Source organism: Rissa tridactyla, chromosome 4, assembly GCF_028500815.1.
Source record: "Rissa tridactyla isolate bRisTri1 chromosome 4, bRisTri1.patW.cur.20221130, whole genome shotgun sequence".
Taxonomy (NCBI): domain Eukaryota; kingdom Metazoa; phylum Chordata; class Aves; order Charadriiformes; family Laridae; genus Rissa; species Rissa tridactyla.
In genome coordinates this window covers 791,196-930,092 of record NC_071469.1, presented here as the reverse complement: position 1 = coordinate 930,092, position 138,897 = coordinate 791,196, and the positions used below count along the sequence as shown (strand labels likewise).

General features: G+C 49.7%; 6 protein-coding genes across 14 annotated transcripts in view; 4 read left to right on the top strand and 2 right to left on the bottom strand.

Moving 5' to 3' along the window:
- Positions 1–23,472, top strand: part of KNL1 (kinetochore scaffold 1) — a 29,187-nt gene extending 5,715 nt beyond the window's left edge. For all 3 annotated transcript variants that reach the window (XM_054200631.1, XM_054200630.1, XM_054200633.1), the window contains exons 5-26: positions 346–407; positions 890–939; positions 1,421–1,460; positions 2,679–2,716; positions 3,057–3,109; positions 4,529–9,781; positions 10,571–10,715; positions 11,689–11,756; positions 11,883–11,981; positions 12,806–12,921; positions 15,076–15,166; positions 16,645–16,761; positions 17,339–17,426; positions 18,176–18,244; positions 18,636–18,675; positions 18,792–18,893; positions 19,352–19,452; positions 19,712–19,780; positions 19,927–20,036; positions 20,590–20,708; positions 22,050–22,172; positions 22,284–23,472. In XM_054200631.1, the coding sequence (XP_054056606.1) occupies positions 346–407; positions 890–939; positions 1,421–1,460; positions 2,679–2,716; positions 3,057–3,109; positions 4,529–9,781; positions 10,571–10,715; positions 11,689–11,756; positions 11,883–11,981; positions 12,806–12,921; positions 15,076–15,166; positions 16,645–16,761; positions 17,339–17,426; positions 18,176–18,244; positions 18,636–18,675; positions 18,792–18,893; positions 19,352–19,452; positions 19,712–19,780; positions 19,927–20,036; positions 20,590–20,708; positions 22,050–22,172; positions 22,284–22,389 (7,059 nt within the window). In that variant the 3' untranslated portion in view covers positions 22,390–23,472. The remainder of the gene's footprint in view (positions 1–345; positions 408–889; positions 940–1,420; positions 1,461–2,678; positions 2,717–3,056; positions 3,110–4,528; positions 9,782–10,570; positions 10,716–11,688; positions 11,757–11,882; positions 11,982–12,805; positions 12,922–15,075; positions 15,167–16,644; positions 16,762–17,338; positions 17,427–18,175; positions 18,245–18,635; positions 18,676–18,791; positions 18,894–19,351; positions 19,453–19,711; positions 19,781–19,926; positions 20,037–20,589; positions 20,709–22,049; positions 22,173–22,283) is intronic.
- A 708-nt stretch (positions 23,473–24,180) lies between these two features.
- RAD51 (RAD51 recombinase) lies at positions 24,181–41,073 on the top strand. Of its 3 annotated transcripts, XR_008466385.1 has the most exons (13): positions 24,181–24,337; positions 24,870–25,133; positions 27,025–27,137; positions 27,606–27,743; positions 28,828–28,945; positions 29,479–29,570; positions 30,455–30,549; positions 34,525–34,638; positions 35,442–35,571; positions 35,832–35,953; positions 36,426–36,876; positions 38,557–38,751; positions 39,117–41,073. XR_008466385.1 is itself a non-coding variant. In XM_054201157.1 (11 exons), exons 3-11 carry the CDS (start codon positions 27,051–27,053, stop codon positions 36,547–36,549), a joined length of 1,020 nt encoding a protein of 339 aa, XP_054057132.1. In that variant the 5' UTR covers positions 24,181–24,337; positions 24,870–25,133; positions 27,025–27,050; the 3' UTR covers positions 36,550–37,634. The 3 variants fall into 3 exon arrangements, 2 of the variants coding, with proteins under 2 accessions (XP_054057132.1, XP_054057133.1); XM_054201157.1 differs by lacking the exons at positions 38,557–38,751; positions 39,117–41,073 and having other exon boundaries at positions 36,426–37,634; XM_054201158.1 differs by lacking the exons at positions 24,181–24,337; positions 24,870–25,133; positions 38,557–38,751; positions 39,117–41,073 and adding an exon at positions 25,525–25,616 and having other exon boundaries at positions 36,426–37,634.
- A 14,160-nt stretch (positions 41,074–55,233) lies between these two features.
- On the top strand, positions 55,234–56,769 carry LOC128908911 (cytochrome P450 1B1-like). Its single transcript, XM_054199906.1, has one exon. It carries the CDS (start codon positions 55,234–55,236, stop codon positions 56,767–56,769), a length of 1,536 nt encoding a protein of 511 aa, XP_054055881.1.
- A 7,718-nt stretch (positions 56,770–64,487) lies between these two features.
- RMDN3 (regulator of microtubule dynamics 3) lies at positions 64,488–100,145 on the bottom strand. 2 transcript variants are annotated; one of them, XM_054198485.1, is made up of 13 exons: positions 100,001–100,145; positions 99,033–99,095; positions 97,509–97,704; positions 96,704–96,850; positions 92,383–92,650; positions 90,729–90,831; positions 90,217–90,277; positions 75,317–75,392; positions 74,421–74,498; positions 72,121–72,219; positions 70,153–70,206; positions 67,711–67,791; positions 64,488–65,941 (listed from the first exon to the last, which is right to left on the bottom strand). In XM_054198485.1, the coding sequence occupies exons 1-13, from the start codon at positions 100,119–100,121 to the stop codon at positions 65,888–65,890; spliced, it is 1,401 nt and encodes a 466-aa protein (XP_054054460.1). In that variant the 5' UTR covers positions 100,122–100,145; the 3' UTR covers positions 64,488–65,887. The 2 variants fall into 2 exon arrangements, with proteins under 2 accessions (XP_054054460.1, XP_054054461.1); XM_054198486.1 differs by lacking the exon at positions 74,421–74,498.
- A 5,597-nt stretch (positions 100,146–105,742) lies between these two features.
- On the top strand, positions 105,743–114,082 carry GCHFR (GTP cyclohydrolase I feedback regulator). The gene is made up of 3 exons (XM_054198257.1): positions 105,743–105,849; positions 108,788–108,882; positions 113,199–114,082. The coding sequence occupies exons 1-3, from the start codon at positions 105,814–105,816 to the stop codon at positions 113,320–113,322; spliced, it is 255 nt and encodes an 84-aa protein (XP_054054232.1). The 5' UTR covers positions 105,743–105,813; the 3' UTR covers positions 113,323–114,082.
- A 107-nt stretch (positions 114,083–114,189) lies between these two features.
- On the bottom strand, positions 114,190–131,706 carry DNAJC17 (DnaJ heat shock protein family (Hsp40) member C17). 4 transcript variants are annotated; one of them, XM_054198249.1, is made up of 12 exons: positions 131,551–131,702; positions 129,595–129,664; positions 128,345–128,403; positions 126,704–126,791; positions 126,233–126,315; positions 125,645–125,741; positions 123,994–124,043; positions 123,419–123,496; positions 122,611–122,691; positions 121,708–121,836; positions 114,431–114,562; positions 114,190–114,341 (listed from the first exon to the last, which is right to left on the bottom strand). In XM_054198249.1, exons 1-11 carry the CDS (start codon positions 131,626–131,628, stop codon positions 114,440–114,442), a joined length of 936 nt encoding a protein of 311 aa, XP_054054224.1. In that variant the 5' UTR covers positions 131,629–131,702; the 3' UTR covers positions 114,190–114,341; positions 114,431–114,439. The 4 variants fall into 4 exon arrangements, 3 of the variants coding, with proteins under 3 accessions (XP_054054224.1, XP_054054223.1, XP_054054225.1); XR_008465901.1 differs by lacking the exon at positions 114,190–114,341 and adding an exon at positions 119,192–119,409 and having other exon boundaries at positions 114,455–114,562; positions 131,551–131,706; XM_054198248.1 differs by lacking the exon at positions 114,190–114,341 and having other exon boundaries at positions 114,346–114,562; positions 131,551–131,701.
- Positions 131,707–138,897: the final 7,191 nt, after the last annotated feature.

The window sequence follows — 138,897 nt, the reverse complement described above, 5'->3', positions numbered from 1 at the left end:
GCAACTACATAAGCTTTCCCTAGTATGCCAGACAATATGCCAGACAAAAATCCTTATAACTGGTATTCTGTGCCTTGTGTTTGAAACTAGGCAGGTCTCACAAAGTGATCTTTAGATCCTAATTCTTGTGAGATGGGTGTCTTTATGTCAGGAGAAGTTGGAGAGCTATAAAGTTGTTTAAGAATGTTGGTAAATATCTGTTGTACTTGTTGGGATCATAGATTATTATTTTGAGAGGTGTGTGGGGTTTTGTTTGTTTTTGTTTCATTAAAAGCTATGCTTATTGTGGCTTATGGGATAAGAACAGTTCTCTGTATATAAAAGTGTTGTGTTCTTTATTGTCAGGACATCAATGTAGAAAAACGTAGGAAAAACTCTCGCCGTGTCAGCTTTGCGAACACCATAAAGTAAGTTTGATCTGAAGGACGCAGATCTACATCCTTTATTTAAGCATAAAATGCCAGCTATAGGTAATAATGTGGTACCCCCTAAAACTGCTGTTTGCGTATGTTTGTGAGTACTCAGCGAAGGCATACTGGTGATTGTTGTTATTTTGTGTTGTTTTTGAGACCCAGGAGAGCCATTATTCATTTTCTCTTCCTAGCTAGAAAAAAAAAATGGTTCAGTGAATTTAATTTAATTAGAAATTTTTGTTTCCCTTTAAAGTTTTTTTGTGATTTCCATCTTAAATATGATAATGGCATCTTCCCGCTGGAAAATATGGTTGGGTTCAGTAAGCTTCTGGCTTTTGATATCTCATTTCGGAACATACTACGGTGAAAAGATTGAAATTAGGGCTGATTTTTTTTTTTACTTTGTTTTTTTTCTTTGCTTCAAAACAGATAGTCTTGTGTTTTTCAAAAACTGTTTGGTTTTGTTTTTTTCTTAGCTGCAGAGTCTTCGAGTCAGATGTTAAGAATAACACAGCAGAAAGTACAGGTAAAACTCCATTCTCTTCTCCTGATAGGATTCACAGACTGTTAGCAACAAGATTTTTAGCCTGAATTCAAGAAGTCAGGCCTGTCAGTCACAGGTAAGGAACAATATGGTCAGCTGGCTATCATGGACTGACTGAAAAACCATTAGTTACTGGCACTGTGGACCTTGTAGCTCAGAAAAGGAATTATTTTCTTAGACAAAATGCACCTAGAACAAAATCTGCCTTGGGGATTTAGATCAAAAGAAGGCTGAGGCTGAGCAGAATGTCATATTCACTCTGTCAAAGATTACCTAGGAAGAATCTGAAAAGCTAATGCACTTTCAAGTATTTTGCTTCTCTGGGGTTTTGCCACGATAAGAATGCACATCAAGAGTGAGAACTTGAGAACATTCTTTTCTGTGAAATTTACTCGTCTCTGACGTTTTCATCATGCTTCTCACATTGTAATGTCTGATTATTTTTTTTTTTTACTATTTTTAGAGTGTGCAGCAGATACAAGGAATGATGTGCTGCTTAATCAGTAAGTTTGAAAAAAATTCCCATGACTATAGAGTTCTGTCCTGCAAATACATATCTTCACGTGACACGCAACCGTCAAAATACTACTCTTCAAAGAAATGCAGCATACATATTTATTTAGATATAAAATTGCTCAATTGCTTTTGATTGGTGAAAGAAGGGATACAGCAAAAAAAGGATATAGCTGTGTTGGTGGTCACTCACCAAAAGATAGCGGTTTCTGAAAAATTATGGCTTGAAACTGCGTCCTTCCAAAGCTGATTGCTTGGGAATGCTTTCCAGGAAAGACCCACCAGATTCTGTATGTGATAGACGTAGTCTTTGATATTTATTGCTATAACTTTTTCCTTCAGAGGTAGATAAAGTGTTAGTCTGGCCTTAAAGTTCTTGTCTAGATAAAACATGATGGGATTTTTAAAATTAAAATGACCTGGTAGGTGAAATAACAAATTCAGACAGTTTCTATGTGTGAAGGGGAATTTCTTACATTTAAAATGTATAGCAACGAATCACCTTATGTACAACTGTTATTAACTCATGCTTTTAAAGTTATCAACCCAATATAGTACCATGTATGTGTATGCGTGTGCGCATAAATATAAAAATCAGTCTCTAGCAAAGGCTTCTTGGTCTTGAAAACGCCTGCCTTCATACTCCTATGTACTATTTCTTAAGCAATTTATCTTTCTTAGACTTTAGCTGTTCTTAATCGTAGAATCACAGAATGGTTCAGGTTGGAAGGCACCTTAAAGCCCACCCAGTGCCACCCCCGGCCCTGGGCAGGGACATCTCCCACCAGCCCAGGTTGCTCCAAGCCCCGTCCAACCTGGCCCTAAACCCCTCCAGGGATGGGGCAGCCACAGCTTCTCTGGGTAACCTGGGCCAGGGGCTCACCACCCTCACAGCAAAGAATTTCTCCCTCTGATCTCATCTCAATCTCCCCTCTTGCAATGTAAAACCCTTCCCCCTCGTCCCACGGCTCCCCTCCCTGATCCAGAGTCCCTCCCCAGCTTTCCTGGAGCCCCTTTAGGGACTGGAAGTGGAAAATAAGATTGCAACTCAAATTAGAATATATTGCAGACACGTAAGTAGTGTTTGGTATCTGGTGCCCAGTCCCAGGTGAGCTATGCAACAGAATTCTCTGCCTTTTCAGTATATTGCTGAAGCCTTCTGTTTTGAAATCTTTTAACAAACTCTTTACCTAACCTGCCTTTTGTAGAAATGAAGAACCTGAGGCTGTTCCATGTGAGATCACTGGTGAGTTTGGAAATAGTTTTAATAGCAAAATGAATATTCAAAACTATTGATTCTGTTTGAATAATTTTAACATGCTTAGAACAGCCTTCCTGAGCGAGAGGACTGTTGCGTGAATGGGCTCTGTCCCGTAAAGCTGTTTACAGGCATTGTGTTGTAGAAGTACAGGTGGCTCTTGCACGTGCTGAACAGAGTACTGAAAATACTTTCAGGTTATATTTGTTTTTAATAGTATTTACGTACTTAGCAGAATTTGTAAAATGAGTGCATAGGTCTTCAGCTCAGTGGATAAAATAATAAGAAAATAGTTCAACAACTGGAGTATTTCCTCTTCTTTTGACAGGGATGAACACGTTGCTTCATGCTCCTATCCAGGCATCGGTGCAGCAGACTGAGGTATGGGAAGGCTTTTATTTTTTTTGATGCTATAAATATCAGTGTCCAAAATATAATCAAATAATTTGTGTAGTAAAGATGAAAAATGTAACTCAGCTGCCTAAAAAATAAATCCTTGTATTCACATAAAATTCTTCTGAAAGCTAATCTTCTATATTTTGAAGTATTTTCCTAATCTGATAGGCGTTATACTGCAATATTGATAAGTCTTGCTTCTAAAATTGCTTGCTAACTTTTCATTACCCGAGCTAATTCCTCCATTCTTTTCAATTCTTATCTAAGAATATGCAAAGGAGCTTATGTTTCAGATAGGCCTGCTTGTGTATTTTTCTTCCCTGGGTAGAATGGATATGCACATATGTACTCTCTGTTCCTGCTGTTAAAAAGCTTTAGACAAATTGCAATGATTAGCATGAACTGGTAACTGAATTTCTTTAGTTGAATCAAGCGACAAAGCACAGAATTCTTAGCTGAGACCTTCACAGGCACAATTGCGCAGAAATCCTGACCCGTGTTACACTTCAGTGATGATGTTACGGCGCTGTGTTGTCAAACAAAGCCAATTGTCAAAACAGTCTCCCTTATTGCAATGGCTTCTGACTTTTTTATGTTGAGTTTAAAGATAGGGCTTAAAAACATATGTTTGCTGTTGTTAACGAATGTTAGAAACCAAACAAACCAGTTCAAATCTAGTGTGGATGAGAAGATATATACCAGGAGGCTATAACGATCTGTTTGAAACTCTGTCTCTCCTTGTTTTGGGTAATGTATATGGTTGTGCTTCTTCTAGTATATTTCGTTTCTTGCATTTATAAAATAGCGTATGTAATTTGAAGTAAACATGAAGCTGTTCTTAATCAAGATATTCATTATATTTGATTAAATATAGTATTATAACTTGTTACTGCCAATTTATTTTTTTTAAAAAAATAAGTCTTTTAAACCACACGCATACACCAAGCATACCACCTTGGTGCTGCTGCTTTGGGGCACATGCATGATAAGCTGGGCAAGGTTTTTGCCTGCAGCTGGGGGAAGGGAAGGGTGGAAACTGCGCTGTAGAGATTTAGAAAATACTGATCCGTAAGACTCAGTAATTGTTCCATGCTTACCAAGATATGTCTAGATATGAAGTCTTTGCCCAGCAGTAAAACTGAGACACAGTCTTTCCAAAAAAGTGATTTAAATATGATATGCTGTAATATGATCAGTTGTCCTTTTCTTGAATGTCCTATTGCTTATTGAGGAGGACTGAAATCGATATTTTTTTTTTCCAAAAAAAGATGTAAAGATAGAGCTATAACCTTAGGACTGCATTAGTTGACTTCTGTTTTAAATAGAATAAACTATTGGATCATTTGTTTTAAGTGTCAGTAACTGTAACTTCTTCCTCTTTTTTTTTTTTTGTTTTTTTTCTAGTGGCATGATGCAGACAACGCCATTCAAAGAACCAATAGGCTTGACACCACCCTCATCTTTTCTGATGAAAATGAAATGGATATGACAGCTAGTCACACTGCAGTGATTACACGTAACCTGAAAAACAATCAAGCTGACACAACTGAGAAGATAGATATCACATCGTTTCTAGCTGGGTTAAACTCTAATAATGGAAAGGCAGAAACCAGCGAAGAATCTGTTTTTTTCTCTGACCCTACAAACCATTTGTGTCCATCTTTTGAACAGAAGGAAGATGCTACTACTGTAAAAAAAATAAATTTCAATGAATTTTTGATGAGCTTGAAGTCAAATGAAAAGGCACTTAATCCTATTGGGGGACCTGAAAAAGAGAATGTTTTTTTTGTCCCACCACAAGTCTCAGAAGACATGGCACGATCATCAGTGGAATTTATACATTACAATGAACCATCGGACACCTGCAATGTAACAAAAGTCTTTAGAGGGCAAGATGATGGAATGGAAATGACAAAATGCCAGGCATCTGATGTCAAAGCTATGTTTTCTGGTGGTTGTGAAGCTCCACCAGAGCAATTACTGTGTGGGGATGTTACTGAGGCATTCGTAGATGATGGAATGGATATGACAACTAGTCACACTGCAAAAATGTCTTTTCCCTTCTCCAGCGTTGGGAATCAAAGTCTAAACTTCAAAAAGGATTTCCCGTCCACAGAGTTAGATAATCCTGTATTAAAGAGAGCAACTAATCAGCACTTAACTGTTCAGCAGGACCCTCAACTTTGTACAGACAAAAAAGTAACTGTTGCAGACAGACGAGATCCTACAGTGCCACGAACTGTTAAACAAGAGGCCAGAAGAACATCTTCCATCCCAGGATCCATTTCATCTGAGACTGTATTCCGAGGTGATAAAACTCTTGTTTTTTCTAAATGTGATGACATGGAAATTACTGGGAATTATACAGATGTAATCTATAGTGACAGTACCAAAGAAATGAACAGTTCACATCACAGAACTTTTGAAAAGCCAGTTAATACCAACCCTTTGCTAGTGGAAAACAGACGTCCAGCACATGGTGACGGGGACATCACAAAGAGTCTAACATCTTTAGATAATCGAGCTTCTGTGTCATATAAAAATAGCGCACTTGAACTATCTGCAGGCTCAGGTGAACAAATCGAAAAAGTGACCCAAGATCACAGGACTGCTTCAGTGAATGTTAGTTTGGATTCATGTACAAATTCAGTGCCTGCCGGTGTTTCTAAGAGCAGACTTCAGCACAGACTAGCAAACTCTCAACCTGTTTCCCTGCCAGGTGAGAAGACAGTAATATTCTCAGGAGAAGATATGGACTTGACTAAAACCTGTATGGTCAAGGAGGATGGAAAGAACGTTGAAAATGAATCTGCTGCTGCAGTGTTCTCCTCTGTCACCCACAAACCTCATTTTCTTGATAACAGATCTACATCTCTCAATTTAAATGAACAGGAAGAAATGGAAATAACTAAATGCCACGCTGTTGTCATCGATGATCAAAGCAATGGGATAACTGCAGAAGCAAAACAAATGCATTGTAAAATAATTCCAAGAAAGAACCAGAACAAAAATGTCAGTGAAGCTGCAAATTCTTTAGATATGGACAAAGAAAATCTTGAGGTGACCAGTATCACTAGGAATATTAAAAGAAGCCAGGCTATAGAAATGAATACTGAAGATCTTGAGGTGATAGTGGTTGATAAGAAGCTTGGAAAAACATACTTTCAGGCAAGTGGTCCAAGTTCCTGTGCAAAGAGCGTGCGTCCATTACAAGAGCAAAAGAGAGAAGTCCCTGAGAGTATTGTCACCGACACCTCTGCATTCATGTCTTTGCAAAGTCAAAAAGTTGTTACATCACAAGCTTTGGGAAAAAACCTTCTAAATGCTTCAGTTTTCTGCACAAGTGACAAAATGGGCGTGTTTTCAGATGATCAAACCATGGACATAACCAAAACTCATCCTGCTGCCTTTGATGTTGCCCCTATTAATACAGTACAAGAATACGAGAATAATCATAACCAAAATAATGAAATATCCAAGCAGCTGCAAAACCAGACCTTCCGGTTTTCTGGTGGAGATATCACAAGTCAGACTCCAGGAAGAGAACGTGGGGATTTGAAAATGAACACAAATAAGCAAACTGTTACTCCTTTGGCTCCAAGTGGTTTGTTTATTTCCAGTAATGAGCCCGCTCCCACTGGAATGAAAGGAAATGAACAACTTGGAACAATATTAGGAATAAATGCAAATTGCCAAAACTCAGCCAGGCAAGAGAAACCCCATACTATGAGGGTAGTAAACAAAGTATTGCCAACTCGAGTAGATTCTGAGAGAGATTTTTCAATTGGTAAAACAATTTCTTCTGAAGAGGGTTTTAAAAATCCTCACTCGGTTGATGGCCTGCCCTTGAGGGGTGCTGAAGAGCCGTTACGAGCCAATGCGTGTGAACCACGTAAGGGAAGTTCCCACTTGCCTTCGTTTTCAGAAAAGTCAGTTGTGTTTCCTTCTGGTGAAACCATGGACTTGACTGGAAACAGTGCAACAGTGGCTCCTGATTACATCATCAATGCTGTTTTATCAGAAAGAAAAGCAGTACCGGGATACCTTGTTCAAGATGAAAATAAAATAATGTCCTTAAAAAAAGGGGCCATGATGACAGATAATCAGGAGCAGGCCACGTGCGATGTGTACTACTTGGTATCTGGCAAGAAAATGTTAACCATGGCTGGTTTAAAACATTTGCCTTTTGCAGGTGAGAAAACGACCATATTTTCAGAGGATGCTGACATGGACATCACCAGAAGCCATACAGTTTCAGCAGACAACAAAATAATTTTGCAGCGTAAAAGTTCAAATGATGACATATCCTTAATTTCTGGAGATAAAACTTGTTTTTTTACCTACAGTGATGACATGGAAATAAGTAGACTCGATACTGTTGCAATTGATGAATCTATGCAAAAGGCCGCATCTCAGGGGATGCTTGCCATGGCTAAAAGGGCTGGACGGAAAAGCTTGAAGGGAACAACAGGGGAAAGGACTGTTCTGTTTTCACTGAATGATGAGAATAATGACATGGAGATCACAGAGAGCCATACGGCTGCAATAGGCCATGAAATTGTCTCGCAAAATGAGGGAGAGCTTCATTCTGTCTCTTCAGCTCATCCTGTTAAAACTGTTTTTTTCACGAGTAGCCAGGCTGACATGGACATTACCGAGTCTTGCTCTGCTGATAAAAATACCGTCAAAGTTGTACATGATGCTAAACCAACCTTGGATAAGGAGGCTGGACGGCAAGCACTTTCAAATAGCGAAGCTACTACGTTTGCTATGGATGACATGGAAATCACTAAAACCCATAATGCAGCTCTGGAAGAAAATTATCTGCAAGGTAGGCAACCCAAACAGTCTGTTCCTTTAAGTTCCACAATTATGTTTACGAGTTACCAGGCTGACATGGAAATGACTGAGTCTCACTCTGTTGATGAAAGTATTGAAAGAGTCTTTTGTGAGGATAGACTAAACCTGGCTAAGCAGGTTGAAACAGCCTCCTGTCCAGAGAGCAAAACTGTCATTTTTACTTTGGCTGAGGATATGGAGATCACTAAAACTCATACAGCTGTATTAAGTGGTGAAATTGATGTACAGAACAGAGTGTCCATTCCAGCCACTTCTGCAGTTCCTCCTGATAAAACCATTTTGTTTACCCACAACCAAGATGATATGGAAATAACTGCATCCCATACTATTGCTGTTAATAACAACATTAATGGATTTGAGAACCAAGAAGTGTCACATAAAAGCACTCAGAAACCAGACTTGCATAGTGCGTTGCTGTCTGGCAGAGATGAAATAGATTCTCCGCATACAAATGACCTGAAGGGTGAATATCACACAAAGTCTAAGGATAAGAGCAGCATTGCCCCTTCTGCTTCATCAGCCCCAGCATTCCCTAGCGAGAAAGGAGCTCTCAAAGTCCCCAGTGGCGCAACTTTGAGACCAGATTCCACTTATTCTGTCTCACGGCCAGAAGAGACTATGGGTGTGAAGACACCACAGGATCTCGACCTTCCCACAGATAATTCTGTCCCCATGAACAGTCAGCAGGATCTCATACTGCCAGAAAACCTGAAATCAGAGAGAGTATCTTTAAAGCTTCCAAGTAACGGGACCATGGATTGCAGTGAAGAAAGTGGCGATTTGGTATCCGGTGTTTCGCTTCCCACCCAGCAATCAGATTCTTTGAAGGCTTCTTCAGATGCACGTAGTGCTCAGAGTAACCAAGTATTGCAAGATGATTTATCTAGACGTGAAGATTTAGGTACAGATTCAGGCTTGGCTGGAGGAAGCCTTGCTGCAGTTTGTAACAAGGAATCAAAGGAAAATGAGGGACTGCCAGCTGAAGGGGAGACACCTCCAAAAGACTTTCAAATAAACTCTGAACAAACTGAGCAACGTTTGGTCAGTGACAGTCCAAGAGATCAAACAGATCCTACTCTTGCACCTGAATTATCAGGTATTTTAAATGTTTGTTCAAAACTGAAAAATATTAGAAGGAAATCTGCAGTTCTCTCTGTTTCTGAAACTGCTTTTTCTGACCAATTGCCCAAATCAATTCAGCCACAGGATACCTTGAGGTTAGGAAAAAATACTGTAAATGAACCAAATAATTTATTTGATAATAAAGAGCAGGAAAACACAGGTCTTGAATCTGGAGCTGCTCCCATAGATGCAAATTTAGGCATGGCACTTAAAGATAAATACCAAGGAATAAATATCCCTCTAGGCATCTTCCAGCCTAAATTACCGAACAGAAGAAATCCTTCTGTTTCTAGTGTACAAGACATAAATGCAAAATCTTCAGACAAAAGAGAAGCACCAGATTCAGAAGTAGGTGAAAACCCTGGTGAAGCCCCAGGTACCAGCACATCTAGTAGGCAGAACTTCAGCCCTTCTCAGTTTATAGCAGAAGAATTTCTTCCCGTCTGCCTAGAAGAAATGGATTCAAATGAATCTGTGAGCTCTGAACTCGTGGAAAATGCTTGCAATGAGATAAGCCAAAAAGAAATCTCCCCCAATGAAGAGAATCAATTTGAAGAGACAAAAACTTGGAACAACACAAAAAGAGCTTTGGAAGAAGATAAGGAGGATCTTCAAAGTCCAAAGAAGGTGAAGAGGGATGAAAACTTGGATGGTGAGGCCTCCCAAGACTTGCAGGTGAGCCTAATCGATCGTTATAAAGATACAGTCAGCACTAACAGGCGGGACTTTTGTTTAAATTTTGGGGTGTAAGCAGATCTATTGGTAAGTTTTCTTGTTTCTCTTAACTACCAGTTTGCGGTCATTTTGCTATGTCATTCCCCGTATTTTTCATTGTTTTGCCAAAATAGAACAATCAGGTTGATCTGTGCAACTTTCCTGAGCCACACACAACAGACAGGATAAGGGATAAGTCAATTGTAAATCACTCTCTCCATAGTGTCCTTTTAATCCTTTCGCAACGAAATACTCTTAGTCCTCTGAACTCAACTATTTGCTAGATGTTGCTGAAGGACAATGAGTAAGGCCTAAAGTAATTATTTAAAGTCCAAACATGGATGTTAAGTTTAAATTAGCTTTTTTATAGACAGCACAAATTGCAGCTCAGCTGAATCAAGAAAATCTGTGCAAATAGGGAACATTAATCTCACCTTAAAAATAGGTTTGTACATCATCAGTAGAAACTTTCTAGTTCCAAAAGGTGGAAGAGGGTGCTGTGGTGGTGACTGCTTTGAGGAATGAATGAAGGATTTTGCAGCTTTACTTCCTGTGTGGCATCATAGGAAATGGCTTAACTAGCTATACACTGGTTTGTCATGCTGATTAGATATAAAATGTGCCGATACTAAAAATGAAACAATTCTGAATGTCAAGAAACAGCTACAATAAACTGCTGATCGACTTACTCCTGCATTGTTTCATAGAGCACTCTTAATATTTCCTTGTTTTCAAACTTGCTAATATTAGGTTACTTTTGGCGCTGTGTCTCAGAGCCAAGTAGAAGTTCGTGAAGGTGAAGACCCTCCAAATCTGGCGGCTAAAAGCCCTGACTGTACTCATGCCAGCACCAGCAGCTCTCTGGATTCTGTTAAAGCTGACACGGAATTAACAAGTAAGACTTCCTTTGTGATAACAGTCTGAAACTCGTGTTCTTTACACTTAATCAAGGCAGAGCCCTGGCCGTAGTATTTATTTCATTTGGGAAAGGCCTTGAATGCCTGTGTCACAGCTTCCCACCCGGCCCGTCAGTGGTTTACATTCTGGCTAGGAGTCCAAGCTGTTCAAGGAAAACCGGGATGGGAAGAAAAAGGAGCAGAGTTTAAGTCCAGGTTTAGTTTCAAGGGCAAGTTGGGCTGATGAGGCAGTTTGAAGCCCCATCTCAAACTCTGCTGGCCCAAAGATGATTTTAAGCTGGTTCTGTGCAAAATGAGTCTGCGTGTCTCAGCGCTGCGCTCTTGGAAAAAGACTCCTCAGAGCGCGTTGCAGGGACAGGCTCTAAGCAGATACAGCCCCCAGGCTTAATTAGCTCTTGCTAATTAGCTGATACCTAGCAATGAGGCAGAAATCTGCCAATCATCTGATAAGTGATATCTTGCTTCTATTCACAAAACCAATTCCAATTTGGCCCTCTGCAACCATGAAAGCATGTGCCTTATCCAGTAGAAGCTGGGCTCCTTCCTTTGAGTGAGAAACTAGCCCTTGTTGGCTCAGAACTCGAATGCCGTGTTTTCACCTTGAAAGCTCAGTCTATGCAGGATGCCCTCTGCAAACTGGTTGGAGCCCTTCTTCACTTTCATTACTTTTTAGTGTGTTACATGTGGCTTTCCTCCCATAGAAAAGTGAACTCTGTCATTTCGTTACTGCTCTGACACAGACTTTATTCTACATTAGATTCTTAATCTAGTCCGGCTTATTTGTCACAAGTAGTTGTTTCCTCAATGACTTCATTCAGCACTGGAAATGCACAGAAAGGTCAAACTCTACATTAAAATAGCTTTTTTTCCAAAGCTAATGAACTTAGGTACGTATTTCTGTAAGAATATTATTAACCCCAGCAATATCCCCCTTTTGTTTTTCCTGGCTAGTTCAGCGGAGCAGTCAGATGGAGTCTCTGCTTCTCACAGACAGCATTTGTGAAGATAACTTACGGGAGGTACGTAAACAGCTGAAAGATGCTAACTTCTTGTCCTAACAGGAAAAATACTTGTGCGCGTATATGCAAGTAAGCGTTCTTGCTTGAAAAATGTACTTACCCGGACGTTTTCCCTAATCTTTACAGAAATTTCAGAATGGTGTTATCACAGTTGGGGAGTTTTTTACACTTCTTCAAGTCCATGTTACGATTCAGAAGCCCCGGCATAGCCATGTTCCAGTCAATGTGAGTATCTGTCCTTTGAGATAATGATATAATTGACCTTAAATTATATTTGTCTTTTTTAAAAAAAATTTCTATCAACTAACTAGTTTGTATTAAAGGCCTTTAAATGAGTTAAGCCAGAAGTCAGTTCCGCCTTGACAAGTGTGTTAGACCCTGCGTGCTTCCTCCTCTCTCTTTGCTTGTTCACTTCCGAAAAGTCTGATGCTTTTTTTGCTCGGTACTGAGAAACAGAATAGATTTCAATCTGTTAACGAAATACCATATATTCAGGATTATCTGTTCTTGGATAAATATGGCAATTCTTGCCTTTTTAACTTGTTTTAAGGGTGATAATTTTGAAAGTTAGAATTAGAAGCTCAGTCTAACCTTTTCACTTTATCTTCTTACCATGTCCATCAGCCACTGAAATCAGAACCCTGAAATGCTGCTCTGCCTCCTCCTACCTCTTCTACTTTCTCCCTCTTAAGTGCTTCACCATGACATTACTACTCTTTATTTCTTCCCCTTAAGCCTGTTCTGCCTGAACCCAGGTTCAGTATCTTTATCCCAAAAGGTCTCCGCTGAATTCGTGTAGACATGGGAACTATTTTTTTGTGTGCAGACAAGTACCACTCGCTCAGCACCAAGTTACTACCAGTAAGGCAATAATCTTACTTTGCAATCGTCCTGAACACAGGGCTGTGTAATGTTTCTGTTCTGCAAAAATAAAGCTTCCGAGTCTTTTACTGGCTCCTGTACATGACTTAATTGGAAGTTACAGTTTCTGAAAAATATGCATCTTTTTTTTCTTTTTCTTCACAATCTTCCCCTCTGTTTTTCCCCAGTGTGCAGTCAGTGCACCACCTACTCCAGAAGACCTCATTTACAGCCAATACATTTATCGCCCCAAGCTGCGTATTTATGAGGAAGATTGCCAGGCCCTTTCTCAGAAGATAGACGAGTAAGTGTTTTTTCAGTCAGAGTATATCAGTAATTTTATTTTTTCAGCTCTGGTTGCATGCAAAGTGGCCTGAAGACAGTTCATACACTACATACAGGAAAAATAAAAAAATTATAGTTAACCTACTTCATGCTGGCAGCCAGTTTATTACAGATTCAGATGGTATAGGGCTAACTCTTGGGGAGGAGTTGTGGTTATGGAGATAATTAAAGTTTGATTTTCCTCAAGTAATTTATCTTTTACTAAGTCCAGTCTTCAAAAAGGGCAAGAAGGAGGAGCTGGGGAACTACAGGCCGGTCAGCCTCACCTCCATCCCTGGAAAGATGATGGAACCGCTCGTTCTGGGCGTCATCTCAAGGCATGTGGAGGAAAAGAAAGCTATCAGAAATACTCAACATGGATTCACCGAGGGGAAATCATGTCTGACTAATCTGATAGCCTTCTATGATGGCGTGACTGGATGGATAGATGAGGGGAGGGCGGCAGATGTGGTCTACCTTGACTTAAGCAAGGCGTTTGACACAGTCTTCCACAGCATTCTCATAGGGAAGCTTAGGAAGAGTGGACTTGATGAATGAACAGTAGGGTGGATAGAGAACTGGTTGAAAGACAGAGCTCAGAGGGTGGTGATTAGGGACACAGAGTCTAGTTGGAGGTCAGTGACGAGTGGTGTTCCCCAGGGGTCAGTACTGGGCCCAGTCCTCTTCAATATATTCATCAATGACCTGGACGAGGGGACAGAGCGCACCCTCAGCAAGTTTGCCGATGACACAAAGGTGGGGGGGGTGGCTGACACCCCAGAAGGCTGTGCCACCATCCAGAGAGATCTGGACAGGTCGGAGATCTGGGCAAAGAGGAACCTTATGAAATTCAACCAGGGCAAGTGCAGGGTGCTGCACCTGGGGAGGAATAACCCCCCGCACCAGGACAGGTTGGGGGTGACCTGCTGGAGAGCAGCTCGGTGGGAAGAGACCTGGGAGTCCTGGGGGACAACAGGGTGACCATGAGCCAGCAATGGGCCCTTGTGGCCAAAAAGGCCAGTGGCATCCTGGGGGGCATCAAGAAGAGTGTGGCCAGCAGGTGGAGGGAGGTCATCCTCCCCCTCTGCTCTGCCCTGGGGAGGGCACAGCTGGAGCGCTGTGTCCAGTTCTGGGCTCCCCGGTTCAAGGAGGACAGGGAACTGCTGGAGAGGGGACAGCAAAGGGCTACCAAGATGCTGAGGGGACTGGAACACCTCTCTGATGAAGAAAGGCTGAGGGATTTGGGTCTCTTCAGTCTGGAAAAAAGACGGCTGAGGGGGGAGATCTTATCAAGGCTTGTAAATACTGAAAGGGTGGGTGTCAGGAGGATGGGGCCAGGCTCTTCTCAGTGGTGCCCAGGGACAGGACAAGGGGTAACAGGCACAAACTTGACCATGGGAAGTTCCATCTGGACACGAGGAGGAACTTCTTTGCTGTGAGGGTGGCAGAGCCCTGGCACAGGCTGCCCAGAGAGGTGGGGGAGTCTCCGTCTCTGGAGACATTCAAACCCGCCTGGACGCGTTCCTGTGCCACCTGCTGTGGGTGACCCTGCTCTGGCAGGGGGCTGGAGGGGATGATCTCCAGAGGGCCCTTCCAACCCTATGATTCTATGATTCTATAATGGTGTTTCGGTTGCACATCAGAAGAGTTGGAGTAAAATTTTTCAAATTATATCAAAAATGCTCAAACATAGAAAGCAGGATTGTAACAGGTTACGATCTGTTGTTCCAATCTTCCAGTGTTTATTAGATTGAAATACAGTTACATGACTTATTTTCTTACCTGAAGGTCACTTCTGGCCTGATTCATTATGCCTTTTACAACTTATTTTGCAGAAACAAGTTTTATGATAAAATTCAGAATCAGCGGTAAGATTTTTCCCAGCCTCGTTAGCACCACTTCCTATTTCTTTGGCTCTCTAGCTCTCTACCTCCTCTTCGGACCTGCCCTCCACACAAAGACTATACGAAATGAACTTTATACTATGTGCTAGAGTTTAACAAACACGGGCCCCATTTATTCAAGGCTTTAGAAGGTCTCTCCAAGATGTAAGACCCAACTACCAGCGTGCTGCTTTATGTGCTCGGTGCAGTTGCAACAGGACTTCCTTTCAACTTTTTTTTCCACATTTCAGGTTAAAAGTGTATGCAAATATCCAAGATGAACTCCTGGTGAATGTGAACAAGAGTTTGTGGGAAGTAATGAGAACCTGCTCTGATGAAGAGGTAATACTGCATGAAGAGATAATGTTGTTTCTTACATAATGAAGAATTAAGGTTAATTTATGTATTTAAATAAAATAAGAACCAGAATGATCACAGAATCACAGTAGGGAGGCAGGTGATACAAAGCAAAATATTTTCTGAATGGACAACTGCTATGAGATCTTCTAATACGTCAGGAGAATGCAAGGATATGTGCCCTTTAAATATATTAGAGGGAATATGTTGTTATAAACCAGAAAAACTTGATAATTCAAGCTGATAATTCAGATTAGTTGAGGGCAGAAAAGAGAAGAGAAACTAGAGGGGCCTAAGCAAACAGTGCAACTTTGGGAGGAAAAAATGAACTGCTCTTACAGAAGAGGCTCTGGTGCTTCATTGGTGCAGAATTGGCCATTAACTTAAGTGCTTATTTAGTTCAGAAAGACGTGTGACGTTGCAAGACATAAAATGAACAGAAAATAAAACTGCATAGGGGATTTGGAGTGTAACAATGTTGTCGTGTGCCTAAACAAAAGAGGAAGCCAGAGGGTATTTAAAGGAGAATGTTAATGATTATGCGCACAGAAAAGTACAGCAAAGACATTTGCATTTAAAACCCAGAAGTATTATGAAAGTATCCCAGCCAGAACTGAGAAGTTAGATGAAGAGATTCTGTTTTCTGTGGGTTTAATGCCAAGAATAAAAATCTATTCAATGAAAATAAGGTCTCAAAATTGATAAAAGACAGTATTTTTCATAGTTCATAATTAGATTGATATAGGATATCACAGAGGCTAGGTTCTTAACTAGATTTGGGAAGAATTGTGCTTATGAACAATGAAAGCCCCTAGAACCCTTAGCTAAGAATAACAAATTTGAAAGCTTATTAAGCAAATCTCTACACACTACAATTAGAATGATACCACCTAGTGGAAACAGGCAGATGGCAAACATTGTAGACAAAAGCTTTCTGTACGTTCCTCTGCAGCTTCTGGAGTGACAGCTGTCAGAGAAAACATGGAACTGCATGATCTGTAGCTATGTTCTGTTAAAAGAGATTTTAAGCTTTACTACTCGTGGTTTGGGTTCTGCCTGGGCTTCCGTGGGTATTCCAGTTAGCCTCCTTGACTGAAATGGGGCAAGCGTTCTAAATACATGTCTCGAACAACTGGGAGGAGAGACATCCGATGTATTGACTGAAATTGCTCTGGTTTTTGGTAGAAGCATATCTTTAGTTATTTGTGCAGCTCCCTATTTGAGTAAAAATCTTGTTGGGTCTTTGCGAATAAAATCAGTTACTTTAGTAGGCGACTGTGCTTGAATTTACAGGGATTGTCCAGTCTTAAATTTGATTTAATTTGCAAGTGTCATGTAATACTGCTACTAGAGAAATGGGATATTTGGAGGAGCAGAGAAGGGAGAAAGAGTCTAAAGGGTCAGTTGAACAATCTTGTGTTGCACATTCCCATTCACTTTTCTGTATTTTCCACTCATTGCAGCTGAAGAGCTTTGGAGCAGAATTGAACAAAATGAAATCCTATTTCACCAAGGAGAGTAAAATCTTGGCTCACAATGAGAAAGCGACATTGTACAGCAAACTGCTGCAGAGCGCGCAGGTAAAGTGCCGCAAGGCTGCAGGGCTTTAGCTTCAAAAAAAAACAAAAAAAAGAACTACGATATTTCATCCTTTTTTTGACTGTCGAGCCTAATTATTGTATGTAAGCGTGCATTCTCTTGAAAGTTTCCTTCTTATTAAACATACTTCCCTTTCATTTATATGCCCACCGGGACAGTGACTTTCTTGCACTTACACCACGGGAACCTTCTGCCTAAGGTTTTGGCAATTAAAGAAACAGTGAAAAATGGGAATATTAAAGGAAATGCCATCAGAAATCAGCTCTTCATACTGCAGTAACATCAATATTAGTAACTAACAAGGAAATGCAGATGAATTTATTTATTTCCATGTCTCGTCTTACCCCTTCATAAGGAAAGTCATTAGGAAAGGCACATTGTTCCATATCAAGTACTTTCTTACTCACAGCTACTGCCTTAGTGTTTGTCAGTCTGCCTCTTTGTTCTAATCACAGATTCTTTAATTGGTTTCTTAGCAAGCAAAGATCCACATGGTGGTCCCAGAAGACAATTCAGCTTTTTAAAAAATGTCATTGACTTACAATTTTCCCATCTTAGGAACAACATGAAAAGCTACGGTCAAGAATGGAGAAGGTGGATGAATTGATCAAGGAAGCGGAGAGCTGTCTTGTTGCTCTGGAAGCAGGTGTGTGTTTCCAAACTGGTGACTGGTATGCTGATTTCTATATTTTTCTGCAGAGCTGCTCAGTTCAAGATTCTGTGTTTGGTGGTTGCTTGGAATTTTACAGTTCCTTTGTTGCAAGTATTTCTTAGGCCGGAATGCCGTCATTTGTGTCTGCAAGCTTGTCTCATGGGAATCACTCACGCATCACATGAAGAGTAGGAGTGTATCTGTGCTGAAATACAGAATTATAATTGTAGTCTATGAACCTGTTAGCAAGCTGGCTAGATCTGCTAGCCATAACGGCACATAACTGCTGGCAGCACACGGTTCAGAAGGGCTGCACAACCTGCCAGCGATCCTGCTGGTGGGCAAGACTAAGCTTTGCACTCCAGGAGTGTCCCGTTTTCAGCATCGTAGCTGGATGCTCTAAAACTTGCTCAGCCGTGTTCGCACAAGCTGCGCTCAGTACTTGGCGTTGCTGCATAATGATATTCTCTGTATTTTTGCTTCTTTTCTTCCAACTGAATTTTCTTCCAATGCCTTAAGCAGAAATCAATTGCACAGTAGCAACTTTGAAACAATGCAATAAAAGGAGTTTTCCTTGTTATCTGTTACTTTTTGAGGTTTTTGGTAGATACCCTTCCAGCTTTTTGTACATTTTTCTTAGTTAGCTTTGAAATACTAAGATTTATAGAACCCACAGACAAATAAAATGGAATCTAAGTTTGAATCTGGGAGTTCTGCAGAGACCTGATACTTCTTTCCCATAGATTCTGACTGGGAAGAATGGGAAGCAGACTGCGGTGATGAAACAGCAGAAGGGAAAAACCTAGGGAAAGGTAATGCTACCAGCTGAATGGCACTTTTTGGTTTGTTTTTTAAATTCCAATATATTAATTCTGACATGGATGCAAACACCACTGCTTTCTTTTCCACATTGGATATAGCTAATTACACAGATGTTAATGTATGAAAAGGACTGTTTTTCCTCTGGAAAAATGGAACTTTTGAACTTGGTACAGTGTGACTTGAAGAATGTGCATTGGCTGTCATGTTCGGCTCTTTATTGTTCAATAATTACTAATCTTTGTTGACCGCATATCTATATCCAGGTAGGAGTAACAGCCCTCAAGTTGAGATATTTCCTGTTGTTAAGCACAGTGACTGCAGAGCAAGTCAGGGCTTTCTCTGCTGCTCTCTTCTCTCATAGCTTTTTTCCCTTTCTCTTAGAATTGAAAAGCCTGCAAGCCCAAGAAGAGGAACTTCAAAGGTGAGATATCAAAGAGGGTCTAAAGAGCTTAAAAATAACATGTGCACATTCAGGTTTTAGAGGGTTGGTGTGCTTTTAACCAGTGTGCTACATCTCTTGTTGGCTTCTCTTTGCAGAGAACTGTCGGATCTGGAGGCTGAGAATGAGCAAATGCTTGTTCAGATGAACCAGCTAAAGGAAAAAGAAAAAAGCTGCCAGGAACTCCTGGAGAGATACGAGTAAGGAAAAGACCTCCAGGTTTTATTTTTGTCAGCTAGTTCTGGGGCCTCGCGTTTGTATGTAAATGTTTCTGGTTTGGGTTTTTCTTGTTATTTGATTTGGGAAATCTTTGGATGACCATCTCCTCGCAGCCTGGGATAAGCCATAAAGCCTCGGGGAACTTCCCCGTGTGATGCGCTGTTTTTCTGTTAACTACTTTGCAGTGATACTCTATGTTTAGTCTTTCTATAGCCAACTCGCCTCCAGTTCCAAAATGAACATTTATGTAAAATGAATAGTATTATGCTTGTGTTCCCAACAGATTCTTACATTCTGTTGGAAAGTGAAAATGTCATTGGTATATTATGTGATAATAGCTGCAAGTGCACTTAATAATCTGATCTTTGTCCTTCAGATAATTGTGTTGGTTGGTTGGTTGAAAGTTAGGGTGATGGTGTTTTCCCCCCCCTCTTTTTAGCTTCTCTGAGTGGGAGATTACTGAATGGAGTGAACAGCAGGCGGTCTTTAACTTTCTGTATGATGCCATTGAACTCACAGTTGTGTTCGGACCCCCAATAGGTAAGTTGCAAAATTGGTAGGTTTTATGAATTTGAAAGCTTAAATAGTTACATAATAGAAACTTAAAGTTTCTATTAACTTTAGGGAAATAGAAAACGTACAACAGCAGGAGAAGTCGCTTTCGATATGTTTATCAGTGCTTTCTGTGAAAATTCAGGAAAGTATGTAATGAATGGCTGTTTCTGAGGAGGATGAGCTGTAACTCCAGAACTAAGTATGGAAATAATTACTGTTTGCATTTTTTTCCTTTCCTTCTCAGATGGTGATGTTTTTGGTGAAGATCCTTCCCGAAAGATAGTTAGCCTGAACTTTGAATCTCTCTTGGATGGTAAGATTTTTCGAGTAGCTTGAAAGTAGCTGCCCTGATAATCTCTTCTTGGGGAAGACATCTGTAAATGTGTGGGTTATCTGCTAATGTATTACTGTATGGCTTTTAAAAGATCTCTGGCAACGTGTTTTTCTTTTGCATTACAGAGGAAAAAGCTCCACCCTCCTCATGTTTAGTCCAAAGACTCATCTTCCAGTTTATTGCAAGTCAAGGATGCTGGCAGGAAAAGTGTTCCACGCTGTACTACTTGCCCCAGGTAATATCCCAGGAAAAAGGGCTCTGGAGAAACATCTTCTCTTAAATCTTTTCTGTCACAGAGAATAGAGCTGATACTGAGAGCAAAAGCATCTTAATGAATGCTTCATCAGTGCAGATCAAAATCTGCCTCCTGAGTATTCTGAGGTGCCTGGGCAAGAATCCTAAAAGCTGTGGTTTCTTCTTTGTTTGCTGCATCAATGTCTGCCTGTCTTACTGATATTTTTTTTAAAATCCATTCTTTTTCCGATAGTAGCAATTAAAGAATTGAGCTGAATGCCATTCTGCTTCCTAAATGGTTTAAATCGCCAAGCCAAACTCGGTGTTCCTGCATGTCAGTGTATTCCTGTTTACAAAGCTGGAGGGAGAAACTTAGGGCAAAGAATGTATATTTGTTGTTATGTTTGTACAATTGCATTTTCACATCCAAACTGAGATACCAGTTAAACTACATTTTTTTGTGTGTGTACTTTCTAGGATAAACTGCATTTTCAAGTGTCACACAGTTTACCAGCCTAGCGCCAATGCGATTGCTTTTCTGATTGCCCACTTAGGTTCTTCATGATGCCTCTCTGGTGGTGAGTCGTTGCAAGGTCTTAGGAGAGGAGATTGAATTTCTGGAGAGATGGGGTGGAAAATTTAATCTTCTGAAGACAGAGGTCAATGACACAAAGTGAGTAACTTCAGATGGAGTTTACACCAGTCCTTCAGAGAGTGTCTCTAGAAAATCAGGAACCAAACACTGAAATATTTTCAATTTGGTTTTCTTGAAAGTGAGATTTTATGCCACTGTTTTTAACAACAATCTAATTTATTTTAATATGATTGCACTATAATACTCAAATGCATGAAAATTAAGCTGTTCTTGGATTTAGCCAATTTCCGTACTATCACGTAACCGCTCCTTCCTTGCCGCTTTCCTGTTTCACTTGACTCTCTCACTTAAAACTTTACACCAGAGTGTAGCAATGCAAAGGAAACAGAGACGGGAATTTACCTGTAGCTCAATGCTTTGTTTCTTTTAATCTTCCATTTGTTTCAGGCAAGCAGAATCAGTTGTTGAAGGACAAATGCACTTACAACTAACGTTTATTTTCTTTAGTTTTCATTTTCTCATACTACTACCCGATTTTGCGGCATGTCCCAGTGCAACAAGATAAATACTACTTCACCTTATCCTTCTGTTATCGATGTATATCCTTAACGAAGAAGTGCCCCGTGAGCCTTGCTCTGCCTGTCTTGATGCTGTTCCCATTGGTTGTTCTAATTTTGTTGCACCCTTTGCAAGAGTGGTGTTGTACCAGATGCCAAAAATCCCATAAAAGCTGTATTTAGTTAAGTCAACAAAACAAATGCAAGGGCAGCTTGCACTCAGGATGTTGCAAATTGTGGGAGATTTACCTAGAAAAGACCTGGTTTGTGCTTGTTCTAGTTTACTATCCCAAAGCATCTGCTTCCTGGGCGTTGCGTCCTCGGTGATGGTCTTACCCATATTTCCAAGAAAATTCAGCTCTGGCCTTCCTGCACATTGTCATAGGCAAGAGTACTGCGCTAGAGAGAAAGCTGCCCTGATTTAAATAGGGTTGGATTCATGAAATAAGCTTAGAAATTTGGAATTGGAGGTAAATCAGTCCCACTTAAAACTTCAGAAAACTTTAGCTACCTAGGAGTATTTTACGTTACCTAGAAAACGTGTTTTTGATTATTACTCTACACTCTCCCATAATTTTTGAAAGGCTCTGTGAATTATGTGTGTATTAACTTTTTCTGCGAGGAAAGTTGGGGTTTTGTATTCTAACTCAGTGTCAGAATGCTGACAATATGAGAGTGGGAAGGTTTTATCAACCTTATTTATGAAGTTCTGTTAGTCTGTGCTGGAACTCTTCAGAAGTTACTGAGCTTGTTGCATCAATTACAACATTTGTTTTCACTTCTGGAACCTAATTCAAAGGCGGTAGCAGTCCACTTGAATATTTTGTATTGATCTTTTTGTTTGTGTTTATTTCGCATACAGAGTGAAGCTTTTGTTCTCCGCTTCCACAGCTTTTGCCAAGTTTGAATTGACCCTGTTTCTATCTGCCAGCTACCCGTCCGCTTCACTGCCTTTTACTGTCCAAAACCACATTGGGAATATCGGGTGAGTTGCACAGAAAGAACCACTCCATAGGACTTCCATTTCAAAGCGAGGGATGGGGAATTAAATGCTCCGTATCCTCTCAAACACGTGTGATAATTTTGTCGTTCCCAGGGAGGAAGAAATTTCTGCTGTTCTCTCCAAAGTACCAATCGGTTACCACTACCTGCGGAGAATCGTCAGCTCGATTCATCAGCATTTGCTGCGGGATCCCCGATGACTCGCTAGATCCGCAGGCGGCACTGAAGAAGTCGGACTGTGGATATCTTTGATTTTAGCCTTGTGAGAATTGAAGCTGTCTCTCACCAGAAGGGGAGTGCTGTTCACTCCTCGGCTCTTTAGTGATCTTCTCTAATAATCAATTTCCAGGATGCTTGGTGGAGGCCACAAGTTTTCATAAAAGCAGAGGTCTCTAAAAAGGAGAAGGAGGAATTTCTTATGTTCTGGATTTGTCCAATCTGCCTTTTACCTTCTTTCAGTCACGGCTGGTCTTGGCCTCCTTGTACATATAGTCTGTCCTAGTATGGATATTCTCCTGACGTAACATGTTCATTTTGTTGAGAGTTGATTTACAGAGCTCTTGTATAAAACAATGACGACTATCTTCTAAATTAACATGACTGAAATTTACTTTCAGTATCATTACTTCACTACTTCGTAGCATATTGCATCGCGTCTGATTTTTATCAGTTTCCTGGAACCCCTCCCAAAACACCAAAACCACAGCCCTGCTTCTGATTAACCAGCCAACCTGTAGTAATCGGCGAGGTGGCCAAAGTCGGGGTGCTTGTCTCATGGAGAGTGAAGATCCCTGTGCTCGACCACAGCCTTTGCGGTGCAAGAGGCTCCACGCCAGGGGGTTCCATCGGTGGGATCCTCTCCCACGGGAAGTTTGTCCTGACACTTGGTGTCTCTGTCCATCCAGGACAGTCCGTCTCTCGGCGCTGGGCCCTCGAGTTTGCGAAGCATTAGGATGTCCGTGAGGAGACGGAGCTATTTAAATTCAGGCGGTCTCTGTAACGCCGTCGGCGCAGCCCAGCCTGCTTTTGTATATATTTTGTATATGATGTGGCTGAGCTGCGGGAACTGGGCTGACCCCGATCGTGTAGACGTGCCTCAGTGACCATTTCTCAGCTCTCCCTTCGGTAGGCAGATGCAGATTTTTGTATCTCTGTAAAATATGTTGAATTTAAAGGTGTTTTCGTATGTTTGTGTTTATAAAAGTTTGTCTTTTTACAAATTTTCCTTCAATTTGAAGGTGGAAGTTCATTAAACATTTGAATTATTTCTCTTCTTTCTTCAAGTTGTGATTCTTGGCTGCTCCATTTCGACCTGTGACGGAACATTTGCCTACTTTATTGAAATATTTTGTTAGCTCTTTGGGAGGACGTTTCGGAATATGAACTTGTTTGGGTGGGGTTTGGGTTTTTTTCCTTGCATTTCCTAGTGTTAGCTTTCTATGGCCTGGATTTTGCAGGTTTTTATTTTTTTTTTAAGTAGAAAAATAGTGCCTAAGCTGCAAATGACTTGGGAATTGTACCTGGAATTACTCTGAAGTGTGCTGGGGGGGCTGTATCAGCACGGCCAAGCAGCAGAGGGTGCTGCAGCAGAACCTGAGGAGCGCGATCCAGCGTGGGCTTTGTTGTCCCTCTGGGTTAGTTCTCTTTCGACGTATTTACAAGCCTAAGAATCTGATAGTTATCAGGTTCTTAAATTCACTAAAGACTGAAGTGAGGTTTTGGTAGAGTTTATTACTGGGTATTGAATCAAAGTAGCAGGTGAAACAAAGCAAAAGAAGGCCATGCATTTGCAGCAGAAAAAGGGGATTTGGCAGAAATTGAGCCGCTCCAGTTTTATTTTTGATTTATATTTGTACTCGATGCTCATATTTAACCTCCTTTCAGGGCATCAGGACTTAGAGATCATACCATCTGTCACCTATAGGGCCTGACGTCTTACTGTTAAAATCTTCACAGCAATAACATATTTACAGAAGCTATATTCTTTTGCACGCCAAATTTGGATGAGAATGCCATTGCTAAAGCTTGTCACACGGGGTGCTGCTGTCACCATTGCTCAGTCACAGAGCCGCGTCGCCAACATTAGAGAACCCGCTGCCATCAACAGTCCCCCGAGCCTCACAGAGTAGAGCTGGGATGGGGGAAAAGGTAAGGGAGAAGAAATTAATTACATTTCAAGAATTAATTTACTTATCGGGGGGGGGAAGTCTATAGATGAATTCTTATTTCATATTTGTTAATGTAATACTAGCTGTGAAGGGCGGAGCACTATTGTATTTTTATACTAATAGGGTTGGGACATTGTTTTGACTGTGGCTTTAGTGATTAATTCACAGCTGTCAGTAATAGAGCACATCAGTTTATTGCATTTAATTTAAAGCACGTGTTCTTGTCAATTTGGAGATCGTCCACGAGCACTTGTGCCCCGGCGTAAGTGTCAGTTCCAGGAGAGCGTCAGCCACATCCAAGTTCTAGTACGTTATGGGAAAAGAACCTTCAATATTGCTAAGCTCAGGCTGAAATCTTTCTGTATATATAAATGCAAAAGCCTCCTGCGATCGCTGGTTTGTCGTCTTAAATACATATTACATTCTTTAGCTCGTTGGCAAAAGGTTAAGTTACAAGGATGCAAATTCTTGGGCATTATTAGTAATGCTCTGCTTTCCTGTTCCAACCGTAGTTTCCATGGGAAACGTACCAAGATCTGGAGAGAGGATGGAAACGCTGGTGGAGAACGTACCCATTTCAACGGGGCAGCGCTTTGAGTCAAACGTGAAGTACCGAAAGTAAAATAAGCGATTGATCTGTTTTGCAGCCGAGAGTTAGAAGAAAAGACAGTGTTTCCAAGAACTGCGAGGGGAGGGGGAAAAAAAAGAGTTCTGAGTGGAAAATAATTTCTAAATCGGATATTTATACAGGATACGCCGCTCTGAAGATATAGCAGGTAAATTCAACTGTTAGGTGTGGAAGGTTTGGCTAATTTAACGGCTCAGATTTGTACACAAGCCCATCAGCTTTAATTCTTTTATTTATGAAGTTTTATAACCCTTGGGCGTGAGATTCTGGCGTGCTCCGCGTGGTTGGGTTTATCCTAAATACGCTTAAAAGAGTTCTGTAGGGACCCATAAAATTCCCCTTTTGATATTCTTTTTACTGAGGGGTGGGCTCAGTTAAGTCACTGGAATTTTTCTGCGGGTTGATAAGGGATTTTTAGGATTTTAAAAAACAAAAAAGACATTTTTTTATGGCCGTCCCTTTAAGGCGCGCCGAGCCCCGCCCCTTCCCCCGAGCGCGCGCGGACGCGCGCGCTCGGGGGAAGGGGCGGGGCTTGGCGCGCGCCTCCCTCGTCACGTGAGGCCGGTGGCGGGCTCTTCCGAACCGCCGGCGGCTCAACAACGGTAACGGGCGGCTCCGTCGCCGCCGCGGGGTGAGTGAGCCCCGCCCCGGCCGCCCCCTCCGCCCCGGCCCTTCTGGGACTTACCCCCCCCCCACCCCCGGGCTCCTTCTCCGTCCCGGGAAGCGGACGGGTCTCAAGGGCGGGAGGCTCGGCCGAGGGAGGCCCGCGGAGGCCTGAGGGGGGTCGGTTGGGGCGGGTTTATGAGGGGAAAATTTTTAAAGAACTAGGTTTAGACGGGGGGAGGGCAGGCCGGGTAGGGAAAATAGGGGAATTGTGAGACGTGGTGCGTGGAGGAGACGGTGCGGCGGCTGCGGCCTGCTCGGGGGGGATACTGGGCTGACAGAGGTGTCTGATGTCGCGACTGTCGCCGCTGTCGCAGCTCGTGGCTCTCCTCTGCTCCCTATGGACAGTGGCTGTCGGTGATTTCACCGCCAGGCTCGTCCAGGCCCCTTGGTGAAGTCACCTGAGGAGCATTATTGACAGGCTGAGAGAGCTGGGGGGGTTCAGCCTGGAGAAGAGAAGGCTCCGGGGAGACCTTCCAGGCCCTAAAGGCGCTCCAGGAAAGCTGGGGAGGGACTCTGGAGCAGGGAGGGGAGCCGTGGGACGAGGGGAAAGGGTTTTACACGGGAAGAGGGGAGACACAGATGAGATAAGAGGCAGAAATTCTTTGGTGTGAGGGTGGTGAAGCACTGGAACAGGTTGCCCAGGGAGGTTGTGGCTGCCCCATCCTTGGAAGTGTTCAAGGCCAGGCTGGACAGGGCTTGGAACAGCCTGAATCTACTGAGAGGTGTCCCTGCCCAGGGCAGGGGGGTAGGAACTAGGTGATCTTTAAGGTCCCTTCCAACCTGAACCATTCTATGATTATATCTATATATACGTGTACATTTCCTACACTTCCTTCTCCCTGTCAGCTCCTGTGTGCTCAGAAGGGTGGCACATGCCTGGCGGTGTTAGCAGGGTCCCGAGGGAGAACCCAAAGCTCCTTCCTGACTCTACAAGGTGCTGGCATTGTGGCTGTCACCAGGGCAGTCTTGTAGGCACAACCAGTCCAGAGCATCAAGTGCCAGTTTCACGTAATACATTTTCTAACGTGACCACCTAACCTTGCTAAAATGAGATACTGCTAATGGCAAGTTAATTTTGTTATATTATACTCCTAAATGCTGTGGAACTCTCTATTAAGCCTCTCTTATTATTCCTTACCAGGTAACATGAGAGTTGTTTGTGGATTTTTTTGTTTTTAACGTTTAATACTACACAGGAAAGCACACGAGATGTTTCTTATAGCACTCGCATACCATGAGCTAAGAGATATGGGAAGGGAGAAAGCCGTCACATACTACTTTGGGTGATCTGTTGAAGTATTTTGAAACACTTTGCACGTATATCTTCTTTGAATGGTGTATGTTGTATCACAGTTATTTGTTTTTTCTTCCAGTGGGGCTGTACTTATTGCCTGCTGCGATGGCGATGCAAGTGCAGTTCGAAGGAAACGCAGATACGTCGGCAGAGGAGGAGAGCTTTGGGCCACAGCTCATATCTAGGTTAGAGGTGGGTATGGAGTTAGCTCGAGGGTAAGTTTTCAAGACATCTGCTGGTCTTTTTCCTTAAACACAAGTTGTATCTGAAAATTGTGTTGATAAATTCTTACTCATCTTCTGTCAAAAAATCGAAAACAAAAAAAGCAATGTGTTAACAGTTATGTTTTATATTACATTGCCTTTCCTAACGTGTATTGGTCACCTCCAGCATCTATTAAACCAAACAGGGAACGATGTCTTCTGCCTGTTCTATGCCATCTCTATACGTTAATAGCTTATGCAAACATTACACTGGTAAAAGGATATTATTTTTTATGGTTCTTTGTCTATAAGTGAATAGGGATGTAACACTCAATATGCTGACTTGTAATAACAGAGTTTGATCCACGTATGATGGAGGCAATTGAAGGTATTTAGTGGAAGTTAGATTAAGGTATTTGTGTCTTAGTGTGTCCTTTTTTTCTCCCCTCCCATTCAGCAATGTGGTATAAATGCAAATGATGTGAAGAAATTGGAAGAAGCTGGATTTCACACTGTCGAGGCTGTTGCTTACGCACCAAAGAAGGAGCTACTAAATATTAAAGGCATCAGTGAAGCCAAAGCTGACAAAATCTTGGTAAGGGTGTTACGGAAAAGCTTTAACCCAAGAGATTCAAGAAATTTTCTTTCTGCTGGCTTAAAGTGTTCTGGTGATTTTGGAAGGCTCCATTAAAGATATACTGAGAAGGGCATTAAAGACGATTAGAGGTATGACATGACTTCTGGTGAGAAGAGACAAAACCTACTAGGACCAGCTTCAAGAAGTGAAGAGGGAGGTCTGTAAAAATTATGGAAGGAATGGAGAGTATACCCGAGACTGACTATTATTTCTAGCTCAGTATTTCTCATGATAAGAAGGCTTATGATAAGCCAAAAGCAAAGAAGGTACTTTTTTGTTCAAGTTGTAATTAAGTTATGGAACTTCTTGTCGCAAGGCACAGTGGCCATCTGTAGCATAAATTGGCTTAAAAAGGGGCTACGTGCAATGTTGGTGGGGTGGTGTTCAGATCAGGAGCCTTGCTCACTCAGCCCAGAGGGTCACTCCCTCGTTCCCTGACGTGTTACACTCTTTCCCTATGCCTCCGCTGCTGGCGGTTGTCGAGGCAGAGGATACTGTGTTATGAATGGCTGGACCAACCCAATATAGCTGCTGTTCTGTTACGGTTTTTTTAAGCACGTTAATTGCATACCTCAGGCAAGTATTTACCTGGGGTTTACTTCTGGGGACTGAGAGTGAAGCCTGAGTTGTAACCTCACAGCATCTTCTTAGTTCAGGATGTGGAGTTCCTGCCAAACTGGTTCTCATTTATCAAAATCTGTCCTAGCACAATGTTTAACTCCAATACTTTTCTTTGCACGTTGATTTACTGTTAGGAAGACAGCTTTCCTAATAGGCTGTGTGCCCATTCTAGCTATTTCAGGTTTCACGTGGGGAAGATTTCCATAAAATACACAAAATGGTTGAAGATTTTTCTTTGAGCAGAATTTCAGTTCTGTTCAGAGGTACCAACTAATATATGGTCTATAAAATAAAACGTACGCCTCGAATTATATAGGTGCTTCTACCATTTCACAAAACGTAAAATTACAATATTAATTAGTAGAGAGGGTAAATGCGTGGGATGAACGCTTCTTGCACTGTTTAATTTGGTTTTCTTCAGGCTGAAGCAGCCAAACTGGTTCCAATGGGTTTCACCACCGCAACGGAATTCCACCAGCGAAGGTCAGAGATCATCCAGATCACCACTGGGTCCAAAGAACTTGATAAACTCCTTCAAGGTAATAATTTTATTTCTCTTTATTGATTAGCCTTAGTTGTCTGCTTTTTTTTCTATGAACGAGATCACTGCACAAAAGCACATAAGACACACAAGTTGTAGTTGAACTAAAAAGTTCTGTTGTCTTGTATCACAACTGATTTTGTTTTAATAGCTGTAGAAATAGTTTTAAAACCTTTTAGTCATGATGCAATACCTAGAGCTATTCATTTTGGATGTCTCTACTTTATTCTAGTCTGTGACCTATTTCAAGAAAACAAAGCCAAGTATGACTTTTTCCCCATTCTTACTTGTGATCAAAAAATCAAAACAAGTTGTTTCAGCTTTTCAGGGTCTTCAAAAATACACTTACCTAAGCTTATCTGCAACAAGAACAACCCTCAATATGAAAACCAGTTTTTCCAATTAAGAGTTTTGAAACTTTTAACCAAAGTGTTTTACTGAGTCTCTGTAAATGTAATACTTTAGATGTGGTCTTTATTTGAAGTATGCGCCCTATTAAAACTTATTTTATTATTATTATTTTCCCTTCAGGAGGAATAGAAACAGGGTCCATAACAGAGTTGTTTGGGGAGTTTCGTACTGGAAAAACACAGTTGTGTCATACCCTGGCAGTAACCTGTCAAGTGAGTGGTCCACTTTATTAAAATTAAGTATTCGGGACATTTGCTAATTTGTGCACTTTTCTCAACCAATAGAAATGTGATGCATATAAACAGCTGCAAAGAATGTATTTGCAGCACCCTTGTCTGTACTTGCAGCTTTCGAGGATCTTTTGTTTCATGCTTAATCTTCCTACTAGGATTGTGTTAGCAGCAGTACAGTCTGTGATGGTTTTTACCTGTGTTTGACACGTTCTGTAGCTTTTTTTTCCCCTCCTCACTATTCTGACAACAACACTTAAGACCTCAGCCTTGTAGCATAATTCTGGGTCTTAAATGCCAGGAAGCGTTTGATCTCTCTTCGGGTGCTCTAGACTGCAGAGAACCTATCTTATCACCAAGAGTGTTGAAAAGAGAGAATAAACTGCGTTGGTTCGACAAGTTTCCTTAACTAGCTGCTTTTTTTTTTTTTTTTTTTTCTTCACTAACATATCCCGAGCTTACTTCATGTTACTTTTGCAAAAGCCTTCAGCTGGCTCTTGCTTTCAAACAGTAGATCGGTTTTGGAGGAACCTTTTTTCTAATCCTAGTTTAAAAAAGTAGTAGTGTTTATTACTTTCTAGAGGTTGCTATTTCATAAAATATAGAGGCTTTGGCCTTAATGTGATCATTTAGTTCACACCCTTATGCACCGCAACTTACCAGCTCCGAGTTAAGCACCTGTCCTTTTATGTAGGTATCAGAGATTGACAACAGGAGTCTCTCTTCTCACTTTTCCCACATAAGTGACTTTAATCGCAATAGCTTGGTATGTTATTTCTTGTATGGTATCAGTTGAGAGCGTAAGGCGGTAAGTGGATTATTTGTTGATGCTTTATTTCACATTCATTCATCTGCTTTTCCTTTAGCTTCCCATTGACCGAGGTGGTGGAGAAGGAAAAGCTATGTACATTGACACAGAAGGGACCTTCCGCCCAGAACGTCTTCTTGCTGTGGCTGAAAGGTCTGTACTTAGGGCTGGAAGTAAATTGGCATTAGTTGAAGAAAGGAATACTCGTGGGACAACTTAGTTACTTGATAAGGATCAGTGTGTAAATCAGCCTGTCGCCTTAAATTCATGGAATTGTTGCAGTAAGAACTGTCCTTAAAAAAAAAAAAAACACAACCAACCAAACAAAACAGTTGCCTGCCTACCTACATGCATGTTAGACCGCTTCATTACATGTATTTTATAAAAACAAAGTTTATAGTTTTACTTAGATATGACAGTAGCTAATGTCATTGCTCCCTGGAATATTTCCTCTGCACTTCTTACTAGTGTCTCTTTCAGTTTTATTGTTAGTGAAATAAATTCAAAGATTTTTCTTAAATTCTGCCAATAGCAAACAGTGATTCTTTGGTAAAAAGGTTATCGCAACAGCAGCTGGAAAATTTTTGTTAGGAAATACAAGAGCATCCACTGACCAGTTGAAAAGCTGTTTTCTCATCTCCTGCCTCTACCTCAGAATGTTCTGATGTGGTTTTTTATAGTAATTGGCAAGTAAAACTTAATTACCCAAATAAAAATTCTGCTGTCTACACAGAGATTCTGGTTAGACTTGAGAGCCTGAAGTACTGGTTCTGTACGTGAAAAAAAGGAGCTACTCTGGTCTTGTGATTCTTTAGGCTTTCTCAAAATTAAAACTGCTTCTGTAGGGCTTAACTTTCCATGATTGTTGTTTCATAATTATCACGGTACATATGCAACTTCAGTGAACTTGGGTTGAAGTATTTGTTTATCTTGCAGTGTTTATCGTTTGCTGAAATTGCGTCAGCTTGAACAGAACAGTAGCCCATAACTTTGGGAAATGGTGTGAAGCACATCACACCTGACTGAAGTAGGAGACGAATTTTAAGGATACAGAATTCAATTGTTCAGATTGGAATTTGGGCCTAAGCTTCAGATTAACAATTTCAGTCATATGATAGTTTTAAAAAATATTTCCACCAAGATCCTGATTAGAATGTTCGTGTCAGTAAGCTGTGCGCTTTCTTCTGGAAGTAATAAGGTGACAAACATGGGTTGTTTCTAAGCTGCGAGCCCAGATCGTGCAGCAAGGCTGGGCTGGTGTGAATACAGAAACTCAGATGTTCTGCGAAGATAAAATCAATTGGCCCGTTTTCTGCTACGCTTCTGCTAGTCTGATTTAGGTTCATAGGTTTTCAGGCTGCATATGTGGGGCTTTCTAAAAAGCATTTTAAAAACTTTTCAACAAATTTCCTAGCTTAAAAAGCAACTGTCCTTTTTTTTTTTTTTTTTTTTTTAACTGTGCATTTACAGAAGCAAGACTTAATTGCCAAGTGACTGTTTCCTTCAAATAGCCTTCAAGTATATGTCAAGGCCTGGCCTGTTGTTACAGATGTGTTCTCCACAGTTTCTTTGTTTTTATCCTTTGTCATTCCTCAGCATATATTTTTTTCGTGAAGCTCTTTTGTTGCCAAGACTGTGTGTAGGCAAAGCTGCTTTCTCTGTGCTGTAGGCTGATTTCACAGTATGTCTGCTTTGTAAGATCACGATGCGTAACTAACAGTCTGCATGGGGCAGAAACTTAAGGTTTAATTGGGTTTAATTCAGGTCAATTCTGTGCGGCTGCAGGCGGTCCTGCCATTCCTTTTGCCCCCCGGTGCTGGCATTAGTGGCTGCTGGGCTGTAGGCTGGAGCAGAGCGGTGGCTCGTGTGGTTCACTGCAGTGCAGCATAAACTGCTGGAGTGAAGCAGGGAACAAGAATGAGCAGCTGGGAGCAGAAAGAATGAACGGGTAGAACTGCTGCTTTTTAGTAACACCTCAGATTTATGAGGTAAGGCCAGTATTTATGGGCCTCTCCATGACTGTGGGTAGAGAAATCAAGTAAGGTTTAATACCAAACCAATATGACGTGTTAGTCCACAAAAGTTCCTTTTCATAGAATCATAGAATTGTTTGGGTTGGAAGGGACCTTAAAGATCACCTAGTTCCAACCCCCCTGCCCTGGGCAGGGACACCTCCCACTAGATCAGGTTGCTCAGAGCCCCGTCCAACCTGGCCTTAAGAACTTCCAGGGATGGGGCTTCCACCACCTCTCTGGGCAACCTGTTCCAGTGTCTCCCCACCCTCATGGTGAAGAACTTCTTCCTAACGTCCAGTCTGAATCGACCCATCTCTAGTTTTAATCCATTCCCCCTAGTCCTACCATGACCCGACATCCTAAAAAGTCCCTCCCCAGCTTTCTTGTAGGCCCCCTTAAGATCCTGGTAGGCCACTAGCAGGTCTCCTCGGAGCCTTCTTTTCTCCAGACTGAACAACCCCAGCTCTCTCAGTCTGTCCTCATAGGAGAGGTGCTCTATATTTTCTTTATAGAGGGAGATGATCTAATTGACATACCATCCTAAATGAGTGAAGTAAGGTCAAGTTGCTTTAAAATAGGAAGCTGAAGATTTGTGTCAGTACTGGATTTGGATGGTTTGGTACTTGGAGGAAAAAAAAAATCTTTGGACGACACTTTACACAGGTCCTAGAGGTTAATTTGACAAATGTTCACTTTGGAAACATCTGGTATTACTATTCCTCCCTCTCTGCTGCTACTCTCTCCCCGCAGCTATCGAGTAATCGTCCCCCTGCAGGAAGTAATTTCCCTCACTTGTTTGCTACTGGAAGGGAATGCGCGCCTCCTAATCAGCCGGGGACAGTTCCAACTAAATCCTGTTAACTCTCTTTGAAGACAATTTAGCCTAACCCCACTGGCTTTTCCTGCCGCGAGTAGAGGAGTACTCCCATACTCTCTGTCACCAGTGGATATTTGTCAGCAAAAACCTCTTGGGCGCCGACGAGAAAGTGAAATGATGTTTGCAGTGGTCATAGGTGCATCTGTAAGAGGGTGCCTGTGCGTGGCTGTGTGCATAGAGTACTTCCAGTCGGTTCCAGCCCTTCGATACTGAGCCATATACTGGTTCATCCCTTTATACCCTGAGCATGACGTCTGTGGTATGGAGTATTCCTTTGGCCAGCTTGTCCTGTCTGTGCTCTGTCCTGGCTGCTGTGGGAAGCTGAGAAAGTCCTTGACCAATGTAAACATTACTTAGCAACAACTAAAGCAATATGCGTTATCAGCGCTATTCTCATACTAAATCCAAAACACGGCAGCTGCTAGGAAAAAACATAGGTCTATCCCAGCTGAAGCCAGGACAGGTATGCCAACGGTAGCAAGAAAGGGTTTATAGTGCGACCAAGCTTTAGAAGAGGTTCCCCAGAGATGTTGTGGAGACTCCGTCCCCGAAGAGGTTCAAAACCTGCCTGGACACAGTCCTGAGCAACCTGCTGCAGCTGGTCCCGCTTCGAGCAGCAGGGTCGGACTGGGTGATCCGCAGAGATCCCTTCCAACTTCAGCATCTGTGAAATATGCTCAGTGAGAAATGAAAAATGAGACAAATTATGTATGTTCCCTCTCATTGGAAAAAATATTATTACAGTTCAGATCCAAGGAGGGTAATCAGCTGTTTCTCCAAATTCCAAGGGATTTCTCAAAGTGCTGTATAAATAATTTAAATACAAGATGTTGAATGTAAATATCTTTTTTTTATTTTGGTAGTAAAACACTGACAGAGGTATTGCAGATGGAAGGCTGTTTATCACTGGTTTTCATTAGCAATTTACTGCTTTCAGAATATTCTGTTCCAGAATGGTAGCTTTCCTTGCCTGTGGTTCTATTTTGAGGAAAATGCCTGGTGTTCTACTTTACTATTGTTCTTGGCAGGAAAATATTATTTGAAAAACGGTTTCCAATCATTCTGTTTGCTTTTCATCGCTACGTTGTGTTGCATTTTTTTGCTGCCTGTTCTTGTCTCTTAAGACTCTGCCAGGAATGTGAATTTCTGTTCCGGCCTTTAGGCAAACCTGATAGATAATTCCTAGCGATGAAATTGTCACTTTAAGATTTATTTTTTCTTCACTGATTTCTCCAGGTACGGCTTGTCTGGCAGTGATGTGCTAGATAATGTGGCGTATGCTCGAGGCTTTAACACGGATCATCAGACCCAGCTCCTGTATCAGGCCTCTGCCATGATGGCTGAATCACGGTAATTGGACTGATTAGATGGAGTGATTTGTGTGCCAATGCGTATCCATATTGCAAAGCTGCCTGTAGATGATGAACAAATGCAAGTATAGATTACAAAATTGTGAAATGTCAAAGCGAATGTCTACTTCAAAAGTTAACTTTTTTGAAATATACTTGCTTTGTGCAGTGCTTAGCTCCGTTAGGTTTTGTTATTCTCAGACCGGATTATTCTCCGGCATGTCCAGATAATGAGCTTGGTGGATGAGCCGGCGGTCGTCAGTTAATACCTCCTGCCTTTGAAACGTCGGATGGCAGCGACTGACTTGAACTATGACAACTGATGTGACTGCAAAGAAAAGTGCCAGCCTGAGAAACAGTTCTAAAGATCAGCTTATAGTTGCTTCCAGAGCTGAAGAGTGTTGATTTAGAGCGTGCCAAGCGCTGAAGAAACCTCTGCAGGCAGCTTTAGTTTGAAACTAAGATTGACGGGCCTCTTGAGAGGGAAGGAGGGTGGTATGAGGTGTGTAGGAACCTGTCCACAGAAAACATTAAGTTCTGGGCTAGTTTATAAGAGTACAATAAATCTAACTTTTTAGTCATGCAGCAACTTCCTTTGGGTTTACTGGGTTTTACTGTATAGTTGGTAATCTGAGCGTTACAGAACAAGTCAGTGTTGTGAAAAACAACAGTTCTGCTAGCTGGCAGGTGAGAGGAGCTTACATCCACGTCTGTGCAGCCTCGCTGCTCGCCGTCCGCTGCCACGCTCCAGGGGAGGCGTTATTTGTCCCTGGAAATGTTTATGGGAACCTTGTACTTCTCCAGATACGCGCTGCTGATAGTGGACAGTGCCACGGCCCTTTATCGGACGGATTACTCGGGAAGAGGTGAGCTGTCAGCCAGACAGATGCATCTGGCCAGATTTCTGCGTATGCTGCTTCGACTTGCAGATGAGGTGAGCTATGAATTCTGTTTTATTTTGTGGTAATTAGCTTTCTTTCTCTTGTAAAGCTTGTCAATTCTGTACAAATGGCTTCCTGCCCGCTCAGTGCCTGCTTCCATTTTGTTTTGAGAGGCATGAGAGCGTGGTTATGGACAGCAGAGAGTACAGCAGAAGCGCATGCATGGCGCTCTTCTTTTTTTCTTTCTTTTTTTCCCCTTTGTTCAGATTATGGACAATAAACGTATTTTGATTTGTTGCTTTTCTCCTTACAGTTTGGTGTGGCGGTTGTGATCACTAACCAAGTGGTAGCACAAGTAGATGGAGCAGCCATGTTTGCTGCAGATCCCAAAAAACCTATAGGAGGAAATATCATAGCACACGCTTCCACCACGAGGTGAGAGATGAGATTATCAGCTGCTATTAGCCTTGTTTTGAAAGATTTTATGAAACTAGCTCAGTACCTTTAAATTCAGGGTTTCTACATAGTCTGTCACTGGCAAGTCTGCGATTCTGTTGTGGCTGCCCCATCCCTGGAGGGGTTCAAGGCCAGGTCGGACGGGGCTTGGAGCAACCTGGGCTGGTGGGAGGTGTCCCTGCCCAGGGCAGGGGGTGGCACTGAGTGGCCTTTAAGGTCCCTTCCCTCCCAGACCATTCCATGATTTGAAGTCCAGCCTGCTTCTCCACCAATGAATGCCACTCTGAGCGCTCATTCATCGGCATAAAATCAACACAATGTTTTCAGAAGTTCTTCCAGCTCGGCAGTGTGCTGTATTCACGTAATAACATAGAGTTTTAATGATTATGATAATGATTTACTGAAAGTAGGCTGTACATCCTTACCTGTTTCCTTTCTTTCTCCCTATTAGACTGTATCTGCGAAAAGGCCGAGGTGAAACCAGAATCTGTAAAATTTATGACTCTCCTTGCCTTCCTGAGGCTGAAGCAATGTTTGCCATTAATGCTGATGGAGTGGGCGATGCTAAAGACTGACGACTCCCTCTCGTCTCCCCCGTAACCCAAGGCTCGGGCTCCGTAGAGGACTCCTTTCTTTGCTCTTTGCGGCACCTTACGGATGCTTCCCCAGCGCAACTGCTCTTCGGACGCTGGTGTTTCAGCACAAAAGTCCATCAGATGAACACGCTTTGAGACCCATCTCGAGGTGTAGCTTGGGAGAGACCTACCCTCTTGGGCTTCAGGCACGTGTTAGAGTAACCTGAATTCTTGAGAAGGTTTTCAGAAGACCACGGCCTTTGTGTTCTCCTCGTGGCTCTTGCTCCAGCTGGATCCTGCCAGCAGACATAGTGCGGTAACCTAAGAGTATGTGGCCATAGTTCATAACTTGGTGAATTTGAAGTAGCGTTGATGGGTTTGTCAAATAAGAAGTGATGACTTAAATATTTAATGGATTGCTTTGATTATAAAATAAAGCAGAATGGTATTCCACAACAAGAATTTGAGGATGTTGCTGGGATTGATGATGATCACAATCCTTAGTCTTTATGTTAATTTTGTTTTGGATGCTGCAACGTGCTGGTTTTTGGGAACTGTTCATTTACATGTCAGTTACATTTTTTTGTATTTCATTAATTCTCCGTGGAAATCTGCTTTTAATAAAAAGGACCATGAAAACACTGACACCATTACAGGTTTCTGGGATTCAGCCAGGTGTTAGTTCATACTGAGACTTTTTTTTATCTGCAGGTAGCAAGAAGATGCACAAATCTTCAATGAATCTCAGTCTGGATTTTTTTTTTTTTCCTCCTAACGCTAACAAAATGCATCATCTCCTTGATTGGAGATGTGCAGTGCAACTGTGCTCTGAGTGCCTTGTAGATGTATTTTAAGAGTTTTTCAGGTTAAAAAGGTTCTTTTATATTATGCGCTATTTTTATATAAGCTATGCTATTGTGAACTACTCTAAACTTGATTAAAGAGAATAATATCACAGTGGTAGTTGGCAGCAAAAAATATTTTCCTTGTTCTCTGGCACAATTTTTCTGGGACAAATAATGAAGAATACAGAGGGGGCTATAGCTGAGCAGGCATAAGCTGCGTTTATTCGGGTAAATAAATACTTGTGCTGTATTGACGGATGAGTCTCGTGAGGTGGTAACTTGTCTGCTCTCTCCTTAAGAGGCGAATGCCTTTGCTCGCAAGTTGTGCACAGCCACGCAGCTCTGCTGTTTCTATTCGGCAGATGCACACAAACGGCCGTGGCCATCACCATGGCCTGCAGCTGATTTTCAGGAATCAAAACTCACGTTAAAATGTTACTTTGGGGATTAAATTGGGGTTGGACTCTCAGTAAGGAACCGAGCTGTTCAGTCTTTAGTGACAGAGGTTCGGCACTTGTAGCTCACGCTTGCCCTACGTGTAGGTGTTGCCCTGCGTTGCTGTTGGCTGACGTGGATAAGATCCCGTTATTGCCTAAAGCTAGATGTTAATTAACGGTGTTGGCTGGGTCTGCTACAGGCTGATAAATCTGGGAGGGTGGGGAAATCTGGCAGATTCCAGCTCCTCGGGACCGCAGCTGGAATTAAAGGAAATGTTATGCCCTGTCAAAGACATGGCTTGAGAATGGGACTGTGACAGCCGTCCTGGTTCTGTTCGGGTGAAACACAGCTGTGGCGTTCCCTGTTCTGGCGCTGGGCTCAGGTGTGAGAGGGGAAAACCACTTCCCCAATTCTTCATTGAGAGAAAAGGGACAGGCTGGGAAAGCCAGCAAAGTGCAGGAGCAAGGGAAGAGAGGAGAAACGGGTCAAACAGATGCCAGGAGGGGGTGTGGGACTGGCCGGGGGCACAGGCGAGGTGGCCCTGGGAGCTGGGGAGAAGCGGCGCAGATGGGGAGAGGCACCGGAGAGGACGTGGATGGATTCAGGGCGATCCAAGTTCCAGCCTCTGCCCCGTGCGGTGCTTTCCGTAACGTATCTGCCTGTAGTACGTCTTCAGCTGCCCCCAGTGTAAAAGAGAACATTAAAATCTTATTTCAAATTGCAGGTGGGGTTTAAATGCTCTGAATACGAACTTTGAACAGGCTGAAGAATCCCAGGAGGACCGGAAGGCTGAAAGCAGCGCTGCCTCCGTGCTGTCCTGTGGCACTCGGCGGGGCAGTTACCCCGATCTGCAGAGCAGCGGCGTTGCTGACGGAATTGCGCTGCTGGCCTTTTCTCCCAGGCTTCACCAGTGCCATCCGTACGTATGAGGACGGCTTGAAAGCACGCAGCGCGCGCTTTGCTGTGATTTCCAACAACCAGCCGTGCTGGGGGGTGGTTTGGTTTTAAACCCCGCTTTGCAGGCGTGTCCGTGTCACTTGGTATCGTTTAGGTATAAATGACACTTCAGGGACGATGGAACGTTTGTTTTATTGCTTTGGCTACACCAAAAGTCAAAATGTCGTGTTTGTTTTCTGCTCTGCTGCTTCTTTTCAGAGTCCTTTGCAGAGAGGGAGATTAGCCCTGCCTGTGTCATCGTCCCCCGCTGCTTGTACGCCTCTGTGTGCTGTCGCTGGATAACTCCATCCAATTCAACCTCTTTTTTTTTTTTCCTCCTCTTCAAAGTCTGCTGAGGCTTTGAACAGCTACAACTGCACCTGAAGTCCTCTCTGCTCGTGTCGTGCTCAGCATGGAAGGGATTTTTCCGAGCAGCCTGCAGCGCTTCCCTCAGCCGTGAGAGGTTGGTAACCGACGGGGGAGCGAAGGGCAAGAAACGAGGAGAAATTTGTTCCTCTTCTCGGAGCTCTGACACGGCTCAGGCTCTGAACGCAGGGGGGTTTGGGGGGTTTTGGTTTGTTTCTTTTATACACAACAACCCTTTTTGAAAGATCTTTCTCAAGTCATGACACCCGTAGCAGCTGCACAGCCAAGTATTCCCATAGGGGCGTTAAGTTGCTTACGACACAATGCTATGAAACGCTAATTAAATAAGCTTATTGTCAACATTGCTTTAACCTCAAGGAGGCATAATTAATATTCCTTTAGTAAACATTTCTCCTGCTGTCTCCTTGAGATGCTTCTCTCAGCGTTTCCCCAAAAGTTCCTCTGGAGGCAGTGGTGTATGAGTAGAAATCGTGCTCACTTTGCCGTTCTGAAGCATTTGTGTGTGTGTGTGTGTGTACGCCGTCGTCCAGCCGGTCTCTGCTGTGCTCCAGCCCCCGGCTCCAGGTGAGGAGGGCATCCTAACTGGATTGAAACGTGTACGGAAAGACGGGCATTACTCTGAACTACTAATGCTCACGTTAGAGCGCGGTTTGATTAATTAAACTGACAACAGATGGCCTGCAGTGCTTTGTTTCCGTGTTTCCCGGGGAGTTGCCCGAACCCCCCCGGCAGCTGCCCTCTTTGCTCCTGGTTTGGGTTTCCTGGGGAGCTGGCGATGCCGGCAGCTGCCCAACCCGCCTGTGGTACACCCATTAAACCCCTTCGTCCACAAAGGCACGGCACGGGCAGCGAGGGAGGCTCCCCGCGGGAAGGACGCGGGCGCAAGGTTGTGCTGGGGAATATTCCCGTGTTTTCTCGAACAGCCCCGTCTCGTAACCCCGCCTGCCGCCCTGCGGGCAGGAGCTGGCTGCCCCCGCAGCCTGGGTGCGCGCAGTGTGTTCCTGATCCCCGCCTTTAGCAGCAAATCCTGCATTTTTGCAGCGTGCGGTGCAAGTGCAAAGTGCGGCCGGGCGGCTCCACTTCTCCCTCCCGTGGGCTTCGCAAATACACAAACCCGCCGTGTGGCCGCGGCGCGGCATGTGCTTTTAATTACGGGGAGGAATCTTCGTTAAAAGGTCAGTCGTGTCTCTGCGTGTGGTTTATGTTGCCCTGTGCCTCCGAGACCCCAGGGTGCGGGTTTGGCCTCGCAGGGTGGCCCCGTGCGACCCCCACTCAAGGGCTGAGGTACGGCTTGGTTATTGTCACCGCGTAACGAGTTAATTGAACTACACAAACTTGTGCTTGAGCTCAGCGTTACCCTGCTGGCCTTGGCCGTGTTGGTCTTGGCGGTGGCGTGAGATCGATGTGTGTTTATGCGCTGAAATGCAGCTTTAATTCCCCGTTCTTCAATTCCTCATCCTTCCTGGCACAGACCCCTCCGTGGTCAGAAGAACTGAAAAGACAAAATTGCCGACTCCTGCTGTGACTACGACGGCCATGTACCATCCACTGTTTCCCTTTCGGACCGTCTCAGCCTTTATTTTCAGCAGAAACTGTAAAATATAAATGGGTTTCTCCGTGCCGTAGAGTTACGTGGTTCTTTGCTCCACCTGGCTCCAGCGGGCTGTTTCCAGGACAGGCAGAAAAAACGCATCACCCGGACTTGGGAGCACTGGAAGCATCAAACACGAGACACTTGGGCGGCTTTAGTAACTCTAACCTGGAGGCTTCAAACCAGGGAAGAAGAAAAGTGAAAGGGGGGCAACGCCGCAGCTTAAAGTTAGGTCCAGAGCACGGAGCAGGTCTTACAGACCCGCAGCGAAGGCAGAGGTTTGCGCTTTGGGCAGGGAAGGGTTCGTTCCCCGCCGCAAAGGGCAGGGCGTGCTGGCTGGGCACGGGGGGGGGGCGCGGAGCGAACGGGGGTTGGGGAGGTGCAGGGGGAAAGGGGGAGGGGGGGGTAGCCTTCAGAAAATAAAAACGCAAGACTTCGAATCTCGCTTGAAGTCATTTGTTTTTATTAAAGTAGTTGTATTCTTCTGTTTCTTCAATTTCTCCTGAGGATTTTCGTCTTTCTTCAGCGGAAGTCTGTAGGATAACTTGCCTGTACTCCTTTCTTTGTCCGTGCTTTGTATAAAACATGATCCTTTCATCCCTGATGGTCCGTCGCGTATCTGAAAACCATCTACATCCCCTGGAAAAGGAGGAAAGTGCAACTGTGTGCAAACCTCCACCCCCCGCAGGAATGGGCTTTGCCGGCGTCAAAACTCTGCCATGAAAGGGAACCTTTGAGCTCGTCAGGGTTAACGAGCTCCAGCACGGCCCCAGCCTGAGCCCATCAGCTCCAGCCCGTAGCTGGGGGGTCACGTCCTGCGCCACCCCTCGCTCAGAAAAGTGAGGTTCATGTTCCTGACACTATGTTAAAGCGGCCCGGGGACAGAAGGCGCGATAAAAGGCAACTCTGGACGCTTTGCTCCGTGACTCGCCTGAGTAACGGGTTTAGACACTTGGGTGTGTGGAACTGAGGGAAACGCAGAGCAGCCAGGTGGCGCGGGAGGGGGCAGAAGGTGGCCATGGTGAGGGGGATGATGGCCACGGCAAACAGAAGGTGGCCATGGTGCAAGATGGTCACAGTGGAAGAAGATGGTCACAGGAAGCGGCAGGTGGCCATAGTGAGGAGGATAACGGCCATGGCAAGCAGAAGACATCCATGGTGAGCAGGTGGCAGCCATGGTGAGCAGAAGATGGTCACAGTGAGTGGAAGGTGGCCATGGTAAGCAGAATGTGGCCATGGCAAGCAGAAGGTGGCCATGGTGAGGAGGAAGATGGCCATGGCAAGCAGAAGGTGGCCATGGTGAGGAGGATGATGGCCGTGGCAAGCAGAAGATGATCACAGTGAGCAGAAGGTGGCCATGGTGAGAAGGAGATGATCACAGTGGGCAGAAGATGGTCACAGTAAGCAGAAGGCCATGAGGAGGAGGATGATGGTCATGGTGAGCAGAAGATGGCCACGGCAAGCAGAAGGTGGCCACGGTGAGGAGGATGATGGCCACGGCAAGCAGAAGGTAGCCATGGTGAGGAGGATGATGGCCATGGTGAGCAGAAGGTGGCCATGGTGAGCAGACGACCTGCCTCATGGAAAGGGGACGCTCAGAGCTGCCCGTGTGAGAGCCGGCTCCTGCAGGAAAGGCCGCCGCTGGGATGTTGGGGGTGAAGCGGGAGGTGCAGGGGCTGCGCTGAGCGAAGCGCGGAGGGCTTGGAGTTCCAGCTGCAATGGAAGCCTGAGCGCCCACCCCTGTGCCACGGCCCACGCTCAGGAAAGAGGGGGGTAAGTGACTTCGGATTCGTAAACCCCCAACGGCGCGGACTAAGGTGAGAGAAATCTAAAGGTCCGTGTACAAACATTTATTAGTGTCCCAAAATGATTAGCGTAGCTCTTAGCAAGTCCACGGCACGTGGTCAGGCGTGTGACAAATGATGGCAAGGGCTGAGGTGCGTCCGTCGTGTTCCTTAACAAGGGGAAGGCAACAGCTTGTGGCAAGCGGTACTTGAGGTCGTTACTTAATGACTCCAACCGTTACTTAACAACTCTAAGGGAAAAGAGAAACTGAGGGACAGAGGAAGGAAAAGACAGAGAAGACGACAGAGATAAAGAGATCACCGGTCCTGGTTCCAGCATCTTTTTCAGGGAATCTTCCCAGGCATAATCTTCTTTCTTGGAAAAATCTTCCCGGGTACGGCCTTCTTTCTTGGGAAGCATCTTCCCAGGCAGGATCTTCTTTCGTTTCTTCTTTGGTCCCCCCTAGGGGCACTTATTTTCCCCTTTTCTGTTTGCTGAATTAGCAGGGTCCACCCCCCCCTTGCCCAGGACAGCCTCGGCTCAGGTTTCGCCCTTCTCCCAGTGACGTGTAGCGTGATTTGGGTGGAGAGACGAGTGCCATGGTCATACATGTTCAGCATGAGCTCTACAATCCTCATTAGCACATGCAGGGGATGCGCTTTCACATGCGCTTCCCAGATAATGAAGCAAAGGTCACTCCTGGGACACAATGGCCTTGAGAACTGAGAACTAGCGAGCTCACGACACGAGTGGCAGAACAATCCCGTCTTCACAAGACAGTTCTCCCACACTTTCAGGCGCCAGAAGCATGAGCCTCATCAGCTCTTTGAAGGCCAGGCCTGCGTTATTAGTTTCCTTGCGAGTGTTTGAGGCGTTCCATGGAAGGCTTGGAGGGGCTCCTGCGCCTCGGCAGGGACTGTACGGTCCGTCTCTTACACCTGCCAGAAATGGGGGGGTTTAGCAGAGACCGGGCAGAAGGACGGTGGATGCTGGAGGTGTCGAAGGCCTCCGTAGGAATGGGGGGGTTGTTTTCTGGCAAGGGTAACGAGTGAACGAAGCCGTCCCCAGGAAAAAAAGTACATCTGGGGCATTTTTGTTCTACTTCTGACCCTGGTCCCAGGTCTCCTCTGCCCGCGTGTGCGCTCCCCATCCATGGGCGGGCAGGGGGGGGGATAAAGGCGCCTTTCCCAAGGTGGGACCTGCTGGAAGAGAGGAGGACGGCCATCAGTCACGTCAGGCAAACCGTGCTGGCCGGAGAGGGGCTTCTCACCCCTTGCCGTGTTACCCCGACATCTGCCCCGCCAGGGCCCCCCCCGTCGGCGTAAATCCCTGCGGGTGGCGGATTCACCTCTCCTCCCTCTGGGGGGTGGCCCCGGGCCAGCAGCCCGCGCTGCCCGGCCTCACGCTCGCCCAGGACGAGCCGCTGGCTGACGGAAACCGGTGATTATTTCCCCGTTACAGGGGCCAGAGGGGACTGACGCCCTTCTTCTCGCTGTCAGGACGCTCCTGTCCCTCTGGCTGCCAGCAAACACCCCTCCAAGAGCTGTTAATTACAGGCGAAGCACGGCGGGCAGCCCCTGCCTGCCATCCCGGGGCGCACCGCCATCCTCACCCGCTGGCATCCTCTTCCTCGAGCAGGACTTTCAGGTCTGGTTTATTAACTGGTTTACTCTACTCCACTCTGGTGAGACCCCACCGGGAGTACTGCGTCCGGTGCCGGAGCCCCTACTACAAGAGAGATACGGACGTGCTGGAACGTGTCCAGAGAAGGGCCACGAGGATGATCCGAGGGCTGGAGCACCTCTCCTATGGGGACAGACTGAGAGAGCTGGGGTTGTTCAGTCTGGAGAAAAGAAGGCTCCGAGGAGACCTTCTAGTGGCCTACCAGGATCTTAAGGGGGCCTACAAGAAAGCTGGGGAGGGACTTTTTAGGATGTCGGGTCATGGTAGGACTAGGGGGAATGGATTAAAACTAGAGATGGGTCGATTCAGACTGGACGTTAGGAAGAAGTTCTTCACCATGAGGGTGTTGAGACACTGGCACAGGTTGCCCAGAGAGGTGGTGGAAGCCCCATCGCTGGAAGTTCTTAAGGCCAGGCTGGACGGGGCTCTGGGCAACCTGATCTAGTGGGAGGTGTCCCTGCCCAGGGCAGGGGGGTTGGAACTAGGTGATCTTTAAGGTCCTTTCCAACCCGAACAATTCTATGATTCCATGATTCTAAGTGACAAAGAAGCCAATGAATTCCCTTGGCCGCCTGCAGCTGCCGGAGGAGAGCGAGGGCTGTGGCAGCCGGCCTGGCAGGAGACGCGCGCACCCTTTCGGGCCCGTTTCAACACCGTTCCCAGAGCCCGAGCCCAGCTGGTCTGTGAGTGCGGAGCCGAGGGACGAGCTCTCTCCAGCCTTCGCGCAGTTGCTCCGTTACCGCAGCCCTCTCGGGGCCGGGACTACGCTTCCAGCTCTGTTTTTCCTCCCAGACAGAGCCCTTCTTTCACCACAACCCAAAAAAAGCCCTTGAATTCCTGCTAGCGATGGGGGCGAGAGTCGAGGGAGGCGGAGGCTTAACCTTCCTGCCTGTAAATCCAGCCCTTCGGAGGTTAAGCCATTTATCTCTCCTGTTACCTCCGCCAGCCGGGGAGATTGACGAGGTTCCTGCCTTCTCCATTGGGCAGAGCCGTGGCCATCCCGGCACCGCGGTGCTTGGGCATTGCACCCAGGTTCCGCCCGCACAAATGGGGGGGGGGTTCGGCTCTCCCTGCGCCAGGTTGGCCCAGAATTCAGCGTTTGTGCTACTACGGCAGAGAAAAGATCCTCAGGAGGAAAGGGATGGGGGGGGTTGGTGGATCCCTGACCTGCAGCTGCTGGGCCACCAGGAGCCGTCACCACTGCATCCCCCCGCCCCACCTTGGGCTGGTTTGGAGGCAGCAGGACCCCCCCGCTGACAGCCCCCAGACGCAGCAACGCGTCTCCCTTCGCTCCGGGTCTTGGCGGGGGCAGATCCCCAGCGACGCTGCGTCCCCCGGCAGCTTTTCCAGCGCCCCCGAGGTCCAGGTCTCTCCAGCTCCCAGCCGGCCACGCCGACGGCCAGTTCCTCTCTGAAACGCAACGTCCTCCACCCCGGTTTGTGGTGAGCCGTGTGCGATGGGTAACCCCGCTGCTGGAAAGCCCACGGCAGTGCGGGATGCAGCGCAGGCGACGTCCTGGCACCCATCCGGGCTGCAGCTGCCCTGCAGCTCTTCTGGTCGGGTTTAACAGATGTGGATGATGGGCTCCACGGTGGGATGATCTGCTGCGGGAAAACCCGCTCCCCTTCGCTCAGCCCGTACCGGCTCCTGCGAGCTCCTCGTCCGCCGGCGCGACCGTCCCCAGCTCTGCCCGCGCTCTCGGCAACGCGCAGCCGCCGGCAGCACCCGACGGAGCCTCCTGAGGACGGAACTCATCGCGCCTTTGAGAAGACCTCAAAGGTCCCCAAAAGACGCTTCCAAGACGCTCCAGGCAAACCCCAGCACCGCCCTCGGCCCGCTCTGAGACGCCGCTTGTGTGGGCCCAACGGCAGCCGGCACCGCGCGGGACCTGTAGCGATGGCCCTCGGGAGCCGGGGGGGGAAGAACCCAACTGGAACTGCCCAAAGCGCTCGCGGGGGCGACGGGACGGAGCAAGGATGGCACCGGGTGGGGGCTCGCTAACGGCGGGGGCTTAAAACAAAGTGCTGCCCTGGGGTCCTGTGCCGTGCTCGGCTGCCATGGCCACAACTTCTGCATTTTTATATATATATATTATTTTTTTATATATATATAAAAAAAAATATATTAATATATATTTATATATTATATTAAAATATATGAAATATATAAAACCAAATATAAATATATATTTATTTATCTATATTTAAATATATATTTTTTAAAAAAATATATATGTATATCCTGGAGAAGAGAAGGCTCCGGGGAGACCTTCCAGCCCCTTCCAGGCCCTCAAGGGGCTCCAGGAAAGCTGGGGAGGGACTCTGGATCAGGGAGGGGAGCCGTGGGACGAGGGGGAAGGGGTTTCCACTGAAAGAGGGGAGATTTGGATGAGATCTGAGGAAGAAATTCTTGGCTGTGAGGGTGGTGAGCCCCTGGCCCAGGTTGCCCAGAGAAGCTGTGGCTGCCCCATCCCTGGAGGGGTTCAAGGCCAGGTTGGACGGGGCTTGGAGCAACCTGGGCTGGTGGGAGATGTCCCTGCCCAGGGCAGAGGAGTTTGAACTAGACGACCTTTAAGGTCCCTTCCCACCCAAACCATTCTATGATTCTATGATTTTTTATATATATATATATATATATATATATATATACACACCCACACACACACACAGAGCTATCTATTTCTATACACACATATATGCGTGTATATATCTCCACTTTGGATGAAAGTTTGGCAGCCTCAGGAGGAGGGAAAGGGCCTCCTCTCGCCTTTGGCGGGGAGGAAACCGCCCTCGTTGCTTTTTAACGGACGAGTGAGGCCAAAGTGGCCGGAGTCCAGCGGGAGGGTGAGAGACGCCCTTCATTCCCTGCTGCTCCGTTGGCATGAGCCCCCGCTGCCTGCGAACAGCGGCTCGGCTTCCGAGCACCCCAGTGCTCCTCCTGGTGACCCTCAGCCCCCCGAGGGATGCGGTGCCCTGGCATCGGCTCCCTCCGCCGCCCTTCCCACCAGCGCAGGAGACCGAGTCCATGGCACGGACGGGCTGCGTTCGGTGGGACCTCATTTCGCCCAGCGCCTCACGTCAAGCGGGACCCTTCAGCTACGGTTTTGCAGGTTGCAAAAGCCCGATTTTATGGTTGGGGGGTGGGGGGGGATAAAGCTCAGCTTGGTGCGAACAGCAGGGACGAGCCCAAAGCAGCCCGTAGGGCGGGTACCCCAGCGGGGCTGGGGCGCTGGGTCCTGCCTCTGCTGCTGCGGCTAACGAAGGGCCGGCAGTAACGAGCTCTGGCTGGCTGCACGGCTGCAGGAGGACGGGCAGACGCATTTTGCTGGTGCGTTAGAGCTAACACCCCCCAGCGGTGCGCAGCCATCTCCCCCCCACCCAGGGCATTTAACTAAGCTCCCCGTGGGCGCAGCAGCCGCTGTGAGCCGGGCACACGGCCGAGAGCCCCCCTCGAAGCCCCTCTTCAACATTTCAGCGTGACACTGCCCGTGTTTCCCCCCTTTACAACCTCCTTCACGCCCCACCCTGCGTCCCCTTTGGGGACCCCCCCCCCCGACTGCCAGCCGCAGCACCCGGAGGGATGCGATGGTGGGAGCTGCAGCTCTGCCAGCGTCCCCGGAGAGCCCAAACTGGGTCTCCCATCCCCCCCCCCCAACGCCTCCCCCGAGCCGCCCTCCCGAGCACGTGGGGGGGACACCGCTCCGTCAGACCCAACTATCACCAGATTTAGGGTATTCAAGGCAAATAATTTCCCGACGCCTCCGGGGTGGGTTTGAGCATCCCTTTGCTCGAGGCTTCACCGGCTGCTTCCCCAGCGCCTTTTCGGGCAGGTTTAATTAGTGCGTAAGGGCTGGCCGTCATTAAGGTTTACAATAAGGAGAAGAACATCGGAGCGCTCCTTGGGTTAATAAATCTGAGCCCAATTCACTGCGGCGCTTCAGGCCGGGGAAGCGGAGCCGTGAGTTGAGCCGCAGCCGTGTGTCTGGGGGAGTAAATGGTGGGGGGACAATAAAAAGCCTCTCGGTGCTGTTTTGCAGCCAGGAAACGTGTTTTTGGTTCCCCTCACCCTGAAAAAAAATAACCCCAGTCGAAGGGTACCCGGGGAAGCAGCCGGATGGCCCCGGGACCCCCGGCTGTGGGGCAGTGCCACCCCCCGCCGGTGACACCCCACAGGCGCCAGGGTCCCTGTCACACCGTGGGGTGCCCACACGTCGGGCTCCTCGTGACCGCGTGGGAGGAAAAATCCCCCCCCGGAGCAGTTCGACATCATCCCAGATAACGTGGGAGTCAACCCGGGGGGGGGACGAGAGCTTACAGCAGATGGACTCGTGCAAACGTGTTCCCCATTCAAAGAAGAACCCTCTCCCCCGACCCCCCTCCTCCCAGCTGACGCTCTGCATTTTTGGCATTTAACTCGTCTACATTCGCTTTTCTGGTCAGGGCTCGTGGGCGGCCGCAGCCCAAGGGGCTCAGCTCAGTTTGGGGGCTGGGGGGGGTTTTGCTTCTCTGATTGATTTCCTGACCGTCTCCTGTATTTGTTTTTCTATTTATCTTGTCCTTGATCCGAAGCTCGCCGCTGGCAGCGGGCATCTGCAAAGCCTGAGCTCAGCCGGCATCGACTCCGGCTCCTCACGCAGCCCCGAAACGCGCCTGGTCCCGGTGCTCCCGAAAAAATGTGTTGATGAACGCGCTGCTTACGGAAACACGGGGAACCGGGGACCGGCTCCTTCGCAACGGCCCAGGGCCCCTCGGCATCCCCTTCCCCTGGGGACGGCACCAAAAAGTCCACGACCGAGTTACCAAATTAACAAGAAAATGGCCCATCTGTGTCTCACCCCGAGGTCAGGGGTGGGCTTCACCTCCCCGGCATTGGGGGCTGCTCCGGGTGAAGCGGGTGCATCGCATCTCCAGAGAGTGGGACAAAAGCGGGATTAAAGTTTCCTTGGCGATGCCGAAAGGGAGAACACATTCCCTCTTTCTCCTTCGGGAGCACCCCCCGACCAGCAAAAGCAGGAGGGAAAAAGGCAATACCATCTATCCGCGGCCAACGCGGCCCAGGAGCAGCCGTCGGAGCGGCCGAGGAGCAGCCGTCGGAGCGGGCGCGGAGCCGGCCGGGATGGCCGTTGCTCGGGCTGAGTTTGTCGCCTGGATCCCGGCGGAGAAAACGCACCGTCTTTTGTGTCCAGTGACAACTTGAACCCGGGAAAAAAAAAATAACCGGAAAACAAATTTAAAAATTAAACAAAATAAAAGTATAAAATAAAAACATTTATAAAATCAATATTATTGGGGGTCATGATTATTATTATTATCTGTGTTCTCATATTAATAATTAATGACGTTATTACCCGTAGTCCCTCGCTTGTCACCCCAGGGAACGTTCCAAGGGCAAACCGTTTGGATTCCGCATCCGTCTGGTTTCGGGTCCCTGTTTTCCTTCCCGGCGTCTCCTCCCGCTCCCCCCCCCCCCGCCATTCCTGACACCCGGGTCGGGATTTGCTGAAGGTGGGAAAAAAAAAAACAACAAAAAGCCGGGCCCTTCCCCCCCCCCCGACCTCCACGCTCTTAATTCCACCCGGCCCAAACCTGAGGCTTTTGGCGCGGGAGCAGCGCCGGGGCTCGCCCCCCCCCCAAAAAAAAGAGACTTATTCCCCAGCAAACGGCTCGACACGTTGGGCCCCCCCAAAGCACCCCCCGAGCAGCAGCAGTTCTGCCCCCTCCACACCCGGACTCCCCCAGCACGCCCAGATTTCCATTTATTTATATGTTTATATATTATACGTTTATATTTTGTGTCGGTATTGATATCTGTGCGCTTATATATTTATTTGTATAATACAAAGTATCATATTTTATTATTGAAATTTGTGTGTTTATATATTTGTAGTCGTGTGTTTATATATTTGTAGTCGTGTGTTTATGTATTTATATTTCTATATTTCTGTGCTAATATATTTATATTTAACCTTTTTTATTTTATAAACAAAACTTTGTTTGTTTGTTTGTTTGTTTGTTTATAGACATTACTCTATTTACATCATTTCTGTATATATTTATATATATATTTTTATATATATTTATTCCCTCGCTGCCGAGCAGGGAACCGGAGCCGCGGTTTTCAAACCAACCTGCGATGCTGGGCCAGGGAGGGGGAAAAAAAATTAAAAAAAAAAAATATATAATCTCTAAAGTGTTGTATAGAGTTACAGCACACCCACCCGCAGCGTAAGTGCTGCTCATCGGCACGAGGATTCATCTGGCTACAGAAAGACATTAAAAATACGTAGGTAGATACATAAATATGTAACAAAATAGAAGTTTTTCACATAAAATGGGTGACACGAGGTTGGAGGAGCCCGACAGGAGCCCCCACATCCTTTTTCCCTCCTTTCCCCCCCCCGAGTGTTTGATTTCACCCCGAGCGGCCCCCGCTGTCCCCCTCCCTTTGCCGGCCCCGGGGGCGACCGGGAGCTGCTCTCCCCCCCCAAATCCCAAACCGGGAAAAGAAACCACCTCTGCCGGAGACTTTTTTCCCTTTTCAAACAGCTTACTTAATTATTAATAGCGCACCTAATTATTAACCGCTTTATTAATGATCAGCAGCTTCATTTCAATGGGTTAATGACATATTTCTGATACTGCAAAGACCAGACGCTCACCAAAACCCGAAGTTTTCAGCCTCCACGGCCGTATCTGACGTTTTAAGCCGTTTCGGTCCAGCCTGGGAACCTGCCGGGAAAAACCTTCCCGCTGCTGCCTCCGAGCCTGGAAATTCCCATCTCCTGCCTCTGCCCACCCAGAAAGAGAGGAATAACCCCAAGAAGGGGACTGAGGAGCCAACCCTCGAGGAGAAATTCCCCGTTTTCTCATGGTGGGGGATTTTTTTTTAATTTCTTCTTAATTTTCTCTTCCGCCTGCCCGGTGGAGCCTCAACCCCCGCACGCCGGGGCGTGGACGGGGCTCCAGGGCACCCCGACGCCGTCCCTGTCACCGTCCCCCGGCTGCTGCCCGCTCCCCTCCGGCAGCAAAACCTCCCGCAGGCCCTGGCCAAGCACCAGCGTTTGGACCACGGGACCAGGTTTTTTTTCCTGTTGGGAGCTTTGAGGAAAATAAGGAAGAAAAAAAGCACAAAAGTTTAAAAAAAAACCAAAAAAACAAAAAACAAAACCCCGCAGAATTGCCCTGAAAAAAGGCTCTTTGGGGAGAGATGGCGTGGGCTGAACTGGTCATTGGGGTGGCGGAGTGAGGCCGAACACCAGTGTGGTATCACTCTAGATCATGTCTTCCTCCTCTTCTTCCTCTTCCTCTTCTTTCTCTTCTTCCTCTTCCTCTTCTTCCACTTCCTCTTCTTCTTCTTCTTCTTCTTCTTCTTCCACTTCCTCTTCTTCCTCTTCCTCTTCCTCTTCCTCTTCTTCTTCTTCTTCTTCATCTTCTTCTTCTTCTTCTTTTTCCTCTTCCTCCTCTTCTTCCACTTCTTCTTCCTCTTCTTCCTCTTCTACTTCTTCCTCCTCTTCTTCTTCCTCTTCTTCCTCTTCTTCTTCTTCTTCCTCTTCTTCTTCCTCTTCTTCTTCCTCTTCTTCCTCTTCTTCCTCTTCTTCCTCTTCTTCTTCTTCTTCTTCCTCTTCTTCTTCTTTTTCTTCTTCTTCTTCTTCCTCCTCTTCCTTTCATTTTCTTTTCTTCTTTATTATTATCATCATTGTCATCGTTATCATTATTGTTATGTTCTGTCTCTGGCCCATCTCCGCAGGTTGGTTTGAGAACGTCAGCCCCATTCCCCCAGGAATGGGTGTCGCCCACCCGCTGGAGCTGCTGCCGGAGCCAGCGGGGAGCACGGAATGACCCTGAGACACTGCATTTTGGGGTGACCAGCGTGGGAAACGGCCACGAAAATCTCACATTTCACCCTAGTCATGCAGAATTCATTTTCCTTTGCCCAAGCGAATAGGACTCGCCGCTCTGCTGCGCCCAACGCTCCTTTGAAGCGAAGCCTTTGCGGCGCCAGGAGCCCTCGCCCGTCCCTGAGCATCGGGGCAGGGCCGCGGAGAAACGTCCCCAAGGCCAGCGCGATGGGCGCCAGCAGAGCCCAAAAGCTGCACACTCCAGGGCTTTCAATTAAAGGAAACGCCAACAGGAATCGCAGCCCAGCCTCACGCAACGTTGTGTGCCGGAAAATGGCGTTTTGTGCCATAGGAGCCCAAAAATTGCAGCTTGATCTCATCAAGCATTATGGTTTTGCGCACCTATAACGATGAGGAAATAAAGGATGGGTTTTCCCTCGCAGTGGGCGCCGGGCTCCCTCGCTCCAGCAGAAACCCCACGTGATGATGGGAAGTTTAATTCCTGAAAAATGGAGCTGGATAACAGGCGTGACAATGTTCCGAGGTGTAAAACCGCACGTGAGCCCCAGGCTGAGCCGCCGGTCTCCAGGCTGCCGCAAAGCTGGCGGCGGGAAGGAGGGGACACGTCCGTCCCCGTCCCCGTCCGTCGCCGTGACCGCACACCTCCCCACACCGATGCCCGTCAGCTCGCACCCACTGCAGGTTGGATTCCGCATCGCCTTTCCCTCAGGATCCGCCTGGAGAATGCCCGTTCCCCAGCACCCAGCACCCACGCGACCCGCGGAAACCCCAGTTGTCACAGGAAAATGCGGGAATGACATTTGCTGCTCCTCTGGGAGCCACAAACGCGCTGCTGCGGAACCCTAACGCCCCGACAAACAGGCAAAGGCTCCTGAGGAGCCCCGGCATCACCCGCCGGCTTCGCTTTTTTATTACCTGCTTTTTGCTGCTCCGCGTGTCTCTGGCCACCGCAGGGTCGTGGTTTTCGGGTCCCCCGGGAACACCCGCGGGCGCTAACGAGGGCGACACCTCGGTGGCCGTGCTAGAGCTGAACCACAGGCCATCTGCGGTGATCGCCCGCCGCAGGACTTGCTGCATGGGGACTGTGGCAGCGGCGGCCAAATTCTGTTGCGTGAAAAGGGGCCAAGCAGTTTTTGGCAGAAGATAAACCCCCTTGTGTTCTAACGCTCCTCACCGAGCGGGGAGGCCAGGTGCGGCTGGGTTTAAATTCGGAGGGATGCCCAATTCAGCACTATGAGTCCAATGGTGTTTAATATGTATTAAACTATTACGATCTGGATACACTAACAGTGGGCTGCACCTTCAGTCCAGTCGTGCTCCTGAACCAGCACGGCCACCCTCCCGTCTTTGCTCGCGTTCAGTGAGAAACCAAAATGACCAGCTACTGAAACAGTGCAGTTTATTTAAACAACAGATATACAGGTTCTTTAGGATTGCCGGTGATAAATACACTGTCTGCAAAGCACGTGCAAATAAAGATATTGTCAAGTATACAAACGCGCGACAAAATTATAAACGATACAGCCTGGCTCTAAACGCAGGAGAGAGATTCCCTAGAGAGATTTCTAAGTCCCCAAGAAAGCGCTCGGTGTAATCGAAGTCTCACCCAAAGGCGTCCCTACGGGGGGGAAGAAAGGCTCAGCCCGGCGACTGATCCTGGAAATCAGCAATGGAATTCTTCGCGATGGTGTCTTCCCTGGGTATCCCCCCTCTCTTGGGCTATTTTTATACTTTTTTTTTATCTTCAAAGCGGAGTTTGAGTGACTGTAGTCACAGGGTGGATTATGTGGAATAATTACTGAATTGGCCAAGAATACAAAAGTACAGCATTGGTCACACATCAGGCCGAGGGACGCTCCTGCGCAGCCCCCGCACTCGAATGGAGCCGGGGGGGGGCAGCAGGTCTAACCCACCCCCAGACGACCACGTAAACCCTATGGCCATTTTGCCAGCCCGCATCCACTCTGCGCTTTTTTTTTCTTTTTTTTTTTTTTTTTTTTTTTTTTTTGAATTCCCACCGACACCAACATCCCACTTTTAAGAAGAAATCCAGTTTTTTTCTTTCGGGGGCATCGCCAGCCCCCATCTTCGCTGCATCCCCGCGCGGACGCCATGGGGGGGGGGGGGGGGCTGTGCCGGGGGTGTTGCCCCCCCCCCGCAGACCAGGCAGCCGACGCCAGGGCAGCTTCTGGGGGCGGGAGGGGGATGCTCGGCGGGGGGGGGGGGGGCGCGCAGAACCCCCCGCAGCGCCGGCCTTTGCTCCCGTTTGGCTCGACGGGACCCTCTTCTGCAGCGTCCCGGGGGCCGCGACACGCGGGGGGGGGGACGCGGGAGAAAAACGCCGCCTCTGCCGATGACACCCCCCACCCCCCCGCCCCCCCCCCAGGCGCTCTGCGAAGCGGCTGCCGGCGGCTGCGGGGGGCGAGGGCTCCGCGGGCGGGTGCCGGGGGGAAAAGGGACCGGGAGCTTTCGGGGCGCCCGGTAACGAGCCCCAGCGGGGGCCGCGCATCCCTCCCCGCGTCCCGCCGCCTCACCTCCGACAGCCCCCCCCGGGCGATGCTCAGGACCAGGCGACGTCGGGGGCCCGCGGGCCGCTCGGGGACGAGCCGAAAGCCAGCGCCGGAGTCACGAAAACCCGCCCGGAGCCCAAATTCCACCGAAAAGGCGCAGCGCGGGGCCAGGCTCTCAAAAACCGCAAGCGCCGAGGGGCCCCGCAGCCCTGCGCGGGGAAAGAGGGGAAAAGCCCGACGAGGAGACGGGACACCGAGCCCCCCCCCCGCCCCCCTGCCCCGGGCGGGCTTTGGCAGCTCAATTTTCGCGGGGGGGGGAATAGGGCATTATACAAATTCCGCCCCCCCCCCCGATAAGTTTCGGCTGCCGCTTGCCTCTCCGCAAGAAAGCCCAGCACCCCCTTTTCCATCACCCCCCCCCCCGGCTTCTCCTCGCCCCCGCTCCCCCCGCGGCTCTGCCCGGCCGCGGCCGCCCCGTCGGGGCCGCCCCCCCCCCCCCGCTCCCGCCGCCCCGCGGCTCTGCCCGGCCCCCTCCGGAGCTGGGGGCGGCCGGGGCCGCTCCGGGGGAGGGGAGAGGCTCGTCCCCCCCCCCTCGGAGGGCGGCGATAAAGCGGCGGGGAGCGGCGGCCCCCGGGCAGAGCGGCCTCGGCCATGAGCGCGGCGGGGAGCCCCGAGGGGGCGGCGGCGGGGCCGGCGCTGCTGCTGGCGCTGGGCGCCCTCCTGCTGCTGGCCGGGGCCCGCCGCCGCGCCCGGGGGTCCGCGGGCCACCGCAGGAGCCCCCCGGGCCCCTTCGCTTGGCCCTTGGTGGGCAACGCGCTGCAGCTGGGCCGCCTGCCCCACCAGGCCTTCGGGCGCATGGCGCGGCGCTACGGGCCCGTCTTCCAGCTGCGGCTGGGCCGCCGGCGCGTGGTGGTGCTCAACGGCGAGGCGGCCATCCGGCGGGCCTTGGTGGGCTTGGGCACCCGCTTCGCCGGCCGCCCGGATTTCCCCTCCTTTGAGCTGGTGTCGGGGGGCCGCAGCGTGGCCTTCGGGTCCTGCTCGCCCCGATGGCGGGCGCGCCGGCGCCTGGCCCACGCCGCCCTGCGCGCCCGCTCCACGGCGGCCGAGGTGGAGCGGCACGTGGCGGCCGAGGTGGGCGAGCTGGTCCGGCTCTTCCTGCGGCGTAGCCAGGGTGGTGCCTACTTCGAGCCCTCCCCGCTCTTGGTGGTGGCCAACGCCAACGTCCTCTGCGCCCTCTGCTTCGGCCGCCGCTACGGCCACGCTGACGGCGAATTCACGGCGCTGCTGGGCCGTAACGACCGCTTCGGGCAGACGGTGGGGGCGGGCAGCATGGTGGACGTGCTGCCCTGGCTCCTGCGCTTCCCCAACCCCGTGCGCCGCGTCTTCCGCGACTTCCAGGCCCTCAACCGGGAGCTGCACGGCTTCGTGCGTGCCAAGGTGGCCCAGCACCGCCAGACCTTCGACCCGCACGCCCTCCGCGACGTCAGCGACGTCATGATTGCCACTGTGGAGCGCGGCGACAGGCCCCCCGAGGGGCTGGGACCTGAGGACGTGGAGGGTGCCGTGACGGACATCTTCGGCGCGGGGCAGGACACCACCTCCACGGCACTCTCCTGGGTCCTCCTGCTGCTGCTGAAGCACCCGCGGCTCCAGCGGGACCTCCAGGCCGAGCTGGACCAGGTGGTGGGACGCTCCCGGTTGCCCACAGCCGAGGATCGGCCCCACCTGCCCCTCCTGGAGGCCTTCATCTACGAGACGCTGCGCTACAGCAGCTTCGTGCCCATCACCATCCCACACGCCACCACGGACGACGTGGAGCTGGAGGGCTTCCACATCCCCAAGGGCACCGTGGTCTTCATCAACCAGTGGTCGGTCAACCATGATGGCAGCAAGTGGCCTGACCCTCAACGCTTCGACCCCACGCGCTTCTTGGATGCCCAGCAGCGCCTGGACCGCGATCGGGCTGGCAGCATCATGATCTTCTCGGCCGGCCAGCGCCGCTGCATCGGCGACCAGCTCTCCAAGCTCCAGCTCTTCCTCTTCGCCGCCATCCTCCTCCACCAGTGCTCCTTCCACGCCAACCCGGCGGAGCACCTCACCATGGACTGCATCCACGGGCTGGCGCTGAAGCCACGGCCCTTCACCCTCAGCGTGCGGCAGAGACAGCCCGCGCTCATCCAGCCCTGAGCCTCGGCCGGGGGCCCCAGCTCTGCCGCAACCCTTTGATTTGGGGTGGGGGGGAGGGATCCGGCTTTGCCAACAGGCAGATCTTGCCCTGGACCATCCCTGTCCCCGTTCAGAGGGTGAAGCCGGCGAGTCCCCGCAGCAATAAACGCCTTTGGCACAGGACTGGCTCCACTCGTTTTCTCTGGGGGTGGTGGTTGGGGGCGTATTTCACGCCTGAGCCCCCGTCCTGCATCCCCTCAGCTCTCCCCCACCTCACAACGGGTCAAACCCACCTCCCCACAGGGACCTCCCTGCAAGGACCGGAGCCCGCGTCACCCCGGGGTGCAGCAAGCGGCTTCACCCATGGCAGCAGAAGGCTGGAGGAGGGTATTGGGGGTGGGGAATGCACTTCCCAAGGCCAAGGAAAACCACGTGGGAGCTAAGGGAGGCTGGGGGGGGTCCTGCTGGTGGAGCTTAAGAAGCATTTAAGGACCGGTTGCAGTGGGGTGGGAGGATGGCACCACCAGTTTGAACCCACAAGCACCTCCCCCTGCTCCGGTTTAGGTGTAGGAGGAGGTTTGGGAAGGTTTTGGGAGGGCTTTCACACCCCCTTTCCCCAGACCCCACTGGTGGCTGGGGAGGAGGGACACGTCCCTGGGGACAGAGCACCCAGGGAAGGTATTTCTCCTCTGCTTGAAGCAGGAAGAGGCTTTGGGCACCCAAAACCAGGCTCTGATAGTGTGCCTTGAGCTGCTTCGCTGAAACGGGACCCGGCCCATCTCCAAAATCAACCTTTCCCCCCCAAATTGAGCTCCTGAAGGACACCCGGCAGCATGACCTGCAGCTGTAAGGAAATCCTCTTTTCCTGGGCACGAGTCCCTCCCGCACGAAGTAAATCCGTCCCCGCGGGGTGGCCGGCACTGCCTCAGACACTGACAGTACCGCCTCGCACGCCGCCGGCACGCGGCTGTACCGCGCCATGGAGTCGCTAAAGCAGATAAACCGCAGCGATTCTTACGGCGTGAGGGAGCTAACAGAGCGCGCTTTGCGTCAGGGCGTCCTCAGCGTTACACGGGGGGACAGAAACAGCCCCCCCAAGCTGAACCCGTGCTTATCTCGGCGCCACCAGCCCGTGGCCACCCCGAGGAGCTTCGGAGGATGGCACAAACCCCTCCTCACGACAACAATTTACCAAGCGCCCATTTATCTCCCTCAGAGGCGGTACCAAGCAGCAAGGCTGGATTTGGGTCCTGTTGGGGGATGATGAGGCAGAAGCAGTTTTCCACCTGCCCGTGCTGGTGTTTGCTCTCATCAGGGAAACGCTGGTCCTAAAAATCACGTTGGGATTTCCCGTAACTCCTAAGAGTCTGGCCGCAGCTGCCTTTCCCCTGTTGGCTCCATTTTCATCTGACCCATTGAAATCCCGCCCCGGAAAGGTTCTGTGTTACGGCGTGTTTTAATACCCAGGCGCCAGCTCTGCAAGTATCGCTAACGGCGCCAATGCAGAACAAACATCCCTCCTCGCCCCCCTCGCCAACAGCGCGAGCGGGACCTGACGCTCCTCCGAAGGGCAGCACAGAACCGCAGTCGTGGCCGTGCCCTGCTGAGCGTCAGGGCTGGGGGGATCCCCGTGCCACCGCGGTGTCCCCTGGGCTGCCTCCCTGGGCAGCCGGCGGGTTCCCAATGCCACCACGGTGTCCCTGCCCATGGCCACCTCCGTGAGGGTTAAAATCACCCAGCACGACCGAGAGAGGGGTCAGCAACGGCTCCGCGGTACGGGGGTTTGAGAGCAAGCGCAAGCTTTCTCCTCGTCAGACACAACCGTGAAAACATCCCTCGAGATGTCGTAAGACAGAAAACAGCAGTTCTCTGGGCATCGCATACTGCCCGCTTGGAGCTTTGCCACCCAGGGTCATCTCCAGCTTTTATGGTCCTGCTGGAGGCCCTGGGACCACAGGCTGGAGTTATTTATTCAACCTGATTTTATGGGTACACCAAAACAGAGGAACGAATACGGCAACAGCCCCGGGGCCTCAGCCCTCCTCTTTAAGCCATCTCAGCACACAAGGACACGTTGAAGGCCGTCTCGCACCGCAGCGCCAGCGGTGGCACCGGTATGACCACGATGCCCACGGTCAATAGAAGCAACACCCCCCACAGCCTCCTGGGACCTGGCGCGGAGCGGAGGCAGCAGCAGCCCTTGGAGCTGGAACCTCAAGCCGAGGTTCAGACCCCAGGGCTCCGTGCAAAGCCCTCGGCACCGTGTTTCGCTCCTCCTTCTCGGCCCCCACCCCTCAAAACACAGGCGAGGCGGCTGCCGCTCACCAGGAGCATCATCTCCGCGGGACGCTGAGAAACAGCGCTTGGTTTTCCCATGTCCTCGCCTCACTCCCTGCTCCCCCGCAGGTGACACAGAGCCCGACACAGAAACGCCGTGTCCAGGCCATCCTCTGTCCTTAGAACTAGACAGCCCCTGCCATTCGAACTAAACATTCTTTACGTAACGAAGGCCAAGGCGGAGGGAAAGGCACTGGGCTAAGGAAGAGCATCACGAGGGCCGAGCCGCGGTGGCGCCTGCCCGCCACCCAGGAGAGTCACGGGCCGCCGGAGCATCCCACCCGCTCCCCCAGCCCCTTTCCCTGGCCCTGCAGCTCCATCCCCCCCATCCCCGCCCATAAAGAATTTAAAGCCGGGGCTCTTTGAGCCCAAACCGTGGAGATTTAGGCACCCGCGTTTGCTGCGGCACCGCAGTGCTGCCAGGCGGGAGGTCGCGGCCCCGGCGTGCGAAGCCCAGGACCGCAGCGCTGCTTTCCGCGGCCGGGGGGGAGGAATCCGCTTCCAGCACTCATTCAAGTGGTTTTGCAATACTTTGACCACCTCATTTCTCATGTTTAAGGAGAGGCGCTGCCAGGAAATATGATGATTAATTTTTTTTTTTTTTAATATGGCAGCGGGATGCTGGGAAAGGCGCTGTGCACTTACCGTCCCCCGGGCCCAAACTCATTCCCGCTCCTCGAGCGCGACGGCAGCTGTCGCTGCAGGCAGGCAGGTACCCGCTGCCACCGCAGCTGCCGAGCCCCCGAAATGCTGGAATACGCCCGTTATCGTTAAGGAAAAGACACACGAGAGCCCTGGCTGCAGAACGGAGCCTTTCACTACAAAGAAACGCCATCGGTCCATCATCAATCTCGCCCTCAAAACGCTTCACTGCAGGTACGTAAGCAACCCTGAGCCCAGACACACCTGAGCCTCTTCTGCTTTTCATAAACAACTTCATTATTAAAACTTGATCCAAAAGGACTTTAACTCGGACGTCGTGCTCGAGCTGACGCCAGGCCAGCGAGAAGCTGACTTGTGTTAGGGGATACGTTTGTGACGCCGGGCTCTCCAGAGACAGCACAACCCTGCGTTCTCTCGCCTGCCTTCAGCGTCTCGGGCCCTTCTCAGCTGTTTACTTTGGAGAAAGCAAAATTCTTGTGAAAAGAATGAAATCTCTGGCTACTGAAGCTGCCGAGATGATGTTTTCATGCCCGATGCTGCCTGGATGTGCAAAACCAGAAGCGTTCAACATTATCCCCCCGCCTTTCTTCCCCGGTTTTAACCTTGTGTTTTCCCTTCACAGTGAAAGCACTTCCCTGAGGTCAGCTTTTTCTCCGATTTTCCTGTGCTTTGCACGCAATACCCAAACATTAGCCAAGTCAACTTTGGTAAACCAAAGCAAGAGAGCGAGCCCGCAGCCCCCCCGCCGCAGGTTGTCTCTCCAACCGAGCTGGGTCTCTGCAGGTCAGATTTTGCCAGGGAATTTCCAAGGAATTACAAGTGTCATTGAACCAAAGAAATCCGGGTTCAGCAGAAAAAAAGCCGGGTTGGGAGTGGGAATGAGCGTCCGGCTCCTGGGAAGCAGCGATGTTGACATCTCTATTCCAACCCTGAGCCAGAAGCTTCCCGGCACAGGGGAGAGGTGGCCACGGCTCTGGTATGCTCCTTTTATTGGAAACCCACTCCGTAACCCAGTTTGCCGGCTCCCAAATCCCCCTTTCTGACCAGGCTACGCTGTCCCAAGGCTCGGGTCAACGCTGACCTCCTCCGAGATGTCCGAGTTGCTTAAAACCATTTTCCCAACCACGCTCTAAGCCACCACTCCCTTGATCGCCAAGTTAACACTCAAGTGTCACAAAACGTCCCTCTTAAAAGTCCTTCAGGAACTTCTGATGGTCCAAGAGCCGGAGATTCACACCGAATCACAGTGTCCCCACACGTCCATCCCCGCCTCGCTGTCCCCAGCGAGTCCCACCTTTGGCCAAGCCAAAGCCCTGCCCGTGCCACGGGTCTCACCCCGCACAACCCCGACGTCTGCTCCGGGGTCCCGCTCCCTCCGGAGCCGCAGACCGTGGCACGATGGCCCTCGATCGGCTCCGGCTCCTTTTCCTGGGCAAACCAAGGCTCTCCCTGGGGTGACCCAGCGCAGTCGAGGATGTCACCTTGCGGAGGAAAGAAAAGCAGAGATTACAGAGCAGCTGCACGCTGAGGACAGCCCCAACCCCAGGGAAAGACGGGGCCGCGCTTGGTGCTGCTCAGCCCCCCCTTCCGAGAGAGGACGTCTTCCATGCGTGCGACTCCCACATCCTCGCAGGGATGGGGCTATCGGGGCTGCAGTGCACCAATATGCAAGAAATGGAACACGACCAAAACGACTCCTCCCTGTCCCCTTAGTAGCCCAAACCTCGCTTCCCTCTTTACTTACTCCTTTGCGCCGCTCCGAGCCCAGCGGACGTGGAGGAGCGCTGAAGCAGTCGGTGTTACACCCGCCCTCTCTGCAAAGTAATTTGCCATGAAAGGGGCAGAAACGCGGGCAGCCTGGAGCGCCCAGTGCCAGCGGCACCCACAGCTGCCAGCCCCTTTCCCTGGTTTCTGCCCCGGGGAAGCTGGAGACGCCTTTAGGGTCACGAAGGCAAGCGCAGAACACCGGTGCCAGCGCACAACTCATCATCCGCCTTTATTTAGGAACGGCTTCACTTGGAGCACGTCCTTTGCCACCAAGCACGGCCCCGTTACTTTGGTGCACCTTAAAACCAGCAGCAGTGGGGGTCGTGTTGACATACAAAATGTGCTCCAGGTGTCACCCGCGTTATTAAATACGCGAACAGTAACGTTGTGGGGGACCTCCCCAGCATTTGCCGTGGCGTTTGGCGCGGCGCCGCGCGCACCAGCACAAGGCTGTTACGCAGAAGGCCCCCCCCCGCCTGCCGGGTGTCTTCGCCTCCACACGTATCGGCATGAACAGCAAGAGCGCGACACAGGTAACGTGAAGCAGGATCCCCTTCTCCTTATTTATAAACACTTTATTTCAAACGGAACAGCACAGTGAGGATAAATTAAACAGCTTCGGTTATTCTTTAGTATCACAGTTTAACCACAGGTAGGAGTGTTTTACAAGTAAGACACAAGTAGCTCCAGGAAATTCTTCTCTCTCACCCTGGGATAAACCCAGAAGAACTTACCCGGATGGGAGCGGGACACAGAGTCTCTACCAAAATTTGTTCCAGGCAAATTAATTTCTTGCAGCCCCGGTCCGTGTACAGCGCAGGCGGCTCTGAGAAACCCACGAGGGCCTCGGGGCTCAGTCCGAAGCGCCTTCTCCCCGTGCAGCAGGAGAACGGCTCCCCCCTCCCCGCACGGCCAGAGCCCAACGGGACACCGCACGTTTTATTGCTAAAAAAAAAATAATAATAAATAAATCCTCAAGTGTTGTTGATTGGGAAGTGCTTTAGTCACCCGGCCTTGCCTTATCTCCACGTCAACCTGCGAGCTATGCTAGCACAATTAGAACCCTGGTAATTGGTCACATTCTTCTCAGTCACAACAGGCCAGGAACAGGGAAAACCAGAATGAAAAAGGTTCTTTTGATCGTTATGTCGTAACTTCCTGGAGACCGGACTGAAAACGGCAGAACACGGCTTTTATCTGCACTTGCGAGGATCTGCGAGGTCTGTCATCGCCTTTCAGCTCCGCCGTAGAGCGGCGTTACCGAGGCTGCAGCCGGCAGAGCCGAGCAGAGAGCGCATGGCTCTCCAGACAGGGCTCCACGCCGCCTGCGCGGAGGGACCCTGCCCTGCGCAGCCCCCGCAGCGACAGCACCCCGCGCACGAAGCCCCCGTGGGAGCCGAACGCCAGACCCCGCTCTTCTAAGACAAAGCTCAAGTATTTTTTTTATTTATTTATTTATTTATTTTTTAAAAAACCCACCCAAACCCACAAAAGCGAAGCAGGCAATCAAATGCATGGAAAGCTTAAAGCATTCACGGAAGGTCCGGAATCGAATAAACGCACCCGGGTGAAATCACCCGAGAAGGAACACCAAACGGGAAGCATTACCATCCTTTCACTAACACTTTTTCCTCCAGGGAAGCAGGTTATTCGTACGCAAAGGCGGTTCTGGTCACAGCCCAGCACACCCCACGCCACCGCACCAAATGCCTTCGCCCCCCCAAAGAAAATGACTTCAGCTTCTGTCAGTAAGGAAAACAAGATTTTTGGTATGAATTCCCAAAGACGCTGCTCAGCAACCCCCAGCTGTGTTTCCGCAGCACCCTTTCGGGAGGGCTGAACCGCGGCTGCTCGTCTGGAGAGGTGCCGCCAGCCCATGCCGCACCTCGGCAATTAGCAAATTAGCAGAATGCTCTCCTCCTGCATCGCCCTCTTAAAGAGCATAAATGGGTGAAACCCCCAAACCTGACCCAGCGCGGAACCCCGAGCAGCAGACGAACAGCAAAGCGGCACTTTTTCCCCAAGCCTACACAGCCCCTTGTTGTCTGGGAACAGCCACCGCCAAAATTCAAAGGAGAATTGAAATCTGCAGAAACGCGGAGTGAAAGTTACCTCCAGAAAACAGACAACGCAGAGACCCCTCTGACCAGTTTCTGGCTGGACAAGTTACGGGACAGGTGAAGGCTTGGAGGCGCCCGCGAGGAAGCGAAGCCCTGGGCTCCCGGCAGCGCGACTATTCCCCTTTCACACTCCCGGCACAGCGCAGCAACCATGAACTTCTGGAAGGCAGGAAGGTTTAAGCAACGCACACTGCGGCAGACGAACAGGACTGATTAACCTCACCCCCGCGCACCTTCCACGGAACAATCAAGCTGCTGATCGTCACCGTTTGGATATCGCTGTGGCGGGTTTCCCAGCTCAGCTTAAGCAATCAAAAAGAAAACAGCTAAAAAAACTCGTGCAAATATTTAAAGGTGGGATGTTTAGAATGAAAAAAAAAAAGGGTCATCGCTGGGAAATATTCAAAACAAGACAAAGTCACATTAAGCAAAAAAGGCAGCTTCATCATTCCCCTGAGGAACCCAAAGAACAGCAGGCATTAAATATAAAAGAGTCCCGCAATGACAGACCAAGTGCCCGCTGCCGGCGAGGGCAGCTCTGCGCACAGGTACAGCATCGACTGCAGCGTTCACCTCTCCATTTGTAGCTGCCAACTTCTATCGTCTCAAGCAAATAAAGCTAATTGCACGCTTGCCTGGATCTCACGAGTTCAGCACCAAAATTTTAGAAAGTTTAATTTGGATAAACAAACAAACAAAAAAAAAGGCTAAAAAGTGCCAAATCTATAAAATGGGCAGTTTTTAAGCTCCAGTTTGCTACCCGTTTCCCCTTCCGTGTTATCCTCATGCAGGAAAAACCCCAGCAGGTTAATACACACGTGCAAGGGACTAAAAAAAGGCCATTAAAGAAGCGTTTTACTCCTGCACTTTTTTTACTTGACGCGTCACGAACGCTGCACAACATGGCAAGACGTAACAAAGGCTAAAAAATAAGCGTCGAGTTAGCTGCCAGCTGGAACTTGGAGGAGTATCAAGAAAACCTTGCTAAATGTTCGGGGAAACGTCTGCAGGTAGTTTTTGCTCCCGCTGTGTGTCAGTGTCGGGCACATCGACTCCGGCTGCCATCGCCAGCGGCACCTTCGCCCCCTCGGCATCACCTACGAGTCGAGAGCTGGCAAAAACCACCACAGGGAAGCGCCGGCTTTGCCACAGCACGGCCCTGGTCCCGTAGCCAGCGTTTCCTCGCGAAAGAGCTACTTTGCAAACGAAGTCATTCCACCTAAACCGCCGCAGCGCAGTTCAGGGGGACACAAGACGTTGTCAGCCCCATGGGAGTGAAGGAGTAACATCGCTGCGAGGGAGTCCGGACGTTTAAAAATCTTTTTACATCTCTGAAAAAGCAACGCGCCTCTTAAAAAACGAAGTTTGTATTGTGCAGGGAACCTCGTAGTCCCTGGTAGTAACTCACCCCGGCGCGCAGGGCTGCCTTCCCCAGCGCACACCAGTAAGGTGGTTCAGGCATAACTGGGAAGGACCAAGAGCGCGTTTTGGACACCACCGCCGATTTTTTCACAGCGAGGAAGAAAGTGCTGACAACTCGCCTATTTTAAAGTCATTGTTGTCGTCTGTTTTTGTCATCGCCTTGCCTCAAGCGCCAGCGCCCTCTGCACCCAGAGGCGGAGGGCAGGGGAGGGTCCCGGCGCCTCCAGCGCAGCACACGCAGCACCCGACACAGCGGCTCCAAACGCCACCCCACCAAAACCTCCCCCAAAGGCGTGCAATCAGTGAGTCCAACTGATCCGTTTCACGCACATTGTTAAGGAAAAGAGAAAATAGTTAAACTGGAAAAAAAAAAAGTTTTGGCTGGAGACTCTCTCAGGAATCCGTTGAGAGAGCTCAGCAGCCTGAGGTTCAGGCTGTTGGACAGGCGGAGTTTGTGATATAAAATATACAGGCGTCTATATAAATATGTATGTATCTCACATATATCTATGATATACATATAATCACAAGTATTTCTGTATCACAAATTCTACCTATACACCCACCCCCTGTTTTTATGACTTGCACACTTTTTAGGGATTTTAAAATCAAACATCTGCAGTGCTGTCAGGAGGAAAATACAAAATTTTATCCGATTAAATCCCACCAAGATCTTTTCCTGGATGTGCCGATGAGACTGCTGCGTGCTTTTTCCTGTAAGCTCTTGGGGCTTATCCACGAAGTGCAATCAAAGCTGTCAGGATCATGAAACCCCTTTAACTGGAATTCTACTGTCTGTGCAGTATCAAGCGGAATGAGCCTGTACGTATTTATTCTTGGCAGACCGACCGCATCTCTTCAAGTTCTCTCTCGCTTTCTGCATCCTGCAAACGCAATAAGAGAACAGATAAATATACAGCCCCATCGGAACAATTAACAAGGAGAATTTCCCTTTACTTCTCCAACCCCACACAAGGGTTTAAGTACACCCCAGCCTTACATTTTCGCTCCCCTCTAACTCGCCTCTCAATGCTACTGTCTTTCAGGCTATTTACATTTTCCAAGTATCAAAGAAAGCTTCTCTTGTATTTCCTTTTGAGACAAGAGCTGACAACTGGAACAGCCAAATTCAAACCTCTGCTCCCTCACTGACTCTCAGTCTGGAGAAATGCTTTTGTTTTTCCTTCCCGGCATGATGGAAGTTATTTGATTGATGATGAGAACTAACATTTGCAAAGACTTACCCAAAGCCACTTGAGCATTGGCTTCCTTACTCGACTCCCACTGTTCATTTCAGAGCAGGAGAGAGAATTAACCGTTCCTGACTCTTCTGCCTGTAGCTCTCTCCTGGTCTCTCCCGAAAATCTCAGTGCTTTTTTGAGTAAACTCTCGCACCTCCAACACAAGAATTTCAGGTTCTTTGGAAAAAATCCTCCATTTATCAGACACACCATTCTAGCGCTGTCTAGAGAGATTTCCAACCAGCGTACGGTGAGGCAGCTCCGCATCAGGCAGAGCCAGGCTATTTCCTTCTGCAAGAAGGGACCGAATTCTGGCTCCATCCCATTGCTGGCAGCAGCCAGTGGCCAAGCGGCTGATGCGATACTGGCCGCTGCCCTGCAGGTGGTGGCACAGGCGAGCCAGCGCCTCCCCGGATGTCTGCCAAGATCTCAGGCATACTTGGGGTTTGAGTCTCAGCACAAGACTTTTGCCACAGCAACCTAAAAACTAATTACAGCCTGAAAAAGAGTGGCATGAAAATGCTGCGTATTTCTAGAATTCTGCCTCTTTATTCTGCCAGACTAAGGCTGAAGCTGTAAGGGCTGCAGGACGTTGCTTAAATTACTTCCCTTGCATTTTTCATGACGACATAAATAATATCAGATTAATATTAAAAGCTGATGTGTTTTTAGTTTCTGACTGGCAGTAATTCGAGGGCACCTTCCATACAGCTGCTGCTTAACAGGAAAAGCGCAAAAGCGCTCCCAGCCGGGGAGCACTGCCCCATGGCAGTTCTAGAACACAGGACCGGCTGCTCTCCAAAGCCCTCTGAAAGTAACAAAGGAGCCAAAATATCCTAGATATTAAAAAAAAAATGCTGGGCAGCACACGCAAGCTTCTGAACGGCTCGGGACAATCGGCTCCAGCCTGGGGGTGTTTAGGAGCTGAGTTGGCACCAGGAGAGCCAGATCTCAGCTGCTCCTCCAAAGCCACCCAGGTCACCGGGAGCGCTCCAGCCCCAGGACAACCGCCCAGCGTAAGTGGTCCCATCCGAATCGAGCTGGCCCGGCATGACAGTGCCCAAAGGAATAAACCTTCCCCCAAAAAAGGGGCCCTGGGAAGGCTCCTGCAGTTGCTCAGCAGCTTTGCAGATGCTCCAGCTGCTGAATACGTGTCTGACGCTAACCCCAACGGCACAGCACTCGCATTGCTGTGTCCGCTCCTGAGCCCACATCGGACATACTCTCAGCTTCTTAGTATTTGCCATTACTTTCCCAAATTGCTTTAGGCATTCCGGTAACAGGTCCCAAGAGAAGAAGAGTCCATGCTAAGGAACAAAATACTTCAGAACCTGGGCTTACAAGCTGCAACATCTTTCATAAAACAATTTCATCTCTGCCCATCATCAACGCGTGCTCAGTGAGACCACTACCTCTTTTGTATTAACGGGCAGCTCCGCGGCAAGAGTCATCCAGAGAACGGCTGCGGAGTTGTTCCCCAGGTCCCTGTAACACTGCGAAGAAAAAATGACAACGTGAGAAGAGTTAAATGGGAAAAAGTAGGCAGCAAATGTAACTGAGCGATTACGGACCCTGGTAACTGATAAAAAGAGCCATTTTGCCTCTTAACCATTTGCAGTTTCAGGCTTCTGACGTTTCCTGCAGTTTCCTTCATTCCCAAAGCATTACAATCACCATCAGACTACAGAACACTAGATTGCCTTTTTTGTTTTGTTTTGGGCAAGGAGACTGTTTTTTTTGGAGATGTTAAGGCGTCCCTGAGATTTTCACCATTTTCGAAGCTCTATTTTTATTTCCATTTAGCCGCTATTCCCTCACACCGCTTTCACTGTAAAACCTCTACACCGAGAGCACGTCCTCTTAGGAAACTTACATCCCCTGGGCTGTTAAAAATGAGGTTCAGCCACGAGCACTGTAGCACCTAATATTTACAGGTCTCACAAGAGCTGTGAAATACTCTTCCACCGTGAACCCTGCATCATCTACAGCAGAGAAACAGCCATCCCTCTGCCTACGAGGAAGGGTTTTGGTGCCTACAGAGCCATGGAGGCATTTGGGGACGATGAAATAAGCATGGGAAGAGGAAGTGCTTGCTTAAAAAAAAAATATAAATAAAATCCATCAACGCAGTTAATCCCTGTTGTAATTGCCGTAAGGAGCCAACATTCAGTCAGGACGAGGACGACAGTTAAACTCCCGCAGGGCCATTACTTCAGGCTCTGAAATGTCACTGCAGGGTACGTGCGTGTCTGCATTCTGGTGATTTTCCTGCGTCGTGGGATAGTTCTGGAAGAGAATCTGTTCTGCTGTGGGCGCTGTCAGAGCCTGCATCTGGCGAGTTCAAAACAGAGGGAGTCACGGACACCCCGGAAGCCCTTGAAAACCCCGTGTCTCTGCATATCGGTCGAAAACGTCAGAAAGTGACTATAAAACACAATTCTTTTTTTCTTTGAAGTCTGACCCATCAGAGCACTCTCTCCTTCAAAACAATTAGGCCCCAATTGCACTTTTAAAATTCGGTGATTAAGGACATGACCCAAAGTGACAGAGCCTGAGATTAGGAAAAAAACCCCAATCCCAAACAGATCCAAGTAGCCCTATTACCCTCCACGCTAATCTGTGTGTGCAGACTATTTCTGAAGCTCGATCAGACGTACGCGGTGAACTATCAGCCCAATAAAACGCATCAGTCCATGTAGGTTACACACAACAAAACCCAAATTTTTACATCAAGTCTGAAAATCTGTTCAGGTTGAGGCTTGCAAGGATTTGCTGCCGCAACTTCACTGGAAATAAGTTCCAAGTCTTCCACCCTTTCCTCTGTACAGGGCATTTCGGGGTGATTGTGAATTTCCATGAATGCTGGCTGTATTTACAAGCAGAGAGAGAAGCAATTAAGGGCGCGTTCACCATGGTACGCAAGCAGCCAGGAACAAAAGGCTAGCTGGCTTACAAATACGTAGCTGATTTTGCCTAACAGACTCACGACTAAACACACCGCGTGAGCTGCGATATATCAAAGACACAACCCAGCGGGTGTGAAGGCTGCTGCCCCTCTGGCTGGGCTCTCCTCCTCTGCTGTCACCTTCATTTTCCTTTAACGAGATGCTTGTTGTGAAATAAATTCTGCACCTAGGTTCCAGTGATAATGTGCTCCAGACCAAGCAGACCCCGCGGCTCGCACGCTACCCTGATAAAATTCATATTCTTTGGGACATTGGGAATTCAGGAATTTCACAGGGAATGACTACAGCTACTCTTTGCTACGCCCACTCCGGCTAATATTTCTAAAGCTATTTGGGCTTTAAATACTTCTAGGCTCCAACTGGAGATTGCAGGAATTAAGCAGCAATTTTAACATTTAAGAGTTCAAAGCCAATTATTCCCTCAATGCAAACAAAAGGATCTTTGGCGCTCCAGCTCCAGGCATCCATGGTGGATGTAATCATTGCTCCCATCTGTACTGGTGTGAGAGAGACATCCTTTATCCTCCACTTCTCCCCACGCTTCTCCGTCTGCGTACACCGCAGAGATCCACAGTGGCGGTGGGGTTAAACCTCCAGCCGGTGGCTCACGAGTTACTGGTGCCACTTTATATAGAATTTGATCCGTTAACAAACAAGAAGGATGCTCCACTGGACGACTCGAAGGCAAAACCCTCCCTGAATTTTAATGCCTCTGCACTAGGTGATTTGGCCTTTTTTAGAAATGTTATCATCTTATAAAATCTTGCTTCTGGGTGGAGTAATTTACACACGCTTAGCACTTTACAGCCAAAGGTAATTTTTTAGTACAAATATTTCTTATCATGTAAGCATACGTCTGAACTGAAGACGGCAGCAAGTGCTGGTTACCTTGGCAATGTAGACTCTTCCTGCTTTGGAAAATCCTGGGCTCAGTTCCTCGACCTACAAAGAACGGAGGGGAGGGTGCGACAGGCAGAGAAAAGCAGACGTTAGGATCTGCAAAGGACACAGTTAGTGCTTACATCAGGCTTACTGCACCGCTTAAAAAAGAAAAGACAAAAAATAGCTGACCAAACCCTAGTTTTGTGACTAGATAGAGCGGTGTAGGAATTTTTCATAGGCTCGCCTGGCTGGGTCAGTGAAATCCCCGGATTCCCACAAAGCGCCTGTGACTCAATGAACACCACCCGTACTCTCACCCAACGCAGTGCCATGGAAGAACAGCGAGGGGTGAAGTCAAGCGCTCGGAAGCGAAGGAACACTCCGAAGCGGCTGGAGGACCTCTCCTGCACACGTGCGTGTGCTGTTTTTAACCCCTTTGCCCACCAAGTCTCATCCACTTGGGCTTCTCCCGACCACGCTGGTGCCAAACCTCAGGAATCTTGCCCCAGTTTTTTTATCTTCTCCTTCCCAGTTTCCTAGTTACCCTCTGCCTTCTTCCAGCCGTCTCCGTGACAGCCATCACTCTCCGAGCAGCTCTGTTCCAGCGTGTTCCCGTCAGGAACCCCTGGCTTGACCCGTACCCAGCTGCACGCAAGCTCCCCAAGGTGCTCTACCAGCACGCCTGAGCCCAGCCCTCGGAGGAGGCACCGAGAGCACAAACAGATGACGTTCATCCTCTTCATCCCGTAGTCTGGCCTGAGACCCAGTTCAGCCAGTGACTAAGCCAGAGCCGCCGTCTGCCGGAAGATCTCCAGCCCCCTGAACTGCGGCCGAGAGCTGGAACGGCCCCTGTGAGCACTGGGGAAGCGTGGGTGTTCCGGGCATCATTAGCTTCCAGAGGGATGCTTCTCTCTGCTTTTCACATTCTCTCTGTACGAGACCAAAGCTCAGCCTCAGAAAAACGCCAGTTCCTGTTTCGCACCACAGCGCCGCCCTGACCTACCAACAAAAGCGACAAGCTGTTTCGCTCTCTAATGAAAAGAAACAAAGCACTTTGCCTCACGCTTAGCTCGGAACTGATTTAACCGCTTTGGCTGAAAGGGCAGATACCTATCACCAACTTCCCTCTCAAACAACTACATTTGAGCAAAATTCTAAGAAATTGCACCAAGAAGGCTTTTCCCTGAGACTCTGCAGAACTGCTGGCCCAGCCCGGGAGTTCTAAAGCGGCAGGGCCGTTTGTTTCTGTAACACTTCATCAGAGGCGCTGAAGAGCGGTTCTCACAGGCACGGCCCAAGCCACCCTGCTTAACTCGTCCATCTCGTGCCGACCCTTGCAGCAAGAGCTGTATGCTCAAAAACTCCGTGTCTTAAATTCTTTTTCATCAACAGGAGGACAAAAAAAAAAAAAAAAAAAAAAAAGCCTTTCAGCAGTAGGAAGTACTCTTCTTTCAAGAAATACACGCGCAGCGTGCCCCTGAAACCTTGAAGTAGCTGTCTTCAAAAGTTCAAATTAGAGAATTCTGCCCTAATCAGACAGCCCTTTAATACAATATTCTGAGAGAAATTAAAAGTGACAGAATGTCACGAGTATCTCTGGGAGGGTTCCCAGGGGTGGGCTCACCCCGATCTTGCAGACCCTGTGAGAGCACAGACCACGGGCACGTAGTATCCAGCAGTGAATCACTCCGTTGTGTAGCTTTTGAAAAGGAAACCAAACCCCTTAAAAACAGCTCTGATCACTTTGGGTCTGGTTCTGAGGTCTGGAAAACCATGTGGTTCTGTCTGGCTCTTCTATAACAGAGGCGCCAAAAGTTTTGCTTTCACCAGCTTTTCTTCCAGAGGTTCTCGTCAGCGGAGGTGTATGACGGAGCCCCCGGGAGCGATGAGTTTAAGCGGAATACAAGTACTGCAGTTCCACTCGGGATTGCATGTGCCAGGTCAGCCACCCCCTTGCCTCTCAGAGTTCATTACCCGTAAGAAGTTTTGCAGCGCGTCCTGCACAGTGGCTGTAGGAGGGGCTTCAAACAAAGCAGCAGCAGTCTTTTTCTCAAGCCAGCCCAGGTGGGAAACCTGCAGAGACAGGGAGATGAAACGCTCAGAGCCCCCAGAGACACAGCAGAGGCAAAAGTGTGCAGACAAGGAGCCATCCCGTCCCTTGCCGCTGGCTCGTGCGCCTGGGAGAACGCCAGAGATCGTGGTAGTGTCGGCAGTTTGTGGACAAGCGTCCAAGTCCGGCCGCAGAGTTAAACCTGATTCACTTTTCCCTGTCCCCAGTCCGCTTTTGCAGCTCCGTCCATCAGCTGCCACATGCCTCACGCTCAAAGGAGATTTGTCTCTGCAGCTGAATATTAGAGGCACAGACAGCGCAGGCGGGTGGTCCCAAATCCCAAACCACGCCGGCTCCTGGCGGCTCCCACCTCTGCATCCCAGCAAACGCACACATGGAGCCCCCCCTCTCCCACCCGAAATCCTGTACCAGAACGTGCTCTCACCACACACAGATCCCTCCAGAGGGGCAGGCTAAAGCCTTCCCACCAACAGAGTGTCACATTTTGAGAAACAGGTTGCTATTACAATTATTTCATGAAATCTCCTGCTCCCAGCTCCTCTACAATAAGAAAAGCCCTGAAATTTCAGTAGGGGACAGGACGCATAGGGCTGTAACCTCTGATAAGAGCTTCTTTATTTAGTACTGTGTAATTCTTATAAAGCAGAATAGCAGAAGCACTAACATATTTCTACATTCAAGTGGTTTTGTTTCACAGCTTCAGCAGCTCTAAGAGCAGTCAGGCTGAGCAGAAAGCTTCCAACAGCACAAAGAGCTGGGAGCTGCTGCTGGTTTCGCTCGCTGCTCCTCTGGAATTACTGCTGTCAATTATCTCCGCTCCATTCTCTGCAACGTGACTTCATTTTTGACGGCAGCAAAGCGTTTTCAAATTGTATAAACTGCAAAGTAGACAGTTACTGCAAACCCTTATATAGGCGCTAAATCTGATTGATGGTATTTGACTCCAAGCTTTTCCCTGTCAAGAGCTGGAGAGCAGCCGGCACGCTTCTCCTAATGCCTCCAATACGGTGCGTAGCAGGGGCAGAGGAAACACATGCAAAAGATCAGACAGATACACTGTGTGCAGAAGCTCCTGCCGGCCCCGAAACGTCCCTGATCACATCCATATGTGCTTAAAGGATTGAAGGTAGTTTGTTTTTCCGGAGTAAAGCACAGGGAACAGTAAGCTGGTTTGCAGTGAGTGCTTTCCCTAATCCATTCTTTGCCGTTCCACCTCCCATGCCGCCTGCAGGGACTACAAAACTGCGCCCGGAGCACCGAACCCTTCAGAGCTCCAGTTCAGAGCAGTTCAGAAATAAGACTTTCAGCAAAGAGCTTCCCTCTGGGAAAGAGACAAAACACAGGGGAAAAACGAAGAGCAGAAGAGTGGCAATAACTAAATCAAACAGCCAAACCCCCAGCAGCTTTTACTCTGTTGCACAGCGGTAACCAAGGGCTCTTGAAGCATTTTGTTGGTTCAGGGAGAAAAGTATTACAACAGCAAGAGCAAATGACATTGCCCATACGAAACCGCGCTCTCCGTGCTCTTAAAAGCTTCGGCATGTCTGCAATACCCCTAACCTTTCTCTACCTTCTTCTGGCCTTTGATCGTCAGCAGAGAGCAGCGTTTGTCCCGATCACCAACTCGGTGCTTCCATAGTCCCTCTCTCGCTTTGAGCTTACAGAAACTTACGTAAACTCTTCCAGAAGCCTGGACCGTTTAAGATCTAGTACGAAGGTATCCATCTGAGGTTTAACAGGAGGCAGACAAGAGGGAGGTGGACTGCGTAAGACCCTTCTATTACAGTGAAGAAAACAACTTGGGTGGAAAGCCGAGAGACTCCGAATGAGACACCGTGTCCCGGCAGACAACAGTTTCACTAGTGCTTTTATAAAAGCACTGAGGTGCTACACGTACAAGAACACGAGCTTTTACACCGTACGAGGTTTCTGAATGCAATGCATTTATAGCATTCCTCAGCGGAGTGTTTTTCTCGGCACTCTTTCAGGCCTGGAGATCCCATGCAAGTGCAACTTTTAAACTACTTCAAGCAACCATGCCATTTCCATGCCCGTACTTTCTCATACAGTGTCTGAGTTCAGCAGCTAACGAGCGTCCTCATCCTTCGGGCCGGTGGTTTGAACCCACCTATCTTTCATTCAAACAGGGAATTAAATTCCAAGGAGGAAGAAAACAGCAAGAAATAGTAATAAACTGCTTTACCTGGTAACACCACCTGCCCAAAAGATAGTGAGACTTTGGATCCTCCGGTTTCAGTGCAATGGCTTTATCAATGTGCTCCTATGGAAAATCATCACCAACACACATTACGTTGTTGTTTCGGCAAGCACAATATCCACAGGAGCAGATGAACAAACGTGGAAAGAGCAAAGGGAGAAGCCCACAGCTTAAGTGTCAGCGATCAATAAAATTACAGCTACGAAGAGATTCCAAATTTTCTTAAAATAGTTTCATCGGAGACAGAAACCCAGCATTTTATCAGCCTCCGAGACAAGAATTACTACACTCACAAAAACGAAGCTGCCCTTCATTTCATTCTGCCACCTGTTCAGAGCTTTGACATAACCCACTTACTGGCCATGTCAGCAGCTGACGAGGTGCTAATTATACGTGGCCTGTTCACAGTAACTGTCCAGGTGCCTCCTCTCACCCTGCAGCATCCCCGCTGGGGATGAAAGGCAAATAAAGGCACCTGCGGCAGATTAAATCCTCTCTGAAAAAGAGCCGCTCTGCATTTACAGGAGGGTGCAAGCCTGCTCACAGGCAGCTACTGAAGAGGAGCTGGTGCTGTACCTCATTACCACGGGGTAATTTCATGTTTCTGGTTCTCAGCCTCATCATATACATATATTTTATTTGCCAAGCTTTTCCTCTTCTTTTTTTCCTGAGATTACAGCATGCAAAAGCACGGAGCCAGACCAGTTGTCCTCATCACACGTCGCTGGAATCACCTTCCTCAGCCCAAACCACCCACTCATGGCGTCTGTGAGACCTGTCACCTCCCTAATAAGGGCTGAGGCCTGTTTTCCTCATTTGCTGCTCTAGAAACTAGTATCATTCAATACTTACGCAAAAGCCAGCACGTCCTTTCTACTCACCTTAAAAACGTACCCAGTTTGGATGCGCTTCTGAATGCTCTCGTGTTCCGCTAACTGCCCGCAGAGAACAGCGTACCTACACACGGGAGACATTTGCATGAAATCAAGCCTGCTTGAATATACGTTTACGTTCCGTTAATAGCTTCAGAAGGAAGCTACAGAAGCGCATTAAAGCTTACAACTTATCGTGGAAAACAAGGAATACTCTACAGCTTTCACAAGGAAGAGACATATGCAGTAAAAATGTCGTGCAGAAGGAATGAGCGTGCGGGATGGCGGCAAGTCACAGAAGCGGCTTGATGTGACATGAAAGCTCATCGCACCGCTGGCTGGAAAGCCTTCCTTCTGCAGAAACACCTCTATGCCCTACATTTCTTCCCTCAGCAACCAAACCGTGTCAAAACACAGCGCAGTGAGGACTGAACGCTACTGCGGCGAGCACCAGAACTACGAAAAGCTCTAATGAACTACGGTGTGCAGCGATCTTCCATACGCGCCCCTCATCTATAGCGCAGCGGTTGGCTACTTCGAGGGAAAATACCGTGAGCACCTACCTACATCCTGCAGCCCGACACGGCCACCCAGCGTGGGAAACAAAAGAACACGTTCTCAGTGTTGCAAGTGCAAAGCCGTTTAGTTTTCTCTAGTAAGAGACTGCAAATGTTGCCCGTGAGAAGCAGAGTACCTAGCAAAATCAGTCATTTCATGAGCTGTGACAGTTTCGGAAGTTTGGATTTCCACACCCGTGGATTTGTGCCCTCCCAGCTCTCCTCCCGCAGCCCAGCGGTTCCACCTCCATCCCTCCCTGCATGGCTTCCCCAGGAGAGCCGACGGTAGAGGCGCCCCGGGGCACCGCTGCCCAGCGGCACACGGGAACCGGAGTTTTGGCCGCGCTGGTTCAGGCTTTGACCTCCGCCATCCCGCCTGGGCCTGAGCTGCGGGGTGGAAGAGGCTGCCCCCCTCTTCTGAGCTTGGCTCAAAAGACACTAGGTGGAACGGCTGGATAAACGAACCACACAACTCTCGTTCTTTCAAAAAACAAAGCTGAAAAGAGGAAAGATGAAAGTAAACCTCCCTTGAGAGTCCTTTCACCGCATCCACACCCCAGTGCCGCTGGACGCTGTGTCCCACCCCACCACACGTCCCTGGGGACGGGTAACCACACCAGATGTGCCTGCGGGAATTCGGGAGAGGAATTCCCAATCCCCAAGTGCGCTTCCTTCAGCATCACGAAAAAACCCACAAAACATCTCACGCCTCATTGCTCTCGCCTGGGCTACGCTTTCAATGTGTAAGTCACAACACAAAGAAGTTGCGTTTCCTGAACATTTACAATTTTGTCATTAATTCTCATTCCTTTAACATGTTAATTTTCTTTTGAAAAAACTCTGGTTCAGTTCTAAAATTCTTATTTTCCACAATAACAGAAAAGATTACTAGGTCAATGCCACAACTGGCCAGCTGAGAGAGTTCCCAGCCGCACTGCCATAAACTGTCACTTGCAGACAATGAAATTAAGTGTTTTTATGATCTTCTCTCGGTTTGTTTCACAACAAATGTCAGCCTGTGCTAAATATCCCTAACCACGACATGACTAGGGTTTAGCAATACAAGCCAATAAAAGGTTTATTTTCCAAGATCACAAGATAAAACATCCCTATGCAATAAATCACATAGTCTATAGCCCTGTCTAACGCCCAGGGACCTGCCAGAGGGTGGCTCCCGTAACCGTGTCGTGTAGGCTCCCGAATTCACGGGCAGGCGCCAAATACAATCAGGTCGGGTTTAAGGTTCTGTGACGAACCAGGGAAACTCGTGCCTTTTTAACACGGGGGACAAAACTCTGGACAACCTCCCTTTACCCCACTCCATCCATCCCAGGGAAAGCCTCAGGAGTCCCTCCAGAGCAGCAATAAATCTGGTGGGACACCAAGCGAGCCTCGCCTCATCTCTCCTCCAGCAACCATATAAATGTCAAGTGGTGCAATACGCAGCTGTCAAGAAATATAAATACCAGATTTTTTTTTAACGGCCTGGTGAAACGTTATATAAAACAAGCAGTAAATACCAGTCCTATCTTTGTGTCATGAAACCAACTTAAAAAAAAACCCAGTAAAATAATGCTAAGAGTTGCCTGAACTGTTTTTTCACCACAGTCCCAGGAAAAGACAACTCTCCCCGGCCCGGCTTTGCTGCCCTCAGCCCTCTGCACAGACCTCCCTTTGTGGCTTGTGCCCGGAGGCCCAGGGCCACCAGCCCCCCCGGTGACCTTCCCACTCTGCAGTTCTGGGATTTTAGGCTCTGGAGGTCTTCAGATCCTGACTTCCCTTCCTCTCCCCACAGCGCCAACATGGTTTTCTGCTTTTGTCTCTTCTGCTTGTTTAGCTTGGCTCGTTGGAGCTATTTATTCTGGTTCCTCTTGTGAAATGCCACGGGATGAATGTCAGGAGAGGCAGCGCTGCGCTGGGGGAGGACTGGCCAGCAGCGACAGCAGGGATTGAAAATAACGAATTAGGGAAGGGGATTTTCATCTGTAAACAGCACGTAACCTCCGAAGCACTGCTCAGATCGATGTCTCAGCAGTTACCAAAACCTTCTATAATGATATCGCTCAACTAATTATTAACCAGAACTACTCATTAAGCTGCCCGCACTGGTCAAACTGCACGTTCCCATCGGGATCTCAGTAAGGACTTCCCCGTTTATTAGACAATGAACTCTGTGGACGCAGATACTACAGATGAGAGACCGTCTCTTCTTCCAGCTTAAATCCCTGAGCTCGGAAGAGGCGGCTTTGGAGACCCTTTGGTCTGCAGGCTGCGCTCTGGCTGACTCCCACCGCAGCAGGACCTTGGCCCCCGGGCACGGAACAGAGCTCTGGGCAGCCCGGCAGCCCCAGCTCCGTGGCCGGGTGGTGGCCAGCCCAAAACCATCCCTTAGCTCCTTTCACTGCTCCTAACACCCGCCAGCTGAGCGTGCCCGTGCTCCTTCCGCTGTAAGACAACCAGTAAATTAAAAAAAAAAACCAACAGTGAGGCAAAGGGGAATGAAAGGAGAAGGGGAAAGCAATGGGGAGAGGCGGCTGTTTTGCAGCCAAGAGTGAAATAGCGGGGTTTGTATTGCCGAAAATGAGTCAAACAGCAAAGTCTGACCACTGACAACACCACGGAGACAGGAAAGTTCTTTCCTTTTATTGACAGCATACAGACTTAACTAATATTTCATTGCAACACCCGGCCAATTAATGAGCTAGTGGCCATTGCTCCTCCATCCGCATTAGCTGTGAACGGGACACGCCAAGGCCAGCCGGGGGAAACCGCCCAGCGCCATCCCAGCAGCGCTGCCAGCAAACCGGGAGAGAGGTTTTATCACACGCAGACAAGGAGAGAAAAATCCTCAACTTTCAGCTACCAGTCAGATAAAAGCTAAAAGAACAAAACTCCTTCCAATCATTTAAATGATTTGGAGAAACAGAGCTCCAAAACAAATCTTGATAAAGAATTTAGAAGTTTTCCCAGTATTTTATGAGTATTACCAGTTTTTTGCCTTCCTGTGCACTAGTCTCTTCCCTTGAGTAAGGGAAGGGGACAGACAAAGAGCGTGTCAGAAACGCAAGCACAATAAATCTTGCTCTGGATTAAAGCAACGCTAGTTTCCTACTGTCCCTGTCTCAATTTTCCATGGGGATTAAAATTTTATACATGTATTTTCACACTAAGGGATGACATCAGAAACTGAAGCGATGAACATGGGCTTCATCCCTGTTCTGACTCACAGAAATAATTACAGCTGCTCTCAAATTGTAAAATAAAATAAAATAAAATAATAATCAAGTATGTATACAGGAACCCTTTTCAGGATGCTTTCCATCACCCCTTTAACAACATTTCATTTAATAAATTCTGAAAGTTGGCCGCAGCCCGAAGAGCTCTGGGACATCAAATGCTTCAGCCTTTGCATGATCCGCAGGGGTGACCGCAGGCACGTTACTCACAACTCTGAGCAGTTCGCAGGCAAAGGCGAAGCCCTCTCTGCGCACACGAGTGGCGCAGCGTTGCAGCGCAGGGGCTCCTGCCCGCGCTAAGCCAGGCTTCGGCCACCCAGGGCTTGCTGTGGCTCTGCCTTGCAGAGACCTGACCACGCTGCCTCACTGAAGGACATTCCCCGTCGCACCTCTGTGTCCCAAACCCTTAAATCCTGTGGGTCTCCGTGGGAACTCCAGCTCCTTCACCCCGACCCCCAGGCTCCCACGCCACGGGCCACGCTATGTTTTCTTCACGGATCAAACCCAACTTGCAGCGTGGCCAGAGCCACCGCCTGAACCTCTGTCCTAACAGCCAGTTATTTCAAGACTTTATCCTTAAAATGAAAACCCAAGTTCCACAAAAGAAAACCACGTGAAGACTTTGCAGCAGTTCCTCCTCTGAAGCCTTGCTGAGGACTGTGCCCTCTCAGGGAAAACTCAGCTCCTGTTCCCTACAGCGCAGAAGCAGACTTGGTCTTGCGTTGTAATCAAAGCTTCGACACATCACAAGCCACCTGGGCCACTGGTATGACAGGGAAAAGCTGTCAACAGAGCTATTCGAGACAGAGCTCTCGGTTCTGCCTGGCATCGCTCCCCCCGCGGTGCCTGCGCACCGAACCCGCGCACCTTCTTCCAGCTCTCCGTTCCCAGGCCGAGGCGTTAGTCCAGAGAAAAGAAACCTGCAACGCTTATGAAAATACTATTTTTCCTGGCACAGCATTTGATGAAGCCTGAAAATACCGCGTCAGGCGAGAGCAGCGGGCTGGATCAAAGCAGAGTCACCCTGACCCACCACCCTGCTCCCAGTGGGGCTGGGGACGGACACAGAGCCATCGTCCCCGACGGACGCCTCCGCGCTGCCAGCGGGAACACGAGCTCCTGTGCGCTTTCAGCCGGAAAATCCTGCCTGCTCAATCGCTCCTCTAAGCTTTCTTCTAATAACTCAGAATAATAATTAATATCATTAATTTATATTATTATATATAATTATATATTAGATAATATTATACCGTTACTATATATGCAATAATATTATTAATAATTAAGAATTAATCATCCTTATAATCATTCTTATAATATTATTGCATACACAATAATATTATTAATAATAATTAAGTATGAACCGTTCTTACCACCTTCTTGGTACTCTCTCTACCTCTTCATCTATTCCAAAAAGCCACTGCCATGTAGATCTACTACAGACGCGTAAAGCGAATTAAGGTACTTCCTTGGTTCTCTTCTTTCAAGCCATATTTTGCTTTTCGACTCCCGGGAGCAAAGACTTTCAAGTAACTGCTGAATTGAGACACAACCTCTCTTGCTTTAAAAGGCCAGCCTTGTGCCTGCATAATTAGGAATGCTTTTTACCTGTGATCATTACTTTGCCTCTATTGGCAACACCTGCCATGCGTGCACAGTTATTTGATGCAATGACACCCTTCTGCAGCTTTCTAAACTCAGTTTCAGCTCGCCTTGCTCTATTTGTGAACACGCAAGGAAGGGCAAGCACACCACGCCACCCCCTCGGCACGTTCACGCCACCCCCTCGGAATACTCACCTGCCTCCATTTGGTCGGGCATCACCTGAATTTTTCTTCCCAGGGATTGCCTCGGTTTTTCCTTCCCTGTCCGCTCGCTTTTTGAACGCGCACAACGCGGGCACGGCCCTCGGCAGCTTAGCTGTGTGCCCGATACAAACATTGCTCCGCTCGAGCCCGACGCTCAGCAGCTTTCTTTGCTGCCGTCTTGTCCTTGCTTTGGAAGAAAGCGTTCCCGCGTCACCCTCCCCATCCCACTCCACGTACAGGTAAGTTGTATTCCTCTCGGCTACCTTTCTTCCAGCCTGAAAAAGTCTAAAATCTATTAACTAATTCCACTTACAGAAGCTGTTCTGTGCTTTTGCTCTCCCTTGTCACCCTCCTCTGATAACACTGAGGTTTCACAAGGCCTTTTTAGAGAAGACGAGGGCGGATCTCCCTAGTTTTTAGGGGGATTATGTTCATCATATTCCCATTTCACACCAGTGTAACTCCTCTGTTTTCAGGAGAAAAATTACTCATCACAGCCCACCCTAAGCTGCCGGTGCAGACTGTAAGACTTAGTGCTCCACAGATACTTCCCTAAACAGGTTTTTAATCGCTTGAACATGATGCTGAGACAACTTAAGCGTTTACTGGTTTAGTGGCTCTGGTGGAACAACTCATCTGACAGCTCGCCGCATGTTAATGCCCCTTACCGAGTTTTAGAACTGCATAATACTGACTGAGTTGACTAATACACGGCTTAAAAAAAAAAAAAAAAGAGACATACACGCACACACAGACCTCCTAAGCCACCGACTTGTGTCTGCGGGTTGGTTTGGTTTTCTTTTTCACTAGTATAATTATTTTACTTGCATGTGGGAACTTTTTTTCTGAACGCACCATATTTAAACTGCGCATCTCCTAATCTAGAGACCGGTATATTGATTTTAACTGCGGGCGCACACACACATGTGCATGGTGAGAAAGTGGAAAATAAAAATAAATTTCTCATTTCTTAAACTTCCCCCGCTCCAACCCTCTTTTCTTTAAGCAGCCGTCCTCCGTCACAGGCGCGCGCAGCTCGGCAGAAGAAGTCACGGAACAGGTGGCTGTCGCTGCAGCGACGTGGCAGCGGGGAGCAGAACCGCGCCAACAGCCCTCCCTGGGGCCGGCACTTTGGGATCGGCTTCAGCCCCACCGACAGCGTTGCAGAGACCCGTCAGCTCCACTCACTGCAACAACCCACAGGAGCCACGGTTACAGCAGCACCAACACTATCCCGCTGCCAAGCCGTAAAACTCCCAAATACCCAGATGAAGGTCTTCACTATTCTATAGAAAACAACTTTAATTTTGCTCTGGTGGGACCCCCCAAGAGCACACACGCACTGAAGCAACCCGCGGTGGCTCTCCTCCCCCGGCAGAAGCTGCTCCACCAGCAACCTGGCCGTTCCCAAGGGCCGTCAGCTCCACGGAGACTATTTTATTCGATCGAGACACACTAAGATGCAAGCAAGAGCCCAACATACACAAAAGAGTAATTCCTGTACCACCTTGAGGCAGGATAGCTCTTAAACTTGGAAGAGAGAAGAGTGCAGCCCTAGGAATCTCAGGATGAATTCAGAGGATCGCTCAAAACCGCTGCCAGGCACAGGCAGAAAACCTGCTCAGAACCTTGGGGTTGTCTTTAATTTCTGTGCTTCGCCCCAGCCCCCAGCAATGAACTGGTGGTGGTGAACGCCGTCACCACGTCTTAGCAACAGATGGGACGCAGGAATTTCTAGCAACTTGAATTCCCAGGCTTGCCAGTAAGAGAGACAAGAACAAAATGCCAAAATTATCTAAATCTCCTGCTTTTAGAGAAATGGAACGAGGACAAAAAAAGCCAGACTGGTGTATATAAAGTTTCAGGATCGCTAGCATCCTTTTTGTGGAATTCCTGTAAGCAAACAGAGGAAACGTGGCGTAGCTGTAACGGGTGTAAAGCCGATCTGCAGCTCACTGAAGGGCGAAGGTGGGAGTCCAGGGCTGGAGGTCTGTCTGATCTGCTTTGAGAGGTACCCATCAGAGAGAACGTGACTCTGGTTTGCAGTCAGTAACTTACCCGAGTCTCCTTTACCCTAATTTTTCCACCATTAGCTGTTCTTTGAAAATGACTGTGAATGAATGGACATGAAATGGAGTGGCAAAAAAAATCCCCGGACAACACTGATGCTATTAAATAACTCCATTAAGTTGGGTATTATAGTAGAGATTAAATTTAAATAGGCTGCAGACTAGTGTATGCCAGAAAATCCATCAATTAGGGGGAGGCTGGCTGCAGAGAATCAAATTTAAAGGTTACGGTACACAATAAGCAGCCCAAGGCAATAATATGATGCTGTACTAGCAAGCCTCAGCTAAAGTACTATATACAATTTTTGAGTAATAAATTAAAAAAAAAAAAAAAAAGGATGAGCTGGATAGAGTCCGTTTGACAACAATAAGAGGTTCTGCAGAACGCTAAAAGACACTAAAAGGTTGTGACAAGCAGGCCTGCTTTCTTTCCAAACATCGGATGCATACAACGACTATCGTATTCTCTTACAAATAGCTCCTCATCTTAAACTTTTTTCCCATGGCTAGAGAGGACAGAAGTGGAAACAAAGCTTAGGCTGACACCAGGAAAAATCCATACAGAGATATATATATTATTGTATATGCATATTCTATCCTTATGATTAAATACACTACCTGCTAAACCAGGAGAAAGGGGAGAGAGGGGACAGTACACGGGTCATCCCGAGCCGCTGTCAGGGATGGGGACGGTTTCGGTCCACGCGCCACGCAGGAAGCTGAGCGGGATGATTTTCTGGAGGTCCCTCCCAACTCTGTGTCCTTGATTCCGCTAACACTAGAAACCAAACTCTTTTCTGGATCAGTGCTGTTTCATACTTAATTCACACTCCTATGAGCATATTCAGGTTCCGAGAGACCTGGCAAGTTAAGTGACGTGTTGGCTAGTAAGGAGTTTACTGAGGCATGTGGCTAAAACCAGAGTTAATTTTCATTAGTGATTTAAGTCAAAATTCAAGTGACTGCCACAGAAAAGAAAGGCTGAAATATCCCCTTCTCTACTTGCACTGAAATCTGTCCTTCCTTGATTCTAAAAAAGTTAAAATCTTCCTTAGCTACCCCAGCTGGGACACAAAATGTGCCTTCAATTTTGTTCAACGTCTGTGTTGGTTTTATCCGCTGAAGATCTCTCGCCTGCCTCGGGAGGCGGCAGGAAAGGACCATATGCCTTCTCTTCACAGAACAAAATGTATTTGTCCCCAGTGAAGTCTGAAGATACAAATGGTATTTATTGGGCAGAACATACAATTTTTATGGTGTGACCTCATGCTTTTTTAAACTTCTGGTTTTCCTCAGAAGACGCGCAGTTTCAGCTGTCCTCCATGAGCCACCAGCAAAGAGCCTGGACGTACCTGGGCCAGATGTTCACCCCATAAAAGAGAGACTGCAGGAACTACTAGTGCTTCAAGGAAGGTGTCTCCTGCATCAACACTGATGAGAAGAGCTGCCAAATGAAGACTTTTGCAGTGCAGGAGTTGTTTTCCACAGTTGCAGCATTATCACCTGTGCTACGAGAGCTTTCCACTCACACTCGGAAGATCTCAGTTCTCAGAACTTCTCCTTTCTTTATGCCCAACAAGTAAAGAGCCACCCACAGACTCTAAACATCAAGTTACCTCACTATTCCCAAGAGAAGGAGGGAATATTGATCCCTGCTGAGATTTCTTTTGCCCCTGCTCGTATTTTTCAGTACTTTCTCTTCCTTGGCTCCTCTCTGGCATTCCCACTCCCAGGTCCTGTGGCTCAGGACATGGAGACGTTCCAGGGTACCGACACCTTGATGGAGGGAGGGACCCTCCTGAGGCAGGGGGTGCCATCAGGCAGCTCTCGCCGTGTGATGGTTTTCCTCCTCTAAGTTCTGAGCTCTCTTCTAACGCCTGTTCCTATTTCCTAGAGTTGCTTCTGCCCCTAATCTGTATTGTCAGCAATGCAGCACAGACCCCGCGGAGCAGGAAACGCTCAGCTAATAAATCCAGACACAGCTCAAAACTGGCCAGATCTGGGCAGTAATCCACGAAGAGTTAAATCTTGAAATACTGCCAGTTGTTAAAATTAAAGCTGTCTTCAAGTCACGTCTGGAATGCCATCACTTTTAAAAAAAAAAAAAAAAAAAAAAAAAAAAAAAAGTATCTACCCACGGGACAGCCAGATGTACCAACAGACTCTCCAGGGCTGGCAGATGATCCAGTGGCTCTCACGTGCGCAAGATGCTCCACCAAAGGGACAGACTCTTTAGAAGAAAGGGCACATTTTAGGGGCTCACCCAACCCAGGAACGCCCCCTCCTCCCGCTTCTGTATAGCACGTATAATATCTCTGAGAGGGCCAAAGCTTATTACCTCTTCTGCAATGACAGCTTTCAGCAGTCAGCAAATAGCATTTAATTTCCAACGTGAAATATTCAACTCAAACAAAAGCTGCTAATACAGCACCTGCAAAATTTTTCCCAGCTGGACCTCTGAAATCCCTCGCTGCTCTGGCTGTACTTCCAATATTTCTCTTAACACCAGGAGCAGAAGCCAAGGCAAACTCACAGCTCACCATCCGCTCCTGATCCCTAGAGCCGCTGTTACGTGCCTGCAGTCGTGCTGCAAACAGCCGCACCGAAACCAAGAGGGGATTCTAACGAAGCCACAATTTTTTCTCTCACCTCGTCTGGGAGGATGTCACATTTTCACAGCTAAGCAGCAAAACGTACCGGTTTGTGCAACGATCGATGTCCCTTCCACCCACCCCTAAAAACGAGCAAGAAGAGACTTAGGAACTTGCTGTGTCCCCTGTTCATGAGCTGAAATCAGCGAAGGGAGTAATCAATCTAGCTGGACACAGTATCTGTCTCTTCAGAGATCTTTCGCAATTAAAGCAGAGGATGACTTTGATGTCTGTATCAAAACTAAGAATCAGGTAATTATACGACAGGGGTACACAGGCATTAGGAATGCTTGGTGTGATACCACGCAGCCTACAACACACAAACCTATTCTGAAGGTACTAAATACATCTAGTGCCCCAGGCAGCTCCAGCTCGTTTCTCTATTCCCCGCGGCGCGGAGGAGGAGGGCAGAGCCAGCGAGGATGCTGCTGCACGGAGCCTGACTTGGCTGCGCAGCCCTGGCCCCCCCAGCCCCGCGGAGACGGCTGTCTCGGGAACCGCCAGCTTCCAAGAGCCAGCGACTACAACAGCTTTGTACCACACCCAACGTCAAGAAGGCCCAGGAGATGCATGAAAGGGCTCTCCCTCGGATTTGGGCAGGTCCCAGGGCTAGTCCAGACAGCCCCAGACACTCACTGCTCTCTGTTGGTCTCGAGAAACCCCTGACCGCGGCGTTGGCGGAGCCTCCGACCATCCAGCCACACAACGCTGCGGCCGCTCACGCCCCGCGCTGCCATTGCCAGCACTCGGAAATCCCTTCTCGTCCACAAAGTTATTTTCTTTGTTTGTTGCTTTAAAATGTCAGCCATTACCACAATAACTCTGAGGCACTGAGGGGGGGGAAGTTTAACTTGCAAGGATGACTGTACGCAGAGTATCTTCTGTCTTGCTTGGCAAGCATCGCGCCTTAGAGCCCATGAAACAGGGGAAACGGAATGATTTGTGCAACAGAAGCAAATAATACAGCATAGAGAACAAGGAACAAGCACAGAAAAGCAGCACAACCGCATCTTAAGTAATCCACAAGCGTTAAGTGGCAATCTGTAAAGCAGAAAATGATGGTCAACGTGAAATAACGCACATGGGGAAAATGCAGCCCTAGCGATACCTACACAACCACAGGCTTCACACAGAAGAGACATTAAAATCACTGGCAATATTTCTATTAAAACGTCCATTTAGTATGTTGTGGAGAAGAGAAAGACAACGTTGACTACTGTATACGGAAGGAAGAATGAACAGGACCATCACATTAGCACTACACAAATCCACGCTGCTCCCACAACTTGTGTTCTGCAGTGAATTCCTGTATTTTTGTCTGAAAAAAGATACAGGAGAAACAGAATAATATGGGAAAGACAACATGGGTGATGAGAGATAACAAAATGATAAAAGATAATAGAAGAAAAGAGAAATAGAAGATTAGGATTCTTCAGCAAGGGGAACAGATCCTACAGAGAGAAATACGACAGAATAAAACCACACATTGTGAAGGAAGTGTGCATAATCACTCTCTGTTCGCTTCTCCATAAACCAGGAGCTAGGGCACCACATCAAAACCTTTAAAACCTCTGCTGGCAATTCAAACGGAGTAAGCAGGTTTTTTCCCTGCACAGAGCGTGTTAAACTGTGGGATCTGTACCAGAGGATGGTCTGGAAGGGGTTAAAGCCAGACCACCCAAAGTCAGGGAGGAAGCTCCACCACGGACTATGAACTCACCTCTGCTCCCTCCCCGCTGGAGGGAAGGATGCCAAACTGAAGGAAAGCGAGCACTGTGTTCTTTCACTAGTTTCCTTATACTTCCCGAAACATCGCTACCACTGTCAGCACCGTGAAGCAAACGCCATTCTGAGCAATGGGCCCACTACTCGAGTAAAGGGAGCACAACCTACGATGTCTTTTGGAGCTACGTTTTATCCTACATCTCTCATCTCTATGTATCTTCCATGCATTAAGCATCATTTCATGAGGAATCACTTTTTTCTAAGCTTAATATTAATTAGCATAAAAAGAGACTGCAATTAAAACAGCCTGCGTCCATCCCGTGACCCACACAGAGCTGGAAAGGGAACCATTTCCTGTTCATGGCCCAAAATAATTATTTCTGCAAGCGATAAAGGTAGTTGCATATTCATTTCCAATAAATCCCCTGCCCCCCACAGGCTGCTCTGCTCCCTTCTTTCTGCAGCTGCCCTTCCTGCCGCTGCTCCCCACAGTTCAAAGCAAGATGTAGATGCGCAGAAGCCTCACCGGTGTTTGGAAGAGAGACGGGTCCAATAGGACCAGGACTGTGCCCTCCTCCACCAAAACCGCTGCAGGGAGGGTGGGCACGGGCTGCACCAGAGGCACCGAGAACATCTCCGCTCAAAAGGCTTGAGGTTTTCTACCGAGACATCCCACTGCAGCCATCACCCGTGCACACCACAAGCTCTGAGTGCCAGAGCCGAGCTACCAACGTTGTACCCTGAGGGAGAACCTTGCTCTGGGAAATGCCAAACGACCAAGTATCCCAGTGGCTCACAAACCTCAAGACTCAACCTGGCAACCGAAAACCCATTCCTTCAAGATGTTAAGCTGGGAGACAGAGCTGAGCACCAGAATCTGCTAGAGATGAGCCACGTTGTCAATCCCGGTATTCTTCCTTCGTATCGAAGCTTTAATTGAGAACTGCAATTCATTAGTAAGAGCTAAAATACACAGTCTTTTCAAGACGATAAAGGCGTTTATTTAGATGCCAGTAGTCCAAACCGATCCTCCAAATAAATTTACTCATCTCAGAGGAGCGCAGGTCTTGTTTGGTAAAGGTATTCAGCATCCTGTTTTCCCTAAAAACTTCCATTAAAAAAAAATATCGTTTCTCTTTTATTGTATTTTACATGTTGTCAGTTCTTTGCAGTAACTGCTGATAAACACTGCTCATCAAGGGATTCACCAGAATACCAGAAAAGCATATTCCCTTACCTCTACAGATATCTGTACCACTCTACAAACCCTTTTTAGGTCTACTTTTTAAAAAAGGAGAACAATCCTCTCGATCCCATACGTGAGCCGCAACCACAGCCTGTTCCTTCAGGCTGCTGAAGAGAGCGAGGTACCTTCCCTCCTGCCTACCTCCTTAGGAGATCCTAACCAGCTGCAGCTTTTATACAAACATGGAACACCCTGCTTGGCTAAACTGCAGATCGTTTCATCTTTTATCATGAAAAAAAAAAAAAATACACTTAAAAAAAAAAAAAAGAGCCACATGCTGCTGTCTCAATTCATGTCAAAGCCAGAGTGCTTTTTGCAGAGCGACAGGCAGCATCTGCGAGCGGAACACTGCGGTGCCAGGCCAGAAGACACTCTCCAGAAGACTCTAAAAGGCTGTCTGGTAAGAATGATGTTTCTCCTTGCCCCAGAATTAAGACGAATGCAAGAACATTGGCGCAGCACTAAGCCCACGCTCACAGGCCTGGCTGATGGAGGCAAACATATCGGCCTCTTGACATAAAGCAAGGATCTCTGCGCAGCAGAGCATTATCGAAACGTCAGTAACAGAGTAAAAACCGACAACTAACCCAAGAATGTTGGAGGAACACAAAGGAAAAACCTCGTTCATATTTAATAAGTAACTCTGGAGACGTTGCCCCCACAGCTGTGCAGCTGGCCCTGAGCTCGGCTTTGAAGGACAGACACGATGCTCCACAGGGGGCTGAACAGGGGCCAAAGGAAACAGAGCACTCGGGGAAGAAAACAGAGCGAGCCTCACCACATTGAGCTCTCAGACTCGGGAACTGGCTTTCTGCAAGTTATCTGTGCAAAACATATTTTTTTGGCAGCCCAACTACAGCCAGAACAGAACAGGGCACTCCGACGTGCGTTTCCCAGGGACTGCACAACCCAACGCGCTGCCGACGGAGTACAGCTCCTTTCCGTGCCGAGACGCTCACAGCATCGCCCGGGCACAGGCACGGGCCCAAAGCCACTCAGCAACCTACCGCCCGCCGCTTTCGCAACGGGAAGTTGCACAATTCCCAGGAAAGCTCCTAAACAAACTGCACTTCACCTTTCCAAAACATACGCACTTGAGCTACGAGTAGCCCAAAGAATATGCAGTCTGCTCAACTTCTCCCGCTCAACAGCGAGTGGAGCTCATTGCACTTATTCCTCTCAAACTCCTTCTGGCAACAGCTCGTTTCTCCAGCCTCATCTGGGAGGCCATCCTTCACCACCACAGTTCATCGACTTGTTAGGTGCAGGCTCACAAAAGCCTTGACACAATCTCTTCTTAGAATCCAGAGTTCATTATTCTTTTGGGGAGCTTTTGCTCGAGAACTCTTCTGGCCATCTCATCTCAGAGAGAAATTCATAATTAAACTGGCACAAGCAAAGTGAAGTTTATTACTATAATCACAACCAAACCTACTGTCTGTCAAACCATGGCTTTTTATGGAAATTAACATCAATGTTGTATACTCCAGGTAAGAGCAAGTAAACTTATTTGTTTGTTTGGGTTGGGTTATTTTGTTTTTAAATGCAGCTCAGCTCACAGCAGTCTCCAGGTCCTTCCCCTGTGCATCTTAAAGCAAGAAGTAAGAAGTGACATACCACTGATGGCACTCAGCACTTTGGTCCCATTTCTGTAAGGCGATTTCCATCTCTTCTTTCCCTGCAAATAAGCAGTCAGAGAGAAGAAATTCAGACGCTTTCTCTCCTTACTTCCTTCTTTAAGGCTGTGCCATAATAGAATGGCACAAAGAGTTACATATTTCTTAGTTTTACAATATAATTTCATACTCTCGCAGTGATATGGAACATGAAAGACCACTCAAAGACATGATGCAGATTTTAAGCGGAGTAGCACCGTGTGGCAGTACAGCCATCTGCAATGAGAACATCCTCCCCACCGTGCAAAGAAAAGGCAATGAGAGTCTTCCATGGTTTTGTTCCGATTAATTTCACAGCCTCAGACCTAGGACTCGTCCTGCTTCCCCCTCTCTCCAAGAGCCTGCAGCCTCAAAAAGCTGAAGGAGGAGGAGGAAAGCGGGGTTTGTAACTCTGAGGCGTGGTCTCAGCTTTGAGCGCCCCACTTCCCTTGCCGTGAACGCACAGCTCCTTACCGTCAGACGCGTACGATCTCTTCTCATCTGTGTCTTCCGTGATTTCGCTCATATCACTGTGTGCCCGGGCCAGGCGCCAAAGAAAGTCTTTCTGATCCGCGTACTGCAGGAAAACGTGAGTGTTATATGTCAAGACCCATTCTGCCATCGGCAAAGAGTACGAGACAGAAAAATCAAGTCAGGGCACAGACCAGAAGTCACACAGACATTTTTTGAAACATTGAAAGGCCTCAAGTCTACAAGAACAGAAGCAGAACCACAAAAGAGCAAACTGGATGGCCAAATTTATAATTAAGCTTGTAACGCTACACTACCAGCACAGGTCTAATTGTTGTCACCTTCTAACAAGGAACCCTTCCACTTCAAAGGCCATAGTGAGGTCAGTTCTTCAGTCTCCGCTAACCTCAAACCACTGGGCGGGGGGCGGAAATATCACCCTAAACCTCACCACTTCATTAAAATTCACAAATTGAATTTTACTTTTTTCACGCTTCAGTCTGCATTCAAAAGAAGTTTCACATCCTGCTGCTGCCTTAAACCCAGGGCAGTACGGTAGGTGCGCTGCTAAATCTGAAGTGGGTATGTTCTGACAAACTCAAACTTACTTAAAAAAAGGAGAAAATTAAAACACAGCCACCTAACAGTCTGGTTTCTTTTGTGACAGCACTGTAAATAAAAGGAAGTGGGAGAATCACCAGGAAGAAGCATGCAAGAGAATTTCAAAAGTCAACAGGTCTCTCATTTCTCTCTGGTGGGAAGGAAAAAACCCCAATCTACTTGAAATTAGAACTGATCAAGTTATCTGTTATTTTTTTCCTTCTATTCCACTTGGACATACAGGAGCCAAAAAGGAAAAGGCTGGTAACCCGAGACCTTTTCTTTACTGGCTTCGCAGCACGTAGGCAGCCGCTATCGGGGCGGGCAGTGCCCCTGCAGCAGGCACAGGCACGGCCACACCAGGTGACAACAGCCACAGCAGGACACCTTTTGGTGCTGGCTGCACCCGCTGCCTGTGGCCGGGGGTACACAGTACTGTCTGCGACAGCCGGAGTGAAACTCACCGCCCCTCGCTGTGTCCCCATGCCTCCGGGGCAGCGCCAGCGCTCACTGACTCAGGGGATCGATTCCTGTCGCCCACAGGACATAAATACACACAGTCTTTAAGGTGTCAAAACACCTATAAACCGTCCAGGCGTTTAATCTCGTTAACTAACCCACACGTAAGTGTTGCCTACCCCTTCTGTTTGAATATGCCACTTATCTGTTTCATGAACCACCACACGCGTGCACTGGGCAGCCCTTGAAAAGACCGTTTCCCAAATGTAGACGGAGCCATTGCACACGCAACTACTCAAAACGTTTGCTGAGCTCACTGCACACACGCAGTACTGTTATTTCACTCGTGTACCGCGTGTTCACTCGGAGAAAGCAATAGCAGGATGAGACAGAGCTCCAAGGGTGCGACTGGGAACTGGCTGCTGCCGTGGCCCCAACAATTTTGGCCCTGAGCCCTCTCCCAAGCAAGGGGCCGCTGGAAGCTGGCCTGGTGGTGGTGCAGGACCTGGAGCCCGCTAAGACACGCAATTTCCTCTTTCCCAGCTATTTAGCCGAAAACACAGATCACTGCTGGAAAATATAAAAAAGCGACCTTTACCGCCAGTTTATTATTGAGCAGCAGCTGGAACCCCTCTCTCTTCTCCTGCTCATCTCCGCTGTGCAAGCGGTCAGCCTGCTGCAGGAGCTGACCCAGTCCCTCCTCCAGCGAGGAATCTAACATTAAATGCGTTTCATCCTCGTTGACGAGATCCAGGGAATCCCGCCGCACAGGTCTCACTGTTTCACAGCTCACTTCATCTTCCCCTTCTTCGCTCTCTCTTTCGGACTCCCGGTCGTAATCAGACTCAGCGTTGGCTGTGCTGTACCTTTGAGGAAAAACAACAACAACCACGCACAATTCGTTTGAGGAGATGCTGTGCAGCCTCTGACAGCTTTATACATACGGTACAGGAAAAACAACTCTTCCCAACAGTGGAAGAGGAGTATCTTAGTTCAACACTGTACAATCCGAGTGTCTCAAACACCACACCGATCGTTATTTCTCATGTAACCCACACAACCTCAAAAAGCTGATGAAGACCCCCCAGGCGTTAAGCAGAGCTCAGTCACAGGTGTCCACATCTCACCTGCGCACCGTGACAGCATCTCTCAGGCATGAAAACTTCAGCGTAAGATAATGAAAGAACTAAGAACAGAGCCAGGGCCATTCAGTTCAATGTATGGATTATAAAAGAGAATTTCAACAAAAAAACCCAACGCGCTCATCCATGTGGAAAATATAACCTGAGGTTTTTAGCCTTTTCCAGGAAATTTCAGACACAATAGCTGTTCTGGCAGTATCTAGTACCTCCGTCACCTTGTCTGAGCGCTAAATGCAGAACAGCTTGTTCACACCGACATGTGGAAAGGTGCAAAACAGTAGGAGAGCGATCAAAACTATTTCACATGAGCGAGAAGTCCAGCAGGGAGACGGCAGCTGAGCCACAGAAAACCACCGTATGCACAAAACCCCAGGCAATGCTTAGCTGCTGAATTAGTCAAATGAACCAGGAAAAAGCTTAGATCAAAGTTTCTGAAGATGGCTAAAATTAAGCTCCCCCAAATCATATACAGACATCTAAGCTGGAAATTATAAGCAGCGTTATATATTGACTGATACCATTGCAGTGAGGTGTCTGCTTACAGACTTAACTTCTTTTTAAAGAAGACTCTCCATCTGTCCCCCTCACATTTGCCCGCAAGCTCTTAGCTGAAGAATAAGCGCAAGACAGCCAGTAATTTTGAAATGTGCACTTTTATATTAGGATTTTTTTGGTTTATCTGAATAGAAAGCTCTCTTCCTAGAGCAACCTACGTCACGTCCCATAAACGCTTAATTCTAGGGGACATTTGTAATTGTTACCCAATTAAACTGTGCCCAAGCCAACTTTACCAGTTCTGCAGAATGAAAAGTCACTGCAGTCTGGGGGCGCTGCCTTTTGTCCCGGCTGAATTCCTTGCCCGAGGGAGAGCCTGTTGCTCTGCGGGTGAAGCGGCCCTTGGCTGGAGACAAAGATACGGGACCAAAGTCCATATCTGGAGAAGGCAGTTGCAGGCATTCGGCCACACGTAGATAACCAGAGACATTTGGCTATCGAAGCCTCAGTTTTCTGAGAGCCATCAATAATGCTCAAGCGCTTCCCTCTCTGGCAGAGGGCAAACAAATACCCTCAACCCACAGCCTCCCACTCTCAGCCATATATTTAGCAATGCCCCACTTTCTACTGAAACACTTTAAACCAAGAAATAACGGAAAAGTCAGCCTTATCACTGCAAAGGCAGGAAAGCAAGCGCTACAAGACGACGTGCTGGATATTATGTAGGCAGCACTAAATTAATGGAGAATGTAACAACACGGTGCTAGGTCACACCAGCATGGCTGTTTCAGATTAAAAGCTTCATTTCCTGATATTTTCTTAAGATTAATGATATTATATGTTCTCTAGAGTACCTCATTTTCAGTACGTACACACAAACTCCTCAAACTCTCTTATTTCCCATCCTAGCCTCCTATGCAGGCACAGTTGGGGGCTACGCAGCTGTGGCGTTGTCTCACTGCACGGTTTTACTGGCAGCTGCACGGATTTCAGTACTTCAGCTGAAAAACGCTTTCCACACTGAAGGCTCCTGGAAGACAATCTGGTCTCTAGAAGCAGCCAGCGATGGATGGCTCCTATATGTTTTTTTCCCTCCACCACAAAAATGTGTTTTCTCCAAGACAGCTCACACAAGGCGCTGCCCCAGTTTAAAAAGATACGTAATACCGCATATAACTTCATAAACTCGGGGTTTTCGGAAAGATTAAGGGATTTAGATGTTATCAGTCTGTTTTCTCGAGTTTACGATGATGGAAAGTTCTTAAAAGCTTTAGTATGTTGAGGCCTGGGGCTAGCACACATCCTGATGGAAAATGAAAACATATTATCTGGAATGAACCAGCACAAGGAAAGGGGAGGCAAAGAAGCCAAAAAGACGAAGGCAGTGCCAAGGCAATATAGAGAAATGAAGCAGCCCGAGACCTCTGGGCTCCTGAAAGCTCGTGACGCTTTTTGTGAATTGTATATGAAATTGGAGAAGATGCTTATGTCCAGGCGGTTTACAAAATAAAGCTGAAACGTGAGTTCTTCTTTCTGACTTTCATTAAAAGAACACAATTGCCAGAACTGAATACACAGCTGAAGTTTATCTGCTGAGAATAGTCTCATTCTTCCTCCCAGTGGCTGCTAAAAAGCTTAAACAGTCTCTTCCAAAATATACATTTCCTACCCTGATTTTCTACTAGAAAATTTTAATATTTACATCTCTAAAAGACAACATTGCATATTAAAGACAGCTGGTCCTGACCAGAAGAATATTATACCTATTTGTACAGCATGAATACCAGAGTGAGAAATTATGTACTATTCAAATTCTTATTTAGATCAGGTGAGAGCTGCTTACCCACTAATTACCCACACTGGTCTTAAACCTAATTACAGATTTTAAATAAAATGTAAGAACTCCTCCAACCATCACTAGGTTCCCACTAAAGTAAGAAGGTTTTGCAGTAAAATATATCCCTGCTCCGCAGTTCACTTGAGGTCCCCTAAGGAGGATGCCTTCCCTGAACCTTTCAACTGCTGTCAGCCTCTGTCGCGACTTAATGACACCTAGGGCTGGTATCTGCTGGCAAGGACCATCCTTTTCAGCACGCTTTATAAAATACATCGGCACCCTGATGCCATCTGTTATTATCTAGACAGCGAGTTTTTGTCTTCAGAACCACCTATATAGTTTTAAAATGTGTTATGCGGCCCCGTTACCTATTACAGCGTCGTGAACCACCTACTCCCTAACTTTGCTTTCATACAAACACCGACTCTAGAGGAACGAAGCAGTTCTATAACCTGAACGAGATCACATCAGCTCTTTCCTGGTTCACCAATTCCAGCTGCTAAAGACAAAATACTAAAGAGACGTGGGTTTATGGCAGTCACGAAGGCTGCTTTCCTGCAGAGCTGTGTCCTTTGTTCTAGGAGGCTGCCACAGTAACGGCTGCTTTGTCCCCCGATGACAAACCCGTGCCACCCAGTGTCACTTTGCACCAGCTGCCACTAAACAGCACTTCCTCCCCAAACCCTGCCTGCCTGCTCTCAGTGCTACCATCAGCTTCTCTGTAAATTACATTTCATTTCAACTCCCCTGGGAAGACATATACAGCCAGCGCCGCATGCTTTAGAACACATGTACGCACATACCTCAAAAGCTATAAATTCCTCTGATTAAGGCACAGAAGAGAAGTGTTTCGCCAGCAGTCCCATCCATGTTTGCAGTACACCTCTTGTTATCTATCCGACAATACTTGCATCTATATCGTAACTTTTACTGATGCCCGTAAGTACACAGTGCTTTTCACCTGTTTCTAAACGGACTTCAGCAACACAACTGACCAGTGTAACACACTGAGAAAAATCCGTAAGAAACACCCTAGCCAATGACATTTTAGTTAACTGGAATATATTTTTAACTTTCTCAAGTTTTCCAGCCATTCTAAAACACATTATTGTACGGAAATTTTATTTATAAACTCTTCACTCAAGTTCCAGGCTGGACTTCTACTTCCCTTCTTCCTGCAAGCTTCCCTCATCAAATTATTGCTTAAAAAAACCCTCAAAAGTTAATTTTTTTTTTTCTTTCCCCCCTTTTATAAAAGTTGGAATTGTTGCACTTCTCTCAATCTGGGCCTGGCAGTAGTAGACTTACTGTAATAAAAGCAAATAAAAACAGGATGACAGACACCTAGTGGGGAAAAAATTTCCTTCCTTTATGTTATAAACTGCTCAGATGTAACTGGGCACCGAAGCCTGTAAAAGCTGCATTTACGCTGGTGCTCTGCTCACCCTCCTTCACTTTCTCCATCGTCCGTGTTGGCTGCTCCTGAGCTGGCTGTGAAATAAATTGAACTGGAGCCTGTGGAATCACTTCTTTCTCTAGGAAACGGGAACCGCCTCCGGCGAGTTACTTTCTGGGTTTCTTCCAGATGGGACCTTTGAGGAAAGCAGAGAGAGAAACAAATTAACATTTGGTAGAGGCACGGCTGCTGTTTCAGCTCCCTTCTCCTCTCTAGCAGATTCTCTCCAATTCACTTTACGTCCAAAGAATTCACAAGGTGACTTACTCTTGCTTATACAGACATCCCGCTGCCATACACCAAACATCCCCCTCTACAGTTAAAGCAAGTCTGACCACAGACCTAGTCCCCATGCAATCCGTATATGCAATCCACGCACAAAGGGGTAATCTTCCTCTGATTTCCTCCATGAACAACGACAAAGGAATCCTGAAACACCTTACAGAATATAGGACCTTTTATTCTGTATCAAGTTGCCCACAGCTGCCAGCAGAGATAAAATAGCCGTAGCAAGAGACAAATGTTTACAGAACAAATAACCTTCCCAGTCTAGAATTTGAAGCAAGTGCCAGTACTTAATATTCCAGAAGAAAAAAAAACAACCCTGGCTAAACACACAATTTGTTTTGCATTAATCTCACTGGAGGTCAAGACGTAATGCCAGTGGAAACTGCAGAGACATTTTTCCCACTTTTGGACTTTAAATTTAACATACGCGATCCTGGCTGTTTTACCACGCTACGGAGTAAATATGTGAAACAGCAGAAAAAGACAGAAGGGGGCAGGGTCGATACCTGACTTCGCCAACGATTTCTGCAGCTAAGTGCTGCAAGGTGCTCCGTAGCTCCTCCACTTCCCTCCTGAGCTCCGAGATGTTCCTCAGCACGAAGTCCAGGCGCTCCAGCACATCCACCTGCTCCTCCTGCGGCAGGAGAGCTGTGTACATGGCCCCATCTCCCGCCTCTACAGGAACCAGCGCTCTGGGCACGACTTAAAGGAAAACAAGAGGAGGAAAGGCTCATTAGATCCGTATGGGAAAGGATTTCACATGGGAAATTTTAGTACAATTTTTTTTTTTTTCCAGAAGATGGAGGATATGAGGCTTGGTCTCAAGTATTGCCGCCTGACCCAGCCTGAGGTTTTGGGTTCTTCAGCTGGTTTACTGCTCCCTCCTCTGACACCAGCATCTAGCCACACTTAACGGACTCACAATAGCAATTAGGGGTAAACAAAGCTCTTTTATATAAGAGCTCTTACATAAAACTTCTATAAAAATCCCTTTGTAAATTTATTTTTTAAAAGAGCAAAATCCACAGAGCATATCACAAAGAGTACTGCAGATGAAGTTTGGTGGGGTTTTTTTTAAGTCCTTAGTGCGAATTAGTTTAATTCCTATTCTCCGCACTTCTGTGTTAACATCACACTGAAAAACTACACTGTGCTTTTCTCCTGACTCGCAATCAGCCCAGGAGAGCATCAGCCAGGAAAGCAACCAGCTTACAAGACAACACGAGATAATGAATAAGGACAACGGAAGCTAATTTTGGCCAAAAAAGACCTATTCTTAAAAACAAACAAAAACCAACAAAACAGAAACCCCAAACCCCCTGTACTCTTATTCAAGGAAAAAAACACCCCACAGAAACTCAAAGAGGAGACATCAGACTTTAAATAGCAATTTCGTCACCAAAATGGGTCATTGCCTTCTATACCAAATATCTAGAACCTTTACCAGTCTGCCTGATCCTTAAATCTTCTTGCAGACATAGCACGATCGACCAGCACGTAAGAACAGATCTACATCTGTGGATTTAAAATGTTTTCTTGAAAGCTCATAAATACTATAAACAAATATACTACCAGTTAAGTCAATTATTTAAGAAGGAACACTGTTTTTACATTAACAACAGAAGTGAATCACTCTCAAAAAAGCAGCCAGATTTGCAGAAAAGAAGGGCTTATCTGCCAGAGTACCCTGCTTTAATGCATCTAAACTCAGACATAAAAATCTACATTCTCTTAAACAAAGAAGTACTGTAATCTTTTCCCTGCTCTTCTTTTGCTTCTCAGAAGTAACGCTGTTTGCTCAGGAAAGGGCTGTACAGAATCTCAGTGGGTTGTTTTGGAGCGCTTGCCCTGCTCCAGCAGCATTTGTCACCACACCAGCAGCTGCCGACCCTCCTGTCCTCCCCAGTTCGGCTGTTTCAGGGTGAAGTCCCGTGAAACTGGATGAACCGATTCCTTCCGAGATATATGCTGAGCAGCCAGGGGCAGACATTTGCTGCAGCAACAGTTACCAGCCTGTCAAAGCCACTTACCAAAGTCAGAAGGGTGTTTCTGCTCTGCTGTCACTGCCACGGTGCCTGTGTGGTACACGCCACCTGTGGTGCGGCACAAGAGATTAAGGTACAAGTATCTAAAACCTGGTTCTGCACCATGACGTATTAAAACACTATTCACAAACTACTCCCACCCCAAGGCAGCAGCAAAGACAAAGCTTCAGACACCCCACTAAAGATAGTCAAGTAAAAGCTCTTCCCTATAAGTAATTTTATTTTTAAACCTACTCTACTAACTATACACGTTACTAAAGGGAAACCCCTGGCACTCGTCCTTGCGCAGCTCTCTGTGCTGCTGGGCTCATTGTAATACCTGAGCCATCATGGAATGGTTTGGGTGGGAAGGGACCTTAGAGATCATCCAGTGCCACCCCCTGCCCTGGGCAGGGACACCTCCCACCAGCCCAGGTTGCTCCAAGCCCCGTCCAACCTGGCCTTGAACCCCTCCAGGGATGGGGCAGCCACAGCTTCTCTGGGCAACCTGGGCCAGGGGCTCACCACCCTCACAGCCAACAATTTCTGCCTCACATCTCATCCAAATCTCCCCTCTTGCAGTGTAAAACCCTTCCCCCTCGTCCCATGGCTCCCCTCCCTGATCCAGAGTCCCTCCCCAGCTTTCCTGGAGCCCCTTGAGGGCCTGGAAGGGGCTGGAAGGTCTCCCCGGAGCCTTCTCTTCTCCAGGCTGAACTCCCCCAGCTCTCTCAGCCTGTCCCCACAGCAGGGCGGTTCCATTGGCAGAGACAGAGGCGGTGCGGTTTCTCTCCGCACAGGTTTGGGGAAAGAAAGGCCGGCTCGGGGTTCTCAAGCGGCGCTTTTCAGAGTTCAGCGTTTCAACCCCCGCCCCGGGCGTCCCCCGCTGGGGGACGGGGAAGGGGACAGGGAACGGGGGGAAGGACAGGCCAGGGCCCCGCCGCGCCCCCCGCCCCGGCCCCGCCGCACCCCCCTACCTTGGCTCCGCTGCCCCGCGGCCTCCGCCTGCCGCCCGCCGACCCGCCGCCTCCGCCGCCGCAGCCAGAGCAGGCCCAGCCCGGCGCCGGCCGCCGCGCCCAGTCCCAGCCCCAACGCCATGGCCGCCACCAGCCCCAGCCGGCCGGGCCCGGGCCGCGCCGCCGCCATGGCCGCCCCCTGCCGCCGCCGCGGCGCGCGGGAGTGACGCGCGGGGAGAGCCGCCCAATGGCGGGGCGCCGCGTCATCAGCGAGCGACGGAGAACCGCGCCCGGCGCCCTGGGAGATCGGCGGGGCCGCCAGAGCGACGCCGGCACCTGCAGCTAATTGCACCTGCAGCTAATTGCACCTGCAGCTAATTGCACCTGCAGCTAATTACACCTGCAGCTAATTACACCTGCAGCTAATTGCACCTGCAGCTATTGCACCTGCAGCTAATTATACTTCAACCTGCAGCTAATTACACCTGCATCTAATTACAGTGGCATATGCACCTACACCTGCACCTATATCTGCACCTGCACCTATACCTGTACCTACACCTGTACCTGCACCTAATTGCACCTAACCCTGCACCTAAAGCTGCACCTATGCCTGCTCTTGCACCTACACCTAATTACACCTATGCCTGCACCTAATTAGGCCTGCATCTAGACCTAATTAGACCTGCACCTACCCCCAATTACACCTGTACCTGCACCCACACCTACCCCCCACTACCCCGGTCCCCCCCGTACCCCCGCACGCTGGCTGGTGCTGCGCCACGGCCTCCCTCACCGCTGTCCCTGTGTCCCCGGGGACACGCCGCAGCCCCCAACACCACGGCCCAGGGGTCACGGCAGGGCTGGTGGCACTGGGAGAACCCCCCCGATGGCCGCTGTCCCTGCGGCCACTGTCCCCCAGCGCCTGTCCCCATCCTCCCCGAGGGAGGGGTGACAGCCCGGACATGGCTGCGGTGACGAACCGGCGGGGAGTGGGCTGAATCGTAGAATCACAGACTGGTTTGGGTGGGAAGGGACCTTAGAGATCATCCAGTGCCACCCCCTGCCCTGGGCAGGGACACCTCCCACCAGCCCGGGTTGCTCCAAGCCCCGTCCAACCTGGCCTTGAACCCCTCCAGGGATGGGGCAGCCACAGCTTCTCTGGGCAACCTGGGCCAGGGGCTCACCACCCTCACAGCCAAGAATTTCTTCCTCACATCTCATCTCAGTCTCCCCTCTCTCAGTGTAAAACCCTTCCCCCTCGTCCCGTGGCTCCCCTCCCTGATCCAGAGTCCCTCCCCAGCTTTCCTGGAGCCCCTTGAGGGCCTGGAAGGGGCTGGAAGGTCTCCCCGGAGCCTTCTCTTCTCCAGGCTGAACCCCCCCAGCTCTCTCAGCCTGTCCCCACAGCAGAGGGGCTCCAGCCCTCCCAGCATCTCCGGGGCCTCCTCTGGCCCTGCTCCAACAGCTCCGTGTCCTTCTGCTGTTGGTGCCCCAGCGCTGGAGGCAGCACTGCAGGGGGGTCTCCCAGAGCGGAGCAGAGGGGCAGAATCCCCCCCTCGCCCTGCTGGCCACAATCCTCGGTGTGGCGAGGCCGTACAGCTCCACGGCCGCGGGCAGGATATTAAAGATGGTATCTGAGGCCCCGTGCCCAGCCCCGGCGCTGCTTCCCCACTGGCCTTAATGAAAGTAATAAAACCAATGGTTTTGGGAAGAAATAATTTCCGGAAGGAGCAGGTGCTTCGCTCACTCCCTTTAACCCTTTTACATCAGCTGAAGACAGCCGCACGCTGGTGGGTGGGTGGGTCGGTCCCAAATCTGCCAAACATCCGATTTGATGTTCCATTTTTATCTTTTTGCCCCCAAACATGCCATCCCTGCAAACAAATCCCCAAATTGTGCTGGCGTCGCTGCTGTTGTTGTTCTTGTCATTAAACCATTGTGCTGGGGGGGGGGGGGATGGGACAGGACGGGTCGGGGCAGCGGCCGCGGGGAGCTCCCGTCCCGCTCTGAACCCCCCCGCGCCCCGCAGACGCCCCGTCAAACCCACCCTGGGAGCGGGGGGGGCTCTGGGCAGAACAAACACGCACGTAGACTGATTGAAGATATTGTCTTTCCTCTAAATGCCTTCCTTTTCCTAGAATAACGCCGCGACGCGGGTTCACAAGGGCCCGTTTGGCACCGCAGGTCGCCCGTGCTGGGGAGATGCTGGGACCGGCCACGCGCGGCCGCACCTCTGACGCCCCGACCAAAACCCCTCCAGCAGCAAAAAGGCAGTCGCGGAATTGTTCTGCCTTCAGCTGCGTGGGGAAAATCTTTATTTCTCCCAGGTGGCATCAAAACGGGCTACAAAAATCACTTCTTCCTCACAGAAATGAGTCCACGACTTTGTCCCCCAGGGTCAGATCCCCCTTTGGGGTCTGGATTTCTCCCTTCTGCAGTAGATGCAGGCAGCGTGTGGGGCAGTTACAGCTCTGGTGAGATCCCCCCAGCCTGCCGTCTGTAAGAAATCTCTTCTGCCAGGATCCCTGAACCTAGAAACATCTTTTTCTGGAGCAGCCAAAGGAAAACTGGTGACTCCTTTAAGCCCCTCTGCAGCCTGTTCATTACTAGCTAAACAGACGGATTAATCGTACTCTTGTATTAGTGTGTGCCGAGCACGGAGCGTCTCAGCGGCAGCCTCAGACAAGGAGCAAAACCCTTTAATCAGCTTCACGAGCAGCCTCTTGGGGGTTTCTCCTTGCACCCGGACACAGCCACCAGCAGTTTGCTCGTCTTCCCCCGCGCGATCCGCCTTCGAGAGGCAAACCCACCCCAAGCCTGTCCTAAGGCGCTGCCTGCCAGCAGCTCATTTTCTGGGCAGGACATTTATAATTGGGCGCTGCAGAACGAAGAAGGTGTTATACAGAAAAAGCCGCTGCTGTGGGAAGGGGAAAACCAAAGCTCTTCATGTGCCACTTGCCTCTCGTAAGGGTGGGCGACGGGGTGATGATTTCTGGCAGAGCCAAATAACCTTTTGCTTGTCTTTTATCTGAAGTATTGGCAGAGTTTCCAAGCCGGCGGCTGCCACTGGCCCCACGGCCGCCGAGGGCTGTAAGCAGAGCGGTCGGAGCCAGTGCCAAAGGGGAGTAACTGGCTTTGGGATGATGAATGGTACGGCTGAGACAGATCGCACCGTACTGTGCAGCTCACCCTCACGCCGCCGCAGGGCTGAGCGCTCAGGCTGGCTCCCAGGTTTCAGGAAATTCAATACTGAAATGCGGTCTGCGGGCTCTGTTTTCATTTTCCTCTCTTATTTCCCCCCTAGCCCCCAAGAAAGGGTGCATGAGCCAGACCGGGTGGCGAGGGCGAGAGCTGGGCAGGCTGCCACGCCGCGAGAACCCGGGATACCTTTTTCTTTACTTTTCACGTCTGCCGCGTTTCACATCCGTGCTGTTTTCTGGGGCCGGCGGGACGGTAGCGGCAGGAGCTCGCAGCGAGACCGCCCGGGTGAGCTCCAACAGGGTCGTGGATTTTGGGACTCCTGTCGGCACCAAACGCAGCCCAGGGGAAAGGCGCAGGGGGCAGCGTTTCCTTCTCATTCAGCGGGCAGCAGAGGCAACGACGTGTTAATCTGTCGCACTGGAAGCCAAACGCGGGTTTGCATTGGGAAATAAGCAACGAGTAAGCATTGGGGCTGTTCTGGCAGCGGGGATGTTGGGAAGACCCTCGTCAGGATGGAAATGATCTAAATGAGCTGAAGTTCAACCCATGGGGTGAAGTACCCCACATACAGCTCCACATGAATATCTCGGGGTATTTGGGGCGCATCTTAGGAAGATGATACCATCGACCCTCTGTTGGTTATTTTCTTTCATCATGCCAAACCCAACAAACATGTTAATAATAATGGTTACCGAGGCTTGGCTTTGTCAAAGTGTTTTCCATTAGCCTGGTGAGCAGCAATGTTAATTTTCTCCCTGGCTCCCTGTTGGAGTTAATCAGTAACTCGGGGCAGCGCAGAGAAACCGGCCCCGGGTCAGGCAGGAGGGACGCGGCACAGCGCGGCCCCGGCTCTGCCCCGCGGGAACCTCCTTCTGCTTTCTCCTGCAGACATTTATTTCTGAAGATTATTGGCAAAATTAGGACTTGATTACAGGTTGTTAATAGTTTCTGGTGAGACACATGGAGATGTGCAAGTTTTGAGGCTAGGGAGCTATTAGTTGCTATATATGAAAATATTGCTCGCTTTATATATAGTTTTCAAACTGCCAGGGGGGTGTTGAGGGGGAATTACTCCATCAGCACGCGTAGAGGAAGCACCTCTGTCTGTCCGGGTCACAGAAAACGAGCTGCTTCTCAAATTTTGAAGGGATTTAACACCCCGTGTTTCCAGATCAAAGCTCAACAGCCCATAGAAAAAGGACATTTTTTCCCCAATATGCTGGTTATGGCAAACACGCTGCTTCAGGGGAACGTTTGGGAAGGGCCCCAGGGCGGTACCTGGGATGCTCCGCAGGGCCCAGAGCTCCCCACCTGCCTGGCTCTGGTCCGTCATCTCCCGGTCCTCATTTCCCTGCCCGTCACTTCCTGGTCCTTTACTTCCCTGTCGTTCACTTCCTGGTCCTTCGTCTCCCTGTCCATCATTTCCCTGTTCCCTGTCTCCTGACCCTTCATCTCCCTGTCTGCCATCTCCCTGTCCATCACCACCTCCTTGTTCATTGCCTCACCGTCCATTGTCTCCCAGTCCATTCTCCATCATCTCCTGGTCCATCGCTTCCCTGTCCATCATCTCCTGTCCTCCATCTCCTTGTTCACCATCTCCTGTCCTCCCCCTCCCCGTCCATCATCTTCTGTTCTCTGTCTCCCAGTCTATTATCTGTCTTCCGTCTCCCAGTCCATCATCTCCTGTTCTCCGTCTCCCACTCCATCATCTCCTGTCCTGTGGCTCCCTGGCCACCATCTCCTGTCCTCCCTCTCCCAATCCATCATCTCCTGTTCTCTGTCTCCCTGTCCATCTCCCTTCTGTCTCACAGCCCATCATCTCCTGTCCTATGGCTCCCAGTCCATCATCTCCTGTTCTCCATCTCCCTGTCCATCTCCCCTCTGTCTCACAGCCCATCATCTCCTGTCCTATGGCTCCCAGTCCACCCCACCATCTCCTGTCCTCCCTCTCCCAGTCCATCATCTCCTGTTCTCCGTCTCCCTGTCCATCATCTGTCCTCTGTCTCCCTGGCCACCATCTCCTGTCCTGTGGCTCCCTGGCCACCATCTCCTGTCCTCCCTCTCCCAATCCATCATCTCCTGTTCTCCATCTCTCTGTCCTCTGTCTCACAGCCCATCATCTCCTGTCCTATGGCTCCCAGTCCATCGTCTCCTGTCCTCTGTCTCCCTGGCCACCATCTCCTGTCCTGTGGCTCCCTGGCCACCATCTCCTGTCCTGTGTCTCCCTGGCCACCATCTCCTGTCCTGTGGCTCCCAGCCCACCATCTCCTGTCCTCTGTCTCCCTGGCCACCATCTCCTGTCCTGTGGCTCCCTGGCCACCATCTCCTGCCCTCCCTGTCCCGTCCCTCACGCCCGTCCTGTGGCTCCCCGTCCATCGCTCCTCCGCCCACCATCGCCTCCCGCCCCTCGCCCGGAGGCAGAGCCCCGGTCCCTGGGGCAGACCCGGCGTCCCCCCCGCTCCACGCCAGGGGTCACCCCCCCGGCCCAGGTCCCCCGAGCCCCGGGGGCCGCCCCCGGCCCCCCCGCGGAGGGGCGGTCGGTGCCGTTGCCCGGGGGCGGTGTCGGGGCGGGGGGCGGTGTCGGCCCCGGGCACGGCCCCCCCGGCGGCGGCGGCGGCGGCAGCGGCGGGACGATGCCGTACCTGCTCATCAGCACCCAGATCCGCATGGTGAGTCCGCCGGGACGGCGGGGGCTGCCGGGGCCGGGGGGGGACGCGCTGCTGCCCCGGGCTGGGGGGCGGGGGGGGAGACGGCCCCCAGCTTTGGGGGACCCCCAGGGAACGGCCGAGCTGTGCCCCAGCCGCCGGTGGCCGGAACGAGGTGCCCGGCGTGAGCCCCTTGTGCACGACCGTGTCCCTTCGGGTGTCACCCCCTCCCTGCAGGTGTCACCCCACCCCTTCGGGTGTCACCCCCTCCCTGCAGGTGACACCCCATCCCTTTGGGCGTCACCCCATCCCTTTGGTGTCACCCCATCCTTTCGGGCGTCACCCTGTCCGCGTCCCTGCAGGTGCTGGTACCCCTGCTCCCTTCCCCTCTATCCCTCCCCTCCGGAACAGCCAGTAACGTAACTAGGGAAACTTCCCGTAGGATCCCATGGATGGCAAAGAAACTCACCTCTGGCCACGAGTCCTCGCCCTAGGTTTTCCCTCGTCCCCCAAAAGCCATTTCCTGGTGAAAAATGCAGCCGTAGCCAAGGGCATTGCTGGCAGCGGGGTGGCTGCGCGCAGCCCAGGCAGTGGCGGGAGCCCCAGGCTGGGAGCGCAGCCCGTTGTTCTCCCGGAGGGACCCAAAGGAAACGGTGCTTCCTAACGATCGCAGCATCTGCGGCCGCTGAGCAGTTGCTGCCGGCCCGCTGGCCGCCGGGACTGCGAGAGGAGAGGGTCAGCCGTGTGTGTGTGTGTGTGTGTGTGTGTGTGTGTGTGTACGTCCGTACCCGGGTTTTATTCCTTTTCCCAACACAGAGGGGAACTGTACGTCCAGCAGCCAAAAGATGCCGATGGGGCTCTGTGGTAGGAAGAGGGTAACGGTGGGCTGATGGAGAAGCTGGCAGGAGTTTGGTGAAAGACGCTGCTGCCGCCGCTGCGGATGCCCCGTTACACCCCCCGGGCACCGGGCGAGCAGCGCGCTGAGGACGGGGAGGCTTGGGGATGGTGCGCGCCCAGCGCCCGCTGGCAGCCACATTGGCGTCGCAAAGGTCGATGAAGCGACTGTGGACCGAGATGCGGAAAGCGCCACGTGGTTGGGGCTTAGAGCCCTGCGGGGGGGGGAAGGACACGCAACAGGACGGGCTGGGTTATCGCAGCTTAGCACATGTTCCCCCCCGCCAGAGACTTTGGGAACTCTGCTCTTTAGCAGGGCAGAGCAAACATTCCCAACATGAAACTTGGCACTGGGCCGCGGCTGGAAACGGCCCATCCTGGGCCAGTGGCAGGTGATTGACTCGGCCGCTCCCTCCCGGCAGCGGGGGGACAGGGAGGAGTCGCCCCCTCCCCTGGCACGACTCCCGTGGGGATGGCAGTGCCGGGCTGCGGGGCTGGATGGGCAGCGGCGAGCGGGGAAGGGTGATCCCCTGCTTCGGTTTTGGTCTTTTCCAGCGCCGCAGACGGCTGAACCCGCCGCGCGTGCCCGCGGCTCACTGACATGCTCCATCAGTGCTGCTCCAAAAGTGCTCCGAGTCGGGATGTGCCCGGGGCTCAGGGTGTACGCGCGGTTCCCAGCCCCGGTTTGCGGGGGGATGCTGTCGGGAGGGATCTCGCCCTCTCGGCTGCAGCCCCTCCTCGCCCCTCCGCTCTCCCCACGCCAGCCCCCCAGAAACACCCTGTTCTCTGCCGACAGACTCTTCCCAAACTCCCCGTGGGTCAAAGAGCTTCCCGTCCCGCTGCCCCGAGCGCTCCACGCCACAGGGTGACATGGATCCCGCAAACCTCCCCCCGCAGCCTCTGCTGGACCCTCGTCCTGCCCCTCGGCTCCACTTTCTCCAGGGGGTGACAGGGAAGAGGGGGGGTCAAACAGGGTCTGGGTGGGACTTAAAATACTTCTGAGGTTATTTAGGGTTGAGCAGCCCTTTGTGTGTTATAAAGTGCCGATAACGGCGTGTAGGTTTGCCAGTGGGTGGGGGACATCCCTCCAAAGACAAGTTTTCCCCTGCCAAGTTTTCCCAAGGAGATTTAACCGGAAACAATTGCTCCACCGATTAAAATGGATTAAGCGCGGCTGTTCCCAGGGGCAGCCGGGAGCAGGTTTGGAGCAGGGTCGGGGCAGCTCCCCCCAGCGCTGAGCAGGGCGGGCTGGGCCGGGGGTCCCGCCGTGGGGCTGCGGGCCAGGTCTCTCCCCCTCCCCGGCCCCCGCCGCTGTGGCCGTGCTCAGGGCTGTGGGTGCTGGCGCCGGAGCGGGCGGTCATCGCGGAGGTCACATTGCGCTGCCGTTACCTGACGGGCCCGTAGACTTCGTTCTGGAAAACCTCCAGCCCAGGAACGTCTCATAAAACAACACTTTCGGAGCGCTGTACCGAAACGTCCCCGTCCCCCCCGCTGTATGAGGTGTGGGAAGCCCAGCGATGGCTCTGGTGGGGAGATGACTCACGTCCCCGACCGCCTCCCCCCGGCTCCCCCCAGCTCCTCTCTCTTCCAAGGGAGTGGGACTGTCCCTCGTCACCCCACGGGCGCTCAGCTGCCCCACGCACCCCGTGGCGCCTTCTCACCCCGATCTCCTCACCCTTCCCAGGGCGTGGAGCCATTCCCAAAGGTGTCCTCCACCAGGACAGGCAAAAGGTCCCTAACTGGCCCGGGGATGCTCATCTCAGGGTAAACCACGCAGGTTTTGCCCCACGAGGCAAAACGAGCCCCACAAGGCTGCCCTGAGCAGCACCTCGCTGATGTCCTACAGACCCACCACTGGGTGGTGGATCCCGGAGGCCCAGGGCCACCGTGAGCGCAGCCAGCAGGTGGCCCTCCAGGAGCAAAGCCACCGAGGTCCTCTCCTGGGCCGGGGAGGGGGCTCGCAGTAATTCCCATCCCAGTAAAGCTCTTACTGGAGCGGTGCTGGGGAGCGGGGAAAGGGGACCGAGCCGCCGCTGGTCACTCACCGCTCTGCTGCCTTTCCCTGCAGGAGGTTGGCCCCACCATGGTGGGAGATGAGCATTCGGATCCCAGCCTGATGAGCTTCCTGGGGGCCACGAAGCGGAACATGCTGGGGAACCACTTGTAAGTCCTCCCCTGCGACGCCTCAGGCTCTCCCCTCTCCTTATTTTCCCAAGAAAATCGGGAACATTTTCCCTCCCTGTATCCACCACGGCACCTTCCAGCTGCCTATTCAATCCCAGGGCTAGTTCGACGCTGAAAGGGCACACATGTGTCCCTGCCGCTGCCTGCTGATGCTTGCCCAAGGAAACGCTGCCTGATATTGCATTTAGTTCTTTCTTTTTTTTCTTGCTCTGACCCCATTTTAGCTCCTGACCCACCTCACCCCTCTCCTCTCCCCTTACCCGCTTGGGGTGCTGCTGGCTGTTCCCTGACGCACGCCCTGCCCGGCACAAAACACAGGGAGCATTGGAATCTTTCTGCATAACTTCGTCTGCCTTTTTCCCACCCTTAATCCTTAAAGACAAACCTCCTCTGCCTTATTACCACGTCCGGCCCCGGGATGCCGGGGAGCACAGGGCGCCGGCCCAGCCTGTGCCCTTTAGTGGTGCCTGGCCCCGACACGCTCCCCCGCAGCCCGTCCCGTCCCGTCCCACTCTCCCCGGCCACCCGCGCCAGCCCCTCCATGGCTCCTGCAGCTTTTCCTTGGGCTGCTGAGCCCCGGGGCTGGGGCTGCTCCCCATCGCCTCCCCCCTCCCTGGCTCCAGCCCATTATCCCGCGCGTTCCCAAGCCGTGTATATCTGACGCTTCTCCACGTCCCCGTCTCTCTGCCCACACCGACTTTGACACCAGCCTTCATCAGCTTGGAGACGTTACCCGCATGTTCTTTACATCATCTTGGCCCACTTTTTTTTTTTTTTTTTTTAAACTTTTTCCCCCCCTGCTTGATATCTCACTTCTTGTTTTTCCCCGGAGGAAAAAAAAAAAACCCAACCCACAAGGCAAAACAAGCCCCAAATGCAAGTTAAAAGGCGGGGGGCAGCGGCTGGGCTCCGGCTCAGCTCGCCCCCAGCGCCGCGGTGCGGAGGAGGAGCGGGAGGGGGACCAGGCGCTCAGGAGAAGGGGCCTCTCCGTCCCGGTGCGTTCTCGAACTTCCACCGGCGGAGCGGGGAAAACCCACCTACTCGGTACCAGCCCGGCAAACACCGAGGTCCGGGCCCTCAGCTCCTGCAGCGCTAAAAACCTGAATGGGGCGGGAGATTTTAAAGAAAGAGGAGATTAAAAAAAAAAACACGGAAGGCCCCCCATTAAAGAGAAACCCTTACAAATGAGAGTGGGGCCCCTGCCAGCTCCCCGCAGCGCCAAAAGGCTGGTCCCGGACCCCTCCTGTCACCCACATCCCTGTGGAAGAGCTCGGGGGGGGGGATGCGGGGCCATTGCCAGCCCCGGGGGTGGCCGGGGACCCTCAGCAGCGGCAGCTTCGTGCCGGTGCCGGCCCAGCCCGCGGACACGGGGGTGTGCGATGGGAGAAGGGAGAGCCCAGCGGGGGCAAGAGGAGGCTCCAAAGAGGAAGAAGCGCCACTGGCTCCTGCGAGACGGGGGCAAGCAGCCCTGGGATCAGGGCGGAAAGGAAAGGCAAAGACAAATCTCACGCCTGCGTGGGGTCTGCCCCGGAGGCAGGGAGGAGACGCGGCGGTGTAAGGAACCGAGTGCCACCTTTGGCTTGTCTGGGAGAAGGGATCTCCCTGGTGGACTCACCACCTTTCATCCCTCCCTGCAGCCCGGAGCGTTTCCAGCCCCCTCTTTCCCCCCCTGCCCCGTGCTGTGGCTGTGTCAGAGCCAGGGCAGCTCCGCTGCGTCCCGGCGTCCTTCCCCGGTGGCGCTTGAGCAACAGCGGGTGGAGGAACGAACCTGGCTGGAATGCGGCTGCTGCCACCCGCGAGGCACGGCGGGCTGCCAGCGGGGAGAGCCCTGGCCTCCGCTGCCAAAATCCCGGCCAGGAGCGAGATGCGCGTCCGCACCGCGGCCGAGGGGGACTTGCATCCACCCGCTGCGGGGCTCGGCCAGCACCAGCCCAGCCACGGGACACCACACATCTCACCCTTCCCCTGGCACCAAAAACCTGAAACAAGAGCTTGGAGGGAGCCTGAGAGAAAGGGCCTGGGCAGGGGGGACCTGCCGGGCGCCGCAAGACACACGAGTACTTAATTGCCTCTAATAAGGGAGAGCACGGATCCTGTCAGGCAACTCCGCACCGGCTACTGTGAGCGGCCCATCATTAAGCTCAATTAGCCGCCGGGTGCAGGCAGCACTGCCACCCCCATCTGATGTGGGGGCAGAGCCCCGGGGCCACCTAGGCTTTCGTGGGGGGAGCCCGGCTCTGCCCCAGCCCCCTGGGGCCAAGGACCAAAAGCCCGACCCTGCTGCAGGAAAGGGGGGGTCTTCCAGGTCCCCCTGGGTGGGTGCATGTGGGTGACTGCTGGGCACCCCCCCCGTCATTATAAAGGCTCCCAGCGCTGCCCGGTCCGAGGTGAACCCCGGCGCCTCCGCGCCAGGCCCTGGGAGGCGAGCTCTGAGGCACCCGCTCCTTCTGCGATGCAGCCCTTGGCCGGGGCAGCGCAAACCCCGTCCCGCAGGGAGCCGAGGGCAGCGGGCAGGTACCGCCGGGAGCTTTGTCTGCGCCACCACCAAAACCACCTGCCCGTGGAGGACGCTCGCTCCTGCCCGGCTCCATCCCATCCCCGCTCCCCCGGGCACTCTGCTCCGGCACACGGGGCGCAGGGCAGCGGGGGCCGCGGGCTCGCCGTGTGCGGGGCAGGAGCCCTCTCCTCCCCCGGCGCGGGTGACCCTTCTCTTCCCTACTGGCGTTTCGCCGGGAGCAAAGGCTTTGCGAAGGCTCCCAGCCGCTCCATCCTGACCGAGGCCAGCCGCACGGGGAGACGGCGGTGCATGCCATGCCCAGTGTGTGCCATCTTTTATTTCGCGCGGTTCGGGGCTGTTTAAAGCCCGGGGCAGCTGGGCTGTCCTGCTGCTTTTAGCTCAGCCGCTCGGTTTTTTAGGTTCCTGCAAATAACAAGCAATCCCTGCCTCAGCGCCTTCCTCGGCATAATGGGAATAATATTTACCAACTCCACCATGTGAATCTGAAGGGTATGTGGCAAGCCTCTTAGAGAAAGCATTAAGTTCAAAGACACTTATAATAATACACATTACCTTTACACCACATCTATAATTACAGCAAAGTATCGTCTGTCTTGAGAAACTGAAAAAAAGCTTTCATATCTTGGTGTTATTTCGTGCTTTAAAAGTACTCACCGCTCCACTGATGTTTTGCAACCTTAGCGAACGCAACTTTGGAAATGCTTTTGGGTCTTTTTTTGTTGTTATTAGTATGAAAATCAGGAGAGTCTTTGTTAAGGTGCCCAAACAAGATCGCAGTGATCCTGCAGCCCATCATTATCAGCTTATCAGGCACAGTGAGTCATCTAAGAGCTGAACTATTCCGAAGCTTACCCCATCTGCTTGGATAAATGCTGCATCCCAGAAGACTGCGGTTCAAGGAAGGGGCCGGCTGCCAAAGCCAGCGCTGAGGTTCCACTTGCTGCCTCCCCACCGCATTCAGCCCATTTGGTGTCTGTGTTGCGCTCCTCTGCCCTCCGCAGCCACCAGCTATTTTCTTTGTGGCCGGAGCAGCCTCACAGAACTCAAGTCTCCGGCGGAGCAGCAGCCTCGGGGACGAGGCGGGGGGAAGGAGAGCTGCTGCTCCGAATGCAGAGCCAGCAGAAACCGCGGGGGAATAAAAGCTGGAGAAAGATCCCAAGTGTCGGTTCCCGACACACACAGCGTGCGGCTGCTCTGAGCTGCCGGGGCAGGGGGGGGGGCCTCAGCTCCACCTTGTCTGGCAGCTCCGTCGAGGACCGATAACTTCTGGTTTTTCGAAGGCTCAATACTTGGCTGAGGGCAGCATTTTTTCCAATTCCCAAATTTCAAGCGCAGGCTCCAAAAAACACCCAGCTTACAGACACGCTCCGACACAGGCAAAACGTTGGTAAAACATTCCTTAGAAACACCTGAATCATTACTCCCTGCTTGGCAGAGATTATCCTCTTTTTCCACGAGTTCCCAGCCGCGGGTGCTTGGGAGCCCTCCCTGCTGCAGTTCCAGCCCAGCTGCCGAGCAGCACGGGGCTTTGGACAAGCGGGGCTCAAACCACGTTTCAATTAACACGAGCCTTCGTTCCGGCCAGGCTTCCTCCTCGGTTGGGCAGCTGGGGGTTTGGCCCTCCCCATCTGGTTCACCGAGACTCTGCACCACACAGGCCGTGCCAGACGCGGTCGCTGTGCCGGGTTAGTAGTGAGGCAGAGCCACTTCCACAAGGAAATTCTTGACTCTTCCTTCTCCACCTCATTTTATTTCTTCTCCTCTTTCCTGCTGGCAGCTGGGAGTACTACGTGAACGACGCGCCGCGGATAGTGTTGAACAAGCTGGAGAGCTGCGGTTACCGGGTGGTGAGCATGACGGGCGTGGGCCAGACGCTGGTGTGGTGCCTCCACAAGGAATAGCGAGGAAGACTTCTGCGCCCCTCCTGGACGAGGTCCTGCTGGGGATCATCTCACGCAGGACCGACAGCAGACTCTGCCCCTTCATCCCTTTCTGTCCCAGACTCCAGGCACTCGGGCACGGGGGGAGGAGTGGTGTAGGGGCAAAACTTGACCCAACATAAACTTGCCATCCTGCCATTTCACAAGACCGGGGGGAGGAAAGCGCGCCCGGTCCAGACGAAATCACGCACAGAGAACAGATGGCTCTTCCCCGCACTCAGCTGAATGGCAGTCTGGCAAATACCATCTTTTTACATTTTAATCATCTATTTAGCATGCATTGGAGGAAGCTCAAATAACAGACTCGTCTGCCTGTTCCTCAGGGCTGCCCCGGGGAGGGCCGTGCTGAGCTGAGCGAGTTCAGGGCATGCCTTCTCCCAGGCCACGGGGGCAGGGAGGGCAGGCCCAGCACGGACGCCATGCTATCTGCTATCTCAGCCCTCAAACTGCCGACCCTGCCCAGTGCTCTCTGAGAGAAAGTTTCTCCCCCCCCGGGACTGTGGTTAGCAGCAGCATGAACCTTTCAGCCCCGAGAGCGCCATTCAAGTGTAACGCATTGTTCCTGAAATAGCCTTAGAGCAGCACAGAAAGGTCTTGCCAACATGTCAGGTACCAGCTCTGTCATCTCAACAGCAGCAGTTGTGATGCTGGATCGTTTGGGACTGTGTATCAATCCTGCTGTAGGGGTAACACCAATAAAACATTTCTCTAAAGCGACCAATGTCTTTCTGTGGGTTGTTTTAAACAGTCGTTGCCAAGGCCTTCCGCAGCCACAGCTCCTGCACAAGCTCTCGGGGATTAAAAGCTCGGAGGTTTGGTGTTCTGATAGCGCCGCTCTCACCTCACCCTCTGGGACTGGGCAGCTGCTCCGAGTACGCAGACGACAGGTTAATACACTTACCCCGAAGCTGACGCAGCCATTCCCCCCCGACCCCACGCTGGAAAGGGATAAGGGCTGCAGTCACCGAGAGTTTGTATTCCTACAACAGTTTTAAAAAAGGAGGTTTATTGACTTAATTTAAGAAACAGCTCCGGAAATGAAGAGCGATGGGGTGGGGAGAATCCATACTCTCTCATGCTAGGTGTGAGACTCTTCCTCGTCTTCCCGCTTCAGCTGTTCAATGAGCTGCTGCCTCTCTGCTGCTTGGCGCATGCGCATCATCACCAGGCTCTCGTAATCCCGTTCCGACACCACCGAGGCCTAGGAGCGGGAAACAAACGCAACCTCTCAAGGACAGTATAGACCCCAGGTCCCCCCCCTCCATAAACCCCCACTCACAACGCGCCCGAGCCAGGAGGGTGGTTCATAGCAGTACGAGCCCGGAGACATCAGGTAGGTGCGAAAGCTGCCGGCCTACCGAAACCAGCCAGCGTCGTAAGGGAGTAACTGAGGAGACCGAGCGGGCCAGACAGGGAGCCCGGGTTACCCCCCGCTGCTGGAGCTACTCCCCGCTCCCAGCCTGGGGGGGTGGGGAGGCACGGCTCGCCTCGCTGGGGCTGCTTATTTTGGATGACCAGCTTGCACTGCAAGTACAACGCTGCGCACAAAGTCCAGCGTACACTTCACCCGTTATAAAGGCTAATGCCATAAAAAAAAAAAAAATCAAACCTTTCTGTGGTTTAGCCACGGAAGTGGCTGCAGAAAGAAAACCACCAGGTACATTCCCAAACCTGCCACAAGAGCGTTTCAGTTCTCAAAAGCTCTTGGAGCCTTTCTGCTGTGTGTGGTAGCAACTGTCACGTCAGCTAAGTGGTGATTGCAGACTCTACCTAATAAATGTAGGCAGCAGATGACAGCTGCTATCGCAGAGCAAAGTGGTGGTTTTGGCACTCTGCTTTCAAAAGCCATTTAACATTAGTAGGTGGCCTTACTATTTCAGACACATTCAAAGCGCTGCAATGCTTGGAAACATCCAGCTCATTTGCTTGACAGTTCAGGTAGAAATAAAAGCATTTAGACAGAAGGTGAATGAAAAAAAAATAAAAATCTCATGTTCATTTTTCTAGGAAGTAGATTTAGTGGTGATTTAAGGACATCTTAGATAGAAAAGAGAAGGGATGGAAAGGCAATAGAATAGCTAAATAAGATTCTGCATGAAAACGGGGCAAGTGCAAATTTGTTGTCGTGTGCCAGCAACGTGGTTCCTGCAGCTGCAGCGTCTAGCTGCGAGGACAAAATAGAAGCCCACAACAGATGAGAAACTTAGACCGGGGAATTAAGAGACTAATACGCTGTAACTGTATCTTAGGAGCTGCATGAATGAAATAACCTTTCCGTGCTGCCCGGCACAGACTTTCACAGCGTCTGAGAAAGCAGCAGATTGTATCAGCCTTCAGCGGCAGAAGTAGGCTTCTTCAAAGTGCCTGTCCACTAACCACAGATACTCACTGTCATTTGCTGGGCTGAATGAAATAGCCTACATGAGACTCACGCAGATGAATCACCCATACAAACCTGAAACACTACCTCACACTCCGGATTTAAATTTAAAACAGACAAGAGATTGTTCCTGGCCTCATTTGGGAGCCCTGCTGGTACAAGAAGCCATCAGGAGTGGCAGAAGGGAGAGCACCAAGAGAAGAAACGGACCGATTCGAGATGGGGTCCCAGTCCGTCTTCATGTTGGCAGTTCTCAAGCAATCTGGGTGCCTCTGAGGGAGCTCGCTTTCTCCTCAGGCAGAGTGTGGGCTGATGCTTTGCCACTCTACACACCTACTTCCTGCAATCCTGGCAATTACCAATGGTGTAAAACCCAGTTTCTGACGTGGCTGACTCAGCAAGGGCTTGGCTCAAAACAAATACATACGCACAAGGAACTGCAGCCTGGGAAGCAGTGACAGGAGGCACATGAAGAGAAGGCGGCTTTGTGGATTTTTAGCGTTTCGGGTCCAACCTGGCTGAATCGTCCCTGGACTTGCTTCTTCCAACGCCCCAGCATACTGGGGAACGCGGTGGTCACAGTTCTCCAAGTGCTTCAGCAGTTTCTCCTCGCCGCCTGTTAGACTCGGCTGCTGCTCCGACACGGCGTAAGTCTATTTTGCATTCAATTTTCCTAACGTTTGTCTTTAACACCTGCGTTTTGTTGCTTTTTAAATTTCTGTTTGACTGTATTTCTTTGGTTTCCTTCAGCGCGACTGAGTCACCGTCTCCCTTCCTAACCACCCACTGAGATTTTTATACTGTGCCCTTCTCCATGAAGGTGGCTGGTTACCATGGTACCAAAGTGCCCTTCTGTTCTAGATACTAGATTAAATCTGTTCTCATGGTGACTGTATGCCTTCGCTATTCTTCATCAGCTTGGTTCTGCAGCCCAGATTTAATACGCTCAGACACTGCCATTCCTTCTGCACTGAAGAAGGAGACTCCTTAATGTCTAAGACAGGCCAACTGCTCCTTAGCACGGGGACGTAGTGTGAGGTTTGCATTTCCTGCAATACCAGCCTCTCTGTTTTCCTTCCAGCTACAGGAACAGGGAAGGAAGAGGTTGTTCCTGTTGTGTGGCTTGCTGCTGATCCTGCGACTTAAGTCCAACACCTGACTGTGAAGAGTCAGCAGTTTCCTTCTTCTCATTACCTTTCATCAGCATGGATACTTGGCGGAGAGGGTCCATCAAGTCCACAACGTTCTTCAGACGTTTCTCACTCAGGAGACACAAAAAGCTGGGCAACCAAGTCATCCTCTTGAATCAGAACAGCCACACTCTGGACAGTGATGGACAGTGCCAGAAGAGGGAATGCTTGAGGGATCTGAAGGACAAGTCTGATTACCTGTCGTGTCAGAGCGAGCAAAACCTAGCCAAGGCACAAGCACCTCCCAAGCCCCCCCGGCTCTACCTGGACAGTTCTAGCTGCCCTAACATCATTGATCACACGGATTCGCACTCTGACATCTCCTTTTCTGGTGCTACTCATCAGTACCACAAAGCCACTCAAACTCAATTCCACAAGGACCAGGCGACAGACTGCGGGACCTCAGAGACAGGCACCCAGAATGGCACCACCCTTTCTGACCTGTCTGATCCCTTCCTGTCCTTCAAAGTGGACTTGGGGCTATCGCTTCTCGAGGATGTTCTGCAGACCCTCAGGAAACAGAATCCACGAGATTACGCCATTTGAAGGTATTTATCATTTAAGATATCACATTTACCTACTGCTGCAGCCAGTTTCTCTAGTCCTAGTGGGAGGAAGGATACTGCAGCATCCCTGTTACGTGTGGCCTGTTTTGTTGTTCTCGCCTTCCCCACCACAGACTGTCCTTGTCCTTGCCAAGGAGTCCTTTGGAGCGGAGCTCAGAGGCTCCCTGCTCAGATGAGAGCACTGTCTGCTGGAACCTCGTGGGCAAGTTACCGTCCTCCGCACTGGGAATTTCCCACTCTTGACTGTGCATCTCCTCATGGAAGAATGGCATTGTTTGCCAAAAGACTTGTTATTTTGGGGATGTGGCTGTGACACTGCGGGACACGGACAGAAAGGGATATGGCATACATCATTTGTGGATAAGCAGGCAGCTTGCAAGGAGACAATAGCACTGCATCTCAAAGCTGTAGCTATGGCAAGGGTCAAAAGACAGAAACTAGTGTTTCTTCTCCCACCCTGTTTGGATGTGAAAAATCAAAGCTGTTCCTGCTCTTTTTTTTCCTTGTGGGTTTCTTTTCCCCCCAGCTCAAGTGCAGTTGGCACTCTCAGCCTGGAAACAGGTAAGCGTCCATGTAGGCTCGTAATACAGCAACAGCAGTTTATTTACCTTACTAGCAGGAGAAGAAATTTCTCTAGATACTGCTGCTTGAAGCATGCACTGATCTATCAGCTGTACAGATATGGAAGAATAAATGTATCTGTGACTGGAAGCGTTTTGTTGCCTCATTTCATTGGTAGCAAGCCAGAAAAAGCCCAGGCACCAAGAGCACAGGTCCCTTATCTGCAGCGACAGGGATCGATCCTCTCTGGCACTTCAGGTTTCTAGGAGGGTGGGGAAGCAGTGTGGCTCTGCTTTTCCAGGCTGGGAGAAGGCCAGAGCTGCTGGGACTTTCCCTTCCCCTGCGGAGAGGGCACAGAGCTCAGGCCAAGACCCAGTGTTGGAATGAAAGTTCTTTACCCCGAGAGCTGGACAATGGGAACTGCTCTGCCAGGCTGACAACATTTTCGGCAGGATCAGGGCAAGCTGTTAAAAGGACACTGCAGAAACTACTGGCTCACCAATTCTTGCCTTTTTCATAGCTAGATTAGATACTAGGCCTCTCTTTAAAAAAAGAAAATACAACCTCCACGCACCCAGATAACGGTGAGCTTTGGAAGCTGGCTATAGCAAAGCACACAGAGACACTGCAGAGAAGGCACAGATAGCTCTTAACCTACTAGACTCACACCAGGCTGTAAAGTCAGGTAATATAAAACAAACTCTGTGAAACCTCAAAGGAGCTTAGAAAAGATGCAAGAGTGCCCGACAGAAGGCTTTTCTCAACACTTTAGCATGGCTGAATGAATGGCCCAAAATGAATGAGGACCACTGGCAGGGAGATCCCACTACTAAAGGTGCAAGGAAGACCCTTCCAGAAGTGAGTGCTTCATGCTGTTGCAGTAGCAAAATATGCTCTTCCCAGCATTGTGCAGCTGTGGTGTGCCCTGAACCATTCAGAGCTGCAGCAATCAAATAGTCATTGCTCTCAAGTAGCCTAGAGGAACACTGGCCAATCCACAGCTTTTGTAATTCAAGCACAACTCGCCTGTTTGGCTCCAGCAGCTCTCCAGGAACTGCTGGGCAATGTGCACCCAGTGCTGGAGAAGAAAACAAGCCAACCAAGACAGTGGAGGCAAGGATCTCACAACTTACTGCCTCCTCACAGCACGATTTTTCGACGATCAGCTTTGCTTTCACCGGGGAACGGCTTCCAGAACTCCCTGGTCTAGTTAGCGTGTGGCTGTCCTTTAGTGGAAGATGCCGGTGCACAGCTGCTGGCTGAGTACCCCAGGCAGGGAGCAGACACAGCTCTGGAGCAAATGAGTAGTGAGTGCGTTGCCATGGGAACGCTGCAGGTTTTCGGCTGTTTTCTGAAGCAGAGAGGGGAAAGAGCTGCATTTGCACAAAGTGGGAGCAAACGTGGGGGTGGATTCAGACAGAAATAGGAGCAACCCAGAGGGAGCAGCAAATAGGAAGTGAGGGTAGCTTACATCAGGATGAGATTAGTGCAGCTTGAAAGCGAGAACATGGACCCTGATGGCTGGGAAGCCAGACTGGGTATGAAAGGATGAAGATGGAGCAGGTTGAGACAGTGGCAAAAGAGATCTGAAAGAGCTCATTTTGCAAAGTCTAGAGTTGAAGGGCTGAGGACAAAGAATAAGTCAACTGGAATCAGTACAGCCAAGAGAAGCTATTACCACATTACAGATTTTGGAAGCATCCTAGTGGAAGCAGCAGGAGAATTGGGGAGGGTCTGGAGTAGGAACTAGGAAAGTGGGCACCAGAGCAGCTTAGAGATCTTATCCCGGACAGCAAGACTGCAATGTAACCAAAGAGTTTGCAGCTGCTAACACATAAAAGCAGGAGAAAGGACGGACGAGCGACAGCACTGCAATTCTTGGGAAAGGGAATAAGTCACTGCCCATAGCCCCTCACCGTTTTGCGAGCTAATACAGGACTGACGAGGCTGCGTTGGACAGAAGTGAGTCACCACCTCCACACAGCATGAACACCATTCACTGCTTCAGCCTGCTCTCCCTCGCTGCTCCACCGAGCTAATCCTTCACAGCAGGCAGACGCTGCAGTTCCACACTAACAAGCTTTGGCCGTGGAAACAAGCCAAGGTAAACTCAGTCAAAAGCCAGGGCTTTTGAACCCACAGAGGCAAGAATCCAGTACCAAGCTCCAACTGCACCAGCAACCCCATCAGGTACGAATGAGCCAGTTCTCACTCTCTACTAGCAAGAGATACTCAAACTGGATAGGATTCTGCTTTTTCCCTCCCCAGTTTGCCTTCTAACACTCTGGCCACCTCTGTGAATCTGCTGTGTCTGCAGGACTCTCACCGGTTCTACGTAGTGCATGGAGAACTGCCTGGCTCCGACGCCGTGATGCTGTAACTGCCTTTGCCTGAGATTTCTGGGAAACTATGCTGCTCAGGCCAGGCTGTTCAGACAAAGCACACACATGCAAAGTGAAAACATACAACCCTAAACAAAACTAGCATAACAGCACGACATTATGATGTATAAATGCATCTACAGTAAATAAAGTACTTAAGAAAAAGTCAGGAGAGTGAATGTACTGAACAATCTCACAAGCTACTAAAATATTTGGGTAGTGAACACACACAAAGCTGATGGAGACAGAGACACACAGACTACGGGCACCTGCAGAGCACGAGGCAGGAGCCCTCTCAGCAATTACATCTTTTTGCTCTTTATATCAAAGGAAGGAGGAACGGGGACTAAGTAGCACAAGAAGTTTGAATTGGAACTCGAATAACCAGCAAAGGATCTGGGGTGCCTTCACACCTTCACAGCCAGGGAATTACTAACCAGAACAGAAGACACGCAGAGCACGAGATAAATCCCGTGCTATAGAACAAAGCGCAACGTAACATGCTTCAAAAGAAGCGGATATGTCTGCCACTCCAGAGGGCCAACAGGAGCAAGGGGTAACGGAGAGCCAACAATTTGCATTAGATGTTATTGCCTTCCATTTGCTTTGTGATTGGAATACACTTGTTATTTAGGAGCAGCAGCTTCAGAGTGATTATCGGGTGAAACAAAGAGGAAGCAGCCAAGAGCGAGCACCTTGCACTCAGAGTAACTGCACTGGTAAGTAGGACACAAAGCAGACGATATGGTCTCTGCAAGGATTTTAGATTTGATGTTGCTTTCTCTTCCCTCCTGCAGACCCTAAGAATATAGGTTTCCTTTTAGCACTGAAATTTCACCCTCTTGCGAATGCAGTGAATAACAAAGCCTCTCTCAAGAAGCCTTCTAGGAGATCCATTTCAACCAGCTATCAGCCAGAAGATTCCCACAGTCAAAGTATATTAGAAAAAGTTCCAGCAGAATGACATTAGAGGCTTTGAACTGAGCAAGAAACATCCTTGTTTTTCACTTGGAAGAGAATGAAATCATGCGGAGAACCAGACATCCAAATAGCTTGTGTTCTCACCGCGCTGCCACTCAGGCAAAAGGTCCTTTAAAAAAGCCACTGCTTCAGCACAAAAGGGCTCATCAGAAAGCCAGCCCTTTCATCAAGAGCTTCTTTTCAGCTCTGCTGGGAATCAACGTATCTTACCATAAATGCAAAGCACACTGTTAAATTTAGGTTGCTATAGAAACAGATTTAAATAAGAGCAGGCTATGTCTCCTTACCTGTGAAGTCCTAGGCTGACTAGTGCTGTCTGAAAGGACAGTGCTGGGATTGTTCCGGGGCTGGCCCTCCAGCCAGGAAATCTTCAGAGGATTATTTATCAGGCCAACTTCATTCTTCACAGCCATCTCCTAACAATGAAAATATTCTTCCATCATCATCTGAATTTCAGACCCCACTCCCTCACAGGTAACTAAAAATCATGAGTGTTTCCATCCCAGCCTGGCAGCAAGGCCAAGTAGGGCACAAACAACGAAGATTTCACAGCCGCCCTACATAAGAAGCATAAGGTCCACATCTGCATCAAGCACAGATAGACCACCTTGCTGCCAGTACTTCTGATAAACAGGTCACAAACAATTCTGGGGTTTTTTTTTAGCTATTTGGATATATGAGGGAAAGGACAGGTGACAAGAAAGAGAGACTTTTGTGCAGTATAAGTTTAAGTCAATGGAACTACTAAAATTAAGCATAACTGATGATTTCTGTTTCTACAGCCATATGAATTATTATAACTCACTGTGAGTCAAGATGTTTTGATTTCTTTTAAACTGCAAATGCCCGATATAACCTCTAAAAGTCATTAAGCCCACCTCCACAATGGGTAATTCACCTTCGGTGAGAGCTGATTAAATGGTTCAGCGCCTGCTCTTTAAAGCAGTGTCTCTTTCCTCAGCCTTTTACATGCACAGCCTGTTTGTTATGTGCCTGAGCTGCTCTGGGTTTGTGCCTCCAGCTTTGCCACTCCCTTCATACATCTGCACCTTTAGACTCTCATTACCCTTCCCCACTGCCTTAATGACAGGGCAGCGTCTGCAGGCCATCAGCTGCCAACCCTCCCCTTCTGCGACACCCTTTCTCGCCCACTCTCCACTGCACACATCTGGGGGCTCCACCAGACTTACAGCAGCCTTAACCGTAGCAAATTCCACCACTGCGCTCCCAGTCTTCCTACTCGAGATCAATAAATTGAGCACGTCGCCGTACTATTGAGACAAAGAAAGAAAGAAAAGTTAATTACAGACGTAAAAGAAAAGTTGAGTTCATCTGTGGAACGAATGCAGAGAGAAAACATGTGTTTTCACAGGCATGAGGCTTGCGTTGTCACCCTTTCTGTCTTGCATGATGTTTCCACTGATCCCAACCTGTCATAATTTCTGTTCCTCCAGGAAATAATTCTGGGGAGGCATGGAGCTACACACTTTGCTTCCAGCAAGGCCCAGTGTCATAGGGCTGCTGAGCTCAGAGTCAGAGCTACAGGAGATACTTGCATGCAGGGAAAATAAAGACCACACGCTGGGATTAATCAGATCAAAGGCTTGTCTATTCCTGTCTCTGAACTTCCCACAGCAGCTATTAGCTTTAGTGCTTTAAGTGAAGGCACCAGTGCACCGTAACCACACAGCCACTCTAACTTTCACACAGGGCATGAACCATGCGGTGGGAAGAGTTCGCAGTTGCTCTTTCAGCAGGAGCCCCTGCTGGGAAGGAGACAGAGGCGCTAATGGGGAACAGTCATGGATCTATGGCTAATGGATCATGCTGCGGAGCTCTCAAAATGGCAGGAGTGAGAAACCTGGACAAAAGAAGAAAAAGTAAGTGAGCTGCTCTGGCTTAGATGTAGCTTCCCAGAATTTACTTTCTTTCTTTTACTTTCTTATTTGAGTGAGAGCAGGGAAAGATGAAGTAGTAGGAAAGAGTGTGAGACAGGACCTTTTGCAGGATCCGCAATAGAACGTCTTTTGAGTATCCCCCTCTCGTCTCATCTTCTTTACTGCATTTCCATTTTAGCTGGGAAAGAAACACGACCAAGTTAATTTTGTCCAATTGAACACACGTTGCCACATCCAATGCAGCTCCTGCCACCTGCACAATAATCAAGTTTGCTATTTACAGCTACACTCCCAGAACTGCCAAAACAGTGATTTCAACATCAGAATGTACAAAGGGAACAGATTATTTGGGGAACAAGGAGAAACACTGTTCAATGAAATAGGAAAAGATAATACTTGAAAGCCTACTAATGGCTATTTCAGGCTAACAGGCAGATGTCTCTCCACGCCTAAAGCGGAGACAACTCAATTTCAGGCTCAAAAACCCAGACCAGACAGTACAGAAAAGGGTGAGGGAGGAAGAGCATTTTAAAGGCAGTGAGAGGAGCTGTTTGCATGCAGGACACACGTTAGACAGAGGAACTTCAGCAGAGCTGAAGTGTCCCTTCTGTTTTCCAAAGCTGCATAATGCTCCATCAGTTTTCACCAAAACCTAGCTTTATAAAGATGTCTTACTTTGAGTTTGGGAGTTATTTTGCCTTCTGCCCCATTTCTTTCTTGCTTGCCTGAAGAGGGGAAAGGAGAAAGAGAACATGTGTGAAAACTCCTGAATTAAAGAGCATTTAGCACAAAGTTTGCCCTGGGGTACGTAGGGCAATAGCAACCACTTCTGGGTTTCCACTAGACCATTTCAGCCCCAAAATTTTGTGCAACACTATCATCACAAACTGCAGTACCGACTGAATATTGTATGTCAGCATTTTTCCCTTCTACGGAACTTGCCACAATCAAGGCTAGAAACAGCTAAGTAAAAATACAAGCAGATCTGTTAGATTCTGTGACATTTTTCCCTGCAAGAGGGTTGTGCTGGTGGGAACAAGTGTGGAAAAATTAAGGGTAGACAGAAAAAAAGGATAGCATAGACTAAGAATTTAATCTGGCCCTGCAACTAAATACTTTATAATGATGTGCTCTCGTTGCAAGGATCTTAAAGTGTTTTACATTAAGCAAATGCTTAATATCCTCCCCAATTCCTGATATGTGAAATTAAGTTAAGAAAGGCTAGGGTGGGATGAACGACTTACATACAGTCATACAGGAAAACCCTGGTGACCCCAAAAAAAGATTCTGCATCTGGGCCTCTGGTGTTATTTTATCTCATTAGACCAATACTCTTCCTGTGACAGAGGAATGAATCTTATATTATAGCCTCTGCCAGGACAAAAGAGGTAGCAAGCAAGAGACAGTAAATCTTCCCATTGAACTGAAAACCTGAACAACACTCTAACTAGTTTTGAAAAGAACAGAACTTTCTGAAACATAAAACTGTATTTTAAGATCACAAAGAATATTCAAAAAAGGCAATTCAATATAGAGATGTGTGGATGGGAATGAGGTTCAGGATACCAAAGGATTAGGTTCTGTAATTCTGGAAAAATCTCATTCCCTCCTGTATGAAGGAGACTAACTACAGCTACTGAACAGCCCGGGAGAACCAGAGGGAGACGACTTCGAACAGAACTACCTATTGTTGTACCGCAGCACAGAACGCAGATGTTTTCCAGTTCACCGTGTTGCTCATTTCCCAAGAGATCTGTTGCTGGTGTTTGTACAAACCTGGGACGAAGCCTGTGCACGCCCAAGGAACACGAGAGAATCAGGCTCCAGAAAGTAAAGCCTCAGCAAACATAAATTAGAAAACCCTTTATTCTCCACACGGGGTCTCTTTTGGGTGATAAGTACTGAGAACTTTCAAGGGGACACAGAAGTAGTAACCCAATGACAACTATTAGTTTTTGCAAATTTGAATCGTTCCCTATTTTGAGGCTACAACACTGACTGCTTTAATTGTCACAGGCGAGCAGGACTTTAGGCTCCCTCCAGCATTACTGTGGGGCTCCACATCAGACCATCTAGATTCAATGTTTTAGAATATTTATTGGGAAGGAGGAGCAACAACATGTTAAAGAGCAGCATGCCACATATAAGGAAACAACCCCGCAGAAATACTAGTCTTTTGACTTATTCCTCAAAAGTGTGCTGAGTAGGATCCTATATATGCCAAGGTGACCAAGTCAGAAGGCTGCATGTGAGCTCTGCCTACTGAAGAGCTGGGAGTCCCACAGGCACGTAGTTTGGCTGAGGACTCCAGTCTCATAGTCCTCACCTTGCAGGCGCTGCTCTCTTTCAAGCTGGATCTGTTCTTGAATGAGCCTCTGCTGCTCCTCAAGCTGACGGGAGCCTTCTTCACGCAGGCGTATTATCTGGAATCATAAAATAAATAAAAAAAAACCCCTACATCTACAGCAGAGGTAAGATAGCATGGATATCTGAGGGCACAGTTCCATGGTTGGCTCATGCCAGCTAAAGACCACCGAGGAGAGTTTTTGTCTTATACCCATCTTCTGGGGCAACCCTCCTGCCAGTTCCTCTGTGGCAGCTCCAGCACTCATAAAACTGGACCCCTCTTTGTCCTAGCGACACCGTCCCTATCAGGCAGCATATAACCAATTAGCTGTTGTTATTGACTGCCAGACAAAAGGAAAAGGGCAGACAAAAATGAAATCCTGAGACTGACCCATTTGCTACAAGATCCCTTCTACACGCTTCTCTTTCATAAAGCCACTTAATGCAGAAGGCTGAAGGACTGCTATACAAAGATTTGCTGCATCGCATCACATGGTTATACATTATTATAAAGACTTTCAGCAATTCGTATCAGAGGAAGCAGAGAAATCTAAGAATTTGTCATTACTTCTTGTTCTAACGATCTTGTTATCCTGATGTCCTCCTCTTCACTCTCACGGCTCTGGGCTTCTCGTTCTCTGGCTTCAAGATCTGCAGAGAAAGAAAGAAAATTAAACCAACCCAAAGAGAATTTTCACTCCTGACCAGAAGTGGATGGAAAGATCACAAACTTGGCTACACCTACATCAATTTCAAAGTAGAGTCCTGATAGTTCTGCTACCTCTCGTCTGCCCAGGCACATCAATGTATCAGCAGTCTGAACAGTCATCAAATCCCCTAACTCCTGCCCAGAGCACGACCATCCCAGCTATGACTGTGGGAGATTTCAGACGACTACTGTATTGTACTGGCCATAAGGAAACCATAGCCGTCACAAATGCACAGCTTAATCAGAGGCGAATTCCAGAGGCAGAAGAAATGCAAACCCCCAGCTAATGAAGAGTTCAAGCCAAGAGAAAATGAAGTTTTCATTCATTACCAAGCTTTACTTTCTTCCGCTTCTCATCAAGTTTTTGTGTCCTTTCTGCTGCTTGCTTCTTAGCCTTTCTCACTTTGTCATATGCCGCCTGTCAAAGAACCAACACAATACTGTGAAACTCTATAAAGCAGAAAGATAAAATGGAAAGCAGTGAATAAAGGTGAGATCAGATATCGAAACACTGTAAGCAGAGGTGAAACATCTTCTGCTCCTTGCTTGCAGTCCTCCTAAAACTGTTAGAAGTTAACACAAATATCCTGAAAACATGAGAAGAGGCCCGAGGATATCCAGCTGGAGCCTGAAAGGGTGAGGAAGTCCAGGAATAACTGCAACGTGTGCTGGAGAGAAAGTCTGACCCATCTTCAGAGGTGGGAAGAGTATTTTGGTTTCCTGAACGTGCCAAAAGCAGCTTACGGGGCACTGGCAACAGATCAGGTTTGGTTTAGAGCAAAGTTTTACAATTAAAAAGGTCTACTTTATATGTGAGATTTATTCACAAGACAGATGTTTGACTCACATGAACATATTAGATCAAAGAACATCAGAGCTCTTCGGCAGCAGTAACACATCAGCATTCATTTAGCACTATAGAGACTTAGGAACTGGGTAAACTGGCAATTTCACTGGCATCATTTTAAACCAGTTAATAATCTGTTCATCAACCTACACAGAACTTTTCTGTAGTAGGTAAAGCATAGACGGGTGCAAATAGTCAGATACTACTTGTAGAATATTTGTACAGGAAAGCACTGCTCTTGTTTTATGAGCCAGAAAAGCTGGTATTTTTCCTTGATGCGAAGGATTTGATGAACACTTTTGCCTTTTTAAAATGTAGAAGCCAAAATGTTTTTGGATGCCAAAAGCTTAATTGCCCCTTGGAGGGGAGATTACAAGCTCTGCCAATATTTGAAAAGAGGGCAGTTACTTCATGTTTTTAAATCTTATCATCCGAAATTTTAATATGCCTTCTCTCCTGAGTTTATCTGGATAGAGTTATTTGCTCTTTTTCATTTTGTTTTTATTCTTTCCCTTCACACATCCAGATTAATTTCACGCCCCGAGCAGTAGGCACTCAACCACTTCTCCACAGCAAGACCAGAGTCCAAGCTACATCTGGCAGCCTGCAAAGCTCTTGCAGCAAAAGGACAGAGATTGTGGCTATGATTCAGCTTTTCTGTTTCCAAGTCTCTTGTGCCCCATGGAAAGAAGGGCTTGGAGCCTGAGCAATCACAGCTAGATATTATTTATTTGTCAGACCTTGACTTCAAGGGAACTGCAAATGCACCGTTGTCACGGGAATTTGATGTGTCCCTGAATCAGTGGTGGTTATCATTTATTTTTTTAAATGGGATATGGCCCAGTCTAACACGTTATTAAAGACAGTATCTCACCCTTGCAGCAAATGGACAGAGCTACTCTCAGCACATCAAATCAGAAAGAGAACATTTGTCCAAGTTCTTATCTGGCACCTACTATTTGATCTCACAGAGAACTACATGGAATAACAGATGAGACTAGCATTCATGAAGTGACAATCGGAGAAGAGAGCAGGACAGAAAGCAGGAGGGTTCCCAAGACTTCTCCAGCATGCTTGCAGAGAGTAACACAACCCCAACATCACCCAGGGACGCGCATCCTTACCCTTGCTGCTGCATCTGTTAGCACGGCTAAGGCCTGAGACAGCTGGTGGAAGACTTCCGCTGGGAATTAGAAGAAAAAAGGGTAAGATGCAGAAAACCATGCTAGTGGCCTGGAGATGAACCAGAAAAGACAATCCCTTATGGAAGAGACCTGCAGAACATCAGAAAGAAGAATAATCTTTCCAAAGCATTTGTAAGCCAATCTATAGCCAGGATCTTCTCAACTCAAAGGACAACAGTTGTTACATAAACTTCAGTGTACATTAAGAAACAAAAACTGGGACTGTTTCATTTTAACAGAAATCTCGAAAGCACGAATTCAACAGGACCCATCTACAGAAATGTATTACTCAACCTGCAGTCAGCCTGAAACTCACTGTTACAAATTCGCCCTTTCCTACCAACAGCTTTTCAGACCAAGATTCAAACCTTGCATTTTACATCAACGTTGCTGACCCTCTTCCTGGCAGGTTATGCATACAACCTGGAGGCCTCCCCACACACTTTTAATCACTTCTCAACCTTCTGCATCCATCAAAGGCCCCAGCTTTCCTCTCTTTGCTGCTAAAATCTATTTTTTTCTGATGGAGAATTTTTCTCTGTACTACACTTATAAATTTTCAATCTATGAGACTGTAGCCTATCAAATTGGAAAACGCAAGATACAGAACAAGGTTTGTTTTGAGGTGTCTTGATGAACAGCATCCTTCTAGTTATCACTGCTGTTCACTGCTACCTGTGGCTACAAAACTTGAATGGAGCAGCTGCAGAAGCCAGACCTTGCGAATGGTTTAGGTATGCTCAGTTCCACGGAGTCAGGGCCTTGTCTCTCACAGACGAAAACGGGCCTTTCCCATAGATAATACGATTTATAAGCTTGCCATTGAAGTTTCGACTGTGAGAGGTATGAATTAAAATAGTGACCAGGCAGTAAAAACTGGGGACAGCATGGCCAAAGGTCCGTGATTCAAATACCATGTGTGAAGATTGAGAGGTGAAAATATAATTTCAGCAATGACTTAAAAATGATGCTTCTAAAACCAATGCACTCAATCTTAAAAAACAGAGCTCCCTAATAGCGATGAAAAGAACTCCTCGGCCTGCATATGTATACTTCACATGACGTATAACCAGCCATTCCCTTAATTACATGCAAAGACAGACCTGAAGTCAAGCAGAGCCACTTCCAGGAGTCTGCACATGTGAAAACAAACATGAAGAGCTGCTTGTGGCTGCACAGCCCCGTCTTACCTGCTCTGGGATTGTCTGGGTTCTTATCTGGGTGACAAGTCAGGGCCTTCTGTCGGTACGCTTTCTTAACCTGCCAGAGCCAGAATTGAGATTTACCAGTTGGTGTCATTTAGTCTGAGAAAAGCAACTTGGGAAAAAAAAGAAAGAAAAACACTGCAGAAACAAAAAATTATACTATTCTGGCTGAACCAGCATCCATTTGCATGTCTAGATGTGCCCCAGGCCTGACAGACCATAAAGACCATTTTTGGAGTGTCGCTAGCTCCATTAGTCCCTCATTTTGACAGGAAAAGCAGCCTACTGTAACAGCAAGAGACCTCCAAAAATCTCAGTTTCAACCTCAATCACACAGTACTGCAAGGATAAGCATTTGAGCCCAGGACACCTAGCAGGCAGGCAGCATATTTTGAATGAGTTCAAGCTTTGCAAAGCCACAAGTTTTACTTCTAGGTGCATCCTATTACAGCAGTCAAACCTCACAAACATCAAAGCCAGATCTGGTTCACCGAGGCAGTGTGCTAGCCAGGGGGATGCTGTGTTCTTTGCAGCTCCAGCTTTGGTACAGAGAGAGTACCATTTACTGTGCAACAACTGAGTTAGGCAAGGTGAAGAATATTTGATCAAAGGCTGTTCAATCTCTTCTACGCTTCCAAGAAAGACCGACAACTTTCTGAGCTAGGTTACTGTTAACAATCTGCGTTCCCTTTGTCAGGGACACACGTGCATGCAAGACAGGAAAGGCAGAGGAGCGGCTCTGCTGCACGGCCGAGCAGTCCTCAGTCCTCTGCTAGAATGAGCAGAGTAAGTGATGGCCCGGCTCCACCTGGTGGACAAAGCTCTTGGAAGGGGAATGTGCAGCTAAAGCCTTCCGGGCTAATCCCATCTCCTGCCCAAGCAAGTCTCCAGTTCAGAGGGGTAAATCTCACCAGGCACAACTTTACAATAGCTGTTTGTTCTACATGGCAAGTTCAGATAAGGCTTCTCTAAACAGCGAGGTTAAATTACTTTAACACCCTTGCTGCGCTTTGTTGCTCTCTTTTGGCCATGCTGCTCCGCATACAAAGAGTCTGGATTGCTGCAAGTATTTTACATCAAGGATTAGCGCTCAAAATTACACTTGTTAGTTTTTAAGTTGCACCATAGCATCCAATTTGTAATTTTCTCATCCTTTTCCCCAGTGCCTAGCTCAGCAGTGAAGCTGGGGTCACCTGAAGCCTCTAATCTTGTTCAGTCCTGCATGTTAAGAAAGCCTAAGAAGGAAAATCAAAGTTTTCCTTTCAAGTTTTAACTTTGTTCATTTACAAATAGTTTTATTCAGAGACTTAATTTCCTTTGAAAGTCACTTTCCCAGCCCAGTTACTCAAATCCCGTGTTTAGTGTTGACTTACCCATTAAACTAAAGAAAAAATGGAAACATGTAATTCCAAACCCACAAAATGGGACTTATGGGAACCTACAGTACCTAGACTAACCTCTAATAACTGGATTTTTTGGTAAACACGGGAGGAACTTTCCTCCTGGAACATAAACAAGCACATAATCGAGCAAAGCAAGAGGAATAACGTCCGAGACTGATCTTGTAGTTCTCTTCAACCAATTTCAACGCTCTCCAAGGCCACGTCTGGCCCCGCTGCCTCAAGAGGAGCAAAGGGAAGGTGAGAGCTGCAAAGCCAACATCAGGAAAACTGGGCTTTCCCGCTCACTAACCGCTCCAGCCGGCAACGCGGCAGCGGCACCGCATTCAAACAGCGCCTGGAGCAATCGCTCGGATAAACACCGGCAGAGCAGCAAAGGCAGCCCCGCGGCCGAGCCGCCCCCTGCCCGGAGCGGCATCCCCCGGTGCTGAGGGAAAGGGAAGGGCAAGGCTGGGGGCGTCGAGGGCGGAGGAAGGAACAGAAGGGGCCCGGCCCAAGCCGCCCCGCGGCCCCATGAGGGTTCCCGGCCCACGGCCCTGACCTCCTGCTCCGACGCCTTCTCGCCGACCCCTAGCAGGCCGTACAGATCCAGCTGCAGCAGGTCCTTATCAACCGCCATCTTGGTGCTGGGCAGCGCCCCCCGTCCCTGCCGCCGGCCGCGCGCCGCCTGCCGGGAAATGGAGTCTCCCCTCGCCGCCGACCCTTCTCCAGCCCCGGAAGATTAACTACATGTACCAGGATGCACCGCGCTCCCGCCCTCAGCCGTATATCAGGCCGCGGTGCTTGCTGGGAGGTGTAGTTTTCGAGAGGGGTTTGAGTGGGGCGGACAGAGGACTACAATCCCGTCGGGCTTTGCGCTGCCGGGGCCGCGGGGGTGCTGCCGGGCTGGGTGCGGGCGGGCGGCGGGGCTTGTGCGGTGTGGCCTTGGTGGGGTTTGTGTCGGTGTAAGGAGGGAGAAAAGCGCCAGAGCAAACCCTAACGGTGCTCCGGCCTCGGGCAGCGGCGGGTGTGCCCCTCCGACAGCCGTCTCCTGAGGGGGCCGTGCAGGGCCTGGCCTAAAGTTGGACGTGCTCAGCCCAGGCACAGCTCCTGGGAAGTGCCTCCCAACCTTCTTATCTGTGCATCTGTAATAAATAGCCAGATTCCTTAAACAGAAATGGCACTTATTTTATTATAGGGACAAAGTCAATAAAGCAAAAGCACAGCGCTGGGTGCGTGACTCAAGTCAGAGGCGCACCAGCTAACACTTCAACCATGTCTTATATACATTCAATATTGCATACGTATTCACTATTTTAGACAGAGTAATTGTTTATAATGATTGATTATTATTAGTCCTTTTTCTCTTCTATTTGTGTGTTTCCTTCTGAATTGGTTCTGAGGATCGATGATCTTCAGCTCCCCTTTCCCAAGCATCTGTTTCCTTCTGTTAATCACTTGTGGAGTCCTTGGAGAAGTTCTCTTTTGTTTCTCTTGGATGTTTTTCTTCGTGATGTTTTTCTTCATAGTTGCTGTTAGTTGTTATCTTTGAGGTTTCTCATGTTTCCTAATTTACTAAAGGTTAGTTATCCTTATAAGTCAAAGATTTATAGCCTTATTATTATGGCGAAAGCCAACAATACCTTCACTATTTTTCACAGCATCTCTTCAAGATACCCACACTTTTCCCATATCTGTAAATAATTATTTAAAATTCTTAGGTTGGAAGGGTTTTTTGTCTTGGGGTATTTTTGTTGTGTGATTATGACACAACTGAAACGGTCACCAGGGTAGAATTAGAATCATGGAATGGTTTGGGTGGGAAGGGACCTTAGAGATCATCCAGTGCCACCCCCTGCCCTGGGCAGGGACACCTCCCACCAGCCCAGGTTGCTCCAAGCCCCGTCCAACCTGGCCTTGAACCCCTCCAGGGATGGGGCAGCCACAGCTTCTCTGGGCAACCTGGGCCAGGGGCTCACCACCCTCACAGCACAGAATTTCTTCCTCAGATCTAACCTAAATCTCCCCTCTTTCAGTGGAAACCCCTTCCCCCTCGTCCCATGGCTCCCCTCCCTGATCCAGAGTCCCTCCCCAGCTTTCCTGGAGCCCCTTGAGGGCCTGGAAGGGGCTGGAAGGTCTCCCCGGAGCCTTCTCTTCTCCAGGCTGAACCCCCCCAGCTCTCTCAGCCTGTCCTCCCAGCAGAGGGGCTCCAGCCCTCCCAGCATCTCCGGGGCCTCCTCTGGCCCCGCTCCAACAGCTCCGTGTCCTTCTGCTGTTGGTGCCCCAGGGCTGGGGGCAGCACTGCAGGGGGGTCTCCCAGAGCGGAGCAGAGGGGCAGAATCCCCCCCTCGCCCTGCTGCCCACGCTGCTGGGGATGCAGCTGGTTTCCACTCGGACATCGAGCCATTGACCGCAGCTCTTTGAGGGTGACCATCCAGCCAATTCCTTATCCACCGCGTGGTCCACCTGATCTGCTACGTGTTGGGCTTTCGCATGTGACCAAGAGCCACACGTACAGTCCGAGAGAGCACAAAACCAGGACTGATTTGGAGCAATGAGTGGAGATGGAGGAAGGGCTTTGTGGAGGAGTCTCCCTCGCACTGCCCTCCACAGAGAGACAGCCGCGAGACCTTGAGGCCCTGAGCATGAACAGCCCCAACAGAGAACCTCAGCTCGCCCTCTCCTCCTTCCCCGTCCTTTCCTTTGCCCTTGTGCCCCGGTTTCCACCAGGCCCCTCCGCTCCTGCAGTCCCTTCTCAGCACTATCCGATGAGAGGAGAAGAGGCAACGGGCACAAACTGAAATACAGGGCCTTCTAGCTAATGACTATACAAAACTTGTTTATTTGGAGGGTGGTCAAGCGCTGGAAGACGTTTCCCAGAGGGGTTGCCACGAGAGGAGAGGACGGGCGGGCTTTCTGCCGTGGATTTCCTTCCTCAGCAGGAGCAGTGGGGCTGGCTTGATCCTGTTGGCTGCCACTGCCAGAGTCGGCGGCAACCCAGATTGTGACTGTCCCACTGCCACCATCCGCATGCCCCTCAGCAGGCGCACAACCACCACCTCGAGGGCCTATTGCGTCCCTGGGCTGGATGCGCAGCCTGGGGGGCATTGGTCAGGCGGCGAGCGTTGTGTTCCCCTTGTTGGTAGGGTGTGCTACCAGATCCTGCGCCGGGATCGTCTCCTTGCTGCACGCCCTCCTCTGGAGGAATTGCGGCCTCTCCGCGGACGGTGTTCTCTTCTCCTGGAAGAAGCTGGGACTCCCCACTGGTCCCCATCCCTCCTCCTTTGCCGCTCCGGCTGGGCTCGTGGTCGGCCCCCACTGCTGCGGAACCTCCGCCGGGATCGGCTCCTCCCCGAGTAGTCCCGGATGTCCCGTTGAGGACGTGGAGCTCGTCCCTCGTCCCAGTCCCTGCTCCTCCACCACCTCCATCTTGCAGAGGAGCCATCGGCTGCTGCGCCCAGGTCCCTGCTGTGGCCTCTCCTGCGGAACCTGCTCCGTCGCCTGTCCCAGGCACCGGGACGCTCCCCGTCCCCGTCCCTGCCCCACCACCACCATCTGCCGCGGTGGCCCCGGGAGCGCTCCCTCCCAGCTTGGCCTTGCGTGCTGCGGGACCTCCGCCGGGATCGGCTCCTTGTGGCGTGCCGGCCCCAGGAAGAATCCTCGTCTGCCCGCTGGCGGCGCTGGCTCCTCCAGGAGGAGGCCGGGATGTCCCGTTCGTGCCTTTGGGGTCGGCTCTCACGACGACCAGTGTCCCGAGACCTGCCCCTGCTTCTCGAGTGGTTGTAGCCCCGGGCGTGCTGAGCCCTGCTGTGGCCACCTTGGTGCCAGCTCAGGGACCTGCTTTGTCCCCTCCCTGCGGCGCTGGCGCGGCCGTCGCCGTGGTCTCTGCTGGAAGACGTGCGGTGCTGGCGGCCGGGGGCCTGATGTCTCCTCCTTTCTGCAGAGCGGCGTCGAGATCTCCCTCCGGGCGTGATGTCCTGCACCTCATCGTTGTGGGTTCCCTGTGTGGGGAAGAGGTGCCGAACAGACTGGTGGCAGTTGGGGCACGTGTCTTGCCTGCGGGCCCACTCCTGTATGCAGGAAAAACAGAAGCAGTGCCTGCACGAGCTCGCGCAGGCTTCGTTGCTGCTGTTGTCCTCGGAGACAGGGTGGTTTGCGTCCTCAGAGGCCTCCGGCGGCGCGGCCTGGGTCCCCTGGCTGGTGCTGGCAGCAGGGGAAGAGGGGCCATCTTCTGCCAAGTCCTCCTCCTCCTCCTCCTCTGGTTCCATCTCGCGCTGCAAACGAAAGGGATACAAAGCTCATGACCTGCCCCGGAGACGCAACTGCTGCTACAGAGGTGCGCGCTCAGCCACAGTGCTTGTGGTGCCACGAATGGCGGGGACATCCCAGGGCAGACGAGTGACACCAGGAGCGTCTTTGTGTGCTCCTGCTCTGCGGGCAGGAGGGTACCTGACCTCTCCGACACGTGGAGGCGGAACTGGGGAGGCAGGAGAGCGGTTCCTGGCCTCTGCGCAAGGGCAGCACAAGGCTGGGGGTGCAGCAGGTCGGGACTGGCACTCCGGGCCCTGCTGGTGTCCCCATCTGGCAGATCCTCTCTGTGCCCTTGGCAGGGAGCCCACGGGATGGGGGTCCTTCTCCCTGCTTGGAGACGACTAATCCAAGGTCTGGGGAGACCATCTCCAGGTGGCCCTGCTTGAGCAGGGGTGTTGGAGCAGATGACCTCCAGGCCAGTCCCAGCCGACGGGCGTTTGGGCGGTGACTGATGCAGCATTTCCGTGGATGGCTGCACTGCCACGGAAAGCCTTTGCAGCTTATTCTCCAGGAATTCCCTTGCAGAATGCATCGAGAGTTTGCTGCGCTCCTCCTGGCTCGGCTCCAGCTTTGAGGTGACAACTGGGGCTGCAGCACAGGGCACGCCGTCTGCCCTCCACCTTGGAGGGCCCCACCATGTAGGCACCATCTCAACTCATTGCTCCACATGGGTCCCGTTTTTGGGCTCTCTTGGGCTGTAGCTGGGACTCTTAGTCATGGAATCATGGAACTGCCCAGGTTGGAAGGGACCTTTGACATCATCAAGTCCAAGCATCAACCCAACTCTGTCAAAACCCGTCATTAGACCATATCGCTGAGCACTGTGTCCACGGGTCTTTTAAATACCTCCAGGGATGGTGCCTCAACCACTTAAGTCACGTGCAAAAGCCCAACGCGTCACAGACCTGTGCACCCCCCACACCCCGCAGACACACGGGCATGGTGCCTGGCATGGTCCTGCTCTGCTCCTTGGTGGCAAGAAGCAGGGCAAGGGGCTGGCACATTGTCCCTCGTCCCGTACCTTTGACCTTGAAGAGCCGGGCCGTGCAGACATCTTTTCCACTCCTGGTACCTGGCGGCGGCGGGCAGCAGGACAGCCGCAGCAGCCAGGAGAAGGAAGCCAAGGATGAGCAGAGAGCTGCTGTCGCACGGTGCGCAGTCCGCCATGGACACGCTGAGACGTGCGGCGGGGTGGCCCGTGTTTTATAGGGACACTGCTGTGAGGTCACAGCCCGGTGGGTGGGGGCACGTCTGTGATGTCACAATGCCGCGGCTCCGCATCACAACAGGGACCGGCTGGGTCGGTGTGGGGCGGCCCCGGGCACAGACCCTTGCAAGGTCCCTTGCTGTGCAGGCAGCGCCATAGAATCCTAGAGCTGCCCAGGCTGGGAGGGACCTTTCAGACCGTCGGGTCCAACCACCAACCCAACGCTGCCAAACCCACCACGACCCCACGTCCCTCAGCACCGCGTCTGCCCGGCTTTGAAATCCCTCCAGGGATGGCGACCCCACCACTGCCCTGGGCAGCCTCTTCCAATGCTCGACAACCCTTTCGGTGTCAAAATTGTTCCTAACATCCGTCCTAAACCTCCCCTGGCGCAACTTGAGGCCGTCTCCTCTTGTCCCATGGCCTGTTCCTTGGGAGAAGAGACCGACCCGTTCTGGCTACCCGCTCCTTTCAGGGAGCTGTAGAGAGCGAGAAGGTCTCCCCTCAGCCTCCTCTTCTCCAGGCTGAACACCCCCAGCTCCGTCAGCTGCCATGAGGATAGGGCATGTCCGAGCCCAAGCCAAGGGTCAGGACTGGGTCCAGGGATTGCCGGGCAGGTTCGGAGTGACAAGGCACAGCCAAGGGCAAGGCCCAGCTCAAGAGGCTCCCCGGCCGGGCAGGGACCAGCACTCCTGCGACAGAGCTGCAGAAGCAAGTCAAGGCCCAGGGCTGAGCTTAAATAGAGCTCCTGGGCCCATGAGTGTGGGTGGAGGTCCCAGGTGAGGCCGGTCAGGGTCATTAAGGCTTATTAATGCACTCAGGGGCCTGACAGGGCCCCTTACGGCCAGCAGCGGGTCTGGTAGCTCCTGCAGCCCCTTTTGGATCTGAGATGTTAGTCAAGACAGTGCTCGGTTGTCCTTGTGTTCCTTGCATCGTGCAGGCGGCAGGAGGAGAGGCTGAGGAACCTGAGAGCGAGCAGACAGGAGGAGATACTCCAGGCTTCGGGGACCAAACTAGAGCTAGGCAGCAACACCCGAAACCAAGGGCTGCGTGCTGCTCCGGCGCATGTTTAGCCCCAGGGAGCGTTCTTTGCGGGAGCTGCTGTGCCACTTTACTGCATGGGCTGGGAGGAGGGAGACTGTTGTTCAGCAATTCCTGTGGCTTGTTAGTGACACCGAGGGATAACACAGGCTGGATCCTCACGCGGGGGAAAACCAGCCCATAGGAATTCCTCGGGCTTTTCTTAGGACAAGACCTTCACTGCAGTGTGAAGCCACGTCGCCATCCGAGTCTATCTGGATATGGGCTATGGGCTTGTGAGGAATACTCTCTCTGTTCTGTGCCTGTAGAGAGCTTCTCCGATCGGGTCTGTCTCCCCAGTTGGAATGGACGAATCCACCTCGTCTTAGACACGTCCGTGTTGGGTCGGACAAAGCACACCTTCTCTTTGCCTTTTCAAAAAACATGATTCTTTTTTCCGTTCAAAATCCAAACGCTTTTGGGGGTTCTTCACTTGTGTTTCAGTATTGAACTCCGACATTTTTCAGAGGAAGTTTGTCCTCGTTAGCTTTTGTCTTCAAAGGGATAGGAAACCCTGCTGCTGCTGCGCGACCGTGAGAGGTTGCTCTTGCTCACTCCAGCATGCAGAGGACTCCAGGATAAAGCTGTCACAATCTTCTCCAGCTGAGCTTATTTCTGAATTTAACAGGACCGATTTTGTTGCATGGTGGTCTCTACAAACGCTCTCCCAAAGTGTCACAGAGTCTCTGTGTAAGTCTCAGGTACCTACGGCCCTGGGGGCTCAGGGTCCGAGTTAAACACGGACCAGGAGGGCAGTGAAGAGCTGTGCCTGGAGAGGAAGGTCTAGGGAGATATTTTCCCTAATCTTTTTGAGGAAGTTGGTTTTTTTTAAAGAAATTATCTGATCATAATAGTTACGATTTTAGCTATGGCTATGGAGCCTCTTAAGCGCCCTGAAAATCATTAATCTTCCGCAAAACAGACACGCTTACACAGCCAACTCTTTAATAGTGACGTTTCAGCCCCCCCTTTACAAGAACTTGTATCTTTTACAAATATGGCTTGCTTCAAAAGGATTGGTAAGTGTCTCACATACAGGATACCCGGACACAGTTTTGAAGTGTGAAATATTATCAGTGCTGTATTTTGGACGGTTCCTGGGGAAGAGATTAAGCTAAAGATAAGGCGGGGTAGAAAAAGGACATGAGTGATTATATGTATTTCATATCAGTGGCTTTTGAATTTGAGGCAAAAGCTAAACATTTCATGCGTAGGCGGGAGCTAACTGGGTATAAGCCCAATAACAAATGTGTTTATCACCTGATATGGGATAAAGAAACAATAACGATCATGCGAGTCATTCCCACATTC

Bases quoted from the DNA above. Each gene is read 5' to 3' on its own strand.
- RAD51 (XM_054201157.1), top strand. From the start codon at position 27,051: ATGGCGATGCAAGTGCAGTTCGAAGGAAACGCAGATACGTCGGCAGAG. The intron at 34,639-35,441 runs GTAATTGGACTG...GTACTTCTCCAG, and splicing joins GCCATGATGGCTGAATCACG to ATACGCGCTGCTGATAGTGG. The intron at 35,572-35,831 runs GTGAGCTATGAA...TTCTCCTTACAG, and splicing joins TGCTTCGACTTGCAGATGAG to TTTGGTGTGGCGGTTGTGAT.
- LOC128908911 (XM_054199906.1), top strand. From the start codon at position 55,234: ATGAGCGCGGCGGGGAGCCCCGAGGGGGCGGCGGCGGGGCCGGCGCTG.
- RMDN3 (XM_054198485.1), bottom strand. From the start codon at position 100,121: ATGGCGTTGGGGCTGGGACTGGGCGCGGCGGCCGGCGCCGGGCTGGGC. The intron at 97,705-99,032 runs GTAAGTGGCTTT...TTTTCCTTTAAG, and splicing joins GAAACACCCTTCTGACTTTG to TCGTGCCCAGAGCGCTGGTT. The intron at 74,499-75,316 runs GTGAGTAGAAAG...GATTTTCCATAG, and splicing joins AAACTGGGTACGTTTTTAAG to GAGCACATTGATAAAGCCAT.
- GCHFR (XM_054198257.1), top strand. From the start codon at position 105,814: ATGCCGTACCTGCTCATCAGCACCCAGATCCGCATG. The intron at 105,850-108,787 runs GTGAGTCCGCCG...CTTTCCCTGCAG, and splicing joins TCAGCACCCAGATCCGCATG to GAGGTTGGCCCCACCATGGT. The intron at 108,883-113,198 runs GTAAGTCCTCCC...TCCTGCTGGCAG, and splicing joins AACATGCTGGGGAACCACTT to CTGGGAGTACTACGTGAACG.
- DNAJC17 (XM_054198249.1), bottom strand. From the start codon at position 131,628: ATGGCGGTTGATAAGGACCTGCTGCAGCTGGATCTGTACGGCCTGCTA. The intron at 129,665-131,550 runs GTCAGGGCCGTG...TGGCTCTGGCAG, and splicing joins AGAAGGCGTCGGAGCAGGAG to GTTAAGAAAGCGTACCGACA. The intron at 125,742-126,232 runs GTAATGACAAAT...TTATGATTCCAG, and splicing joins CAAGATCGTTAGAACAAGAA to ATAATACGCCTGCGTGAAGA.